At 50.6% G+C, this 141,847-nt stretch overlaps 3 protein-coding genes and 2 non-coding genes across 13 annotated transcripts; 3 read left to right on the forward strand and 2 right to left on the reverse strand.

Annotated features, from left to right (window-relative positions):
• The first annotated feature begins 5,713 nt into the window (after positions 1-5,713).
• Rps3 (ribosomal protein S3) lies at positions 5,714-12,223 on the forward strand. Its single transcript, XM_047519376.1, is given in 9 exon segments — positions 5,714-5,827; positions 7,042-7,172; positions 8,126-8,219; positions 8,767-8,814; positions 8,816-8,862; positions 10,651-10,838; positions 11,292-11,390; positions 11,393-11,487; positions 12,155-12,223. Coding segments are annotated over 8 exon segments (729 nt in total). The 5' UTR covers positions 5,714-5,797; the 3' UTR covers positions 11,485-11,487; positions 12,155-12,223.
• LOC124960806 (small nucleolar RNA SNORD15) lies at positions 6,608-6,753 on the forward strand. Its single transcript, XR_007104131.1, has one exon. It is a non-coding gene; the product is annotated as a small nucleolar RNA SNORD15 (small nucleolar RNA).
• Positions 11,044-11,188, forward strand: LOC124960805 (small nucleolar RNA SNORD15). The gene has a single exon (XR_007104130.1). It is a non-coding gene; the product is annotated as a small nucleolar RNA SNORD15 (small nucleolar RNA).
• A 9,127-nt stretch (positions 12,224-21,350) lies between the features above and the next one.
• Positions 21,351-28,663, reverse strand: Klhl35 (kelch like family member 35). The gene is given in 10 exon segments (XM_047518601.1): positions 21,351-21,586; positions 21,589-21,622; positions 22,532-22,557; positions 22,560-22,638; positions 22,640-22,719; positions 24,163-24,355; positions 25,600-25,718; positions 26,460-26,644; positions 27,662-28,254; positions 28,256-28,663. Coding segments are annotated over 10 exon segments (1,755 nt in total). The 5' UTR covers positions 28,550-28,663; the 3' UTR covers positions 21,351-21,434.
• Positions 28,664-33,721: 5,058 nt separating this feature from the next.
• Positions 33,722-113,032, reverse strand: Gdpd5 (glycerophosphodiester phosphodiesterase domain containing 5). Of its 9 annotated transcripts, XM_047519018.1 has the most exons (20): positions 112,251-113,030; positions 93,959-94,055; positions 92,834-92,932; positions 84,637-84,719; positions 72,346-72,524; positions 58,519-58,622; positions 55,397-55,490; positions 54,723-54,782; positions 48,352-48,450; positions 47,962-48,055; positions 47,456-47,601; positions 43,147-43,229; positions 41,909-42,059; positions 41,214-41,432; positions 40,557-40,714; positions 40,151-40,298; positions 38,767-38,849; positions 38,193-38,207; positions 35,968-36,080; positions 33,722-34,770 (listed from the first exon to the last, which is right to left on the reverse strand). In XM_047519018.1, exons 5-20 carry the CDS (start codon positions 72,460-72,462, stop codon positions 34,622-34,624), a joined length of 1,833 nt encoding a protein of 610 aa, XP_047374974.1. In that variant the 5' UTR covers positions 72,463-72,524; positions 84,637-84,719; positions 92,834-92,932; positions 93,959-94,055; positions 112,251-113,030; the 3' UTR covers positions 33,722-34,621. The 9 variants fall into 9 exon arrangements, 8 of the variants coding, with proteins under 8 accessions (XP_047374974.1, XP_047374977.1, XP_047374976.1 ...); XM_047519021.1 differs by lacking the exon at positions 92,834-92,932 and having other exon boundaries at positions 72,346-72,521; positions 112,251-113,031; XM_047519020.1 differs by lacking the exon at positions 92,834-92,932.
• Positions 113,033-141,847: the final 28,815 nt, after the last annotated feature.

Raw genomic sequence — 141,847 nt, forward strand, 5'->3', positions numbered from 1 at the left:
TTAAAGAAAAAAAATCACTTACTATCTCTAAAATGTTATTCTTTCAACATGTAATCAATATAAAAAATTATATATTTTATATTCTTTTTTTTATACTCAGTCTGGTATTTTTTATATTTTTTAAACATTTTTATTCATTTGTTTTTTTAATTAACAAAATGGTGTGTATTTATAATGTACAACATGATGTTTTGAATTATGCAGAGACTATGGGGTGGTTAAAATTGAGTTAACATATTCATTATTTTACATACTTTTCATTTCTTTTGAGGTGAGGACACTTAAAATCTACCCCTCCAGCAATTTTCAAGAATACAGTACATTAACCATGCTGTATGTCACTAGCTCTGTCACTAGATCCCTTAAATTGATTCTTCCTAACTGATCAACACATCCCTAAAAAACTAGATTTCTGATAGCTGTACAAAGACTGCTTTTACATCTTGCAATGTATATACATGTAAGGCTAACTTGTCATGAGCCTAAAATTACAATATATGCCTGAATATAAGGTAAGTCTTATAATTTCCTGAAGTCATTTCTTAGAGAAGGGAATTCTCTCCTCCACGAGTTCTTATACAGTATTCTATTTTGAAAAGTTCTTTCATTTGCTTAATACTGAACAAAGTAGTATTCTTGGGGAAAACACTAGTTTAAAAAGCAACTGCATTCGAAGACAGGCTTTAGGTTTATAGAAATATTAATGATAATCAGAAAAGGAAAAAATCAATACCTTAACTATTCCTGTTATAACCTTAAAATTAAAAACATTGTACATTGTGGGGCTGGGGAGATAGCTCAGTCGGTAGAGTGCTTGCCTTGCAAGCACAAGGCCCTGGGTTCGAACCCCAGCACCACAAAAAAAAAAAAAAAAAAAGTACATTGTTACAAAGAAGCTTTTAAAACTGTTTTTTTTTTTTTTTTTTTTTTAAGTACTCAAATATTCTTTCAGAAAGGACACATGTGATAGTACTTAATTCTGTGGAGGTAACTGGAAAGGCAAAGGAAGGACTGGGAGGGCAACCTCATTTTCTTTAGGGTCCCATAACATTTTAAACCATGGGAATGTATTACCATTCCTCCTTTCGTTCAGAGGCGGTGAGTGCTGACTGCACTGCAAGGAGAGTTCCTGGAATTCGTGAGCCACGGCCTCACTTTGAGGACTTGGAGCAAGTGGGCTAGAGGTCCCAACTCGTCCTCGGTGTCTAAGGCCCTCGCGTGATCCATTGTGTTCCAGCCACTCAGTAAAAATATTTATTTTCCTGTCTTACATTCTTTCTTAGCACCTTTATTATGAACCTCTCGGGCCGTCGCCGCCGCGCTACCGCCGCCGCCGTCTATTTTTTATACTTAAGAGTGCTTTTTCACTCTGGGTAACCATATTTCAGTGACTCAGTAGATCCATGTGGCTAGTATAGATTTATATCACTACTATCAGACATTGAACTTTCTGAAGAAAGGATTATGAGACTTGGTATTGCAGGCAGGGACACCACTGTTTCACAAGAGGTCATGTGATCAAAACTGTAGGCTTGAAGCTCCTCCATGTTTTCTTTTTTCTTCATTTTCATTTCACAAGTACTATGTGATTATACTTTCATTATAAGAAAAGGCAACATAAACGACTCCTCCCAGCTACTCTGGAGACTGAGGAAGGAAGATTCAAATTCAAGACCAGCCTGGGAAGTCTAGCAAGATCTTATCTCAAAATAAATAAAATGGCTGGGGACATAATGGTAGAGTATCTGTCTAGCATGTGCAAGCCAGATTGTTCAGGAAAATTAAACAAGGCCAAGTAGTTACCCGGGTTCAATCCCCAGGTCTGGTAAAAGAAGAAGAAAAGAAAAGTAAGTGACAATCAAATACAGACACTGTTAACCTGGAACAATAATTCTTTAAGAGGGGGCCTAGTGGGAATAGATGTATCCTCTTTATGAATCAGATCTTCCTCTAGCATTGGTAAGAATTCCTGTTTTTGTTTTTTTTTAATATTTCTTTAGTTGTTGATAGACCTTTATTTATTTATATGCAGTGCTGAGAATTGAACCCAGTGCCTCACACGTTAGGCAAGTGCTCTACCACTGAGCCACAACATCAGCCCAGAATTCCTGGATTTTTGATTAAACACTCGATAAAGTAGTTAACTTGTTTAGGGTCTTTCAGGAAAAGAAAATCAATGTTTGAACACCCAGCTCAACTGAAGGGTCACCCCATGATGAGGCCACAGGACAGCAAGGCTAGAGTACCTGCAACAACAGGTGAAACTCCTCTGCCCTCACACCTGCCCCGATCCAGGCCGTCCTGGGGCAGGGAGGCAGGCACTCCCACCCTCACACTGCTTAATCTCTCTCCTTTTTTTTTGTCAGGCTCCTGGAGCTGGATGTGGTATAGTAAATGCTTTCTATGAAGTTCTATTTTACTGGGCTTGAAGAGACTAACCTGCTCTCAGAAACCATGGGCTGTGTTCATTCAACTACAGCAATTCTCACCTTTGGATTTCAGGAATTTCAGGAAAGTATCTCTGTGGGGTTGGTGGGGCCCAAGGCATGGTCCAAGCGTGACCATGAAGTTGTATGTGTTCTCAGACACATGGTCTTCTTCCTCCACATATCTAGGGACAGTTCTGTGACACTGGGCTAACTGGATAAAATCTTATTTACATTTTGGATACCCTAGGAGAGATGAGGGCACTCCTACAGTCTGCTCTTCGTTATAACTCAATGACTGCACTATAATATTTTCACATTACTTAGATTAATAGAATGTCAAGAGCATTGCAATAAAGACAAAGTCTTCCTTTAGGTTTTTCTCCTTGTACCAGAGGATGATAACCAGGCAGCCTCCTGAACCACTGGGGAAGAGCAGCAGATGAGGCATCACAGAATCACAAGAGAGGTATTTACCTCAGAGCACTTGCTACGGTTTCATCTTCAGTATTGAATCTTCAGAATAGTTTTCATGAACATCCCAGAAAAGAAACAGTACTCACAAGCAAATCTGTAAGAAAAATGCTACAGGAACTGATCTAAAATCAGAACCCATGCATGGATTTGTTTGCTCACAGACTTGTATTGACTGGGCTTGAACCTGGGCAGACCCAAGGTGCTGGATATAATGAACAAAGCAGACTTAGTTCAGGCTCCTACAGAGCTGAGGGTCTAGTGAGAGAAACACATAAACAGACCATTCCAATCTGGTGAGAGGAGTGTCATGGTTTCACTCCTGTGACTAAATGACCTGACCAGCACAACTGTAAAGGAGGAAAGGTTTATTTGAAGGCTAACAGTTTCAGAGTTCTTAGTCCATAGAAGGCTGACTCCATTCCTTGGTGAGGCTGAACATCATGGCAGGAGAGAGTGGCAGAGGGAAGCAGCTCACGTCACAGTAACCAGGAAGCAGAGAGAGACAGACTCCACTCTCCAGATACAAAATATATTCCCCATAGCAATGCCCCAATTCCCACCTCCCCTAGCCACACCCTACCACTTCAATTGATCCTATCTGGGATTAATTCACTGATTGGGTTAAGACTTTTACCACCCAATCAAGCTATAACCATAACCAAACCAGAACAGTAGGGGTCATTCAGAATGTTATGAAAGCAACAAGGAGAGGCACCACCTGGAGAAAGTAAGTGGTATATTTAACATGGGGATGACAAGGAAGGGAAAAGAGCTAGTATGAAGCAACAGTATCACAGGAAAGGGCGAAATGATTGCTAAGCAATGTTTCAAAGAAACAAAACTAAGACAAGGCAGGGTAGCGCAACCTGTATCCCAGATATCTGGAAGCCGAGGAAGAAGGATCACCAAGTTCACGGCCAGCCTGTGCAACTATTTTTTTTTTTAAAGTTTGTTTCTTTTTTTGTGCATTCTTTTAATTGTAGATGCACACAATACCTTTATTTAAGTGGTGCTGAGGATCGAACTCAGTGCCTCACACATGCTTGGCACACACTCTACCACTGAGCCACTGCCCCAGCCTCAGCCTGTGCAACTTATAGAGACCCTGTCTCAAAATGAAATAAAAGGGCTGGGGAAGTAGCTCAGCAGTGAGTGCCCCTGGGTTCAATCCCCAGTACCTAGACCAAGTTAAAAAAGAAAAGAAACTTGAACCAGAACACAAAGGTGAGGCTGACCTTGGGCAGGAAGTATCTCTTTCCTAAACTGGGAGAAAAGGAAGAGAAGATAGCCATGGGTACGTAGGATTATAAGGTGGGTGGAAGGCAGTTCTTGCCTGTACAATCTGTTTGAAGAGCAAGGGATCAGGAAGAGGTTTAACACGGAGAGTGAGGAGGAAAATGCTGGGGTTCATGATTTGAAAAAGACTATATTTGGCACTGTGGGAGAATGAGACAAATATCAGAATGGGAAAATACAGGAAATTCACCTAAAAGGACTAGCCTATTTGAAGTGGGCCACTATGTCCCCAGAATTCAAAGTATGGTGCTCTCCTACAGTGTCCACAACCCTAGTGAAATATAAAGAAATTAGACTGGAAAATTAGCCAGGGTTATGGTTTCAGCAACCTAACACCACTGAGTTTACAGACCCTGGGCAGGAAGAGGTGTGAAGAGCAGAAGAATAGGACAGCTGGAGGGGGGATAAGAAACCTGTTCCTGGATTCCTCATCTCAGCAAGTGCTGTCATGGAGCATCCACCACTGAAATCAGGAACCACAGCATCATTTTCTTTTTCTTTACTTCTCTCTCTCTCTCTGTAGATTAAATAACCAGAGCATCATTTTCAATCTCCTTTCAATCTCAATCCACATTCAAGATATAGCAGTCCCCACCTATCTATCTTTGGTTCATTCACTTTTTTTCCTCTCATTGGACTGGCTCTCACAGAACTGTTAAGTCTATGATAATAGGACAGGTCACTTTGCATCAGAGTTGTTTTAGTGCTGGAATTAAATACTCAAATGGCTTCTAAACCCAGAAAATAAGTGAGTGAAGTTTCCAGAGACTTTGCTCAAGTGAAGTGCGTGAATAGTTCAGTGGCGCACTGAAATGTTATTTTTCCATCTCACAGGGTCAGGGGTGCTTACCACTTGAGCTACATCTCCAGTCCTTTTTATTTTTTGACACAGGATTTTGCTAAATTGCTGAGGTTGGCCTTGAACCTGCAATCCCAGTCTCCCAAATCCCTGGATTAGAGGAGTGCGCCACCGCACCATGCTGAACATTTTCATAATAAATTGAAACGGCCTTGTTTCTTTAGCTGAAAAAGAATGAGCAGGCGAAACACTACTCCGTCCGACTTCTGATACAAAATCAGAACTTTTGACTTTCATGAAAGTGAAGTAGGGGTATGTGAGTTAATAATATTAAAAGTCACAGAAAGTCCCTAGGGCATTTAATAAATGTTAAGTATTATTATTATTATCATTTAGAATAGAAGAAATGGACGTAGATTGGAAGAGATGGGGGGGGGTGCCTGAAAAATTTCATTGAGAGCTTTCAGCAGACGTTCATTAGTGTAAGCCAGAATGTGTAGGGACCAGGGTTCCACGCTGATCACGTTCTGTCGTTTTGTGAGTTTGTACCTGTAATGTCCACCTCTACGCCACACGTAGCTCGTTTTTTGAACCGTGAAAACCAGACTGCAAACCTCAGGGCTCCGTTACGCTTCCCCTCTTACGCCTTCTCTACCGGAAACTGCATTTCCGTGAGCGCCCACAGACATCGACGTCGCGCAGTGTAGACGTCGCGCAGCTTTTCATCGTCGCTCCGCGCCCTTTATACTCACTTCCGCCCGCCGGCCTCTTCCTTCCTTTCGGGGCTTGCGGCGGCAAGATGGCGGTGCAGATTTCTAAGAAGAGGAAGGTGAGCCTTTGGGGCCGAGCACGGGACGCCCTGGCGACGCACAGCCCAGAGTTTCTCGAGAGACCCACAGCTCGGTGCCTTGTTCCAGGAAGCGGCTATGGCCGCCTTGCGTTCCCGTGGGCCGTGGATGGCGGTGGATTGAGGGCGAGGCCCGCGGCGGCCGAGCACAGTGTGGCGGGGAAGATAAATTCCACCAGTTGCCGACCTAGATGAGCACTGGGCGCCCCACCTGCCTGGGAGAAGGAACTTGTGAGCATTTCTTGGTCGACAAAATTAGTAAACATGTAGCATTTAGAGGACGTGAGCCGTCACGTCTCATCCCATGGCTTTGGAAAGGGGAAACGGCAGTGTATTTTCGTTTCCTTTTTAAGTATCTGCATGTAGCCTTCTTACCCCAAAGGCCTTAGTTGGAGAAGCTACTGACAGTTGCTTGCTCACCCCGTCTGGAGATTTTCGGGTTTAATTTTTTGTCATTCCATGGTGCAGAGCTGTAAAAGTCATTAGCTTTGAAAATAGTCGGTTTGTGTTTGTAGATCTTAGAATTAAGTCCTCTATGCTCCTGAGTAGAATTTGCTAGATGAGTTAATTAGTACGTTAAGACAAGCTAATCATGGTCGGGCTTTTTGCAACCAAGTTGTGTCGCCAATGAGACTACTATCTTCAGTCCACACTGCTACTTGTAAAAGTTATGCTGGTGTCCCTGCTGTGCTGAATGAATTGTATATGTGTCACGTTAGAACAGTTTTTAATTTTACCTGTATAAATACAAATTTTTAAGCCCTTCGATGAAGAGATGATGACGAGTCTGACGTGGTTTGTCTTTGTCCATGTGGCCCTACTCTGTGCTACGTTCTGTTGCACAGTTTAAAGGACCCTGGTAAAAGAAACCTAACTAAAGATGATCCAGAGGCATTTGTCTGAGAAGGGTTACTGTATTCCTGTTGGAATAAGAGTATTGGGATGATTAACGGGGGGGGGGGGGGGGGGGGGTGGCGGGTACCTGTAATCCCAGCAAAAAGTAGTGGGATGTGGCTCAGTGGTTAAGCTGCTCTGGGTTCAGTCCCTGGCGGGCACACTCACAAACAGTATTAGGATGATTGATGGATTGTTTGTTGGAGGTATTGCATTTTAATGAGTGATTTGTTGACTGATAAACTAGACCAGGGGAAGTAAGCCTGCACTTGTGTCCTAATTTAAAAAATTTTTTTTGTTAGTTTGTTGCTGATGGAATCTTCAAAGCTGAATTAAATGAGTTTCTCACTCGGGAGCTGGCTGAAGATGGTTACTCTGGAGTTGAGGTCCGAGTTACACCAACCAGGACAGAAATCATTATCTTAGCCACCAGGTGAAAACTCACTTGATTGGTCTTTACCTATAATTGTTGTATATACTAAGGTGACTTATTCTGTATAAACTTTTTTTTTTTTTTTTTTTTTTTTTTTTTTTTTTTTGCGGTACTGGGGATTGAACTCAGGGTCTTGTGCTTGCAAGGCAAGCACTCTACCAGCTGAGCTATCTCTCCAACCCCTGTATAAACTTTTGAAACAACTAGTGAATCTGACCTTTGTGAATGTTTTTTCCCCCTTCAATACTGGAGATGGAACCCAGGGGTGCTCTACCACAGAGCTACATCCCCATCTCTTGTTATTTTTTGAGAGGGGTCTCACTATGGTGTACAGGATAGCCTTGAACTTAGGATCATCCAGGGTAGCTGGGATTACAGCTATGCGCCACTGCTCCTGGCTAACCAGTGGTCCTTTACTGACATCTCATGCTGAGAGTCGGGAGAATGCTGGACAGGGGCTTTCTACCCTCCCATAACTCTGAACCAGGTGGGATGGACAGAGAGGACTAGTTCACTGCTAGCGAACTGGGAAGGCACTGTTTTTCCTCCACTTGGCTGCAGCCTGGATGCAAATAGTTTTTAAAGCTGAATTTTAAAATTTCCAACTTAGTTCTTATTATTTGAAATTTATACTTGATAAGCTGGGCACAGTGGCACATGCCTGTAATCTTAGCAGCTTGGAAGACTGAGTCACATAGGATCACAAGTTCAGGGCCAGCCTAGGCAACTTAACTTAGCAAGACCCTCAGCAACTTAGTGAAAGCCTGTCTTTAAAAAGATAGAACACCCCTGGGTTCAATTCCCAGTACCACTAGAAGAAAAAGCTTTATATATGGCAAATGAATGAAATTTTGCTACCATGCAAGATTTAAAGCTACATCTAGAATTTTGTAAGATTTGAAGTTAGATAGAGGATTTTGTGAGAATTAGGAGTTATCACCTTTTTCCTTTAGGACACAAAATGTTCTTGGTGAGAAGGGGCGACGGATCCGAGAATTGACTGCAGTAGTTCAGAAGAGATTTGGCTTCCCCGAGGGCAGTGTAGAGGTGAGTGGTCCTGGTTTATGCCAGAGATTATTGTGAACTTGGAAATGACTCTTCAGAATGGTACTTTTAAAAACCCTCAATGTTCCACAAAGATTTGAGAGTAGAATCCTTGGAGGGAGAGGGGAAAAAAAAAAACAAAACCTCATTGTAACTTGGAATCTATTCATGATCAGTTGAGTATTACAAATAGATTGGTGTTTTGTTCAAGTTCTCCATAAGCAGTGGACTTAATTTTATAGATCTGTTCAGCAAATTTCTGGTGGTTAAAAGAATTTTTACATGCAACTTGGGTATAGAAAAGATAACCTAGGATAGACTGGCATCCCTCTTGATATTCCTGGTGTGACTTAAGGTGAGCCAGCAGTGTGAGGCCAATGAGAAATGTGTTAGCATGTACGTATGTTACTGTGTACCATGTGTGGGTATAGAAGTGCTTCAGTTCTAAGGGATATCACAGTGATATATGTGATGGTGTAGGAAAAGATGATTGTGCTGGCTTGCAGTGAAAACAGTGAAGGTAACAGCATGTGTTTTGCTTTCTTCAAAGCTTTATGCTGAAAAGGTGGCCACAAGAGGTCTGTGTGCCATTGCCCAAGGCAGAGTCACTGCGATACACAACTCCTAGGAGGGCTGCTGTGCGGAGGTAAGTATCCTGAAATTGATGGTCATGCACTTTTTGTGTGGATCAGAATATAGTATTTGCCCATTTTGTTCATTTAACAAATGAAACTCTCATAAGTGATAGGATTATCTAGCCTCTGAGAGTCATGGGAAAAGATACTGTTAATAATTGCCATCGCTGAACTGGTAGACTGACAAGATGGTAAAGAAGCAAAGGCCATAAAGGGTGGTCAGTGCTCTAATGGAGAAGTAATCTGAGTGCTTTGGGGAGAATAGAAAAAGACCTGTAAGTCCCCACTAAGGAATAATTCAGCATATTAACTAGGCTGATGTTTCTAGAGTTAATAGATGTGCTTTGGCACTTGTAGGATACCTCGATTCAAGTCATGCAGATCCACTAACGAATTCACCCTTATGTGGGCTCTGAAGATGAGAACGTAAAATCTAGACACTTAATCTCTATAAACTATAGAACAGTGAGGAGTGATAAAGGTGTAAAAGGCATGAGGGAATGGGTTGACAAACTCTTTGTGTAGTATGACCGTTTTGTAGAGCATCTTGCCCTTGGTATTTGGAATTTAGACTGTACTTGACTATGGAGCCTGGAAGAGGGGGTATTATTCCACCCAGGAATGACATGAATGTTCTGCTTCAGGAATATTGGCCTGGTGGGGTTGGGTAGTTTAGGTAAGGACATATGGAAAAGACACCCGATTGAGTGCCAGTTGTGCTGCTTATTAACAATGTTTCTGAAGTTTTGTTCCTGAGTTGACATACTATCATCACCTGAGAACTTAGGAATAAAAAACTGGGTTTCCATCTAGTACCCATTGAGTGGAAAACTGCAGGGGTGTGGCCCAGCTCTCTGTCTAAATGAGCCTTCCACGTGATTTTTGCAGACACAACATACAGTTGACTTGGAAGTTCTGTGACCTAAGCAAGTTACTGTTTCTCTGACCCTTGGTTCTCCTTTACATGAGGGTCATTATGCCAGTTGTCCTTCGTTGTAAGGACTGAATGACCTTAGTTATGAGGATTGAGTGAGATTGAGAAAGGACCTGGAGGTGGTTAATAATCCACTAGGTATCTCACAGGGTATAAAGTAATGGATGAGACCAAAAGGTTGAATATTTCGGTAAACCATAGAGGACCCTAAGTAACTGAGAGTGGGTTTGTGTGTTTTCTTGGGTCAGTGGGGTACTGGGGATTAAACTCAGGGTTGCTTTACCACTGAGTTACTTCCCCAGCTTTTTAATTTTTATTTTGAGACAGTATTGCTAAATTGTCTAGAACTTCATTAAGTTGCTGAAATTGGCCTCAAGCTTGGGATCCTCCTACCTCAGCCTCCTGAGTCTCTGGATTACAGGCATGTGCTAGTGTGCCTGGCTATACTTGTGGAGTTTAAAGTGTGGTTCTTCAGTTGCGTGTGAGAACTACCTAGGGAACACTTTTGAGATACCTATCCCTGAGCTTTGCCACTGCAGATTGCCATTGTAATTAGTCTGGAGAAGAGCCTAGGCATCAGTGTTCGATAGTAAAGCCATCTGAGGTAATATGCAACCAGTGTTGGAAATCACTGTGTTGCTTGGAGCTTGACATCAATTCCCTGAGAAAAATTACCCTAAGATTAGTTAGGAGAGGAATAGAAGAGAATTGGTATTTCTTGTGCCAGACTGTGGTCTGATTTGCTTTTCATTAAAGCATCATTGGAAATACAAAGCCCGAGTCTGTCTGTCTTTTTAACTTGGTGGAGTGGGTAGGTATATTTTGTCTTTGTTAATAACAGGTGCATCTCTTTGTTTTTCCAAAGGGCCTGTTATGGTGTGCTGCGGTTCATCATGGAGAGTGGAGCCAAGGGCTGTGAGGTTGTGGTGTCTGGGAAACTCCGAGGACAGAGAGCTAAATCCATGAAGTTTGTGGATGGCCTGATGATTCACAGTGGGGACCCTGTTAACTACTATGTTGACACTGCTGTGCGCCACGTGCTGCTTAGACAGGGTAAGCAGCTGGGGATGTGTAGGGTAAAGGGCATAAGCAGATGTGGTTTTACATGGACACCTCAGTGTTTGTGGGTTTTGTCTTGGTAATAGCTGGGCATTTTTATACTCCTTGTGTTATTGATTAGCTTTGTAGGATGTAAAAATTGTATTGTTGAGATCATCAAATCGATAGTTGGTTTGTCTTTCTTTGTCTTCTCTGCACCCTTCAGTGATGATATGATGACGAGTCAGAAAGGTCACATCCTGCTCTTGGTCCTTGTCAATACCATGTTCTGTGGTGCTGCACAGGGTTCCTTTTGCAAAGGTGTCCTGTTCATTGATTGATTTAGAGGCATTTGTCTGAGAAGGGGCCAGATCTAATGGTGCTTGAGAAAACTCTCTTCTGTCCTATTGTATGTGGTGGGGGGGGTGCTGGTAAAACACCATCTAGGTCCTATCTGATGTCCTCTAGGTGTGCTGGGCATTAAAGTGAAGATCATGCTGCCCTGGGATCCAAGTGGTAAGATCGGCCCTAAGAAGCCTCTGCCTGACCATGTGAGCATCGTGGAACCAAAGATGAGATCCTGCCCACCACCCCCATCTCAGAACAGAAGGGTGGGAAGCCAGAGCCGCCTGCCATGCCCCAGCCAGTACCTACAGCATAACAGGTAAGTCTACAAGGTCCTTCCTATTCCTTTGTGTGTGTGCGTGTATACTGGTATCACTGTGGTAATAAGCGCTTGGTGAATAAAATTGGATTCCATTTGCTTTACATGGGAAACTACAAATTGGAATCTGGGGCCCATTTAATTCACAGTTCTATTGGGGTGACTTAGTCTAAGATCCTACTTTTACTATTGTGTTTGAAATTATTTTCCTTTAATGCTCTTCTTACTTCCTCAAGATTTTCAGGGCACTCGTTAGTGATTAGCTCTTTTGTCCTTAAGCAGCTCCCTAACAACAAGCCTATGCATCTGAGAGTTTTTGTTTGTTTCTTGATGCTCTCTTCTATTTTTATTTTTTATTTTTTGGTACTGAGAATTGAACCCAGGGCAGCTTTACCACTGAGCCACATCCCCAACCCTTTTTTAATCGTTGTTTTGAGACGGGGTCTAAGTTGATTAGGGCTTCTGTGAGTTGCTGAGACTGGCCTAGAACTTGCGATCCCCCTGCCTCAGCCTCCTGAGTCACTGGGGTTATAGGTGTGTACCACCATGCCTTTGCTGTATTATTAATCAATGTGAACTTGAAGTGGGAGTGGGTACCATTTGGTAAGTGAAGGAACTTGATACTTGGATGAAGTGTCACTTACTATTGTGCTCTGTTTGGTTTCAGGGTCTCCTTGGCAGCTGTATCTGGAGTCTGGATATTGCTCTTTAAAGACATTTAATAAATCTTGTACAAGACATAAGGCCTGACTAGACTTTCTGTCCAGTGTTCAAGCTGAGTTATGTTGGCCTGTGGAACATTACTTATCCTTTGCGGTTTAAGCCATATTTGCAGTATTTGCAAGGGCTGGGACTGAAGGAATCAAGCAGAGCTCACCAGAGAAATATTCTGTGGGATGGTGAAGACTGGCAGCTGGCAGGGCAGCATCTTGATTAATTATCCTGTAGTTAAGGATTAGGTTTAGAAGAATTTGGTTTGGATGGTGGGAATGAGCCTAGAGCTTTGCACGTGCTAGGCATGCACTCAGCTACTGAGCTATGAGGGTTAAGATTATTTTTTCCTGATGTATAAGGAAATCCATATTGCACATAAATACATGTTTTTATGTCATACTGTGCTAAGTGTGTGTGTGTTCATTTGAATTGTCAGCATCTCTATCGTGTAAAGAGGATTTGACTGCTTGAGCTTAAAGCTTAGAAGTGAATTGCTTAAGCAGTGTAAAACTGTCATTAGAAACCACATCCTAAGTCCTGTGCAGTTAGTTTTTGTACCCTGGAATACTATTAAAAACACCTAAATTGTCTACAGTTTTATCTGTTATGATACTGTTTAGGAATATTTGCTACCAGTGTCTGTTTTGTAAGAAATTGGATGATTTTGTTTGTTCAAGTGAAACTGGTGAGGGTAAAGTTGGCTTGAAAAATCCCACAAGACTGATAAAACATTTTGATTGGTCATAGAGGACTTCCCCTTCCTAATGACAGCTGTTATAGGAATGGGAGGCCAAGTCAGGTGACGTGGCAGGTGGAAATGCTCCCTGGGTGGTGATAAATAGCCTGGTTCCATAGACCACCTCATACATGCTGTTTGATTATTGGGTTGTGTTAACTAAATGAAGTCACACCAGGACACTACATTGTGTACTACCTTGCCTGTGGTAAAGACTTAATATCTCATTGAATTAAATAATGTTGACAGCACACCTATATCCATGTTCCCCATTAACTTGTATTGTGACAAGTGCAGCATAAAAACTCGTGACCATTTGGGAGAACCTTTAATGCCTACACAGTATGTCTGTAGGGAATTGGTTCCAGGACCCCCAAAGTCCTCTTTGACTCAAGTCTCAATAAGTGGCATGATATTCATATATAATCAAAGCTCATCATCCTATATGCTTTGAATCATCTGGATTGGTTATGCCTTAAAAATAACTCCATGCTTGTTCAGTGTAGACATAATCTGTTTCTATTAATTCATCTGTAGTTTGTTGAACATAAAACCCATGGATAGCAAGGACAGTCTGTACTGACTTCTGAATTCTTTAATCACTGGCATAGCTAAAGTGTTAGTGAACTATTTATTGACCTTGGGGTGAGTTTACTTTGTAATACCTTAGTCTAGAAACTAAAGTGTGAATGAACAAAAAACGGGCTAGCATTCTCCCAGGAATGAGCCCTTTTTCAAAGTGATGAAAGGTTTCTGGGAAAGTCAGAGCGAGATGTAAAGACTGCCCATTGGGCTTAATCAGTAACAGCATGTGTAAGAAGGTTGTGTGTGCCTATTCCCAGATCTCACAGGCAGTTCTTATATACAAATTCTAGTATGTCTCTGAGAAAGCAATTAGGAAAAAATTAAATGTTCACAGTTGTATAAACTGCTTGGATAGTTACCCCATGGCTCTTACCTTCCAGCAGAACTGGGAAAGTGATTTTATTTATCCCTTGTGGCTACAACTACTGGCGTTTTGCAAATTTTGCTAAAAAATGGAGTTTTATTTATTTTGGGTGGTGCTGGGGGTCAAATCCAGGTCCTTGAGTATGCTTATTAGGGCTTTACCACTGAGCCATACCCCAAGCCCAGATGTTTTCACTAAGGTAAGCTACTTTATTCTTGTTATTTCTGAGTGTGTGCTGGTATAGTTGAGACAGGATTATTTGTAATGAAATGTGTTAAAACTAATTAGAGTATTCACAGAGAACTGGGTGCTGGCAACAGGCTAAGATAGTTTTTTCATCTGAGACCTTAGCATTAAGTACACAGTGGTATATGTAGGTGATAAATTATTTTCCTAATGAATTTTCTACAAACCTCATCAATCCACTTAAAATTGTTTATGTCTGTGAGACAAGTAAACTTCCCAGCAGGTGATAAGCTGTAACAAGACTGCTGTTAAGTGGCAGCTTGGAGAAGAAACAAATTTGCTGAACTTGCACATAGGGAAAACTTCAGGTTATTGTTTGTATAACACAGTGCCTTTGTTCCCATAGTAGGCAAGGTATTGATATCGGACAACCAAAATTTGGTTGTAAAATTGTCCTTGAATCCACTGGTGATAATGTGGCAATATGAAGACAAGTGCTGAAGCCTACTGTGGTCTTTCCACCAAAGGTTACGCTCAGGCTCTTAGGATTCTTGTAGCTGGTGACAGATTGTAGAACTTGCTTGGCTGATCAGCTTGCCCATAAGCAAGGAGTGCACACCTGGAAGTATGAGAACTTAGAGAAATACCCAGAGGGCAAATGAGGGTTGGGGACCAAAATAGCTCCATCAGTGTTTAGAACCAAGAGAAGCACAGCAAATGCAGTGAGGACAGTTAGGGAAAGGGTTTTGAAGTGGGGAGTCCTACTCCCAGACAACACGGGCTTGCAAACTGTCATTATCACAAAGGCTGTTGAAGCACACGGTGCAGTGTGATATTTGTGGAGCCTCTCTGCAATTATATCTCAAAGGGGAGGTTCAAGAAGTTTCAGCCACAGACCCCAGCTTACCACCTCCTGGCAGCCAGTCCTTTGTATTCTAACTGGGGAACTGGGCAAAGAACAAGGATATCATAGTTGTGCCTGGGGGTGTGCCTTTCCATGTAGAATACTTGGCCGAGAGGTGATGGGAGAGGTTGATCCTTGCAGTCAGACACCTGAGTTCAGTGTTCACACCAGCACTGATTGAGAAGGTGACATTGGACTTTTCTGATCTTTAATAGTTTTCTCATGGGGCTATTGTGGGAATTAAAGGAGATCTAAATATATTTCTGGAGATATAAATAAGAGCAACAGTTAAGAGCCTCAGTGTTCAAGCCAGTCTGAATTCAATACCAGTCCACAACTTTTTATATGAGCAGGGCACATCAGTTATATCTCTGCCTCCTTCAGGTTGTCTGCATGTAGGGTTCTTAGCACACTGCCTGACTCAGCAAGCACTCATTAAGTGCTTGCTGTTATTAACTAGTTTTCCCATGAACAGTGAAGGGGTTAGAGACACCACACATGGATTAAAAATCCCAGTATAACTTTTGATTCCCTAAAGGCTTTATAAAGCCATAACTGATAACATAAACAATAAACACATGCTTTGAATGCTTTACTGCAGTAAAGCAATTTACTGGAGAGATCAGCCATTCATTCAAGAATGGTTAGCACCACAGGGCATTTTAAGTGGGGTGATAATTGAGCTCACTACAAGAGCAACAGGGCATGACTATGAAATTATTACAGTAGCACAGTATAAACTAGTTAAATTTTATGCAGTGCAGTTATATAATACTACATCTTTTGGACTTTGGTTTTTGTGTGTGTGCTGGGAACTGAACCTAGGAACACAAAACCATTGAACCACATCCCTAGCCTTTTTATTATTTTTTTAAATCTATTTTAAATAGGGTCTTGTTATGTTACTTAGGGCCTTATTAACTTACTGAGGATGGCCTTGAATTCATGATCTTCCTGCCTCAGCCTCAAGAGTTCCTGGAATTTACAATGTATGCCACCACACCTGACTAAATATTGCATTTTATACCATGTATAGTTTCTAAGTTTTTATAAATTTTAACTTTGTAATAGACAAATGTATTTATATAAATGATAAATATACTACATGTGTTTTATGTATTCATGACATACCTATCAATTTTTTTCAATATTTGTAGGCTACACAGTTCATCTGCAAGCTTTTTCAAGTTGTCACAAATCTAAAAAAAAAAAAAAAAAATTCTTGAATACGTGGGCCTATGTAGCTCAAACCTGTGTTGTTCAAAGGTCACAGGTGGGTGGGTATTGATATCCGATTTTACAAGTGGGAAATTTTGCCTTGTTGCATGCCTTGACCCAGTAGCTATCTAATGGACTTCTGAGCTCTGGTGTTAACTATTTACAACTGCACCTGTTATATTTCAGAGTAGGGCTGCCAACACCAGAGTATAAAAACATTTAGGTGCCATTGAGACTCAACATTTTCAACCTCAAAGGTTATTTTTCTTACTATTTTGTCTGTCAACTTATTCTCTTTGTTATTAATCAGAGCTACATTTATAGGGGCTGGGTTGTGGCTCAGTGGTAGAATGCTTGCCTAGCATGTGTGAGGCACTGGGTTCCATTCTTAGTACCACATATAAATAAAAAAGGCCTATCAACAACAACAACAAGAAGAGTAAAGCACCTAACATAGCCTATAATTATCAAATTAAAAAAAACTACATTTATAACATAAGCAGCCTGACCATGGTGAGGAAATAAGTTATATGCTGTAAACATCTCATTTAATCTGCCCAACATCCCTATAACAGATTCTATTACTAACCTTAGTTGACAATTTAACTCATGCAGTATATCTTAGAATGGCGGTTTCTCTAAGGCATTGAAAAATATTTAGGATATCTCAAAATCCTCACTTCTGATTTGGGAATAAGTAACATGAAATCTTAGGTTAGGAATGACTTATCAACAGCCCCAGACAGGCCCAGGTGCAGCTGGGCCTTTGTCCACTGAGCAGGAAATACACTATGGTAGTTGATCCCACTCTCCCTGGTGGGCCATCCACTGTCCTAAGCAACCTGCTCCTCAGCCCTTTGTGTGGTGAACCAGAGGAGCTAGACCCTTTGAATCCAAAATTGCCTAGAGGGGACAGAGCTCCCCTGCCTTTTGATTAAGGATGTTTTCCTTTTAAAAAGGAGGGGAAGGGAGAGAATAGGTACAATAATAGACCTGCTTTCTTGCTTGTGTGGGTCCAAAGGACATGGATCACTGTTCTCTGATTTTTTCCCTCAACAAACCAGGAAAAATAGGTCATCATTGTTCACTCTTATGATGCCAATGGGACACTTCTTTATGTTTTAAGTCAATTGCAGAATGATTTAATAAGATGATAGTGAACAATAATTATAAGATTTAACATATTCAATTATTCAAAAGTATTCAAATCTTAGCATACTAAGTGGAAAACCATTGGACCTTTCAAGTGAATGCATTTTATGGTATGTCAAATATATTTCCTTAAGGCTCATTCATAAATATATATCTATGTGAAATACATGCATGCACATGTGAATTGAAACAGTAATTTCACATATTCCTTGACTAGAGGTATATATGCCCCAAATGAACACTCCCTTAATGCAATAAAGTACTCTTCATCTGCCATGCATGAAGCTGGAACATATTCATCTTGTAACTACTGATTTCAGATTTCAGATACAGCTCTACTAGGTTCAAGTTTAATCCTTGATTCCATTGTTTGTGTTTACACTTACACTGTATGACTTCTGTATGACTGTTTCTCGTGGGTGGTAGCTTCTACTTCTGTATGATATTGAAAATCTTGATGGCTCATAGTTTTCTTGAGAGGGTAGCATTTTCTTGATTCCCCAATTATAAAATGTGTTTTAGACTTAAGATCAATTATAATGATCAATCTATGGTGCAAAGCACATGCCGATAATTGCTGCAAGTTGGGACGTTGAGGCAGGAGGATTGTTAAATTGGAGGCCAGCCTCAACAACTTAGCAAGACTGTTGTTCAAAATATAAAATAAAAAGTGTTGGGATTGAAGCTTAATGGTAGACCACCCCTTCCATCCCCAGTACTAAAAAAAAAAGTTTCTATCCCATTTGTTCCTCCAGTCACCTTGTGCACACTGCTTTTAGCTCTTCTCTACTATGAACTGTACCTAGTAAATATGGTGCTTAGTAACTAAAGATGAACGAATATTGTTACACACCTTTTTAGCAAAACAGGATGGTCCAGGTTTTTGTCACAAATGAAGTAATCTTCCTATTATGATTTAATGGATGAAAATACCATTTTTTTGTGTGTTTGGAAATAATCTCATTCATCAACAACTCTTTGAGTTTGAGAAAATGGATTTTGCTTATGTGCATATTTCACCACCATTCTGGAGTGCTGCTCTGTGTCTGCATTCATTTTCTGATTTATATGAAATGTCCTCTCAATTTTCTTTTGTCATGAGTAGAAAATAAGAATCCTAAATTATCGATTGATGTTTCTGGACTTCTAAAAGATAACACAATACTTTGGAAAACACGATAGGGAAACTGAAGGATTATAGGACAGTGATGATTTTTTTTTTCAATATTGCATCTTCCTTCTAGGTAATACCATCAATCTTCCATTATTATCTTAGTCTTGTCTAGCATAGTTTGGATTAAACAGTATGAAATAATTTTTAGGATGATGAAGTAGCAGTCTTTCATGGTATAGGAAAGATTTTCAAGATCTTGACATGTTTTAATATTTATACAATCCAATGAATTCATATGGTAATTACAAGATAAATTGAGTTTCATTTTATTTTTTAACATACAAGTTTTGTCATTGTTCTTTAATAGGCCACTAAGAATAACAATCATAAAATATCACCTTATTATAAATTACCAGCAGAACTGGTCAAAAAATTCAATAGTTAGGTTTGGACCTGGGAGTTTATAGTATATTACAAATGAAGCCTCTGTTCTCAGTTGGGGAGAGCATGTTAAACCAGCATGGCTGCTGGGTGTGGTGGCACATGCCTGCAATCCCAGCTATTCCCAGTTATTTGAAAAGCTGAGGCAGGAAGATTGCAAATTTGAGGCCAGCCTGGGCATTTAGCAAGACCCTGTCTCCAAAAAATGGGATGGGGATGTAGCTCAGTAGCAGAGCACCCTGGGTTCAATCTCTAGTTCTGCAAAAACAAAACAAACCAAAAACTGCATGGCTAAGTGTCTGTGGTCAAGCTTTTTGCGGTGGTTTCCTAGAGAATGGTAACGGACCCTCCTATTCAGGAGTCAGCCTGGGGTAAAAGGGCAGGGAATCGGAGCCAAGGAGATTCTCCATATGGTCTCTCCAGCTAACCAGTAAGTCCTAGGAGATTAGAAACACACGGTGTGTCCCTTTTTTTATATTCTGGTGAGCCTCCCTCATCAAAGGCTTAAACAATATCTGCCCTCATCCAGTTGGAGGCTCCTAAGAGCAGACAGTATCCTATCAGACCAGATTTCTCATGGTGGTAGCTTCTACTTCTGTATGACTGTGGTGTTTAACAAGACTGTTGCATTAGCGGAGCTTGGGGAGGCAGCATGGAGAGAGCAGCCTTTGGAGAAGGCAGGGCCAGGTTTTTGAATCATCAATCTGCCACTGTTTACTATCTGATCTTCTTAGGCAAGTCACTCACAATTGTTTTTTGTGGTGCTGGGGACCTAACCAAGGCCTTGTGCATGCTAGGCAAGTGCTGTAACCACTGGGCTACCCTCCACCCACTGATAATTCTGTTGCCTCATTTTGTGAGGGTGGAAGCAGACCATAATAGTGCCTACCTCACAGGTATAAGATACTAAGTCAGGAAATTTGAATGAGTGTATCAGTAAGGGCCTCTTCCAGGCCCTGAGGGATAGTGGTGAAGCTCACAGCAGAGACCTTAAGGGCCTCCTCTGGGTGCGTCTGGGAATTAGAGATGTCACATAAAAAGTTCAGGTCATATGTTAGGGGATAAAAGAGGGGCAACAGATAAGAAAGGAGCACAAGAAGAGAGTGGGCAACTCTGGGGTGAGGGTATCAGTGGGCCCAGGCACACAAAACATTGGCATGAGCACACAAATGGTTAGCATGCAGGAAATGGGCACTTTGCTGGCACACAGAAAGTATCAGCAAAGGTAAAGATGTCCTTATCCTTGAACGAGTTTGCCCTGTATGTGTGCCTTTCTTTTTCCCGGGTAGGAAGCACTTCTTAGTTTTAGGAACTACTCTTAGTTTTGTTCTGAGTGTTTACTCATGGGGTGGGCTAGGCAGGATCAGTGGGACTGGGCTTCATTCTCCTCCCCCTGCGCCATTATCAGCTGTGTCCAGATGGTCACAGGCTCCCCTAATCTGGGATAATCGGTGGGTTGGAGCCCAGCTGGGACTGGGCCTTTGTGTCTGGCATGATGGGCTGCACCAGCTGGAAGACTGCAGACAGGCCCTGGGGCTTTGGAAGATGGGGAGGGCAGTGGGACTGACCCTGTTCTGGAGGGAGATGTGGAAAGAACAGGATGATAACTCCTCTTCAGAAAGCAATCTGAGTATAAATAAGGGGGCTCTTGCAGATGGGCTGGCCAGGGCCTCCAGCCTTGGACTTAGCCTCAAAATTTGCCTGGTGTGTTTTGTTCACTCTCCTCTAAAGGCACCCCCCACTTACCCAGCAGTTTTGTCACTGCCCCTAGAACCTTAGGCCATACCAGATGTTATAATGATATCAGGGACTTGTGCCTACATGAGTTGGGGATCTGGCAGGTCTAGATGCATAGCCATGGTGGCTGGTGTCTAGGCCTAGGCTCTGGTGCCCTTCACCCTTCAGGAAATGTTTCATACTTTTAGAAAATGCTCACAATGCTGTTTTGAAGGTAAATGAGGTAATGAGTGTTTTATGGCTGAACAGGTGTCCCTCTAAAATTCTTAATGGAACCTAACACCCAATGTGATGATGTTGCAAGGTGGGCCTTTGGGGAACTGATGCAGTCACTTGGGACTAGTGCCTTTGTGAAGGGAGCTGCCTTGCCTGCCCACTTCCATTAGGCGAGGACACAGCAAGAAAGTGCCACCTGTGATGCAGAGCCCTCACCAAACACTGAGTCTGCTAGTGCCTTCATCTGAACTTCCCAGCCTCCAGAACCGTGAAAACCAAATTTCTATTGTTTATAAGTTACTTAGTCTACGGTTATTTTGACACAGCAGCCTGAATAGACTAAGGTGGTGTAAAAGTGCTTTGTAAACAATAAAAGCAGGGAGCAGATATTCAGGATTGCTTCTCCAGGCCAAGGAGGCTCAAGCTGGAATACACACCCAACCTTTGAATGAGGTTTTATTTTTATAACAAAAGGGGGCAATAAGTTAAGGGGCCATTGACATTAGAGGTTCCAGGAGGGGAAAGTGGTGTGTTTGAGTTCTCCCTGCCTGTCTCCTGGCTCAGGCAGTCCCAGTCTCAATCACCTGCCCAGGCTCTGGACAATAGTAACACAGCCATGGGAGCTGGTACAGCGCTGCAGGGATGGCTGGGCCTCCACCAGCCCACTGCTGGGGTCAAAGGTGAAGCCCCTATCAGTGCTTTTCCCCATGATCATCCTGCCCGCGAGGATGGGATCTTCCATCACCACACAGTCACGCCACAGCTCTCCTGGGTAGACAAACAGAGAGAGAGAGTCAACTAAGGGGTCCAATCTGGCTGGGGCTCCCTGCTGCAACCCTAGCTGGCCAGACCAGATATAGAACCTTTCCCTACAGACATAGGGAGGCAGAAGTGGATGGACCTGAGTTCATGCTGTGGCTTGACACTTCTTAAAAGAATGGCATAATCAGGTCATCTGCTCTGGGCCCTTAGGTTTCCTCATCTGCAAGGGGTGAAGAATACTAGTACTTTCTTCATAGGGTACTCTTCAACAGTAAATGGGGATAGGTATTTAAAGCATTTTAAATTGTACATAGTGCCCTGGTCTTAGCTAGAAGGCAAAGGCAATATTGCCCTGGAATATAGTAAATACACAAAAATCACAGCACCATCACCACCTAAGAAGTCAGAAGTCTCCTGGTTCTTAGGAATGCTGGAGGTCAGGATTGGCAGGGACCATGAGTCCAGCCACACCTCTAATGGTTTCTGGAGTCTCTGGAAGGGGACAGAAGGTCCAGGAGACAAGGAACTATAGGTGCCAGAGTAGAGGACCTGGACCTCCTGTTTGTGAATTACTGGAGCAAGTGAACTTAGCAGATCCCTTCCCCAGTCCCCATTGCCACAGCATGCTGTTAGCTGGTTGCTTTGGGTTAGAAGAACACTGCAGGGTCATTTAGACGAACCCTCCATTCAAAGATTCAGCACTTGGAGTTCTAGGCTCTGCCATCTTATGTCCTTATCAGTGGCCTTGAGCCAACCTCTCTAAGGCCAGCTGCCTCATCTGTGAAAGCAAGGTTGATTATTACTTGGGAGGACAGAGCTAGAGAACCATGTACCATGAAGACCCACCACTTCCAAGATCCACTTTCCTGAACGGACCATGGATTGCTAGGGCCATGTTAGGGATCCTCCACTTACCACAGGGCTGGGGAGGACAGCAGCCTCCCCCAGACATCTGTGCCAGGGTCATAGGTGAAGATTTTGCTCAGGAGGCCTCCCACCACATAGATGGTATCCTCAAGGGAGGACAGCCTCAAGACACCGCTGCGAGAAGGGTGCTGGTGACCGCAGGCTCCACTGGTCCTCCTTGGGGTCAAAGCACTGTACTGAGGGGCAGGACAGCAGTGGTGGTGAAGTCTTACCTCCAGGTGCCTCACTGCCCACATCCTGCCTCCTCTCTCCCAGGGACACTCAGCACACTACCATCGATGTCAGCCAGACCTGGGTTAGTGTCTGGGCTAGTGTCCCTGCCCTCAGGCGCTCTCAGTGTTCTGTTGTCTGTGTTCTGTCCCCAATCCCTGGATGTTCTTTGTCATAAGCTCCTCATCTTTCAAGGTGGCAGCTCAAATGTCACCCCACTCCTAAAGCCCTTCTGGGTGTTTCTCCCCTCCCACACACAGGAACAGTTTCTGATGGAGGAGAAATTAGTCCCTATGAGATTAATCATTTGAGCCATATCAAGCTGGGAGACGTTCATGTCCTAGGAGGTGGAGGTACTGTATGCATACCCCCTCTCCCCCACCAGATGTGTCCCTGGTTATATACATGTCAACACACTTTCTTGGTGCTCTGAGGTGATGGCTATGTTCCAGCTAATGCAGCCTGCTGCTACAGCTGTCTACAGGACTTTCAGGGCCCACAGGTGTTTATGATACCCTGCATCCTTCCCGAGGGTGCACACCTGTAGCTGGCTGCCTATTTACTGTTCCTCTGTTTCCTCAATTGTACCCTTGGAGGACTCCCAGAATAGCCTTTAACAGATCAGTGCTGCACAAGAAGGTGTGGAATGGCACCAACTCTGTGATGTCCCCCATTCAGCTCCAGGAAGGTTTGCTGGAGGAATGGGGACAGGGGACTAAGGAGGGGTGGGGGATCCTAATGTGGGAAAAATTTGGGTCCCAGGACCACAGGTTTGTGAGGCTATCAGGGGAGGGAGGGAGCTGCCATGAAGAAGATTAGTTTTTATTCACAAAAGCCTAAATGCAACAATAGATTAGTAGACTATAGTTCATCCACCCAGTGGGATGTTAGACACTGAAATGATAGCCATGAATAAGCATGTGGAAAGTGCTTGTACTTAAAAATGAAACTAGAAAGCAGAATGCAAAGTTTTACAGTAAGAACATAAAACTAATAAAGAAAAGCAAAAGTCAATTTGTGGAAGCCTGGAAAGCTATACCAAAATATTTACAGTACTTATCCTTAGGTGGTGGAACTGTGAGTGACTTTTCCTTCTAGATTTCCAAAAATGAGTGTATTTTTTTTTTTTAATGGAGAAAAAACTTCAAGTCTACCCCTGCCTGCACTTAATTTTTAAATCTATGAGACCCACATGGATGGTATCATCCTGAATACTGGAGTCGAGGTATGCTGCTGACCCTCTGACATTGGGGTCATTTCTCTGAACTCACTGCCTTGCCTGAAATCTGAGGATGACTCCTGGGTTGCTCACCTGACTAAGTGAGAAAATGAACGAGCGCACACAAGCACTGTGCCGGTGATTCCCTGTAACTTCTAATGTCCCTTCTTAACAATCCCTAGACCTGAACCCACCTTGTCAGTATTGACACCATCCTGCCCTGCGCCTCCGATCACGTACAGTCGACCAGCACAGGCCGCCACCCCCGCAGAGCTCACGGCCTCTGGCAGGGGCGCGGCGGCAGTCCAGATGTTGAAGAAGGGGTCGTAGCGTTCCACGCTGCGCAGGCGCCGAAGGCCGTCGAAGCCACCTACCGCGAACAGCTGTGGGTGAGAACACCAGCGGTGCCTAGAGTCAAGGCCATAGGCGACTCATAGGCTTCAGTCTGAGTGGGCCACTATCCCCAACCCAGCTTCCGAATTAGCCCAGGGTAATCTTGGCGCAACCACCACCTGGGCGGCCTCCACCCAGTTAGGGAACTTAGCTGAGGTTCTTCCTCTCCTTAACCTGGAATAATGAGGTTTGTCTCTAAAATGAATTCTGAATGCAGATTAGATCTACAAATACCTGATGCTTACTAATAACAACTAGTAGTTTATTAAGGGTTTACCACCTTGACTTTGAATTGATTCTAAAAAGCACTTCGTTATCTTTTTTTTTTGGACTGGGGATTGAAACCAGGGATACTTAACCATCAAGCCACATCCCCAGCCCTTTCTTATATATTATTTAGAGACAGGGTCTCCTGAGTTGCTTAGGGCCTCGCTACATTGCTGATACTGGCTTTGAACTCCTGATCCTCCTGACTCAGCCTCCTGAGCTGCTGGGATTACAGGCGTGCACCACTGGGCGCAGCATTTCTTTTTTTGAATTCAGGATGTAGTTTACAAAGATAATTGGCAGGATTTTTTCTCTTTCTTTCTTCTCTCTTTCTCTCTCTCTCTCTCCGCCCACCCTTCCTCCTCCCTCTCTCCTTCTAGGGAATTGAACCCAGGGACACTTTTATCACTGAGCTACATCCCTAGTCTTAAAAAAAAAGTTGTGGTTGAATGATAGAGCGCTTGCCTCTTACATCTTGTGAGGCACTGGGTTTGATCCTTAGCAACACACAAAAAGAATTAAAAGGTATCGTGTCCATCTACAGCTAAATATATATATATATATATATATATATATATATATATAATATATTTATTATAATTTGAGACAGGGTCTCACTAAGGTGTTGAGGATCTCCCTAAATTGCTGAGACTGGCCTAAACTTGCATCCCCAGTTGCAGGATTATAGGCATGCACCACCAACACCCAACTAGAATATTTTGTCTTAAGTGGAAGAGTCAGGTTTCACGGGATTATGTGATCTCACAGCCCACTCCCTTGACCACTAGGATGCATTATTACAGCAGTGGCGATTATTAGCATTAGTATTATGATATCTTAGGTGAGTCCCTTTCCTTTCTTGAACCTCAGATCCCTTCTTACTTGGAGAGGTTCTTAGAGAGCCTTTTCCCAGATGGTCCATATCTGTGTCTTGGGTCCCAGGGCAATAATCACATTGTATGCCTACCTGACCCTGCACGGCTGCCATCTTGTGCCTCCACCTCCCCTTGTGCAGCGAGGCTACTTTGATCCAGGTGTGCAGATGGGAGCTAAACATCCACACATCATGGCTGTTGATGTGGCCCCCTAGGGAAAAATAAGCAACTGTTGCTTCCAGGCTCTCTTGCTATCCCCAGCACCCCCAAAGAGCCAGAAACACGGACTCCCCCAGATCCAAAGGAAGGGTTAAGGACAGTAGAAAGGACATCCCCTGAGCTGATATAAGACTGTCTTTGATCCCAGACACTGTTTTCAATGAGTGAAGAGATCTTTAGTTAGGGCTCTTAAGGGACAGAATAAAGAACCAGCTTATCTTCACTGGATGTGGGGAGGGGGCGGTGGTGGTGCTTTGTACTCAGGGAAGTAAAGGTGGGGTTGGGGACTCTACTATAGGTAAGAATGGGTGAGCCTCAGGAATGTGCTTGGGGCCAGGGGAAAGCAGAGCCATCTGCAAGGGGATGGGGGAGGGGTAGAGGGTAAGCCAGTAAACCTACATGACTTCTGCTTTCACCTTCATGATTTTATTTCTATTCTCAACCCTCCATGAGATGTAGGAATTATGATACCTAGTTTCCATATAGCAAACTCATGAGACTTGGAGTCCAGGAATGACCGCTGAAGACCACATGCTTCCGGTTCCCAAGCCAACCATCAGTGCTGCCACCCGAGTGTGTGTCTCTGCTGGACTACATACCACTTCTGCCAATATCTGTAGGTTATCACGCAAAGTCCCGCCCCCGTGTCCCGACTAGAGGGAAACATAAAGGGACGGGGTGCGGAAAGCTATGAGCCAATCCTATGGGGCTCCTGCTGCGGCCCCGCCCTCACCAGAAACGTAGACATCATTGCGAAGAGCACAAGCCGCAAACTCTGAGCGCATGTAGCCAGGCAGGCTGGGCAGTGGGGTCCAGCGCTGGCTCTCTGGGTGGTATGCATCGGTGAAAGGTAGCTTCAGGAGACCCTTGCGGTCACAACCACCAATGACCACGATCACTTCAGCCAGGTCCATGAATCTGGTGTGGGGATAAACCCAAAGCCTGTTGACCTGCAATCTTCACCCTCTCACTGACCACACTACACAATCCTGCTGCCCTTCCATGCCTTTCTACCCATCTCTCCAGGGCTCCACTGAATTCCTTCACTGCCAACTTTCCTTCTGGTTACCGATGGGGAAAAGGTCACTAATTTTATTCTAATAGGTCACTAATTTTGTTCACTTCTGAGTTACAGAAAAACGAATCTTTAAAACTTTCCCCATAAAAATCACCTCGTTTAATCATGACTGATAGTAGGTAGGGATTACTACCCCCTTTTACAGAGGAAACAGGATCACAGGCTATGGCTTGCTCAGTCATGTTCCATTTTGTCTGACATGAATCTTTCCTCTTCACACTTTTCTGACCTCCATTCCCAAAGCCATTCCTTAATTCCTTTGAACAGGACTGCTCACCCTCTCAGCAAAGCAATCTTCCCGCTCCCCCTTCAGGCTTCTGACCTCACCAGATTTTCCAAACCCTTAAATCAGCGGTTTCCTTATTCTTTTGACAGCGAGAATTTTCTCTGCCCAAGGCCCTGGGCTTACTGTTAGAGGTTCAGTGGTAAAAGTGTCATCCCTTCTGTCCCTGGGGGTGACAGACCTTCTTGGACTACTCCACCCATAATCTGGTCTGGCATTCGGGGGCTGGAATTATTCCCATGTCCCTGCCCACTTATATCCATTACTAGACTCTGGGCTTCTAAAGGACAAAGGGTGTTTCCACTCACGCACTTCAGGACCTACACAGAGTAAGCACTCGAGTTATAGATGACCTGCAAAAGAATGTGTTCTAGGACGGATCCCTGTGCCTCCACTGCTCTGTCATCTCTTGGGAGGGCAGTATTCTGGGCACTGGGGCTATAAAATTGAACGAATGACTGAATTTCATTCAAGACGCACGACTAAGTGAATTAAGGGATGGTGAAGGAATGAGTGGGTACTTGAAGAACACGGAAGTAGCGAAGGATGGGAGGCAAGGAAGCGGCAGCTGTACCTCCGCGGCCGGGCCCGCAGCGCGCCGGCCTCTCGGCCCAGGATGAAGCAGGCGCGGGCCTCGAGCAGCAGCGGACGGCACTCGCCGCAGGCCTGCAGCAGCTCATCAGCCTCCACCTTCTCCAGGAAGTAGGCGGGCGCCAGCAGCGGGAGACGCACGTGCTCCAGCAGGCGCCTCAGCTGCCCGCGGCGGGCCGGCGCGTCGTGGCGCACCCAGCGCATGGCCGCCTCGAACACCGCCTCTTCGCGCGCCACGCCCAGCGCGGGGTCCGCCAGCAGCGCCGCCACTTCGTCGGGCGCCAGCTCCAGGAAGTCAGCGTGGCGTGCCACCTCGGAGAAGGCCTGGCGCAGCACGCGGCCGCAGCGCTCCGCCAGAGAGGCGAGCGAGAAAGCGGCGGCTACTCGGCGAAGCGCCAAGCTGTTGTTGGCACGCAGGCGGCCCTCGAGGAAGCGAGCGCAGACCTCGCGCAGGCCCACCACGCCCAGCCGCTCCGCCAGCGCCAGCACTGCGGCCGCCTCGTCCTCGGCGCGCAGCCGCACGCCCGCGCCATAGACGTAGTCAAGCACCACCGCGAGTGCCGCGGCCGCCGCCCCTCCTGTCGGGCCCGGTGCCCGGCTCCTCAGGTCCCATCTGTACCACAGGCACCACAGCTAGGCAGCGCTCTGGCCGACCGGCTCCGAACAGGCTGCGAAAGTAGGCGCTGCCCGCGCTGAGCGTGGCACGGTGACAGGGGAAGTCGCGCCCACCAGCGCGCAGAACCACGTCGGTGAGGGTGCCGCTCCGCCGATACGCGTTGAGGGTCTGCAGGACTCGCTGCGCGTGGCAGGATGCCGCGCAGGGCGCCTCGCAGCCCCTCTCCGAACCCTCCGGCCCGGGGGCCTCCCGCATCCTGCAGGGTAGAGAACACAGTGTCAGGAAATTTTCTTGGCTGGCCGGGCTTAGGGACAGGAGGCGGTACTCTGGGCACAGACCGGCCACTTATTCCTTCGTTCGCTCACTGATTTACTCATGCACGCACAAACGTAACGTGTGCTTGGATTCATTCAGCCGCTCTTCACCCACGCTCCTTATGGCTATAATCTAGCCCCTACCCTTTCCGTACCATCTCCTCCCAGTCACCCACTTCAGCCTTTTTGCCCTTTTCTCTTGAGGCTCACTAAGCTTTTTTTCTGTCAGTCTCCGCAGGAGGCAGATGGCAGACTCTCAAATAGGGTAATTTGAGAAGAGTCCAATAAAGGACGGTTTACAAAAACCTAAGCAGTATTAAGGGACTCCAACAGGGATAGAGCAGTGCCACGTGGCTATTAACAGTAGGGAGTCTTTATCACCAAGGTCTGAAGGAGGGAGGGTTACAGGAACCTGGTCAAAGTATCTGTATAGGGACAGTTCCATGACAGGAGCTATAGTGTTTGATTAAGGGATTCAGGCTCTCTTAGGGACCCCAGTGCGCACGTGTGTATGTGCGCACAGTTGCGCAATAGCTATCTCGATTTCTCCAGTTTGTCTGCTGCAGCTCTCCCTTAGGTACTTCCCTTTGACCAAACCCTGATTATATTTATTTAATATCTGCCACACCCTCACAGCACAGCATCATGCTATAGTAGGTGCTTAGGTCTGTTCAATGTCCAGTGAATCTATTGAAACAAGTATTTATTGGGAGACTTTTCTGTGCCAAGCAGTGAGAAAAATAATATTGCCCCTGCCTTTCCAGAGGTCACAATTTGGCAGAGGTCCGCTAGGGGAAATATGGAGAATCAAGGGAGCTCACAGAAGGGGCAGTAAACTCAATTGGAGGGGAGTCGGGGAAAGGGTTCCTGAGGAGGTCCTTAAAATGGAGAAAGCTGGGTAGAATTAGTGATGCCAAGGGAGTAAAGGGAGGATGTCTACTGTTGTGGGGGAGTGGAGAGAACCTGGCTCTAAGAGTAGAATGGGGTTCAAATCTTCCTTCTGGCACTGTGGCCTGAACTGGGTAAGTTATGTCACCCAGAGGGAACCTACCCTTCAGAGGTTTGCTGCAAGGATCAAGGGGGGGGGTGTTTGGAAGAGCTGCACTCCACAGACTGAAGAGCTGTTCCACACTGGTTAGGGTTTGGATCTTATTAGCATACAGCCTCTGCTTGCACCCCTCCAGGGACAGGGAACTCTCCTTTATGTGGCAACTTATTCCTGGGGAGTTCAGCTCTGCCCTCTGCCCCTTGCCTCTCCCTGTATTCTCCTGATCTCACCTGCTCTGCCACCTCTAGAGGTGAGATCCTGACTAGTGGCTTGCTAGGAAGTGGATCCCCTGCCTTAGCATCACAGTAAGTGAGCTTCCCGGTGGATGAAGAAGATAGATAATTAACTACTTTTGCCCTCGTAGAAGGGGCTGAGCCCAGAACCCACGTGGTTCTGTAGAGGTACTATTTGCCTAGCTTCACTGCCACTTGCCAGGGTGGGGGCAATTAGAGACCATCAGAGGGAGGTGAGGCAGATCATTCCAATGTGCTGCCCTCAGTTTATCCTAAGCCACCCCAGGACCAAGCCACACACTGAGCTGAGACCAAGAGGGCAGGTCTCATCAGCAAAAGGAGGGACTTCTCCCCTCTTAAGAGATCCCAGGGCTGGAGGGCCTCCCTGAGAGGAGGGAGGAGGTTCTGTCCTGGGAAGTGTGCATGTGCCTTTTTATTTATTCATTCTCTCCACGGCTCTAGGCACTGGGGACTGTGGACACAGGGACTTGAGACCCAGTTTCCAACCCAGGGATTCCCAACCTAGAACCTGGGAGACACCATGCAGTTGGATAGGACTTCCCAGGTAGGGCTTCCTCAGCATTCTTCCATGGGGCAGTCTAAGCCCTGGCTGAGTCATAATGCAGACTGAGATGCGGCTGTGGAAGTTGGCTCACCATGCCGCCATCCCTGTCTCTCTCTCACACTCACTCTCACTCACATGCACACTGCTCAGACCTTGGACACCACACAGCCAGGCAGCCCTGCATCCTAAGCCTGCCCCCAGCTACCTGGCACTTACCTGGCCACTCCTCTCTCAGGGGCTCTGCAGCTGATGCTTTCACGAGGACCACTCCTGATTGTAACTGCTGCCTACACCCAAGCAGCCTGGCTCCAATGTCCCTGCCGCTCTGCCCAGACTCCCACTCAGACTCAGCTGCGGGAGGACAAAGGGGCTAGACGCCAGAGGGAGGGGAGGGGGAGGGGTGGACGCTGGGCTTTTGTTCCACTCTTGGACCAGCCCCAGGAGGGGAGGGGGCGGGAGTAAGAGTGGGATTGACTGTGTGTGCAACTCTGGGATCTGGTGTGCCTGGGATTGGGAGTGACCTGGTGCTGGCCTTGTCTTTGAATAATTCACAGGTGTGTGTGTGTGTGTGTGTGTGTGTGTGTGTGTGTAGTGTGCCTCAGGTAGGTGAGGTGGTTGTCAACGTATTTCATGTTCCTTTGTACCTGTGTGTGAATGTGGGAATGCATGACTAGCATTAGGTGGTGTGGATATGTATGACCATGCAACTGCAGATGTGACCAAGAATGTGACTGCCACAGCTGTAGGTTGAGGTTTCCCTCCTTCTGCCTCTGTGTGACTGTGCTGTATCTGTGTTCCTGTTTAACAGCAGACATGTCACTGTGGGACTTTGTGTGACTCTATCTCAGTATCTGAGTCTTTTTGCTCATTTTTGTGTATGTCACCGGTGTCTGAATTCTGTGTGTTGTGGGTGTGTATATCCATGGACCTGGTGTGTCTGTGTGGACATGTGTGTGTGGCAGGTCTGTATAGCATGTGGTCCTGTGTCTGGCTGGTGTGGTATGAGTGGGGGTGAAGCCCCTTGGAGGGGGCTCAGTGGGGTGGGGCATGGTGTTACTGGGCAGGCTGAGTTGGATGGAGAGGGGCTGACCTGGCCTCGTGGAGCCAGAGGAGGGATTCCCTAGGCTGGTGCTGGATGATTTGCTCCTTCTACAAAGGCCCATAGGGCCTGACATCCATGGGGAGGGTAAGGGGGTTGCTCTTTTGGAAGGGGACAGCAACTTGGGGAGGAGAATGCTTTAAAACCTGGGTAGGCCCTGGGCACCTGGGACCTGGGTCTGGCACTGATGTGATCATCGTGATCCTGGTTAGATCATTGCCCACCCCTTGGCCTGGCTCTTCATCTCAGCAGGAGGGATAAACAAGATTCCTGCTCTGCCTATCAGATTGGGTTGCTCAGAAGAAGGCAAGTGAAAGCTACTTGTCATGTGGAGCCACCCTTAGAGAGGCCTGGTGTGATGAGAGCCAGGCTTGAGCAGCCAGGCTTGAGCAGGCTCAGACAGGATGGGGGGCTCACTGTGATCTTGACAAAGCATGTGTCCTGAGGCTTGGCTGGAGTCTGTTGTGTGGACCTGCTCCAGGGAATGGTGAACTGCCCTTATACCTCCCAAAAGGATTTCCTGTGTGGCTGTTGGTTAAAGAATGTGAGCTATTTGGGGGCCTTCATATGTCTTCTTGGGTAGGAGGGGCTGAAGGTTCACAGAGGGACCTGGAGAAGGTGAGAAGTGGACTCAGCTAGGAGGAGGCTCCACCCTTTGAGGTTGGAGGGAAGAAAGTGGTTTACGGGGGACAGCCAGAGGCCTAGGGGCTCCTCTGTTTCCCTGTGAAGTGGGCAGTGAGGCTGTTCTCTACAGAGAAGGGGAGGCCACAGAGGGCACCAGGAAGGTAGGTTTTCCAGGTTATATAAGAGGAATCAGGGTGGACCATGTCTGGAGGCTTAGATGGAGACGGGCCACGCTGTCTTCCCAGCTACGGGATGACCTCCCTCTAACCTCCATTGTTTGGGGTGGAAGGGTGGCAGCTGGACTGCCCCTGGACTGAGGGATAGGGTACAGGCTGGCTGCTCCAGTCAGGACCCCAGCCCTCTCTGCCCTCTATTCTCCTCTCCTGAAGATTCCAGGATGTCTTAAGGTTCCCAAGTGTGGCAGGAGCTTCGGGCACCCTGGCCAGTGGGCCCAGGGGAACTGACTGGATAGGGAAGGACTGGCATGAAAGATTTATCCTCTTTCCTATATGGGCCTGACAGAGGTTGGAGAGAAGGAATAACATAGAGGGGCATTTTGGGTAGGGCATGCCCCCACCACTGACCCAGCAGTTTCATTCACTGTCTGTATCCAGCCAAGAGGTAGGAGCTGACCCTCCACCCAGGAAGGAAGCATTTGCCAGATATTCAGTAGCAAGGGAAGGAGGGGTGAATCCCCTCAGCCCTCTGAGGGGTAGTTCAAGAGGTTAATATGAGGGGGTCAATATTTGGAAGGGACTCTTTCCTTTTCCTTCAAGAAGGTGCCAGAAACTTCGAGACCCTAAGAATTCTATCCACCCTTGTCTGGAGATGAGACTTGTCCCTTGGCTCTGAGGAGGTGTGGCTACTTAAGGTAGGCTAGAGCTGGGGTTTAGCCTCACCCTTTCCCCTTAGGATACACCCAAGACATACAGACCCCTGGGACAAAGCTCAGAGTTGAAGACCTGCCCTGACTCCACAACTGACCCCTCCCCACAGAGAACAGAGAGCCTGTTCTGGAAAGACTGGAAAACTGGAAGGCACATACATGTTCCCTGGACTGTTTTGACTTTTTGGCCCAGGTCCTCCCACTGTGCTGGGCATAGGGGTGTGTCTGCCTCAGGAAAGTCCAAAGCCCTGAGAAGTCAAAGCCAGCCCTTGCCATGGGGAAGAGGCCTTGCTGGGCTGAGAGCTTGTCCTTCCATGGGGAGCTCAGAGTGCCTCTGTGTGGCTGAGGGACCAGCTGTTCCACTTCCCAGCCCTGCCTCTGCCTACATGCCCCCTCCGGGCTGTTCCTAGTGCTGTGGAAGGTAATGTGGGTTGGAGCCTGTTTCTGGGTGGGCACTGGCTCTGCCTGTTCTAAGCTGCATGGCCTTAGACAGTCATTGACCTCTCCAGCCCAGGGCCATTAAAGACACCTTGCACCATGACTGATAGGTTAGGGGCTCAGCCATCCTGCCACCATCTCAGTGTTTCCTCCTCAAATCACAGGGCCAGAACTGAGCCCCAAATCCAGTATGCTCTGTCCCCATCCTCCCACTGACAATTCAGAGACAACACACATCAAGATGGCAGCTTTAATCATCCTGGCTGAGGCCCTCGGGCTCCCTCCACTGCAGGCCTACTTGGCCACATGTCCACACTTTATCATGCTTAGAACACTTTTCCCAAGGGGTCCTTGCCCTGTAGCCACAAGGGGGAAACCTGAGGTTGTATCAGTCTATAGATCTCCTGGACCTCAGGGCCACCTCTGCCCCAGAGGCCTGTTGGACACTTGGGTGAGAGATAGAGCAGCCCTGACCTTGCATTTCCAGCCATCTCCAGCTCCTTGTAGGGGACACAGTTCAAGCCCTCTGCTGGGGCAGGGGCTGGTGGTGGTGGGAGGCTGGTTGGGGAGGAGGATGCTCTAACACAGCCACTGGCTTTCCTACTGGGCAGAACCTCCTTTGTGCTTTAAGACCCACATGGAGAGAAGAGCTGCCAGGGGGCCAGGGGTAGAGGCCCAGCCCAGGTCCTCAAGACAGGATAAAAACGGAGAAGTCAGTTGCCCATGGCATGGACAGGTAGACAGACACAGGTGGGCAAGGGTGAGTAATCACACCCTCCATGGCCATAGAACATGGCACTGTCCAGTGACCCATCAAAGCTTCCAGGCTAGGATGTGAGAGAGGGCTGTGAGAGCAGGCCCAGGCCCAGACCCACACTTCCCAGAAGGAGGAGCCCCAGGCCTGCAGGGGCATCCGAAAGGCTGGAATCCTGGCCCAGCTGGGCCTCAGGGGAGAGGAGACACCCTCCAAGAGAGGTCATGGCGACAAGGAGCCAGAGCCCGTGCGGAGGCTGCAGAGCCAGCTCCAGGGGCTCTCCGAGAGGTCCAACACTCTTCAGCCAGCTCTTTGGGCTCTCCTCGTTTCTATGTTAGGTACAGGCTGAGACAGACAGGTCTTCAGCTAACGCCCACCCCGGTCTGTAAGGGTCTTGGTGCGGCTGCCGCCCCCTCGGGAGCCCACCGGGGTGGCAGTGCTGTTGGCGTATGTGTCGTAACTGCTATCTGAACATACGGAGAGCTCATCGGAGACCTCCACGCCATCGCTGATCTCTGTTGGGCCAGAGGGAGACAGAGTGTGAGTCGGGAGGACAGGGTAAGGATGGCTGAAGGGTGAGGCGGGAAGGGTGGCCTGCAGCAATCCCTAGTGGAGCCCTTAGAGACCCGATGCAGTTGCTGCGGTCCAGTTGGCATTGAGCCTGGCATTCAAAGCCCTCCTTGGTCTGCTGAACTCTCTGGCATTGTCTCAGTTATCTTATCCCCTGGAACTCTACCTGCCAGCCACAGGAAACCACCTGCACCCTCTTGAGTTTGGTACTTTAGTCTTCTCAGGACCTTTGTACATATTGGTCTCTCCCAATGTCCCCTGTCGACACTTCCTTCTCCTAAACTCTGACTCAGGTCTTCTCAGCTGTGTTATGTTAGCCTCCTGGAAGCCTCCTCAGAGTCCCAGGCTAGGATGGGCCTCTTCATGGTCAGCCTCTGCTTCCTTGGGCCCCAAACCATTTGGTATGGGTTCTAGGACCCCACTGAAGAGCACCTCCAGAACATCTGTGTTCTAGAGATGGCAGAATGCTGGGCACAAAGCAGGGGTTCGGGGAAGGTCTACTGAGTGGAACTCAGCCCAGAAGAGTGCTCTCTGTTTCCTGATGCCCAGGCAAGTGGTGTTCCCATACTGCCCCACCACACTGCTCCCCTGGAGCACCCTCCACCAACCCCGCCACACCTTCACCACTACCCAGGCACTCTGCCACCCTCCACATTCCAGCTACATCACCAAACCAAAACCTTCCTCATAGCCCCAGGGAGCTCTGACCACACTCTCCTCCTCAGCACCCATTGGGAGAGCTCCAAAAACCCTCGATTTTCCACATCTCTGTCCGCACAGCTGCCTCCTCCCTCCAATTGGGCATGTCAACAGGGTCTGGCAATGACAGGGTGAAAGCATTATCTGCATGCCTGTATGTGAACCAGAAGGGAGATGGGCCTTCAAAACAGGATCCCACCCCACCAGCACATCACCCTTGCCCAACAACTGTGGTGCTAGAAAGGAGCCATGAGATCGGAGCTGCCTGCCTGTGGAGGTGTGTATTTCCAAGGGTACATGTGCCTCTGTATGTGGGCAGGGGTGAACCCAGGTGGGCTTCTGTACACCTGTCTGTGTCCCTGCCTACATGTGCTGCGTGGCAGTGCCTGTGGGTGTGAGCCCCCAGCCCAATGGCCTGCCTGGCCTGTCTGCAGGCTGCTTACCTGAGAAGATGAGCTTCTCCTTCATGATGCTGACGTCCCGGCTGGTCCTGCGCACTGCAGCACTCAGCATGATCTGCTCAGGGTTGTAGCTTCGAATGCCTCCCAGGCGCCACCTGCAGAGATGGCCCCATGGGCATCAGGTCCTTCCCACCCCTTTCTGGAGCACAGACCCTGCCACTTCCAGAGTCTCTCTGGATGTAGCCTGAGAAACCAGCAAGACTCATGTCCCACTGGACAAATAGGGAATCAGGTCCAGCAAGGGGCAGAATGGGGACGTGTGTCAGAGTCTACTGGTTCTTGGCCAGGGATCTCCTGCCTCCCTTTTACCTCCAGAAGCGTAACCAGCAACCCAGCCCAGAAAAATGGTTTGGTTAGTTCTGTCTCAGGTGCCTGCAGTTATGCACCTGGCTCTTTGAATGGGACAATCTAGGGGAGGAAGGAGCTTAGCAGGCATGACTGGTGACTTGTCCTGGAGTCCACTTCAATATCAGGAAGTCCCAGCTGATGCCTCTACAGTTCCGACACATGACAGGCCCAATGAAGCCAAAGGAAACCCCCAAGATGAAGGGAAGGGAAGGGCAGCAGGCGGTAACGGGACTTTGCTCACAAGTGATCCTCACAGGTCTGTGAGGCAAGGGTGTTAGAGTGACTTGGGGTGGGGCTGTCTGCCACTCTGTTCCAGCAACCCTAAAGGGAGGGGTAGGCTGGAGCATGAATCCTCCTGAAGGCTGGGAAGGAGGCAGGGTGGTAGGCACAATAACTCAAGAGTGGGCTGGGAGGTGGGTGTGTGCAAGGCACACAGGGACCAAGAGAGAGTGGGAGGACTGTCTCCTGTGCCCAACCCAGGACACTGCTTTTGCTGTAGTAGTCCCTCCAAACTAGTCCCAAGTCCCTAGCCTCCCTTGGATGTTTCCTGGGATTTAGGCAGAAGGATTCATGACCTCCCACCCCTACCCAACCAAGAGGAGCTGAAGGGTAGCTTGGAAAAAAGCACCCAATCTTCCAGGGGACCAAATCCTGCTTGGGTGGGTGGAGAGAATCAAGACTCCACAAGAAATCAATTGTGAGTTTCTGGATGGGGTCAGCACAGCCGAAATGGACAGACAGATGGGTGGACGGAGCAGACAGATGAGGAGGAAGCAGGAGGCAGAGGGGAAGGCACCTGCCCCCTGGCTGGGCTGGCTGCCCTGCAAAACCTTGAGGGTAGGGATGGCACCTCTTATCCATCACTGGGCCCCCACCCCCAATCTCAGTGCCTGTCTAGTGGGTGCTGGACAAGCATTCACTGAGTGAATGAACAGAAGAATGAGGCCCAGAGGGAAATGATCTTTTTTCCCTGTCTCATCCCCCAGGTCTCCTTCTCCATGATGCTGCCCCTGACCCCCAGTGGACAGTGACACTGCCCTGGTTGTATCTGAAGGACCCAGCCCCACATTGGGCAGCATCGTGGATGTCTACTGCCTCTGTGGACAGAGGAAGGATCGACTAGCTAAACATCCCTCCCCCAGTCCCATCGCCAGAGGGCAGGTCCTCCTCCTAAAAAAGCTGGTCAGTAAAAGTCCCTGCTCCGGGAGGGCCCAAGGCACTTGACCAAGGGATGCCTAAGACATAGTTCTCATCCTGAAAATTAACATGAAAACCCAGCAGGAAGGTGTCAGGCTAAGGTCTCTGCAGCTAGGCACAGCCAGGACAGGAAGACATTGTGGGGCTCTTCCCAGGGGAATGGGAAAGGAGTGGCAGTGGGGGGTCAGAGACAGAGAGGGAAAAGAGACGTGAGAGACACAGAGAAGATAAAGTGTGTGACTGACGGAAGAGGAAGCCCAGAGAGGCAGAAACTTGGGGTCTGCCCTGGGCAGGTAGTGAAGGGACCCGTGAGGGCTGGTCTCAGGGGGATCGGGGTGCTCAGGCAGGGACCCCTTCCTGAGGGAGACACTTTGGTGCTGAGAGGCAGGGTCAGGGACCTGTTAAGGAAACACTGGTCCCCACCTGCAGAAACTGCAGTGGGAACAGAGAGCAGAGGGACACACATGGCAAGATGGGAAGAGCAGAGAGGAGGACTGCAGGGGAGAGAAGGAGGGGGTGCGGGCTTCAGGCAAGGGGGTGTGTCGGCAAGGGTGACCCAGGCACAGAGCTTGGTGCACGGCAGCTTTTCAGACAGAACTGGAGAAGGGACTGGCAAGTAGGGAGAAAGAGGAACAGGAGGAGGAGGACCACACTAGAATTACCTGATCAAGTGATAGCTGTGAGATGCCAGAGTGCAGCAGAGAGGGGGGAGGGGAGAGAGGAGGGACATGCGCCGGATCAGAGCAGGATGGGACAGAGAGAGAACGTCAGTCAAGAATAAAACCCAGCCCCTTGGTTCCTGGCTGGGTTGGGCCCCCAGGTCGGGCCCCCAGGTTGTCCCTAAACCCTCCCCTGGACCCCCAATCCCACCCACATCCCAGCTGCTGCCCTGAGGGGTAGGTGGGGAGGCTTTCCGCCTGGCACAAGCGAGGGCTCAGTGCTGCTGGGAACCTATGTCCTGGCTAACAGGAGCAGGCAAGCCACAGAGGGGCCGAATTTGCCGAAGTCCGCACACCAAATCAGGGCAGAGCTTGGCTCTGGGCTCCTAACCGGGCACTCATTTCTGAAGGTGCCAGCCTCTGGTTGAGAAAGGCAGAGCTGGGGACCCCAGGGACTCCTGCCTTCTCTCCTGGTCAGGCCTCCTGGCTGAGGACTACGGGAATGTTCACCTGGCTGGGGTGGGGCTGGGCCTGCTAGGGGATAGGGAAGGCCATGGAAGTGTCAGAGCCTACTCACTTCTGAAGCACGAAGATGCCAACGATGAGGGTGAAGGAGATCAGGTCGGCGGTGACCCACATGAGACAGTACTCGTCCGGGGGCTGTGGACAGATGGCCCGAGGCCAGCTTCCAGTCAAGGCCCATCCAGACGGAGGGTCCATGGGCTGGAGGACCCCATGTGACCATTGAGGAGGGTAAGGAGAACCTTGAGGGGTATGGTGGCTAGTGACTTGACTTTGTAGGAGTCAGTCTGGGCACTGTGGGCCTCAGTGTATGTGTGTGTGCGTACACAAGTGTGCACACACTCAAGGTAGACATGATGTATGTTAAACCTGGACGGTTTGTGGCTCAAAGCAAGAACCAAATGATGAAAGAAGGGTATTGTATGTCTGAACACATGTGTGTATGAACATGAGGGTGTGATACAATTGGCAGGTGAGTCGTGAACCTGTGGACAGGTATGTAGCACCTGTGTGGGGTAGGAGTATATGTCATTGCATGAGGACCAGAGGGCACAGAGTGGGGGCTTCCCCCTCAAGAGAACGCCAAGGGGCTGGGGCAGGGGGCAAGGCCCTGTGTGCAGCCTCAGGCTCCTGGATCTCAGGGGCACTGGGGAGGGGTGTGCTTATCACTGCTGCTGGTCACTGGGTGGTTTCATGTCAATTTGGGAGGTTTTTAAGGACAACAGGCAGGTGAGAGCTGGAGAGCAGGTATTTAGGGCTTTGGAAGACTGCGATGGGTCCTCACTTCTGAAGGCCACGGCCCAGGTCCCCATTTACTCCTCTCCTCAAGGGCCACTTCTTGCTTCCTGCCCTTTCCCTCATGAACAAACTCAGATGTGACTTGCTGACAATGACACCCTTGAGGTCACAGGAGCCCTGTGTCTGCCTTTCATGTCCTCAGGAAGGTGGTAGAAGGAGCCTCACAGGAGGGCTCCCCAGCCACTGGGAGACAGAGCAGGGACTGAAACTCAGCCTGTGGGTGCTCAGCCCTCCAACTCAGACACGGTTTGATTCACTGTTTCTAAGAAGACTTAACATTCCTTATTCTTGTCCTGTTGTTGTTCTTTTCCAATGGCTTCTCTTCCTTTAAAATCAAATATAATGAACACACCCCAAATTAAAACTCCGAGTAGCTGTTTGCTTCTCCAGGGCCCCTCCATGACATGCTCCTCCCTGTTGTCCCGGCCCAGAGTTCCTCTAGCACCTTAGTGCAGCCCCAGGGGCAGGGTAAATTCTCCTCTTGCCTCAAGCCTGCAACCCCACCAGGGACACCCCCAGCCCTGAGACCTCCCAGGGGAGAACCCCAAGCACAGAGCTTGCCGAGTGGTAGGAGTAGGCCACAGGCAGCTCTTTACACTGTCCCCAGGTGTCCTCTGCCCCCCCAACGGTCTCCAACTCACCATGATCCAGATGGGGGAAGGCACCTGGGACAGGATGTGGGTGTTGTCAGAGGTGACAGATGGGACCCCAGCGCACCACAGCAGGGAGAAGAGCCACGGCGCGTTGACAGTGTAGAGGTTCACACTCAGGTTCCAGGATGCATACTCCCTGGACAGGGACAGAGGTTGGTTGGTCCTAGGCACTGGTTGCTTCTCATTGTGGGAAACCTGTAAAGTCCGTCCCCTTCACAGCCTCATGCCACCAACTTTCCCTGAGGAAGGACTGTCCACACCAGAGGCCAACCCAGCTCTGCTGGCTGCTCACATATGCAGAATCCCCTGTGTGCCCTGCCCTCTGTCCAGGAGTGAGAGGAGTATCAAGACCAGGAAGACTCAGTCCCACCCCTGAGCCAGGTGGGGCAAGCACCTGAGCTCCTGGCCGGACACCTGAGTGTAGCGCAAGTTCAGCCGCTGTATGTGGCCTCTCCGCAGACTGGCAACAGCCTCCTTAGAGCCTGACGTTTGCTGGAACCCAGGAGCCACCTTCCGTACGAGGGGCCTTTGCCTGTTAGGTAGCCACATGACCTGCAGGCAGGACAGGGGTTTGCAGAATAAATAGGATTAAGAGAAGTGGGCCCAGCCCACACCAAATGGTGACCACATAGGTATAATGGTTATCAGGGGACAGTTGATCCCAGTTACGGCTGTAAGCCCTCTGGCAACAACTCAGCTTCCTCTGGATCACCGCCATGTCAAGATGGATAAACCAAACACATCACTCTGCACGAGGTCACCAGTTTCAAACATGCTGTCACAAATTGGTGTTAGTTCCTCTGGTCCCAAATATTGCACCACAGTGACATGGGCAGTCCTTCGCTGAAGTCACTGGGGAACCTGGACCCATTCCTGCCCACTGAACATCTGAAAGGACCTCTGGTTCCCCTCTTCTCCCCATGACGACCCACTCTGTCAAGGAGGCAAGGGGCATGCAAGCCCCATTTTGCAAAGGTGAAAGTTGAAGTCCAGAGGTGACAGGTGAGTTCAGGTTGGAGCAGGGCTGGCTGGGGTGGCTGCAGGGCCTCACCTGGTGCTGCGGGAAACCAGAACGCAGCAGGGCCTCCAGTGTGACGTTGAGGAAGCTGCTGCGGTAGGGGTGCTCCCGGGGCGGGTCGCGGAGGTTGAGGAGCAGTGTGGCATTGCCCTTGGCCAGTTCCAGCAGCTCCTCCAGGCTGCAGATGGACTGGTTCTGGGCCTCCCTGAGGTCGGAGGGTGACAGGGAGCTGGTGGTCCAGAAGGGGTCAGTCTGGCAGAGACAGGGACACACATGGTTCTGTCACCTACCATTTGGGGCCTCCACATGCTTTCCTAGCAACCAAGCATGGAGAGCCCTGGGCTGCCAGAGTCTGCTGGGTGTCAGGTGACATGAGGGCTATGGCCTCCCAGAGCCCGCAACCCTTACCTTCTACCCAACTCTGCTTCCAGAGGGAATGGTTTTCCTAGAGCACCTCCCACCCCCAGCACATTTCTCCTTCAGCCTTTTCAGACCGCACCCCCACCAGGATGTCACAGAGTTAACAGTTCTGCTGTCAGCACCCCTATCAGCTTTCCCAGTGAGGGAGGCAGATCCAGATCAAGCAGTGACAACTATGAGGTCTGGCCACAGCGGAACCCAGGGGAGGCTACTAACCAGCTGGCCTGGTGACCTGAGTTGATGGCCACCCATCTCTCACAGCTTGGGATCCCTGCCCATGTTTCCCATGCCTAGGACTGTGGTCAGACCTTCAGGAACCACTGCCCCGCGTTGAGCCTCTGCAGGACGGTCCAGTTGAACATGGAGGCGGGCCTGCGGGCGAGCTCCGGAAATGCCTGCTCCACGTTGGTGGTGCGCCGCAGGGTGGCGTCGTGCATGAGGAAGGGCACACCATCCAGGCTGTGGGGAGGGGGCACCGAGTCACCGCCCACCCAGGGCTCTCACCTGCCATCAAATATCAGCCCCTTACACACTGCTCCCCAAGCACCACAGGGACCCAGCTGGCTCTGCCCCTTTCTGGGCCACAGCCTCCCTACCTGCACAGAGGACTGGTGGGTGACCCTCCATCTGTGTGAGGGTCAGGTGGGGTGAGAACTGCCAGGGATGGAGGGTAAGAAAAGGCTGGGCCTATTCTCTTAGCATCCTTGAAGGTAGGTGCTGTCATTTGATAATGGAGAAGCTGAGACTAGGAGAGGAAAGTACCTAGTTCAAGGTCGACAGCCAGCAGTGGTAGAACATGACTTGGGACCAAGTCCATGTGATGCCATAATGAGGACAGTGCAAATGTAGGCCTCTTTTAGAAATCCCACCTCTACCACCATCTTATCTACCCCACCAGGGCAGCCAAGAGCTAATCCAGTGCCTTAGTGAAATTATAAAAGGCTCCTGTGCCCTACCCTACTCCTCAAGGCTTTCACCACCACATGCTAGAAAGGTGTGAAGAATGCACAATTTTGCAATGTCCACTATGGGAACGGTGTCCTTATTTAGTGTACCACCTGTATAACTATATACAGCAGCCCTGCCCATCTCCTGCTCTCAGGGGTGACCTCTATTATAAGATCAGTGTGAATTCTTCCTCCCATTTATAATGATACATATTCAATATGTATAAGTAAAAATGTACATATCACCTCTGTGTGGTCTCTTAAAACATAACCGTATTGCCCTGCACACGGCTCACTTCACTTATCTGGGAGTTTGAGCTTTACCATGAAGACACAACTGGGAGCTGGCTGCTCTTCAAGTGCATCTGTGGCTCCAGGTCCTTATCCTCCATGCTGCCTGACCAGGACAGTCTACTTTTTTTCTCTATTGTGCCCTGGAGTTTGACCCATTGGCATCAAGGGTGTCTCCTTGCTGCGGATGATCCAAGCCTCAACACTCCCATCTCCAAGGCTCTGGGGCTGGAGGCTCCCCCAGTAAAGACCCAGATGCAGATGCCTGGGGAAGGGGAGAGGTGCCCTCCTCCCTTCCTGACACCTACCTGACAGTGACGTCAGCCTGGACCCCATACAGCTTCTGCTCTAGTGCCTTCCGGAAGGACATCAGCGTATGTTCTGGGGCCAGCTGGGGAGGAAGGCATGGTAAGGGGAAAGCCAGGATTCAAATGATGTCCCCCTCCCCAGCTAAAGAAAAGCCTGTGTTGGGAGGCTGGGGAAGGCTTTGTTCTAATTTTGTCTCCTCCCTGGAGCAGCTGTGTGATCCTGGGTGCCCACTCAGCTTCTCTAAAGTTTTTCCTCCTCTGTTTAGTCGTGTCTACCTTGCAGGTTTTTGGGGAAGGGGCAGACATCATAGTTAGTGTGGATGTATATAAATGCCCATCAAATAGCTAGCACCTAATAAATCATAGTGTCATCATGATATTATCCTTGCAGTGTCCCAGAAATCTTTTCCACAGTCCGGGGACTCTTTGGCAGCCTTGGGCAAGGGCAGAATGCCATGTTACCTCTTGGTTATACCCTGAGCTCAGTCTAGATGAAGATTTGGAGGGAGAGGAAGGGGCTGAGATGGCAGTTTCATTGGAGTGATTAATTTCCATGTATAGAAATAATATCATAATGCCCTCTTCCTCCCTGGGTTGCTACATGAATTAAAAGCCCCTAGCATGTTGCCTGATTGAGAGAAGGCGCTTAAATGGCAACTGTATGGTGAATGAATCAGAAGACCCAAGTTCTGGCCTTGACTCTGCATTAACTAGCTTTACAACCTTGAGTGCATTTCTCCCTCCTGTGGAGCTGTTTCCCCAGTGGCCTCTTGGAGATGTGTGCTCACTGTTCTCTGAGGGTCCTTAGGCTGGGAGAGTGGGGGTTCTAATTCTCCCTCCCTGGTTTCATGTGGTCTGAGGACACTGTCATGCCCCTGGCTGCCACTGGGAGTCAGCATCAAACCAGGGATTAGTCTAAGACCAGGTGCAAGTGGTGTGGGCAGAGGGAGGGAGGAAGGAGCCCTGACCTGAAGAGACACAGGGAGAGGATTCCTGAGGCTGATATCATTCCCATCTTCTGTCCCTCTGGCCACGCTCTGTCCCCCTCCACACTCCCCTCTTCTTAAAGGCAGCCTGGTACCAGGGAGCCAGGGAATGGCAAGGAAAGGCTTTGGAGCTGACCAAGAAGGAGAAATACCATCTCTGGTGGCAGTCAGAACCTCACAGATAATCAACCACCCGAGGACCCATGGACGATCCACATGGTGGAGACCAGATACACATGCATTTACAGGGATATAGAGGGGATCTTGGCTGAACACCACTAAAAGTTGATCTTGTAGAGATAAAGAACAGAATAGTGGTTACTAGAGGCTGGGGGCAGGGAGGGGAGAGTTTAACAGGTACAAGATTAAAGTTAGACAGGAGGAGCCAGTGTGGAGCTCCATAGCACGTAGGGTGACTACAGTAAACGAGAATTGCTGTGCATTTCAGGCCAGAAGAGAGGATTCCTAATGTTCCCAAAACAATGAAATGCTAAATGTTTGAGGTGACAGATATGCTAATTACCCTGATTTGATCACTAGCATTGTATACATGTATGGAAATAAGACAGTGTCTCAAAAATATGTGTAATTCTTGTATATTAATTAAAATTAATTAGTTGATTTGTTATAAAATAAACACCACAAGGATGAAATCAGTCAGATGTACAATGTGGAAAATTTTACAGGACAAATGAGTTTCTCCAATGAATAAATGGCATAAGGGAAAAAAGGGATGGCTACAATTATGGGATGGTGACTATTACAGATTAAAAGATACTCAGGAGTCAGTGTGGACATCATTTGGGTCCTGATTTTTTTGCTGGTGGGGGGATTGAATTAAGGGGTATTCCACCCCTGAGAGCACTGAGAGACATCCTTAACTGTTTTTAATTTTTTTTTTTAGTTTTGAGACTGGATCTCACTACATTGCCCAGGGTGACCTTGAATTTGTGATCTTCCTGCCTCAGCTTCCCAATTATAGGCATGTGCCACTGTGCCTGGTAGTCCTGAATTTTATTTGATTGATTGATTGATTTTTGGTACTAGGGATTGAACTCAGGAGCCCTTAACACTGAGCCACATTCCCAGCCTTTTTTTTTTTTTTTTTTTTTTTTTTAATGAGACAGGGCTTTGCTAAGTTGCTTAGGGCCTCGCTTAGTTGATGAGCCTGGCCTTGAACTTGCGATCCTTCTGCCTCAGTTTCCAGAGCCTCTGGGATTACAGGCATGCACCACTATGCCCAGCCTCAATTTTAGTAACCGAACTACAGATACTTTTTGAGATAACAAAAGAAAATTGATTTGATCTTAGAGATTAAGGAATCACTGCTAATTTGGTTGGGTACAATAACAGAACTGTGGTTATATTTTCTAAAAGTTCTTATGGATTAGGATACATCCTGAAGTAAGAAATGACACCATGTCTAGAATTCTCTTTACTACATCAGAACAAAAATGTATGGGGACCAATGAGGCATGAGAGGCAACATGTCGCTAACTGCTGAAGATGGTGTGGGATTCCTAATGTGGTTCTTCATTACCTGATACATTCTCCTTTTCTTTCCATTTCTGTGTGTTTGGAAATTTTTCTACTAAACAAAACAACTACCAGGCATGGCGGTGCATGCCTATAATCCCTGCTACTCAAGTGGGCAAGGCAGGAGGATCCGAGTTCAAGGCCAGCCTTAGCAAACTGTCCCAAAATAAAAAAATAAAAAGGGTTGGGGGTGTAGCTTTGTGGTATAGCTCCCCTGGATTTCTCCCAGGAGAAAAGAAAAAAGAAAGGAAAAATGAAAACAATCCTTTCTGGGTTGTTGCCTCGCCCCTCCAGCTCTAGCACACTGTTCTTTTCCCCTGGCCTCCAGAGCAAGTGAGATGGGTCACCCACCCCTGTGGTAGGGCCTGTCTGCCTGGCAAGGACATGCTTCTAACTTCTCCTCACAAGAGCCAGCAACATGGGCATCTCTATATCAGACTCTGAGGAGATGGGTGACTTTCCCTCCCCTTACCCCCAAACTTCACAGGCAGCATGTGGCTTGGTGGGAGAGTACCAGGGTCCAAATCAGAGACACAGTCCTCTGTGTTTTTTTTTTAATTAATTTTTAAATTTTATTTTTTAACTACTGGTTATTGAACCCAGGGGTGCTTTAATACTACCACCAGCCAATTTTTCTTATGAGACAGTGTCTCACTAAATTGCCCAGGCTGGCCTTGAACATGTGATCCTCTTGCCTCAGCCTCCCAAGTAGAAGGGATTACAAATGTGGGTCATCACGCCCGGCTGAGTATTATCTAGAAAATAATACCCATCTCATAAAGTAGGAGAGGACTTTCAGGAGAATTCTCAGCTCCATCAGACATTTGTTTTTGTTTTTTATAGTGCTGGGGATCAAACCCAGGGTCTCTCGTGCATACTAGGCAAGTGCTCTACCACTGACCCACATCCTCAGCCCATATACACGTGGGTTTAAAACAAGGACTTGGTGAGGCCCCTTTGCTGACATCCAATGGCACAGTGGAACTCCCAACAGACACCATGCTCTCAGGAAGCCCACACACGCCCCCTGCAGGTGGAGCCTGGTAGTGCCTCAGTTGAGAAGCATAGGCTCAAGTCTTCCATGGGTGAGGAGACCCTGGTCAAAGGGGGCCTGCCTGAGTAACAATGATGTTTCTTACTTTCTGTGTGCCTGTCTTGGCACTGCACCCATACTAACAGCTGCCCTCTAACCCTAAGGCAGACATGCTCACTACTCCCATGGCACAGGATGAAGGGACCAGAACAGAAAAGATGGAAACCCCAGGCTCCCACAGCTGGCCAGGGCTCTCAACCTCAGTACTCCTGCAGGAGTGAGGGGCACCTCAGTGGCAAAACAGGCTGACTTGGATTTTGTCCTCTCTTTCCAATTCAGTCTGCTTCAACTACTTTCCCTTCCATGGTGGGCCCTCAGCTACATCTCAGCTCTGCTGCCCACAGCCTGGCAGGTTCTCCTGCTGCTTGGTTGCAGCCCCAGGTCCCTCACCCAGCAGCTTTTCTGGGCCTTTCTAAGAGTTGGCAGTGCCAGGCTTAGGCCTAAAACCCTCCTGCATCTCTGAATAAAAGTGAAATCATTTTAGCCAGATGCCTTCAGGGCTTTTCAGGTTCTGGGCCCATGCAGGCTCTCCTGGTCTTTGCCACAGCCTTCCCCTACACTTCCCCCAAAGAGCTAAGCATTATTACTGTTATTAGGTTGCATATATCATATCCACTTCCCAACTAGGTCCTCCCCTGGAATGGCAGCTGCATCCCCCGACCTCAGTCTGTTAGTGTCCTCAGATGGCACTCACCATTGGAGCCCCGCGGTGGCCGATGAGGGCAGGCTTGGGGCCCAGGTCCTTTTTCTCCATGATGCAGGGAGAGGAGATGGTAAGAGGAGTCAGGTAGAGGGCAAAGACCACAGCGAAGAAGGTACAGAGAATGGTCACCTGGGAAGCTGCAGATACAGGCCATGAGTACCTCTTCATGGCTGGGAGCACCTCCTGCCACCAAGGAGCCCTGGGCAGCTAGGGGTGGATGTAGGAGTCTGGTGTTCTGAGAGGCAGAGCCCATTCCTGCTGAGAAGGTGGACCCTGCCTCCAAGTCACACATACACACAAATACACATTCACACATATACACATATATACACAGTTCAAGGATGACAGAGCTGTACCCCTTGGTGGAGTCTATAGGCCTCTGAACCAGACCCCCCTTTGATCACAAGCTCCTCCCCAGCTCAGGCTACACAGGTGAAGTCCAGTGGGGGAAGCCCACATGGGCCTAGGTGCCACGCCAGTTGGGAGGTGGTACTCACAGGACCGCTCTGCACGGGCGAACTGTCCAGCCACGATCCAGGAGAGTGCAGTGATGGCAGCCAGGGCCCCCATGTGCAGAAATGGTGCTGTGCCCTGTGTGTGGGAAGAGATAGGAGGACCCTGGGACCCTCAGACGTGCCCAAGCCCTCGAGTTGCTAGTAACTGATAGCCCATCTTTAATCCACGAGGTAGGCAACCCTGTCTGTTTGCCTGCTGAGGACACCAGGAATCCAGAGACCCTGGTTTATAGTGTCCTACCCACCTCTGACCTGCTGTGCGACCCTAAGCAAGTTTGCAACAACTCTGGGCCATGGTATGGAGAAACAGGAGACAAAAAGACACTGCCTGTTGCAAGTGTCCTGGTGGAGCATCCCCTTCAGCCCCCTTACCTGTAGGGAGATCAGCAGCACCTCCCATTCGTCCTCCCACAGCTGGGCCACTGCTGACATGGCGACCACTGTGGAGGCCAGGATAACCACCAGCCCAATCTGGAAGGGGAAGGACCAGTCAGAGTGTCAGAGCAGGTGGTGGGCCCCAGGGTGCCTGAGAGCAAGGGTAGAGGGAGGACCCAAGATGCGTGGGAAGAGATGGAGAAAGCAGGGGAGGTGGAAGAAGCAAGATAGAAGGAAGACGGAAAGAGATGGCATGAGCTGAGGGACAGTCAGGGAAGGCAGAGAGAGAGGACAGCCAGATACAGCGCAGAAAGGGACAGGCAGAACCTGCAAGAAAGGGACAGTCAGAAAGAGGGAGGGTGGAGAAAAGGCACAAGGAGGCTGGAAAGCCCTTGGCCAGCGGGGCCTCCCTGGCCACCCGGGCTTCTAGTCCTCTAGCAATCTCAGAGGGAAGATGGCATCCAGGACAGATGAGATGAGGAAACTGTCCAGGCCACAGGGACAGGGCCTGGTGTGCAGCCTAGACCCACGCATGGGGCTGGGCTCACAGTGGCACTTCTGGCAGAGCAAGCGCCGGCTCCATCACCAAGGCGCACCAGCCCCGGCCTCCCAGCTCCATCAGCTTCCAATGTGTTAGGGGGCTGCCCTCAGCAGATTCTGCAGAAAGTGAGGAGCACAGCTCTGACAGAGGACAAGGACAATTTCAGGGGACAGAGATCTTTGAGGATAGATGGCATCTGAAGCCCCCAAACTAAGTGCACCTAAGCTCAGGTTTTCTGCTTCTCAGCCCCCAGTGTTACTCTCCATTGAGCCCTGGACTTGCCCCCCCCCCCCCCCGCCAGGCCTGCTCCGCAGCCCAGCCACACCTCCATGGTGGCCTCCTGCTGCCCCACGCTCCAAAGCCCACCGGGGCCACTGCACGCTGCCCTCTGATGTGTCACTCATGGCCCACACCCATGGCCCACATCCTGCCTGGCTTCCCTGCCTCCCTTGAGTCCTTTTCTCCCTCAGCAATGTCCTCATGCCTTTCTCCTCCTGCCAGGCCTTTTGTCCTGGCAGCAGCACCCTGAGAACCTCAGCGACTGAGCAAGGGCTGAGCGGTCTTTCTAGACCTGAGGGCAGAGACAGCAGCCTATCTTATCTTTGCTCCCTGCCAGGCAGGAAAGATGAATTCTTGCCTGGGATTAACTTTTCCTTTGGAGACTTGTCATTTCAGCCCATTGACCTGGAAAAATATGACCTCCCCTAAGAAACAGTAACAAGTCAAACAGGTAAGGGCCTTTATGGGTTGTAACATGCTGCCTCTGGGACAAGGGAAGACGGCGTGCCTGGGTCTGCCTGCGGCACTTCAGGGTGTCCTCCACTGTATTCTGACAAGGTGAGGCCTTGTCATCTGCATTTCACACAGGGGAGTGGGCTCTGCTCAGGGTCTCGCAGCTTCAAAGAGGCAGATCTAGATGCAAACTCCTCTGCCTGTGCTCTTTCTCCAAGGTCAGGCTGCTGCCAGGAAGGCTGGGAGTTGAGAGCAGGGATCAGGGAGCTCCTAATCATCCTGAGGAGCCCCTCCCTCCACAGCCAGGCTGCCCGCTCCAGGCACGCATCTGCCTCCTTGTGGCTTTGGAGAGAGCTGGCATCCCGGGAGGGTCCTTTCTGAGAGCAACTTATTACAATATGCAACTGTTGGCAGAAATACAGGCAATAAAACTGATTCCTCATAATCCTAATACAATTAAAAATTTGATCACCTCTGGGTTTTACAGTTGCTGCAGTGGCAACCATCAAGTTCAGCAGCACTGCTGAATATTCAGCATGGGTCTTCCTCTCTCTGACGTGTCCTTAAGCCAAGGCTATAGCACCAACTCACAACAATGTGATCCCTGTGCCTTAAAGCTGGCTAGGAGGGATGACTCCCTGCCAGCGGCCTAGAGACAGACTGAGAGAGTGGTCCTGGATTTCTGTCCTGCTGAGGCTACGGTTTGTGATGGTTATGGGGGTGGAGGCTGCATCAGTGCCCTCATTCATTCCACAAGTGTTGCCTGGGTGCTGGGACCCAGCCCTGCAGAGGAGCAATGGATTGGCCTCTGGGGGGGGTGCGGGGGAGGCTGACCTCTGGGTTCTGGGGTGCCAATGGCAGACAGCTGGCTCAAGGTGAAGAGCCACACCCAAGTCACGCTCCTGGGTCAAATCCTGGTTTCTCTGCTCTTCAGATATCTTGCCTAAGTTGAGACATGTGGACAATGAGTGCCTACCTGGAGGGGTTTGGGGAAGATAAATGAGGAATGCTAGTGCCGAAAGGAAATGCTTAGATGTTAGTAGGAAGGAACATTTTAAGTGACAGCAACTGAATGGGGTGATTGTGAGGAGGGAATGAAATTCTGTGTGGAAAGTACCTGATGCATATACTAAGTGCCTAATTTTTTGTGCCAATGGTTAGTGCTGTTATGATAAACACAGTGCCTAGCATAAGGAGATTCTTAATAATTGTTCCTTCCTTAAGCCACAGCTGGAGGGACAGAAGCGGGACCAGGTAGAACTATGGAGCCTGGGACAGCTACTGGAGAAAATCCTGAATCCACAGGGAGTGCTGATGGTGTGGATGGAGGGGTCAGGAAGCAGAGGCCCTGATTGGGTCTGGGTTGTGGGCAGACACACCAACCCAGCTCGGCCTCACCTGCCGTGGGGTTGTACAGTACCCAGTGTTACTCTATGGGCTTCAGGTTGGGTCACTGACAGACCCATCCTCTGCAGGCTGTGGCTGGATCCCTGTGGCAGGAAAGGAGACACGCGGGAGCAGTGCATGACCTACATGGCGTCTGCAAGACGCGATGGCTGGGGAAGGAGGAGCTGCCATCAGCACCTCACAGAGGTAGCATCCCAGGGAAAGGGCCTCCTGTTTACTGCCAAGACCCCAAGAACACTTCAACTTTCCCTGCACCTCCTGGGCCCCTGGGAGGAGTTCTGGGAAACAGGAACTCTGGGCAGACTTAGGAGGAGGAGGAAGGTCTCCAAGGGACCCCTGATCTACTCATAGCAGCAGGCATTGAGTAGATGGCTCCCTCCCCACCCAGTCCTGAGCACCTCTGTCCTTCCTCAAGACTCAGGGGAAAGCCAGATTTGAAATATAGGTCATGATTAAAACATGCCAGGGCTGGGGGTGTAGTTCAGTGGCAGATGCCTAGCATGCACAAGGCCCAGGGCTCAATCCCCAGTATTGCAAAAACAAGAACAAAACAAAACAATGCCATAAAACTGTAGTCTTCAAAGCAACATGATAATAAGTAAAAAGTTCAAAAATAGACCAGAATACATTAAAATATATAGTATATGATCAAAGTGGCATCTCAGATTAGAGGGGAAAGGCAGGCTTACTCAGAGAAGACAGCTGGGAACATTGGGAAGTCATCTAAAAAGAACTAAGTAAGATCACACCATGCCCCAAAATAACTTCCAAAAAGATAAAAAAAAAATTAAATGTTAAAAAAAGTGAAAACATAATTACCAAGTGATACCACAGAGAAATTTTATATAATCTTGGAGTGAGAAAGATCTAAGTCTGACACAAAACCCAGGAGCCATAAAAAGAGATGACAGATCCAAGTATTTAGGGATTAAAAAAAAAAGTCCCAATGACACAAATACAATGAACATAGCCTAAAGATAAATGATAAACTGGAAAAAATTATCTGCAGCCAAAGGGCTAATTATGTAAATCTATAAAGAACTCCTGCAAATTAATAAGTAAAAAGCAAATCCCATAGCAAAAAGGGCAAAAGACATGAGGAGACAGAGGATAGAGAAAACACATATGACTTGACTCGTGAAAAATGCTGACTCTAATTCATCATAAGGGAAATGCAAATTAAAGTACAGTTAGATCATTTTTTACTAATCGGATCAGCACAGGTCAAGAAATCAGCTAACATCTGTGGGTTAGGGGTGTTTTTACAGGCCTGGCCATACATTGCCAAGAAAGCATGAATGAAGGGCACTTGACAAGCAGGCCATTTGGCAAGATCGAGATTATGAAAGTAGACATTCTTTACCCAGAAATTCCTCTCCCCAGTCACTGCCACACTGCCCCGGGATAGCGACTGGGGCCATCCACAGGGGCCTGGCTTGGATACCTAGGGAACTAGGGAATGCCCAGAGCAGGGAGCAGGAGCAAGGAATGGCACCAACGGTCGACTCCTAATGTCCCTATGAGGAGTGCCAAGCGTGTTGTTAATAGGCAGGAGAGAGGGTGTTATGTTTAAAGACAAAGAAAGATGAAATGTATATTTATATTTGTGCTTAAAATATCTCTGGAAAGAGGGTAAAGAAACTTTCATTGTACACTTTTTTGTACTGTGAGTTTTGAACCACATCAACGTATTATGTGGTCAAAAATGAATTAAGGCTGGGGTTGTGGCTCAGTGGTAGAGCGCTTGCCTAGCATGTGTGAGGCGCTGGATTTGATTCCCTGCACCATATATAAATAAATGAATAAAATAAAGGTCTGTCAACATCTTAAGAAAAAATTTTTAAATGAATTAAAACAAAACAAAAACAATCAAAAGGATTAGAGTTTCCTTAGAATACAATTACAGAATCATGAAAATAGAATAATACATACGTAAAACTTCCAGCACCTGCTCAAAAGCCCTGAGCCCTGGGAACTCCCTCCCCTTGGGGAGGCAGTCCCTGGAAGGCTCTCCTCATGCCAAGATCCCACTGGAGAGGGTGGAGGGGCAGAGGGGATAGGAAGGAGTGCCTGTCTCCTAGGGTGGGTACCAGTGCAGAGGTAGCATTGATCTGCTACCTCCAGCTGGCTCAGTGGCTCTATAGGCCTCTCCACTAGGATCAAGCAGACGTGACCTGTCCTGCTGAGAGGAAGGCATGGCCCCAGGAGGTGACCACAGCATGTGCCAGCCCCAACCAGGGTGCCAGCTGGTGCAGTTCTTTCAAGTGTCAGTTTTGTAGCCAGGAGAAGAAAGTGTCTCACAGAGGGGACTGCGGAAGCTTAGAGGAGAGCTCCCGATAGTCACCGTCCTCAGAAATGTGGGACAGGACCAGAGGCTGCTCACTGCTCTTAACCCCTGCAAGACTTCAGCTATACTCCAGGTATAGCTACTGACTCCAGTCACTGTCATTAACCAACTTTGACCCCCTCCTGCCCACACATACTGCTTACAGGCCCAAGCTCACAGGCTCTCCTCCTCTTCCTGGTTTCCCTTCTAGCTGGAAGTGAGTCCTTTCAACTTGGAGTCACTCTGGACCCATCTCATGGGCTCATGGTTGTTTTTGGACATTTCTGCCCCTTCCTAAATGGTGTGCCCACTGTGAGCCAGACTCTGGGAAAAGAGATGACCTAGCCCTCCCTCTGTGGCCCAGGGACTCTGTCCTGATCAGGTTTGCACCACGCCTACATACCTACTCAGGCAGAGTGGGCTTCAGAAACCCATGGAATTGCACCAAGCATGCATGCATAATATGCTGGCTAATGTTCTGGGCTGTGTGAAGCCTGCCTGCTCTGGGTCCAGCCCTGAGTGGGCGCTGGGGCAGGGAGATGGTCAATGCCAGTTCTAGCCTGCAAGGAGCACCAGACCTGCAGGGAGCACCAAGGACTGGGTAAGGGTGGGCAAGCCAGATGGAAATTGACAACACGGATGTTCAGAAATGTAGCAGGGGAGATCATGGGACTGAGGAGCCCTAGGACAGAAGGCTGGGTGTGTAGGGACCAGTAACAAGGAAGGAGTCAAGCTACAGAGTGAGTACAGGGGTAAAAGCAGAGAAGAGGCAGGCTCGGAGGGCTGGAGGCCCAGAGTTATCTCAACAGCAGGAGCTGAGGGTGACCATCCCAGGTCTGGAGCAGGGCTGCATTGCTGCGTGGGTGGGAAAGGGGGGTAGTTTGGGTCATCCTGGGAGCCCTGGGAGTAATGGAAATGACATCGCCTGACCAGGGTTTTATAAAGAACTCACTGAAGGATGAAGAGGAGGTGACCTGAGACAGAGGCAGCAGGTGGGCTGGGTTGCCATATGAGCTGTGGAACCATGCTGGATCAGCCTAAGGCAAGAGGGCTGGAACCCTGGACCTTCCACTTACAAACTGGGAGACATTGGGCAAGTCACTTAACCTCTCTGCTCCTCATTTCTTCTAACTGGGAAATGGGATGATGTCAGTGCTGCCTCCTAGGTCCCTGTGAGGGTTGCATGAGAGAATGAGGGCCAGGCTCCGAAAATCATGCCTAACCCACAGCAAGGGCTCCCTGTGAGCCAGGAGAGTGGTTACGACTGGGATCCAGGCAGGGATGGTGGGCCCACGCTTCTCTTCTGCTGCCGTGACCTCCAGCCTTCCCTCTCCTCCCATGGCCGAGCAGAGGCAGCCTTACCTTGTGCAACCAGTGCAGATTCATCTGCTGCCCCACAGCAATGTGACATAGTGCCAGCACCTGAGGAGAAGCCCACAGGGTGCCAGTTAGGCCTGGTGCATGACCTGGCCTGACCCAGGGCAGAGTCAGCAAACCCTTCCTACAGGCAATGGGAATGCCCAGCCTACCCCTGCCCAAGCCTGGCCTCTTTCCAGATTATTCTAGGCCTCTAGGCTCCTCCTCTTGAATTTTTCCCTGAAGTAGCCACTGGGCCCTGATGCACTTGGCTTGCCCAACTTAATTCATCAAATATTTTGGGAGCCCCAGGTCCTAGGATTTGAAACATATTTGAGTCCTGGTCCTAAGAACCTCCAGACCAGAATGGGGTCCAAATGAATCTCCATCAGTTGGATCCTGGGAGCAGGAATCCAAAGCAGAGTTCTTGGAAGAGGAAGTCTGCAGTGGACTGCAGGGTGGCACTCACTGGGCTGGGGCAGGGGAGGGAAGACATTCTAGGATGGGCAATTGAAAGATATTGGGAAAACAGATGACCTCTCTCCTTGGGGGACCCAGGCCTTTGAGGGACCCTGGGCAAAGCCAGCTTCCCTCTTTAAACCAAAGCAGGCCTAGAACCAACCAAGTGGTCCTGCCCACTGGAAGCAGGGTCACCAGCCCCCTGAGACAGCCCTGTGTACCAGGAGGCCTGCAATGTAGGTGAAGGAAGCAGCTGTAGTCACGAGGATGGGCACAGACCAGTCACTCCAGTAGCCCATGCGGTTGTAGAGGTACCTGCCAGGAGAAGAAGGGGCAGGAGTCAGACCTCCACAGGGCCACTGCCTGGCTCAGGAACCAAGATGATCCTGGTTCTCACACAGGTGCAGCTGAGTGGACCAGGCGTGGTTCAGCGACCAGGCCCTGCCCACCCCATAGTGGCACTCAGCATTTTCCTCATCATTAGAACATGACTAATGTTCTTTATCTTCTTGGTCCCCAGGTGTTCATCAAAGGGGACCAAAAAGCATAAGGAACAATTCCCCACCATTCTACTGTCCAGAAATAACTGTCACCAAGACTGCAGGATTTTCCTCCTGTGGGTCCCCCATACCTGCATATTTGAACAGCAAAGCTGGACCCCGTGCACACAGGAGCACTGTCAGCAGGAGGCTTTGGGCGAGGTGGACACGCTGGCTCCAGTTCCCACTCTGCCTCTTATGGGCTTGTAGGACCTTGAGGTGACAGGCTTCACTGCCATTGGTTGTGACATTCACCTCCAGTGTTAAAATGTGAAAATATAGGGCCTTGGAGCTGATAAAATGTAATCCCTGACTTCTCCAAGGCTTAGTCCCCTCATCTGCAGGATGGATGAGAGCAGCATGCCCTTCGGAGGGTTTTGAGAGGATGAAGTGAGGTGAGGCACATGGTGAGCACTCAACAGGCTCTTCTCAGCACAGCACTTACTGATGTCTGCAAAACTGCTGAGGAAATGTGATTTTTAAAAAGAGCCATGTGGTCCTCTATTGAATCCTTGTGCCATATATAGCCAACTTCCTAGTTTCCAGTGATTCACCATTACAAATTAACACAAGAATGAAAAAATTGTGCATATCTTTTTGTATTTCTGGTTATGCCCTTGGGATAGATCCCTGTAAGAAGAATTACACAGTCAAGGGAATGAGCTTCTTCAAGCTCTCAACAGCTTAGCCGCTCTCCAGAACGATGGAACTCTCACGTCCTCACTGTACAAGTAGGAGAGCTGAGGCCCAAAGGAGGGTCATTAGAGAACCAGGGCCAGCACTAGGCCAGTTCAGACTGCTGCCACATTGGGCCTTGGGTGGGGGCTGGCAGGGAACACCAGGAGGACCCCATGGGACATCTGCTCTTCCTTGTTCCCTTCCCTGGCTTTTACTCTTGGAGTCCAGGGGAAGACCAACTTCCTGGAATCATGAGCACACTCATCTTGCTGCACAGTTGGGGAAACTGAGGCAGTACTTCCCTTAGTAACTACTCCTGGAAAATGTTCTGGTCCCATGTGTCTCTCAAATGCCATCACTTTGGGCTGGGGGTCTCTCTAGGATACCACGGTTCAGGTGGTCCTCACTGACTTCCTGGGTCTTGCTCACAACCTCTTACTACATGAATTAACCCCAAAGGCTCTTGAGACCATGAGGGCTGGGTCAGGATCTCCTGAACCTCGGTACCCAGCCTCCAAGACACTGAGGTGACAGGCAAAGGAGCTGCAGCTCCCAGGCACTCCTCAGTCCAGGCAGGCCTTTCCTTGCAGCCTCCTGAGTCTCCAGAGACAGGGACCTCTGAGTGGGTGGCTCTGTGGACAACATGATACAGTCAGTTAGGCTCAAGTCCTGTCCCAGATCTGTCTGCATCTCACTGTGTGATCTTGCAGAGGATTTTCAGTCTCTCTGGGTCTGTCTCCCCAGACTGTCCTCAAATATGCATTTTTGGCACTGACAGGTCATGTGACCATGCATGAGTGCCATCCTTCTTTGGGCCTCAGTTTCCCCATCTGCTCTTGGTATACCCTATGATCTTCTAGTTCAGCAGAACTTTCCAGTGTCTGCCACTGGGGGCCAGTAGGAAATGTTCCCATTTTTCACAATAGTACTCATGCTTTGGATACCTGAGAAGATGAATAATTGATTTATGGAATTTAATAAAGACCAGAGGCCACCTCTGGGACTCAGCTGGGGCTCTGGCTCATCTTTCTAGGTTGCTGTGGAGGAGTGAGACCACAGCATGTCCTTTATTGTGCTCATTAATAACAGGGGCACAGGCTGGTACTGTGCAGAGGAAAGTGGACACCCAGACTCCACAGTCCATGAACAAAGTCTCAGATCCTCAAAGAATCCTGGAAGCATGGTCCATCAGAAGCCAAGTCCAAGGAACCCCACAGCGCTCACCACAGCACCTTCCAGCTGGAGACCTGGTCTCCCAGGAAGCAGCCCTCGCTCTTAGGTGGCACCTTCCCATGCCCATCATCCCATCTTACCTCAGAACAACCCAGTGTCTTAGAGGGGAGGACTGAGAGGGAGGATGAGGAAGAGACAGGTACCCCTCCTGCACCCAGGTGCCTGGCTCACATAGCCCTGCTGTTGGACTTGGGGTGCCTACGAAGAAGGCTGAGCTGTTCCAGACCAGAGCAATTGCCAGCCATGCACATGGCTGGCTTGGAGAGTTAGGAGGTCTTAGATTGGGGGCTCCTCCTCTGCTGAGACCTTAGTCTCTGACCTTGGAGTTCTTGTCTAAAAAGGGAATGACCAGAGGCCCCAGCCCCAGGTTGACTGCTGCTCCCATCTTCTGCTTCTATTTTCCCAGGCACAGCATGGGGAAGGAGTGTCCTGAATCTCCCAGTGTGTGCCTCAGCTGCTGCCTCCTATGTTCTTTCAGGTACCCCTCATGCCTCCTCAGGCAGGTCATGCAGGCTGAGTCACCCACACAAACACCAAAGGTCTGGGGACCAGACTGAAGTTCTCCGGGCTCAGTCCCAGCCATCCTTGAAGGCCTGTTCCTGTACCTTCCCAAAGTCCCAGTGGGACTGCCCTGAGGGCAGGGACCTCCTTTTCTCTTCATCATTCTTGCCAGACTGAAGTGTACAGAGTTCCCCAACCTCCCACACTCCAACCTTCTCTCCCAACCTCACTGAAGCCCTGCAGGTGGGCAGGACAAAGGCTGGTGGGGTGGGCCTTGCTCAAGGCCACAGGAAGAACTGGTGACAGAGCCTCCAAGGCCAACCTGGGAGAGAGGCTCAAACTGGAGCCCCCAGGTCCCAAACACTGATGCCCAGGACCCAGCCCCCACTCACCAGTTGAATTCATCGTAGTCATTGTGGACTTCCCACCAGAAGTACAGCCAGGTGAGCGTGAGGCCGAAGGTGAAGGTGAGGAGCAGGAACCACAGGCGTTCCCACTGAAAAGGCAGAGGAGGAGAGGGGTCAAGTGCCGATCCTGCCAGGCAGGATTAGTGTCCTCTTGGTACTGGTGAGGAATGAAGGCTGAGAGGGGGAGTGACCTGTCCAAAATCACAGGGACAAAGTCACAAATGAGCGGGGAGCCAGGAGCAGGGGTGGGGTCCACCCTGAGCTGTGATCTTTCTGCTACAGACTAAGGTCAGTGTGTGTTGGTCCCCTGTTCTGGCAATGGCCCCCAGAAGTAAAGTCTTATCTGCCCTAAAGCCTTCACACTGGCCAGTGACTTGCAGTCTGTGAAGTCACATCCCTCACTTATTTTGTCCTCACACATGCCTACAAGGCAGGTACTCTTCTCCACTTCTACCCCATACTATTGATAAAAGCATGAAGCCCAGAAAGGCCAAGTGATTTATCCAAGTCATGCAGCATATTAGCAGAGGATTAGGGCTCAGGGATCCAGCCTCCAGCTTGAAGAAGTACAGGTTCTGCCTCCTCCTCTGGGTACTGATGCTTCAGGGCTACACCAGGCTATCCTCTGTCTCCAGCCCAGGGTGGGGACAGAGGGTATGCTGACCACCACTGCTGCTTCCAGAGGTTTTGGCTTGTAGGGAACATTCCTCAAGCTTATCTGACAGCAGTCACTGACACCATGGTCTAAGTAAGCCAAACAGTCTGGACAGAGAAACTGAGGTGATGGTAAAGACTCGCCATTGGATGAAGGTCTCTGCAGTTGCTGAGGCTGAGCTATGAGCTGAGGGAAGGCCTCGCTCATCAAGCATCCCAGCAAGCTGTGATGTGAGCTCACCCCGCTGCCTGCCTCATGCTGTGTGCAGGAGCTTACCATCCCCCCAGTCCTTTGTCTCAGACTTGTTGCTGGGCAGAATTACTTAGGCATGCTTGGTTTGTTTACATTATCTCAACATATAGCTTACCTATAGGCTGATTCTGTTATGCTTTAACAAGCTTGTTAACCTGATTGGATAATGTGCCTATATATGTCTTGTACAATCCTAAGTAAAATTAGATCTCTGCCTTCAGAGCCCAGTCTCCCATGTCTGAACTGGGGTAAACATCGAAGTCCTTACTCTCAGCGGGACCCCTAGTCCCGAACATCTACACTGGCTCAGCAGCGTGCAGGCATTTCTGCCTGTGCCCTGGTTCCTCCCTGCTTTTATCCATACCCTGTCTCAGAAGCACAGGCCAGAACATCCTGTATAAGGGGTGATGACTGCCAAGGTCATTGAATAAATCAGTAGCCTTTTGGGGGAGGTCAACGTAATGAGGGAACAGAGACCACCTCCCCTGCAGGGCATGGAGTGGTGGAGGCATCTGTCCCTCACCTGGGCGCCACTGGCCCTTGCCAGGCTCCCCACTGCCCTGACCCCTCCCAAACATGGCAGCCAGCTCAGAGCTACAGTTCTAAACAGTCCCACTTTAATAACCCCCATGGCTCCTCATGGCTTAGCCAAGCAGGAATGCCCCTCTGTGTGTGACCCTCTGACTCCTCCACCTTCACCCCAACCAGTTTCCTCAGCCAGGAAGGGCCACTGTCCCTGGGCTTGTTCTGTCAAAATTCCTGTTCACCTTTTGAGTCAGTTCATATGTCACCTTCTCTGGAAAGCCTTCATGGGCTCTGCCCTGGCACCCTCACACCCTCTTTGGGCTCCACAGCAACAGGGTCCCTCTGATTTTGGTTTATGAAATGGGGGTTGAACCCAGGGTAGTTTACCACTGAGCCACATCCTCGGCCCTTTTTATTTATTTTTTAACGTCAAGACAGGGTCTCAGTTGTTTAAGGCCTTACTAAGTTGCCGAGGCTGGCCTTGAACTTGCAATCCTCCTGCCTCAGCATCCCAAGTCACTGGGATTACAGGTGTGCACCACTGCACCTGGCAGTAGCCCTCTGTTTTTAAACTTGTACTCTTTGCACCCTGACCTGCTCAAGTGACCATTCCCCAGATGATATGGTTCCACCACGAAGGAGACAGTGTCTGCCTCTACTCCATTAGCATTTATGCCTGAGCAGGAAGGTGCAAGGAGAGGAAAAGTTCTCTCATGGTCCAGAATATCGCCATCCTTCGTTGCCCAGGAACACCTCAGTGGAGGTATTAGATACAGACTGCCTGGGACTTTAATTCCCTGTCTACCATTTACAAGCTGTGTGATTAACCTTGGGCATGTTACTCAACCTCTCTGTGCCTGTTTCTTCCTCTGTGAAATGAACATAAAAGCACATCATGAGATCAACTTGAGAATTAAATGAGGTAATACAGGTCGAGTACTGAGAATGATGGCTGGCAAACAGTGGGCACTCTCCATCAGCACCCTGCAAGCACCCCATGCCTCTCTCCAGCGGTAGGAGAAGCCCTCTACCCAGACCATCTATGACTTGGTACACATTCGCAGCCACCCGCCGCCCCAGGTGAGTCACTCAAGTTGGTGACCCATGCCTGGGTAAGAAGCTGCCACTACTCATTGTCATGTGCAGAGCCAGGCTGCTTTGCTTAACCCCTCCTTGAAGAGAAACAGAAGAAGGTGACCATGCTCTAAAACCCAGTCCTCCCAGCAGGTTTAGGGTGGGGACAGCTTCTCTGAATAGGCCACTTGTGTCTGCCCCACCTGTGCATAGACAGGCACGGGCCCAGCTCCAGGCATGGCAAGCCAAGCGTTGCTTAGGAACGGAAACCTTGGTTAGAAGCAGAGCAGGCCATGTGCCCTCCTGGGGGAACTGAACTCCGGGACCCATGGTCAGGGAACCACTAAGACGGTCTGGGGAGCAGAGAAGGGTGGTAGCTCAGTCTTGCTTCCCATGGCCAGGCTGTGGGTCTGGCCCACACCGCCAGGGCTAAGCCTGACTCCACCCTGGCTGGCCTGGCACCTCAGGTCTCATCCTTCTAAGGGTCTCTGCTGTTGCCTCAAATTCTTATTTGTTCATAACAGTCCCTATTTCCTGCAGGGCCCAGCTGGCAGCTCTCAGGCCAGCTTTAGTGTCTGGGTCTCCCACAGAGTGGGCCACATCTTCCAGTCTCATTCCCTTTGGGTCACATCATGCCCCAGATCAAACTCCCCACTGTGCAAGCTCCTCCGCAGACCCTGACGTACCAGGCCAACCTCTGCACCTGCAGCCCCACGCGTCTGCATCTTTACATGAGCCACATCCTCCCTGGAAAGCAGTCTTCCCCTCCTCAGTACAGAGGCCTCTCCTCCCTGAGGCCATCCCTGTCCTACAGGGTGAATCCCATCTGGAGCCCCACCACTCTCACACCCACCCCAGCATCGGTAGAGCCCGCAGGTCTAGGATTTTGTGTGTTGCTCTCCCCACTGGATGTAAGCACATTGAGGAGCTGGCGTCTTCATATCCCCAGGTAGTGGAGGAACTCAAGAAAGACTTGATGAGGAACTGGTAGGTGAGGAAGCACCTTTTCTCCTACCCTGATGTGAGGAGAGATTTCACTGGGGGTTGAACACCCTGCCCCACCCTCCAGAGAAGCACTTAATCCCAGACTAAGGTGGCATTGCTGTGTGACCGTCTGTCTACAGGGCTTGCTGTACTGCAGCAGAAGACAAGGCTCTGAGAGTGGCCTCAGGTGACGAGGAGCCTCAGCCTGGGATGGAGCAAGTAGCCTGGAAGTGGAAATAGTAGAGCACCTGTTGCAGGTGCTGGGAAGACATCTGGCAGAAAAGTGTGACGCAGGACCCAGGGCGACACTGACAGGTAGCCAGGAAGACCGCAGGCATTGCAGGTGTCAGGAGGCCCCCAGGGGTCCTGTGCTCCACGACACTTGGCCAGATCCTTACTTTGAAGCAGGACAGGGCAAGAATGAGAGGCTGCATTCCTGCCCCTAGGAACTGACCAGCGTGACAAGATTAAAGCCTACAAGTAGGTGAGGCACCCAGGCATGGCAGGGATGGGGACAGGGCCTCAGCAACAAGGAACTAGGAAGTCCATTTTCAGAATAGGGGCTTGAGTGGGGGCTGCGGGGGGCTGGGGATTAAAGCCCTGGGAGCTGGGAGCTGGAGGCCGGGTGGCTACAGGGAGCCTGTGGAGGGGGATGAAGAGGCCCATGCAGTAGAGAGGGAGGCAGGGCAGGAGGGGTTCACTGAGAACAATCAGAGGAAGAACTGCATGGCAGGGGTTGGAACAAAGGGGAAGGAGAAGGCAGGACAGGAGGAAGCAGCCCGTGTGTAGCTCCGCTGATAAAGAGGTTCCAAATGGCACTAATGGTCCTTGTCACGGCGTGCTATGGAGGAAAAAAGCCTGTGCCCGCTCTACCATTAACACGCCAATCTGACCCTGCTCCCAGAGGATGGCAGCAGGGATCACTGCCCCAACTGATCTCCTGAGGCCACTGCCATGCCAGAGGGATGGCGATGCACTGCCTCCCCAACTCCCGCAGCCTGCACAGTGCCGGCAGTGACTTATTTAGTGCAGTGACTTATTTAGGGGGTGTGTCTCCAGCTCACCGAGGCTCAGAGAAGGATCCCCACACACAGCTGAGCAAGTAGTGCTACGCCCCGTGCCAAGAAGCACCTCTCGCTCTGTGGTTTCCATGCAGGTGCGGATTCAGGATGACGACTTTTGACAGAAGGCAGTCAAGTGGCTGAAGGCGAGCCTTTTGATCACTTGCATAAAGGTTCAACATGGGCGAGTGGAGGTCACAGAGGTCACCAGGTGGGGGCGGATTGAGGAACCCTGGAGTCCTGACAGAGGCAGTCCCAAACTGGCTACCTCAAACCTACCCTTACCCTCCGGGACGCATACGGCCATCCCAGGTCCAGCTTGGCCTCACCCTTCCCTCTTTGCAGGCTCTACCCCAGGCCTCACCTCTGCTCTCTCCTGCCCCCAAAGACTTGCCTTCCCTGAGCAACCTGCTCTGACTCTTGGTACCTACCAATTTGATCCTGAACAGCAATCACTGTGGAAAGGGCATGACCTCTAAATCCCAGGCTCTGCCACTTGGACCAGTCATTTAGCTCTTGAGTCTTGGAGTTTTCACCTAAAAGATGGGAATGGTAATCCCTGCTATGGAGGGGTGCTGTTAAATGAGCCGATGTACTTCAAGTGGCATACAGTATGTGCATAATAAGGGTCGGTTTACTGCACTTCGGATTCCTTCAGGGCAGAGATGGCATAAGGGGGCCCTCAGATACAGTGGGAGGAACTGAAGAAGGGACTGTGTCTCAGGAATGCTCAAGGCCACTGAAGGACAAGGCCATCACTCAAGCTCCAGACTTATGCTCAGGTCAGGGGCCCAGAGAACCAAGGGCAGGGACTCCCATGACACAAGCCCACTCTCCTTCCTTTCAGAGCCCTGTCAACAGCCAGGGAGCAGGACAAAGGCTGAGCCGGACAGCTAAGCAGAGCTAAGGGAGCCACCCCTCACAGGGTCAGCAATTCCAGAGCTCACCCAGGCCTCGGCGGGAGTATGCTGGAGGCTGCATGTGGAGCAGCCAGGAGGAGCGGAGCTAGGGCAGGAAAGCGCACTGTCTGTGGGTGGGTAGGATGCTGCAGCCCTGTTCCCAGCGGACAAGGTTGAGGCCCAGTGGCTGCGTTAGAGACTCCCAGAGGCCCCACTCCCAGAGGCTACTGGTGTTCAGTCCAGATGGCTGCCTCACCTCCTCCCTGCTCGCCTTAACCCTCCAGGAGATGATAACCTCTGTCACAATCTTGGCCACAGTGGACCAGTTTACGGAAGACCACTGCTCCTCCACCCTGCCTCCTGCTGATGGTCACATCCTCTCCCTCCCTGTCTCTGTCCCTCCCACTCAGGGTCTTCTGCATAATAATAAGCAAAAGGAGCTTATTAGCAGTGAGTCTCACAGTCAGAGAGCTCAACTGCTGTGGCAAACCCCAGTCCCACACAGGAAATGTGGGCGCTGTTGCCGGGGTGGGACAGCCCCGCTACTGCTGGCAGCCACGCACTATGGGCTCCTGCTTGCTCCATACTGCTGCCCCAGGCCGGGGTGCACACAGCTGCCCTGCCACTGCTGGGGACACTGTAGGGTATACAGCACCTCTCCTGAGTCCCCAAACAGAACCTAGAGCAGAACTGTGTGGTCTGGACAGAGCCAGGACAGGACAGGACAGGAACTGCCAGGACCACCCTGGCAACATCACAGACTCTCTGAACCAATGCTGTCCTGCTCAGAGCTGTTCCCCTGCCGGCACCCACCCCAGGCGGAAACAGCCTACAGCCCCGGGGATGGGAGCCCAGCCTACTCCTGCTCAGTAGCTCCAGGGACAGAGCTCCTTTGGGAGGCAGCTTGGTCCTCTGGACCAAAAACTCTGACTTCTAAGACTCCCAACCTGACAGGGGGAGGGGGCTAGGGAGCCCAGCAACACTGGGTTTGAAATCAGGGCTGGCCACTGCTAAGTGACCTTGGGTAGACGTTCATCTTATCTGAGCCTCAGCTTCCTGCTCTTGGAGCTGGGACAGCAGCACTGGCGAGCTGTGCAGAGCTGTGAGGGCTCACGTGAGCGCTGGGCCCTGGCGGGCAGGGGGTTCCTTTCCCCTCCCCCACCCCTGCACTGAGTGCAGCTGAAACTGCTGGCTCCTGTGGGTCTCTGACAACACAGAGAACAAATCCAGCCAAAAGGGCAAGAAATGCTCAGGTCAAATGGCCAAGGAATGGGGGACTCTAACACAGAACTGGGCTTTAATCTGGGCCCTTCTACCCAGGGGCTGCGCGGCTGTGGGCCCAGCACTCAGCACCTCAGACCTCAGCTTCCTCCTCTGTTCACAGTGATGATATCACCACCACCTCACAGGAGGGCGGCTGGGCCCAGCTATTACAGATGTAAGCCGTACATTGCCAGATCCACCATCGTTCCTATAATTATCGTTTGGCGTCTGACAGCCCTTTAATTATGTGAAGACAGTGATCGAGTCTTCTCCCTCCCCCTGCCTGCTCTGCACCAAATTTTTCTCCTGCTGCTGAGGACAGCAAGCCTGATAACCTGCCCCCAGCCAGGGTGGGCGCCACGGGCAGCCAGACACAGGTCAGGCCGGCACTGAGGAAGAGGAAGGAGGCCCTAGCCCGAGGCCTTGCTGTGCCTCTCCCACGCTGCATCCTTGTGGAGGACAGACCCCATATGAGCTCTTCACCCCATTGCGGGCTGGCATTCTCCATCTCTTGAATTCCTGAAGTTCTACAAAAGCAGGTGATAAAGTCTGAGGAAACTGTGGTCCGAGAGGAGAAGCAACTGGCCCAAGGTCACAATGGGCAAACTGGATGGGTACAGCCAGAATTCACATCCAGGTCTGGGTGCTTCCACCATCCCCAACTGTCTCAAAGCAACAAGGAGCAGGACATGTAATTATCCTTGTCTGGCCACAGAGGAAATAAGCTCAGAGGGTTAGGGCCTTGCCCAAGGTCACACTGCAAGTCACAGTCAGTGCCAGCGGGACCCTGGAATTTCAGAGTTAGACAAGATTTCAGAAGATTTCATCATCTCCCCTCGTCCCCTGAAGGTCTAACTAAGAAATGGAGAAACTGAGATCCCGAAGTAGAATAGCCTGGAAACATGGGCATGGGATTAGCACATCAGTAAATTAGTGCAGAAATGGCATCTCGAGAATTCAGCAGATTGTGTTGGAACACATGAATATGCACTTGGTGAAAATCCAAGTAGACCCCTACCTCACCCCACATCAAACCAAAGCTCAGCGCTCCCCGAGTCTCCCACGACGCTCCTCCACACATCCCACACGTGCAGAGCCCTCTCCAGGCCAGCCTGATGGGCTTTGGCTGCTTGGAGATAAATCAGGCCTCCCTGAGCAACCTGCACTGGTGACTGAGCAGAAAGCAGATGATTCCAATCCTGGGGATAATGAGAATGGAACAAGTAAGGCTGTTAGAGGTGCAATTCTCAACCAGTGCTGTCCTGCTCAGAGCTGTTCCCCTGCCTGTACCCACCCCAGGCGGAGACTCTGTCTGCAGCCCTGGGGATGGGAGCCCAGCCTACTCCTGCTCAGTAGCTCCAGGGATGGAGCTTGTTTAATTCTTTTGGTGCTGGGGATTGAACCCAGGGGTGCTCTACCCCTGAGCTACACCTCAGTTCTTTTTATTTTTATTATTACTTTTTTATTTTGAGAAAGGGTCTAAGTTGCCCTGGCTGGCCTAGAACTTGTGACCCTCTTGCCTCAGTCTCCTGAATCACTAGGATTATAGGCGTGCACTGCTGCACCAGGCAAAAAATACATTTTAATCCATCTGGAATTTATCTTGGTGTGAGGTAAGAGGCAGGGATCTAATTTTACTTTTGTCACATGGATGCTTCAGCTGTCCCTACCCCACCGTGATACTTGGGACAACAGCCACATCAATTTCCCACATGGTAGATTCTAGGAGGTGTGCAGGCTGTGTCTAGGTTTCCCTGTCTGTCCTGGGGTCCCGCCCCTGCGAGCCAGCTCTGCACAGCTCAGCTCCTTCTCCCTCAACTGAGCCAGCCCCCAGGGCCTCCCCAGTGGTCCCAGCTCCCAGCAGCTGAGGGACTGGGAGATGGAGCTTGAGGGGTGCCAACACTCTTGAGTCTGCCCACATGCGGGCCAAATCTGGGGCACCCCAGCTCCTCCAACTGTCAGACTGTTTCATGCTCACCAAATTCCAAAGGGGGGAATAGATACAGGGGAAAGGCCTAGGAAATGCCAGCTGGGAAGGTGTGGGGAGCTCCTGGAAGGGGAGACGGGCAGCCTCTGGCAGGATTGCCCTGGCCCTGACCCAGGAGATTTGGGGGAGGGGGCAGCCCAGGCAGGTTTGAGATATATTGCAGCATCAGGGCCAAGCTGGGAAAGGGATTATTAGAATCCCCACCCCCCAGGCAGCTCCTGGCAGCCTAAGAGGCTGGATTTATTTCTCAGGGCTACAAAATGCCAGGCAATTAGGCCTCTGTCTGTCTTGGCCTCTGCTGGGGTGCATTCAGAGCAGCTCACCAAGCAGGAGGATGAAACCAGGCCCAGCCAGGAGCTCTGGTCCCTCCCACCCATCCCTTGGGTTACATCAACCCCCAGGAGATGTGCACAGGCACAGAAGAACCAGGAAGGGGCTTCACCCTGCCCAGGTTCCAGAGTGGAGGCTGCAGCCCCTGCTGATGCCCATCTATTCTCCCTACATTCATGGAGAATCACCCACAGGCTGCTTCCCCTGGGTGTGTCGAAGCCATGACAGGTGCTGCCAGTATTGTTGAGAGGAGCTACGTGGGATGCGGAGTTCCAAAGGCCAGTGGTAGCATGGCTTCACTGCAGTCACAAGCCCTCAGCTCCCAGTGGAGTACAACTCCATCTTCTCCTTATTGCAACCCTGCATGGCTGCTACCACCCCACTTCAGTGGGGGAATAAAACCCAGAGCTCCTTCCTCACTCCTACAGGGTCCCTTTCTCCATAGCACCAGAGAAGAGAATGACATCCCTTGAAAGTTTGTAGGGAGGGTGGGTCGTCCCCAAGGTTGGAAGATGGTCTCTTCTTATACAAGACCAGAGGCACAGTTGCATCAGTAATCTAATTGGATCCCCAGAGCATGGATTTGTACCACTGGATTTTAATCTGCAAGCAAGTTGAGGCCCCAGAGGGTCTAGCCCTTGCCCGCATTGGTCCCAGGCAGAGGCAGGGCAGAGATCAGGCTGCAGCTCCCTTGGCCAGCAGCACCTAGTTGCATTGGCTGAATCTGATCATGTGCTAAAGCCTACCTCAAAATGGCTTCATTGCCAAGCTGCCCTTATTCCTGAATGCGTCCACATCCTGGACACACACCCACATGGTTGGTAGGACAGGGGTTGGTGGCCAGCTAGGAAACCCCTTTCCCACTCCCTCTTACCCACCTGTAGAGCTCCATCCCAGCTCCAAGGGTGACCTGGGAAGTCCCACTGCTGACCACCTGACACCAGAGAACTCGTGGGGCCCTCACTGCAAGATGGCAGGCACTCCCTGACGGCTTCCTCATTTGCGGGTCATCTCTCCAGCCCATCATCCTTCTAGTCATTCCCTCCACAAACCAGGAGGGAGTAGCCCCAGGCCCCGCCCTCAAAACAATCCTGAATCACAGTACTCAAGGCCAGCACAGGCCCAAAGTGCTGTGGGAGCCCAGGGGAGGGAGAGAAAGGAGAGCTGGCTTGATTTTGGTAGAGGGCGCTGGGGGCATTTGCCACAGTTAAGAGGCAGAGAGGAGAGAGGATGGCGTTCCAGGGAGAAGGAAGGACAGGAACAACGTCAAGGTGCTGTTATCTGGAACTAGGGTCAATTATGGGGAGAAGCTGGGTGGCTGGCATGGAGGCGCAGGGGAAGGATGTGCGGTGGATTTCTGTACAGAGGCAGGAGGAGCCCCTCATATCCCACCATGGGAGGGGGGCTCCCAGGGCTGGGTTCACTTCCACCCCTTGGCACTCCCTCCCTCCTGGGGCACAGCATGGTTTCCCAACTCTAGAAATGGCCTCCTCTTACCCAGGCTGCAATCAGGGCGTGGTGGAAGTCATCCTCAGAGGCTCCTTTCTCTCAGTCTGTTGATCACACCTTCTAGGGGTCTCTGGACCCCTCCCCTTGCCTATACCCTCAAGTGCCTCCCCACACCTCTGAGGCCCAGTCCCCTCTTGCGCCCACAGGCCAGACTGAAGTCCAGACTTCTCAGCGCAGCCTGAAGGCTAGGCCCACCTAGTGAGGCCTGACCCCTCCTCACACCTGGTCACACTGGGGCTGAGTTACTTTCAGTTCCCAAACACAATACATTCTCAGCACACGCAGCTGCCCCTGCCCTGGACACTCCCACTAGGGTGAGCTGGAGCTGACTCAGCTGCAGCTTAGGCAACTCTCCAGCCATGGTCACCTGGGTGGTCTGGCCGTGTCGGTTCACATCTGCTCCCCACAGTCTGAGAGCCCCACAGGGAGGGGAGAACCAGGTCTGATGCACCTATTAGAGCCCAGAGCAGGTACCAGATCTGTTCATTGAATAAGCAACCAGTCGTCCCAGAAAAGACTATCTGTTGTGCAACAGGGCAGAAGACACAGGCTAGGGGTCTGAGCAGGGGGGCAGTGCAGGCTGTGCCTTTCATCCCTCAGCTTGAATAAGGCACTCCTCTTGGAGCCTTGTCTGTAAGATGGAGGGAACCGATTAAGATTATAACAGCCTTCAAAAGGCAAACGGACTGCGTAAGTGCTAGAGAGCTGACGATCATAATCTGTTCTTTCAGAGTCTGGCTGGGAAGTTCCTCCAGGTATCTGACCTATATCCCTCCTGTTGCAGGGAGGCTGGGTTTGCCACTGTGCTCACTCCTGCAGATACAGTCTTCAGGGGACCCAGTGAAGGGACAGCCTGAGAACAGTCTCCTGTCCTATCAAGTCCTTAATTGGTAGTATTAGAGTAACGAGTAACAGACAACAACCAATTAATTATCCTCGGTTATAAAAAGCTTCACTTCCCCTTCCTGGATGTCAGTGAGCCGGCCTCCTGCTGCCAAGGCTCCTCCACTCCCTCTGTGCAGGGGGCAGGAGAGAACGTCACTTCACCTCTGAGGTCCCCTGTTTCCTGTTTCTGTATTTGTCCAGTGTGTGTCCTGGGAAGGGGCAGCATTAGCAGGGCTTGGAGGAAGTAGGACTGTCCGGCCCCGGGCAGGCGGGAAGGAGAGCAGCCGGGATGCAGAGGGCTCCTCCCTGTCCCCACTGGGTCCCCACGAGGGATGCCAACAGAGAACGCAGGGTCCCAGCCTGGCATCAGTGCTCCTCAGGCCACTCCCTGCGCCCCTGAGCTCTCCCAGCAGGGGAAGGTGGCGGTGGCTGCTATGGCCCCACCTGCCCGCATGGAGGCCTCTTCTCCTCAGGCAGCTCCTCTCCCTCCTCACGCTCCCCTGGCCACAGAGGCCTCTCACCGCCATTCAGCAGGACTCGTGGAGCCCCTGCTTTGCACCTCCCATCACTGTGCCAGCCTGGCCCAGCTGTCAGGCTGAATGGGAGAAGAGAAAAGAGAGCAAGGACGTACAGAGCCATTTGTGGAAGCAGGGACCATGGGGAGGGGTGGAAACGCTCGCCCTCAGCTCTGAGGCCTGCAGCCCCCGCTCCCGGCCCTGATCCTGGCCCAGCCTGTCCTGGGCTTCCTGTGGCTCCTTCAGCCTTGGCCCTGCCCCTCGGCCCAGACCCCAGCATCCCCAGAGCCAGCCCCACTTCAGCTCCCATGTGCAGCCTCGGGTCACTTCCTCCACCAGGAACCCTGTGCCAGCCACAGCCAAGACCCACCACTTTCTGACTCCACAGCCGAGATAGGCTGGCCTGGGCCTGCCAAGGGGCGCGCCGTGTCCTGGGAGAGCACCTCCCTCCAGGACTGCACTGATGGCCAGGGGCTTTCCGCTTGGAGCTCAGCCATCCTCTGCCTCCTGGTTGCCTCTGCTGTCTTTCCACCCACGTCCCCACAGCCGCTGGATCTACCCCCAGGGTCACTGCTGGGGTAGGGGGATATGGGACTTTGGTCTGCTGAGAGGAACAGGGATGGTGTGTGTCGGCACAGTGCTGGCCCACAGAGCTGGTCACTGGTCACTTCATTTCCCTCATCTCGCACCATTGGCCATGAGAAGGGTGTCATCACCTCTAGTTCCCAGGTGAGGCAGCACAAGGTGACAAGGTATGGATGGGAGAGGCACAATTGGACTTTAGTCCATCTGGGATCAGTCACTGACCTGCGGCCCTGTGAGGAAATCCTGTCTATCAGTGGGAAAAGCCTCCTAGGCTGGGGCCTCGATGGGGAGGCTGGGAGCTCCAATCCCAGGACTGCCAGGGCCTGCTTCGAGGCCCTGAGCAGGACTCAGCCTCACCCTGGCCTCAGTTTGGCCATGTTGTCTTTTCTGTGCTGGGAATGGGAACACGGGCAAGGCCTGGTGGCTGCTCTGGTGGTTTGGGAGTTATGAACCCAGACTCCTGTCTCAGTGTAGCACTGTGTCCCTCACCAGCAGAGGCAGAAGGGGGCAGACGGGCAGACAAGATAGCCTGACCTCTGCCTCCAGACAGCATGGCTGACTTAGCCTCCGACCTGGGCGGCAGCCTCCCTAGGTACCGAGGCTCGCCTGGGGCTGACTGAATTACCAGGCTGGCTTCTTTGTTGAGACAAGCAGGAGGGAGGAGGAAAGTTGTTCTCTAGGCAGCAAAGCTTTTAGATAAACACCACACAGGAATTGGGTTCCTTCAGAGAAGAAACTAGATCTACCGGCTGATAGCGCCCCAGGGGCAGGAGTGCGGGGGTCTAGCCTGGGAAGCCTGGGAAGGCCGCCGCTGGGGGAGGCCTTCTCTATCCAGCTCAGCACCTGCTGCCAGATCTAGCAGGCCAGGGGCTCTTGTGACTGGACCCTGGTGCCAGGCCCTGGCCCTGCCAGCTCCCAGGCTCCAGGATGGCTGGGCCTACCTCCTCAGCCTCCTGCCAACTCCCACCTGTCTGCCTTCCAGACCTGCCAGGGCTGGAAGCTGGGAAGTTTTCCCCTTGGGATGACCTTACCCTCTGTGTGCCCCCAGAACATCAGAGGAAAGTTAACAACTAGCCACATCAGGACAGGTGAGCACCTGCCCGTCCACTGGGCCAAGTAGATTCAGAAATCACTACAGGCCCAACTTACAGAGGAAGAAACAAACCCAGAAAGGTCACTGACCTGTCCAGAACCCCCCAGGAGAAATACAGGTAACACCCCATCGCCCTGGGCCCTTGAGCTGGCTGGGCTTGCTGGGTCCCTCAGACTGCGTCCCAGGGTGGCTCACCGGTGTGGTGTCATCATGAGAGCGCTGGTAGCGCTTCCAGCGGCAGCCGTAGATGCCGGTGAGGCAGGAGAGGCACAGCTGGGGCTCGTAGTACTGCAGCGGCTGGTGTCTCACCATGCTCGTGCCCGCCGCCCTGGCGCCCAGCCCTCAAGCACCCATGGAGGCCGCTGGCGGTCCTGCTGGAGGAAGCACAGAGCTGTGAGGCAGGAGCGAGGAGATGGACGCAACCCTGAAAGAGTCATTGCAGCCGAGGTCAGGGAGGCCAGCCTCTGATCAAAGCCCTGAAGTGGGTCCTGTCCTACCTGGAGTCAAGCCCACACTTGCAGTCCCCAGACCTGTCCCCGGACACCCACCATGACCTCATCCTCCCTACTCTTTCTCCTCCAGTCCTACTGACCTCTTCCTTGTTCTTTGTACCTGCCCAGCATGCCGCTGTTGCCTCTGCCTGGGATGCTCTTCCCTTGGAAACCTGCCTGGCTTCCTCTTTCCCCTCCTCTCTTCAGGTTTTTGCTCAAATGTCTTCTTTCAGTGAGACTTCCTCAGATGACATTCCACAAAACTGGAACCCTTCTTCATATTCCCTAAGCTCCCTCCCACATTCTCAGTTTTATTTTCTCAATCATGTTTTTTATTTTTTATTTTTCTTTGGTATCAGGGATTGAACCCAAGGGGGTTTTACTACTAAGCCACTTCCCCAGCCCTTTTTATTTTTTTATTTTAAAATAGGGACTCACTAAGTTGCTGAGGGCCTGGCTAAGTTGCTGAGGCTGGCCTCAAACCTTTGATCCTCCTGCCTTAGCCTCCCAAGTGGTTGGGGATTACAGACATGCACCACCACGCTTGGCTCAATCATATTCTTAAATGTAATTTCCTTGCTTATTTTGTTTCTTTTCTGCCTACCCCATTATGAGTTTCACGAAGGCAGGATTTTTGTCTATTTTATTCCCTGCTCTATCCTCCGTAACTGGAACAGTGCCTAGCAATAGTAGACTTTCAAAATAAACACTTTCAAATACATTATCATAAAAGCTGATATGCACAGAGCACTTAAATGCAGCAGTCCCTGTGGTGATGCTTTACATCCATTGTTCTACCTTGTTGTCATAATAAGCTGAAGTGGCAGGTAGTGTCCTAAACCCATTGACAGTTGAACAAATGAGGCTCAGAGAGAGAAAGGGGAGTGCCTGGCCTGCAGTCACAAGGCTGGGAATGGTGGATCTAGGAATCTGCTCTAGTGCCCCAAAGTGTTCCTTCTCCAGGCGCAGGGGCCCCAGCCTGTGGGAGGCTGGTGGAGCAATAGTTATCTTTTTTTTTTTTTTTTTTTTTTTTGTACTGCGGATTGAACCAGGCTCAATTAACCACTGAGCCACATCCCCAGCCCTTTTTTTGTACTTTATTTAGAGACAGGGTCTCACTAAGTTACTTAGGGCCTCGCTAAGTTTCTGAGGCTGGCTTTGAACTCATGATCCTCCTGCCTCAGCCTCCAGAGCAGCTGGGATTACATGTGTGCCACCACGCCCAACAATGGCAGGTATCTTGAGGGCTGAAATGCCACTGCCCCAGGCTGCTTGGCACCCTGGAGATACCCGCAGGGGTCTTGGCTTTCTGGGACCAGTGTTGGTCAAGTGTAACCAGGTGAAATTGGCTTGAGGCACCTCATCCCAAGCCTCAATTATCATGAGGTATTTATTATTGACAATTACATTTTGCAATGAGGAACTCAACCCCTGGTCTGTGAGACTCCAGAACTCAAAACTCTATGTTCTGATCCAGGCCCTGTCCTAGGCCCTGGAACAGTCAGTCAGGTACTGTTCCAGGTGCTTGCCATGTGTTAGGAGCTACTGGCAGCCTTCGGAAGGAAGTATCATCGCTGTTTATTGAGACATAATTCACATGCTGTAAAATTCACCTTTTCACATTGTCCAAGTCTATGTTCATTATCTCCAGTTTTTACTATAGTCACAAAGTTGCACAACCATCCACTACCTAACTCCAAAACACTTTCATTATCACAATAAAGCCCCATACCTATTAGCAATCAGGTCCCCCACTTACCCTAGCTTGCCTTTGGGTCCCGCAACCACTCTCTGTCTCCAAGGACTTGCCTATTCTGGAGATTTCGCATGTAACATGTGACCTTCCATGTGTTGCTTACTTCCTTTGATGTTTTCAAGGTTCATCCTGTTGCACGGGTCAGAACACCGTTCCTTTTTATAGCTGAATAATATTCAACTGTATGGATATTCCACATTTTGTTATTCTTTTCATCAGTAGATGGACAATTTGGTTTGTCACAACTTTTTGGTTGCTCTGAATAACAGAGCTATGAATCTGTTTTTGTGTGGATATACGTTCTCATTTCTCTTGATTACTTTGGGATAGATTAGCTGGTCGATGGTAACTCTTAGGTTTAACTTTATTATTATTATTATTTTTGTACTGGGGAATGAACCCAGGGGTGTTTTACCACTGAGCTACATTCCCAGTGCATTTTAAAAATTTTGAGATAGGGTCTAAGCTGCTGAGGCTGGCCTTGAACTTAAAATCCTCCTGCCTCAGCCTCCTGCATTGCTGGGATTATAGGTGTGCATCTGTGTGCCTGGCTTACATTTAACATTTTGAGGATGTGACAAACTATTCTTCACAGTGGTCCCAACAGTTTATATTCCCAAAGTATTATCATTACCATCCCCATTTTACAGATGAGAAATCTGAAGCACAGAAAGATGTAGCTACTTACCAAAGGTCACACAGCAGAGCCAGAATTCACACTCAGGCAATCTGGCTGCAAGGGCCTTTCATTAAGCCCAGGGTTGGCAATCTAACCCAGAGGCCACCAAACCCCACCTGCTGCCTTGTTTGGTATAGCTCAAAAGCTAAGAGTGTTTTCTACATTTTTAAATGGTTGGGGAACAAAATCACAACAAGAATATCTTGTAAGACATGAAAATTAGATGAAAGTCAAATTTCGGTGTCCATAAATAAAGCTTTATTGGACACAGCCACACTCAGTCATTTATGTATTGTCTGTGCCTGCTTTAGCTGTAACTGCAGAGTTGAGTTGTTGCCACAGAGACCATATGGCCTGCAAAGCCCAAAATACTTACTGTCTGGCCCTTCGGAGGGAACATTCGCAACCAGGGCTCCACTGCTTCTGGGCCAGTGTTGTAAGTGCCACAGGCGGCAGCATGTGATGGGGAGGAGTGGGGGACTGTGGACACTTGCCACATGCAGGAACATCAGGGCCTGCTTCCTGAGGAAGGGCAGAGCAGAGCCTGTATGAGGAGCTCCTAAGATGCTACTCTCCAAGCACCTGCGGCCAGAGTGCCCCACTGGAGAACACCGGGCTTTGGGCCCACTCACTGCTTCTTCTCTGGGCCTCGCCAGGGCCTCTGCCTATCTCCTACTCCCTCCCCCAACCCCACCATCAATGCTAACCTTAGCCTAGGGATTATAGCCTCTGGTCCCAGGGGACGATGCATTGGAGGCTTGTTGGGAATACTGAATGACCATGAGCCTCCCAATTGCTGGGAATTGTCTGGTGCAGCCTCTGTCCCAGTGGCTCCTGGAGAGGCATGTGGAATATAGTGCAGCTGTGGGGCCTTCCCTGAGCCAAGCTGAGCCCAGAGCCTGGCGGGCAGTATGGGGTAGGGATGCTGCTGCGCTTGGCTTAGCTTCATGGCTCCCATGGGGTTAGGGAGGCCAGAGTGGGGATGTACTGGGAAAAGTGAAATCAGCTTCCCAATATCCCTGAAGATTTCGAGACCTTCATGTGCCTACGTTTGTGTTTCCACATTTCTGGCCTTCCAGAGAGGGCCAGCGTCCATAGCCAGGGAGCCCAGTCTCAGGCTGTATACCCCAAGATTAGAGCCTCTACTGTCATATCTGCTGCCCTGTCTGCCCCACCTCCCCAGGCAGGAGAATGGAGAAAGAAGCCTGGATTCGTCCTTCCTTGGCCACCCACTTGACCTATGGTGGGGCTGCTCAGGGCTTTTCCTTGGGCCTTGTCTTCTGAGTCTGTAAAAGGGACAACTGCCTTTGCTGTGGCTTTGCTGGATGGGCAGAAAGGTGTCCGAGTGGGGTAGCACAGCAGTGAGCAAAGCTCAGCAAGTGGGCGTTCTGGGAGCAGGAACCCACCGCCAGGCCCCTGACCCTGGGCCTGATGCCCATGCGTCCTCTGCTGCCCCTCCCCAGTTGCCTCCTTGCAACCCACCTGGGACTGGAAATTCCACTCCCATTTAGAAAAGAGGGAAGTGGAAGAGCACATGGCTCACCTCGGCCCTGGACTCAGCGCATCCTGGCGGACAACTCTCCGCTCCCCCAGGTGGGTGTGCGTCCTGTCCACACTGTAAACCCCTTTTCTTTCTCCTGTGTGTTCTCCCAGCAGGGACATCTCGTCTACTCCCATGGCTTCAGTTATCAGACCCTGCCAAGGCCACCAGTCTCTGCCTCTGGTAGAGACAGCCAGTGGCTCCTGGTAGTTTCCAGGGGGTGACACCCAGGCTGCTGCGGACTCACTCTGCACACTGACCTCCTCGCCATCCCCAGCCTGCTTCTAACACCCCTCCGGGCCTTCTTCTCACCATCCTCAGCCACTCCCCTGGTTTAGGCCTCTTCTTTCCCCTGGTGTCCCTGGAATGGGCCCTGTCCCTCCATTATGACCTCCTTGCTGAATCCAGAGTGAAATTGTTCACCAGCCACATGACCAGGATCTGGCCCCTGCCCCTTCTCCTACCTGGCCTCTCCAGAACCTTCAGTCCCTTGTCTGGTTAACTCTTCCTGATCCTTTGAGTCTCAGCTCAGATGTCTTCTCCTCTGGGGAACCTCCCCTGAGTCCCAGCTTGGTTGGAGCCCCCTGGCCTCCCATACCCCTACATGTCCCCTACTTAACCTGGGCACACCACATACACACCATTGACATGCCTGTCTCCTCCATGGGATGGTCCGATTATCCCCAGGACCCCTGGGACGGGCACAGGGAAGCAAGAAGAAGAGACACTAAGGGCTCCCTAGACTATGTTTCAGGGGAAGATCTAGAAATTCAGCTAACAGATGTGCAGTTCAAACACTGGAGAGTAGACACTCAGACACGTTCTCAGAGTCAGCACTCTCCCCTCCCACCCCCAGCCCATCAACACCCCTCCCCTTCCTGTCAGGCTAATGACATTACTTGGCATCAATAGATCTCTCTTGAAGCCACCTCCCAGGACTGCTGATACCAGCCAAGTTCCTGAGAAATCCTTTGCCAATAGCTCCTGCTGGCTCTGGGACAAAAGAAAGCCCCTCCCCAGCCCAAAGTCCTGTTTTCTGTCTGAATTCCTGGCCCCTGCCCTGAGCTTCCATGGCCTCTTGTTTGCACAGGGAAAGACCTTCCAGAGTCACGCCTGAGATGCAGCCAATGCCCACATGGAGCTGAAGCAGGATGTTGAGGCTGAGTCCCCACTTCCAGGGTCCTCTGCCATCCTGCCCTCCCAGAATGTACCTAAACTATATCCCAGCTCCTCCTCCTTCCCGTGGCTGCCAGGCTGTGAGGCCCTTACTTTCCCAGACCATGCTGCCTACTGTTTTTCCTGAGAGTGGACAGAGTTTCAGGTCAGGGGTGAGGGCTTGGGTTCTACCTGGTCTCCCCTGGACAGGCCACCAGCTCTCTCTGAGCCTTGGGGTGGCGCGTGAAAATGCCCAAGTCTACAATCAAATCTGATGAAGCTGAACAACTTGAAGGAATCTTGAAAACACTCTACGTCAATTATAAAGGGCTAAAATTATATGATTCCACTTTTAAGTAAAGTCCGGAATAAGCAAATACAGACAGAAAGTAGATTAGTGAGTGCCGGGCTGGGAGCGTGAGTGAGGAACGGGGCGGGGGTGGCTGATAACAGGGATATGGCGCTTTCTTTTTAGAGTGATGAAAATGTTCTGTATTAGAGAGTGGGGACAGTTGTGTAACTCTTTGAATACACTAAAACTCACTGAATTGTGCACTTCAAATAGATGAGTTGTATGGTATGTGGATTTTATCTGGGTAAAACTGTTTAAGTGCTCAGGTCTGGAAGTCCTGGAAGCAAATAGTCACCGTAAGACTATCTGCTCTCGTGTGAAGGTGCTACAGGCTAGTGGCACCTATACCAGAAAGGACGATGGCCTGGGGTCCTGGGCTATAGTTGGGCCCCCTTCATTCCTCACCAGGTTGACACCTCCAGGGTCTCAGATTCTGGGAACTGCTCTGTTCCCTTCCAAGGAAATCTTCTGCTTAAATTACTCTGAATTCTTTCTGTTGTTTGCAGCCCAAACCCTTGACTAGTACAAGGACATTCACTGTGTTCCCAGTTTTTAGCAGATTTTAAGCACTCAATAAGTGTTCCAGAAATGGTGGAACCAGCATTCGCACAGTGTCATTACTGTCAGTCACAATGATTACAGCTCCTGTGCTGTCACTCGCTTGCTGGGTATGTGGTGGGGACCCGGGGCACTGGGGGCTTGCTGGGCATCGAGCTGAGCACTGCTTGTGTGTTTTCTCCTGATGACAACCTTTCCAAGTGCAGGGCCGTGGCCCTGTGCTACAGATCAAAAATAAGGGTTTGAGCGAATAGATGAATGAACTGGCACATCCACACAATGCAGTGTTATTCCAGGATAAAAAGAAATGAGCTCTCAAATCCCAAAAAGACACAGAGGAAACTTGGAAGCATATTGCTGAGTGACAAAAGCCAATCTAAAAAGGCCACATACTGTGTGACTCTAACTATATGACATTCTAGAAAAGGCAACACCACAGAGGCAGCAAGAAGATCAGGGGTTGCCAGGGGCTCAAGGGGAGGGAGGGAGAGATAGGTTGAGCTGGGGGTTTTAGGGCAGTTAAGGTATTCTATATGACCCAGAATAGGTATCCTCACACATCTGTCAAACCCCAGGGAATGTGCACACAAAAGAGAGCCCTAAGGTAAACCATGGGCTTCAGTTAGTAATAAAGTTAACAGTATCAATTGTAGCAAGTGCACATACTGATACAAAATGTGAAGAACAGGGGAAAGTGGGGGGGAGGGGAGGAGGGTGCTGGGGAACTCTGTACTTCCCAATGAACTTTTCTATAAACCAAAAAGTCTATTAATTAAACACTCTCCCCTTCGCTTACACACACACACACACACACACACACACACACACACACAAGCATGCAAGAAGTTAAGTAATCTGCCTGAGGCCGAAGGGCTAATCAGGGAGAAGGGAAGATTTGAACCCAGGGCCAGTGGCTCTGGAGGGCAGACTTCTCATGGCACCAGCAGAGGGAGGTCTACCCACATTTCCATCCCCTCCTGCATCTGCCAGCTGCAGCATCTGTGGAACAGTGAACTGCACCTCGGAGGGCAGAGCTTAGTGTTTTGGTTGGCACTGGGGACGTTCAGGCAGGGAGTGAGGCCAGGAACCCAGGAGGAAAGAGGAAAAACCCCTGTGGGGTGCCAGGGCTGGGGGAGGGGGAGGCCTGGGCTTCTCCTGCAGCCTGCCAGGGCCCCAGCGGGGAGGAGGGGAGGAGGTTAGCAAGCAGAGGAAATCCTCCCCTCTTCTTGCTTGGCCTTGGCTGTCCTCATTGGGGCCTCAACCCCAGCCCAGCCCCAGGTCTAAAGGTCTGAGGCTGAGCTCAGCCCCGACAGGCTGGGTTGACCTGCAGACTGGTAACCTACAAAGCCCTGGGCCTTTGCTTTCCCACATATGGGGCCTTGAACACCTCCAGTGATCTCCAAGGGCCCTTCTAGCACCCAGTTTCTAAAACCCCTTAGCCACCAGCTCTCTCCTCACCCCCAGGAGCAAGCAGAGGCGAGGGTGTTCAAGGAGAGAAGGACATGTCCTACAGGCCTTCCTGCTCCAGCTGGGGAAGGGCCCCTCTGTTCCTAGGATAAAATCACTGGTAGTCCTGGCAGTGAATCGCCCTCCTGGGGCCCAGTTCAGAGCTTGATGAGAGCTGCCAGAGGGCACAGCAAGGTTAGCTGCCTGCTCAGTCTGGGCCCCCAGCTGGCTCTGCCACACCCAAGGGCCCCTGCTATCTTTGGTAGTGACCAAGGTGCCCTGGATAAACACACTCAGTAATGACACAAACTTCACCCAGAGCAACCCCCAGGTATGAAAGGCTCAGGGCCACCGAGACCTCTTCACACAGAGCTCTGGGAGCACACCTTGGAGCATGGCTAGGGCTCCTCTTTGCCCTCCTCACTGTTCCTCCATCCCTCGTTCCCACCCCGTGTGCCAGTGGGAGCCCCTGTGCTTGTCCTCAAGGCCTGGCAACCCCCCTCACCTCAAGGCAGGGAGCCCCTCTCCTGGACGCCTTCCCTGATGGTTCAGGTCTCCTCTGGACCCCAGAACTCTGAGCGTCCTTGGGCTGAGCACTGGCCTCTGTGTGGGGGCTTCTGGAGGGGGTGGGAGCTAAGCAGAATTCAGATGGAAGGAAGGAACTAGAGCACCAAGGGGAGAAGGGAGTGCACACCAGGTACAGGGACGCACAGAGTAAGCCTCAAAGGCCAAGAGGGAGTGATCAGGGCTCCAGGAGCAGGATCCCCAGCTCTGGCCACCAAGTTAGGTCCCATCTGGGCTTCATGCAGTGGTGCTACAGGGGCCAGGGGCAGCAAAACATCTCCAAACAGCTCACCAACCAGGCCATTTTCCAAAACACAACCCAAACCTCTAAAACAAATCTTTGGCCCCAGCACCAGGGCTGGAGGTTGGGGGATAGCATTGACTCTGGGACTCTCCATTCCCTGGGGCTTATTAAAAAGTCCACCCAGAGAACTGTGGGGCCAACCAATCCCAGGCCCACAGCTTAGAGACTTCATATCTTCATATGTTCCCATTGCCAGCTTCATTTGATGGCTCCAATCAGACATCTAGGCTGTCACCCTCTCACTGTGTGACTTTAGGTAAGTTCTTCCACCTCTCTGTGCCTCAGAGAAAACCCTAGATTCTAATGAAATTGGCAGAGAAAGCAGCCAGACCTAGGAGAGGAAGGAAGATTAAGTATCAGAAGCAGTTGCAGCGGGGGCGGGGAAGGGGGAGACAGGGAGGAGTGAAGGAAGATCGGGTCTAAGGGTGGAAGGTCTCAGAGAGAGGAAAAGTCCAGGTGGGAACCGCCCTTATCACACCTGCTCACTGTTTGGGGAAAAGTTACTCTGTGGGCTGAGGGCCAGAGCTCTCTGAGAATCAATCGTGCCATAATTAGGGTCAATATGCATCTTCTACACAATGATGCCAAGGCCTCCTATTTACCCAACACTTCTGTCCCAAGAGACCCTGACTGTTCTTTCTCTGGGGAGAAGGGCTGGAAGCCACAGCAGACCAGGTCGTCCCCCTGCATGGCACAGAGCAGTGGGCTCTCCAGTTCTCCCACCCTCCTGGCTGGCCTCCCTAGGAAATGCTCCCTGCTCTCCCAGGAAGGGGCAGTGTCCTCCTTGAAACTCCCCCTTCAGGGGACCATCTGTCCTGTCCCTCTGGCTCTGTTGCTCCCTCACTGTGAATTTCAGAGGCCTCCCACCTCAGCTGGGGCTGAGGGATTCACCGCACTCAGATGTGAACCTCTCTTCCTTGCAGGGAGACGACCTCATTGTAGCAACAGTGGCTACAGTCACGGGCACAGGCACAGGTACAGTGCCTTACAGTTTACAAAGAGCTTCCACAGATGTCACCTCATTGAAGTGTTACAACTCCCAGGCCATCACCAAGATCCCCACTTCACAGACAAGGAGGTAGAGGGTTTTGGAGGAGGACTCACCCAGCACCAGGTTGAGGACCAGGTGTCTGCTGAGCCTCTCCCTCAGGTAAGACCCTTGGGGGACAGACCTGCAAGTGTGGGACACACCTGGACAGAGGCCAGGTTCAGACCTCTCTTTCTCCAGTCAGCTTAGGGTGAGTAGTCATCAAGAATGACCTGACCTCACAGAGAGCAGAGCTGAGCAACTCGGAGTTCAAACTCTCAAGCACCCCAAACCAGTTTCAGAATTACCTCAGCCAAGATGTGTACTTTCGAGAAATCCCGGAATAATCCAATTGGGGTCTTAGGACTATTAAACCATAAAATGTCAGCATGAACAAAATCCTGGAGCCATTCTCTCTAGCCTCCCCTCCCCTGCAGAGACCGCTGGGCAGCAACCAGTGGTGGTCCCAGCCTCCCAGCAAAGCCAGAGGCTTGTGTACTCCCAGTGAGTCTCCGCAGGACCTGGTGGTTCCCTCTAAGCCACCAGGATTGTAGGAAGGTCTCCCCCTCCCACCCCCCATCCCCACTGGCACAGGCTGTCCCTGGCACAGGCAGGGCCAGCAGACACGCCTAAGGCCTCTGGCTGGGCCTCATGGCTGAGCCCCATGGATGAGCCTCTGAGCCTGGGGAGGAGACACACCATCCTCTAGCCCTCAGGTTGATTCCAGGGGCCTCTCCCAGGAGCCCAGTGATTAAGTCACAGGGCCTGAGGTGGCTTTTTCTGATGCTTCTCCCTGAGCCCAAGAGAAGGGGGCTACCTGCATGGGGTGGGGGAGGAGAAAGCTGAGTCTAGCAGGGCCTTGCACCAGGGCAGATTTGTCTCTGCCTGGTGTTTACCCCTGTAAGAATGGGGTCAGTGATTTATTTTATTTACTTATGTAAACTAGCAGAGTTGTTAAATAAACAGGCTTCCCAAGCAGACCCAGGGATGGAAGTCTTACCATCTAAGCAATCCTTTCGCCTCCTTCTCCTGACACCTACCTCTCCAGCCTCACCTCCCATTCCCCTCCTCCTACCTCTGTGCTCCAAGGACACCAGGCTACCCAGCTCTCCCACCTCCATGCCAGTGTTCAGGCCAGGCAAGCTGCCAGCAGAGCCCTCCCCTACCCCAATCAAATCTCATCCCCCTGAACTAATGGACCCTGTGCAAGGCTTAGTCTGATTTTCCCCCAGAGGTTCAGGGCCTCCTCCCACTGCACGCTCATCATCTGGCGGAGCTCTTGAGAATGCTCGCAGCCTGTGCTTGGTAAGCATCTGCACCCATGGCTGCCCTGCCCCCCAGGCTCAGAGCTCCTCCAGGCTGAGGCTCCTGATCTATGTGGTCAAGCTTCTCTGAAGACCCGTAGTGTCTGCTGCCCTGTGCCCAGTGATGGTGACAAAAGATACCCCCCACTCCCGTCCACTTCCAGATGGAGAAGTTGCTGTGTAGGGGACCTGTGTCCCCTGCATTGGGCCTGACACCAAGGAGGTGCCTACGTACTTGACGGAAAATCTGGTGAAATGTGCAAAGGAAGGAAAAAAGGAACTAATCAGAGTCCTATAAACCACACGACTGCAGAGCCACTCTGAGCCTGGTCTGCGGTCTGCCTTTGAATAATAATTAGCCTTTTTCCAATTTACAGGAAAAAAATTAGGTTACTAAAAAAAAGTCTCAGGTACTTTTCCCCCACAAATTTCTCTTAAACCTCTGATATCCATACATTTCTGCACCAGATCTAGTGAAAATGACCACAGGTTTAACACAGGATCCTAATTTCATCCCAGTCATTAACATCTCTCTTCTTCACAGTGTTCTGCAAGAAGCAGAAGTCTCTCTGCTTCTGGGCACATCTCAGAACTGAGCACCTAAACTTTTCTTCACCTCTTTAAATGACTCCTTTCTTTGGTGACCAAAGAAAACTGATCTTGCTCAAATGCTGAGGAAGTATGTCCTAGGAACTAACCAGCCTGCCTCAAAGGTTCAAGCCAATTCCATGACTCGAGGCCTCCAGTGCTACCTACCATTCACCATTCATTCCTTTGGCTGAAGCACTGTTATCTTTAGGGTTCTAAATTAAATTTAAATTCTCTCTTAAAACACAAATCTTCCCTGGAATTAGAAGCCCATTAAACCCCAAATTGGAGTTCAAAGAAATTTAGTTACCACTTGACTCCAGCAAGACAGCGAATCACAGGGGTTTGAACAGACCATCTGCTGGGGACCCAGATCTCCCACTTACCTAATGGAGCAAGCTTCTTAACACCTCTCTGCCTCAGTTTCCTCATGGGATAATGACACCAACCCTGTGGGCTATGGTAAGGATTAAATGAACTAGTACTGGAAGGCCTTTAACCAAGTACCTGGCACACATACATTGTCCTAAGCAAGAGACAACTCCACCCAGAGCTTCGGTTCTTATCAAATGGGTCAATAGTTTCCACTCCTCCTGCCTTTTTTCCATAAACTGTTTTTTCCTCACGCGAGAGGCAGACATCGCATAGAAGCCGAGGGTCACTCTCTGCAACCAGTTTCTACCTTCTTTCCTCTCTTTTTCCTTCCTTTCTTTATTGTTTACCTGAAAGATGTACCAGTGGCTGCTAGCTGAGCTCCTGAGGGTGTCCTGTCCACGGAGGTGGTGATGTCACTTCACTGGAACACCTGAGGGGGACAAGGGGACAAATGCAGTGAGATCGTCATCACCCTGCCCTGCTTTCTACCCTCTACACCCTGCCCTTAATGAGCCCCCAGCCTGGGCCCACCCTGTGCTGGGTATGGGGTTACCCTGGTCCCTGCCCTGGGAAAGCCATGAATCTGGTGACTGATCTGGTTCCAGTCCATGGGACCTGGGGCATGAAATCCTACTTCCACACATGCTGCCCACAAACCAGAACAACCTCAAATCCGGACAACATGCTTCTCAAACCACCTGTGCCCCTCTGCAGGCCCACGGAAACAGGACCCAAAGTCCAGCCACCCTGGGGGCAGAGGCCCTTTCCTGCTGCCAGGGACCTGATTCTCTGAGGTAGCTGCCAGACCAGCTGTTCTTCCAAAGCAGCCGAAGGGGGGAGGGCTGGTGGGCTGGAGGCGGGATCTGGGGCACCGCAATTATGTGCCTGAGTGACTCATGCACCACCTCCCCCATCCCAGGCTCCCACAGCCAGCAGGGCAGCCCCCTGCCCAGGAACTTGGAGGAGAGATGGTAGTCACAGGACATGGGGAAGAGAGGGGAGGGGAGGGGGCTTGGGGTCAGCACTGCAGGCTGCAGAGGTGCTGTTACTTTGCCTATTTGGGGACACTGAAACTGGCAGGCCCAAGGTCTGCCTATGTCACCCAGAGAAGCAGAAGCAGAGCTAAGGCTGGGACCCAGGGCTGTGGTGTCTCAGGCCTAGTGTCCAGCCCAGGGCTTGTGTCAACATGAGAACTCTCCCCAACCCATTTAGACCCTGGAAGCAAGACGTACATAGCAGACTTAGCTTCACACCAGGCACACAAAGTTGGGCTCAGAAGCAGCTTAGACAGACCCCAAGCACCCCGGCCCCACCTCTGCACCTCCAGTGCCCAGGTTTCTCACCATGCCTGGAATCCCAGCACTTCATTTACAAAACACACTTGTTTCCTTTATTTCCCACAATGATCCTAAGGCCTAAGTGACAGGCGAATATAAATCGACTAGGGCTTCTCAAACTTCAGTGTGCACACAAATCACCCTGGGGATCTTGGGAAGCTGCAGTCTGACTCAGTAGTTCCAGGCTGGGACCTGAGATTCTCCATTTCTGCCATGCTCCCAGGTGATGCGAATTCTGCAGGTCCGTAAGACCACAATTTGAGAAGCAAGGACATTATTAAGAGCATGATTCTGGGGTCACATGACCCAAGTTAGAATCTTGGCTTTTATGGTGTGACCTTGAGCAAGTTACTTAACCTCTCCATGCATCAATCTCCTTATGTACAAAACAGTAATAATAAATGTACTCCATGAGGCTGATGTGGGGATTAAATTAGTTAACATGTGAAACACTTAAAGTGATTATTATTACTTAAATTTTAAGGCAGGGGTTCTTAGAGGTGGGCAGACCTCACAAGGTGGTAGAGTTAGAATTCAAACCCAAATATCTCTCTCTCTCTCTCTCTCTCTCTCTCTCTCTCTCTCTCTCTCTCTCTCTCTTTCTCTCTTTCTGCTTTTGTACTAGAGATTGAACCCAGGGATGTTCTGCTGAGTTACCTCCCCAGCCCTTTTGATTTCTTAAGTTAAGACAGTGTCTTCCTACATTTCCAGAGCTGTTCTTGAACTTGGGCTCCTCATGCCTCAGCCTCCTGAATAGCTGGGATTCTAGCTGTGTGCCACCAGGCCTGGCTCAAACCCAAACGTCTTAATGTGAACCCTACCACATCAAGCTGCACGAAATGTCACAGCCAGCAAGCCCTACACTCATTAGACAGACATGGACATTGAAATCCAGAGAAGAGCAGGGTTGGTGTCAGAACCAAGTTGACGACTCCAGGTCCAGTGCTCTTTCCGCCACACCTCACTGTTCTGTAAGGAAGAGGTAGTGCCACAGAGTCTCCCTGAGGGGTCCCAGCTCTGCTATCAGTCCCACCTGTGAAAGCCCCTGCCCACAGGCTGGTGACACAGAACAGTCCAACAGCTCTCTTCCATTTTCCATCTTCTACATCTAGCCGGGGTCAGGGTTTAGTCTCAGGGTCCCCTAGCTGGGGTCCAGTCACAGGGTGACATGCTGGGCCTTGACTCCCGAGCACAGGGCCAATGGGAGCCTGTGAGTCACTTGAAGGAAGTGCTTGGCCCCAAACAGGAAGTGGCCCTTTAAGCTGAAACACCCCCACAGGATGGCCCTAGGACCCTGGGACAGGAAGTAGAAGTTGAAGAAGGAAGGGAAGCTGATGGGACATAGCAATACCTGTTCAGATTTTACCAGAAACTCAAACTTGGCATGCACCCTCTGCTTTGTGACGCTCGTCCTGGGGGCTTTCCTGCTGTGGCCTGGTAGTGTGATCTCAGGTGCATGAGTGCCCTCCTCTGAACCTCTGTAGGATCATGGGCTGCATTAGAAGCCTACTGTGGCCCTGCATTCTACAAAGAGATGAACATTGGTGCAAGTGGACATAGGCTTTTCACAGGAATGAACAAACGCACATCTGAACAAAGACACCTCTACTCCAGCTGCAGCACAGCTCTGTCCTTTATCTGTTGTTAGTTGTATGATAGAGAGTTCCTCATTGGCAAGAAGACCCAGCCCTGGGACCACCCTTACATGGGGAAAGGAGCCACCACCCTGAGCCCCACAGGTCACAAACACACAATCTAAAGAACACATAGAGGAGGTCCCTGTCACGCCACATCCACGTGACCTGTAATCCTAAACATTAGCTTCCCTGACTGATACCACTCAGGCCCGGCCAAACTCTTCTCCATTTCTTGAACCTGAAGAACAAAAGGTGATTCTGTCCAGATGCCAGGAAGGTCATTTGCTGATGGGGTGGATGCTGCCTCAGAGGTGAGGGAAGGTGGAGGCAGGGGCACGGAGGGGCAAAATGATTCAGAGGGAAGACAAATTAACTTGTCAACTCCTTTCTCTCTGACAGCAACAAGAAGTAGCTTCTTGCATAACCAAGTATCAGTTTTCCAGTAATGCTGAGCATCCTTTTTTTTTTTTTTTTGGCATTCCTTCCTGTTCCATTTTGTGGTTCTGAAAGTACTCATGAATTAGTGTGGTATTCACAAAAATGCACGTGGTGACTGAGGAATCTCTTACAATATTTAACAATTCCTATTACTCCAGCATAACATAAAATGTGATACTAATTCTCTAAATTGGCAATGAGATCAACATTGAACATTACAACTATGAATAGTCTCATTTTTATAAAATCTTGAAAATTTCTGAATTAGTACTTCATCTCCATTAAGTTTTATTTAAAATCTGATGTCAATTGATGTATAGTGTTTTAATTTTAATAGATATCATAAAATAAGAACAATTTTTAAATTAAAATAAATGTTCCTGTGTTTATGTTTGACTGGACGTATTTTCAATTCCACACTTTTTTTTTTTTTTGGTGCTGGGGATGGACCCCAGGGCTTTGTGTGTATTAGGCAAGTGTTCTGCTGCTAAGCTCCACTTTTGGCCCTCAAATTTTATATACTTTTAAATACAATTGCATTTTATTTTTATTTAGTTCTTTAGGTCACTGCCATCAATAGAGCACAAATAATATGAAAATCTTGACCTTTACAATTAATGATTTTGCTAAAATGAAGATAATAATAAATGAATTAAAAGTATTACTATCTATCTAAACATCACCAGTCCATCAACAAACGAAGCAGTGATGGGCAATAATTAAGTTCAGACATCCTTGATACTTTGTCATTTTCGGCCACTTGGGAGGCTGAGGCAGGAGGATAGTGAGTTCAAGGCCAGCCTCAGCAACTCAGTGAGGCCCCCAGCAACTTAGTGAGACCTATCTCTAAATAAAATATTTTTAAAAAGGGTTGGGGATGTGGTAGGGGGATTTAATTAACCCAAGCAAAGAGGGGCCAGGGCTGGGGGCCAGAGCAGAGCTGAGAAAGGTCATGGTGCTCATTTAAATAACCACTGGGCTGGGAGCAGGTCCTCGCCCTCTCGCTTCTACCTTGCTTGCTGCGTGGTCACAGGCAAATCACCTGACTTCTCTGGACATCAGCTTTGTCCCACAGGGACCAGCATCATGAAACTGCATGATTTTAGTTGAGCACTTTACAACTCTGCTTAGGAACATAGGGCACTGAGGCTCAGAGAAGGGAGATGACTTAACCCAGATCACCTAGCAGTTGATAGAATCTAGACTAGAATCCACATCTCTCCTGGTCTACAGGGTTAGACCCTCAGGGGCCTGAGTGGGGAGACCAGGTCATGGGTGACATCTCTTGTGATATCTGTCACAAGAGACAGGAAGAGAGCCAGGCATGGTGGCACATGCCTATAATCCCAGTGGATCAGGAGGCTGAGACAGGAGGACCTTGAGATCAAAGCCAGCCTCAGCAATGCAAGGTGCTAAGCAACTCAGTGAGACCCTGTCTCTAAATAAAATACAAACTAGGGCTGGGGATGTGGCTCAGTGGTTGACGCCCTTGGGTTCAATCCCTAGTACCCGCCCCCCTAAAAAAAGAGAGGAAGAGGTAGGGAGGACACCATCCAGATCAACCCAGGCAGGCTAATATCAGCAGTTAAAATCACATCGTCAGATCCTGGGATTTAGTCAGAACAGCCTGGAAGGACAACTCATGTTTGTTCTTTCCTGGGACATGCTGACGAACATGAGTTCCCCCAAGCGACCCAGAGCACCTTCTAGGGAAAAAGTCCAGAAAAGACACAGTGGGGTGGGCTGGCAATAACAGCCTAATTTGATTCAGGAGGTTAAAGGCCCTCCATTTCCTCCTGGTTCAGAATCCCCATGGCCCTGACTACCTCTGCCTGTAAGCTTGTCTGTCCCCTCTCCCACCTCGTGGAAAGCTCTAGGATTCTGCCTCTGGATGGTGAGCAAGAGGAGACCTGGGGCTGGGGAGCAGCAGGAGCATTCACAGCTCTCGGGAGGTGCTGGTCTTTGCTGCCCTCACAATCCTGGGCACCCCCACTGGCACATCCCTTCCTAAGAGCTGCCACTTACTGGTGCCAGGTTCTGGGCAGTCAGCACCCTACGAGCTTTATCTCACATAATCCAACACTAATCCCCTGAAGCTCTGTGTGCTCCACCCATATCTCTTGAGACCCTTTTACCATGGGGCAGGGCACATGGGATTGTGCGGTCCCTTCCAACAACCAGCACCCGGCTGTGGTGGGGTCCAGCTGCCCTTGGACTGCTGAATCCCTTTACCAAGGTCATGGCCAGCCCCCAAGGTGGCCCTTCACCAGTAACTGACTAGGTGGGGTATAAGTGCCCCAGCATCCTTGCCACTGAAGGGCCAACCCTGGGGTGTGGCTGACACTGTCCCTAGAGCTCCTTTGCCAGGCTAAGCAGAAGTTCCTTGTGTGGGGTTAGCATGAAATCCTCCTTTTTCTGCTTTCTTCTTTTCCTATCCCCTTATTCCTTTAGTGTCTTTCCTGGAAAACCTAATAAATCACTCACACAGCTCCTGCTTCAGGATCTGCTGAACAGACCAACCTCAGACACCTGGAAGTGGACCCATTCATTCTTCCATTGTGAAGATGAGAAAACTGAGACATGGAGACTTAAAGATCCCTCATCCGGCAGGCAACAGAACATGAACTTGAAGTCTACTAGATAGCTCCTCTCCTCACTAGCCCATCCCCTTGGTCCAACACCTGCATCATCTGAGCCTCTACCCGACGGCTGTCTCCTCCTGGTCATTTATCTTCTTTTAAAAAAAATTTTTTTTTTTAAACTAGAAGGAAAGGAGGAGAATCTGTGGAAGATCCAAGGAGGATGACTAAGACTTCAGATTCCTCTCGCTGGCTCAGACCCTGTTTTGGTCAGTCCTTGTGAATCGGGGCGGGTCTGACGTTCTGGGAATGCAGGGAGACTAGAAACCAACTTCATGAAAACAAGTTGTAAAAACACGAGCTGCTGCTCCAAGTGGCCGGTTGATAGGCTTGGCTCTACAGCATAGGGCTGAACAAGCTCGCCAGGAGGAACACACAGCAGGAAAGACCGAGGCCAGACCTGAAGGAAGAACTTCCCTGTAATTGGGAGCTGGGCCCAGGGGTGGGGTTGGGCGTGGCCTCTTAGGAATCACTGTTCTGACTTCCCAGGCTTTTCTCCTTTGAAGTGTCCATGCAGCAACCTACTGGGCCACCCAGCTGGAGGCTGACTCCTGACCTGAATGGGTTTATGAGGATGCACTGAGTCTGCAGGGCTCCTAGGATCGTCCCCATGCTCCAGTGTGGTGACTGCCACTTTGTGGACCTGAAGATGGACAGGGGTCTTGGAGCCTGGCAGTGCAGCACTCAGAGCAGGATGAAGGCTGCCACCACAGGCACCTCCTCCCCCTCACAACTACTCCTGGGAGAGTGCACCCCCGGCATGGCAGACCCTGTTGCAGAGGGCCATGGCCAGTGTTTATGGATGCCTCTCCCTCCGTCCCTCCTGCAGTTCCTCTGCTCTCCACAGGCCACCTCCCAGTCAGCAATAAACAGGCCGGAGTCCCGCCTGGTCCATCTCCCTCCACTCCTTTCCAGTCAAACTGCTTTCCTCCTGAACTTATGAGAGCATTTTCTCCACTTCCTCCTTCCCAGAGAGCTAAACCCACCACTCTGTTTCCACCAAGGTCACCAGCAACATGCACGTGGGAAAATCTGCCAGATACTTTTCAGTCCTCAGCTGACACTGGACCTGGCCCTCCTTCTGGAAACATTCTCCTTCCCTGGCTTCCTGACACCAGTTGCCTGGTTTTCTCCCTGCTCCCCCGGCCTCCCCAGCCCCTGCCAGCTCCTTTGTGCCCAGGCTGAACGCTGCTGCCACACCATGCCACTGTGCCCCGCTTCCTCCTCCTGCTCTATGCTCTCCTTGGGCCATATCAACAACTCCCATGGGTTTAGCCACCTCTCCCCCTGAATGTCCCACAGGACCTCACACCTATAGTGGCCAAGTGGGACCTCATTCCCTTCCCTTAAGTCTGTCCCCTGTCTCCATCATCCCTGTCCTCCAACCTGGAAGGATACCTCCCTCCACCTCTCTCTTCCTCAAACCCCCAAATTCCATGGGACACCAGGCCCTTCTCCTGTTCCCCACCTCTCTCCCCTGTCTCTCCTCAAATGTCCCTGGAGTCTGGGCTCAGGCTCCTCCTGTATGACGTTTTCCCTGATTCCCACAGAGTCAGGGTGACTTCAGTTGTCTTCCTGTGCACTACAGAGCCCCCAGGTCCACATTCCTCCTACTGAATTCCTTCAGTGGCAAATCTGATGCCCAGCCTGGTTCTGGAAAGCAGGGGCAGCTGTTTATTCTGATCTGGGTCCTCAGCATCCATCTCAAGCTCAGCCCCAGGCGACAGCTCTCAAATCTGGGAACTTGTATTTCTTCTGGATTTGCCCCATTGGTGAGGTCTGGATCTTCCCCTAGCCTCTGGCCTCCCAGGGCCAGCACTGTGTCCTTGCACTGATCCTCCTGGGGCTGGTGTGCTTAACCGCTTTTAGAAGCTCCTAACCAGTTTGCCATTTATAAGGAGCTATCACATGGGGCCCAGAGAGAGCCAAAGAACCCCCTGCCCCCCCCACACACAGATAAAAACATACAGAGCACAGTCACAGACACAGGCGGCACAAGCACATAGGCTCACAGAGGTACCTGCAGATGTGCAGAGACAGGCCAAAAGGGACTTGAGCATCCTGGAAACATGAACTTGGGCCACCGACTTATTTGGAATTGGCAGCTCCAGGAATGCAGGCTGGTAGGTCTGGGGCTCAGGGCTGGCTCTCCTGGATGCAGAACTGGGCCCAGGAGAGGAACAACAGCCCTGGGTGGACCTCTGGTGTAGCCAGAGTGGAGAGGACTACAAGAGGGAGAGGATGAGGGGTGAAAGGGCTGGGAGCAGAAGGGGAGGCCATGGGTGTCCTGGGGCCCCAGGGCCCCTGCCTAGGCAATTACCCTCTCCTACAACAAAGACAATCTGAGCAGAGAAAAATCACAGTGTTCAGTCTTTTGGACAGGGATGGGTGTGCACATCACACTCAGAACTGAGGCAAAAAACCAGGGGTAAACTCCCAGTGTAAGCCCCATCGGGCCTGCCCTTTCCTTACCACTCCCAAGTCCATACCCACCCAAGTCCTGCTGAGTCCACATCAGAAGCGGCTTCCCCATGATGGCGCACCCGTTCCTTCATACCTCCATCTAAGAAATAGTCGAGAACTCCCTGGAACCTACAGGATCAAGTACAAACCCCATGTGCAAAGCTTTTCCCCACCTGGCCTCAGCTCCCTCCTCACCTTTCCAGTCTCCCCCTGCCCCTCAGGAGAACCCCACCACTTGGAGTTCTATCTTGCTCCAGGGACTCCACTCCAGTTCCACACCTTTGTACAACAAATTCCTTCTGCAGAGAAGACCTCCCACTTTCCTCTGCTTGGTAAACTCCTATAGATTCCTTAGTACCCAAATGGAAAATGCTGCTGTTCTATAGATTGGCTTTGGTAGTGGCATTCAGATCTTAAAATCAGTACCATAAGCAAATTGCATATGGTCGAATTCACCCTTGGCTATATATAGCTAACACTTATATGCAATGCCTAGGCATTGTTCTAGGCATTTCCTGTTTTGACTCACATAGCTCTCAGGACTGTGGCAGATTATATTTCCAAAGAGATCTGCAGCAGCAACTCCCATCCCCCATGTCCTTCTTATAGTCTAACTCTGACACCTTCCCAAAAGAGGTGGGGTCTACCTACCACCACCCGAATCTAAGAGGGTTTGAGAATAGTGGCTGAAGTGGCACTATAAGACTTCTGAGACCAGGTCACCAAAAGTGATGCGACTCCTCTTTCACTGGGATGTTTCTGCTGGAGACCCCAGCCACCATGTGGGCACTGCTCAGAGGCCACCATGCCACGGGAGCCAACCCAACCACATTCGGGGGAAAAGGTAGCCCTGAGACTGCAGGGAAAGCAAGACAGGCCACCAATCCCAGCTGCCCAGGTCCTCGCTGCTCATACCAACTATGAGACCCCAAGCCAGAGCCACTGCTGAGCCTGTCTTAAATCTTTAACCCACAGAAACTGAGATAATGAGATGTTTATTCTTATATAAAGTTACTAAGTTTTAGGGTGATTTGTTATGTGATGATAATAACATCACTCTCTCTACTTTAAAGAAGAATGTGAGGCACAGAAAGGTTAAACCATTACCTAAGGTCAAAGAAGTAGAAACTGGCAGAGCCAGGATGCGAACCCTACCAGTACAGTCCCAGAAGCCACTCTTCCCTGCTATGCCACACTGTCTCCAAGGTCTGGCTGATTTTCTGGGTCCACAGCAGGCCTCAGGGTGTGGTTGCTGAAGAAATGACCACAGGAAGGAATAAGTAAATGAATGACTGAAGGAATGCGTAAAAGCAGAGGAAGCACCCAGGTGCAAGGCCAGCACCCTGGACAAGCCTGCACCATGCATGTGAGCACTGTCCACAGCCCTGGGGGATGTCAGAGATCAGCAGAGGCCGGCTGGTGTCACAGGCCTCTGCTCCCCATAGGGATTCTCCCGAGATGCTCATCGCCCTGTCTCTGCCTCCCCGAGCCCTGATACTTGTAGGATTATACACAGACCCAAGGAAGCCAATCCCTCCTAAGGACAAGGTCTGTGGACCCTGGGGAGTAGGGGCAGGCTGGAGACCTGGGTTTAATTCTGGCATGGCCAATGACTAGCTGCATGAACTTGGACAAGACCCTACCCCTTTCTGGGCCCAAGTGTTCTCCAGCGTCAATATACTAAGACTCCCAAGGCATTAACACTGGAATCACTGATAGGGGTATAGGTGAGATGTGGGCAATGCCAGACAAAAGGGGGTTCATCCCTAGAAGGAAAGCAGGTAATGGGAATGAATCCTGTCACTGTGAGCTTGCTGTATGCCAGGTCTTTCTTCAGGCACAAATGCTGTTCCTTACAGCCACCCCACAAAGTAGGTAGCCAGTGAGGAGAGACTCAGAGTAACAGCAAAGGTAATGCTGGATATGGGGTTCAACCCAATCCCATCCACCTCAAAACTCCCACTCTTGCCACAATAGCCCAAAGGGAAATAACCTAAGTGTCCATAAACAGGTGAATGGATAGACAAAATGTGGTATAGCCACACAGGGGAGTGCTACTCTGCTTTAAAGGGGAAGGAAAACCTGGTACTTGTAACATGGATGAACCCAGAGGGCATTAAGCTAAGTGAAATGAGCCATTTGTGAAGAGACAAAACACTGTAGGTGTCTAAAGTGGTCACATAGAAACAGAAAGTGGAATGTTGGCTAATAGGGGATGGGGGAGGGAGAGTTTCAGTTTTGCATGATGAAAAAGCTCTGGAGATCAGGGCTGGGGAGTAGCTCAGTGGCAGAGCCCTTGTCTAGCATGTGTGAGGTCTAAATCGCAAAGAAAAAATAAATAAATAAATAAAAGCCCTAGAGATCCACTGTACAACAATGTGAGTATAGTTAACACTACCAAGCTGTACGCTTTAAAATGATTAAGATGGTAAATTTTATGTAATGTGTTTTTAACATTAAATAAAAATTTTAAAATACTCCCACCCTTGGGATAAATGGGGAGCCTAAGAAGGGGACTAGGGAGGAGGGTTTGGGAAGCTTTGGGCAGAAGGAGCAGTGGAGTTGGGCAGGATCTGAGTGAGTACAGATGGGCCTGGGGTGCTATAGGCAGAGGCCTGTGTCTCTGGCCCCTGCCTCCCTGCCAGGATCAGCTGACTCCTGCCCTCCTAAGCCCTCCAGATCTACTCAAAAGCAGTGCTCCTAAAGGGAGTAGGCACTGGCTCAGAAGAAGGAGGAATTTCTTCAATACTGACACATGCTCACAGGCCCATTTATTGCATGACCTTGGATCACTCTGTCTTTCTGGGGACTCAGTCTTCCCATGTGTACAGCCAGAGGGTGACCTAGGATTCCTAGTGTCCCTTCAGTTCTCACACTGGCAATAACCTCTGAGGGTAGGGGAGGTGGGAGTGCAGACAGGAGGGACCAGGACACTCCCTGGTCAGAAAATCAGGAATCTGGGGCTTTGGCCTTGTGATCTGCCCCAAGCAGCCTCTGCCCACTTCACAGAAGGGAACTCTGAGACCCAGAAGGGTTTAGTTTAATTCAAACTCAAGAAACATGGGCATACCTGCTGTGTTTGTGACAGGGCCACAATTCCTGTCCCCACCCAGTGCTATTTCTCCATGCTGCCAAAAGTGAAAAAGATTCTAACATAAGGTAAAAACATGATTGACTGCCGTCACAGAGACAAAACCCTCCATGCTCAGGGCTCTCTCCAAGAATTCTGACTCTCGCCCCTCCCCCTGACTCTCACGAATCCCATTTCTCCCCCAGATGGAATGGAATGGGAAAGTTCTTGGTTCTAAACCCAGCTCTGCCAAGTAGTATCTGGGCCCATATCCTCTTCTGCACCACAGGGACAAGGACCCCTCCCTGCAATCTTTAGGGAGGATTAAATGAGGCCCTGAGCCTAGGGTCTGGCACACAGTAGGCACTCAATAATGGTCCTCACCATCATCATTTCTCTCCTTTCACACAAAACCATTTTCACCGATCTGTTTGTTCTGCTCAAAGGCAGGTTTGTTTGTTTGAATTTGTCCCAGAAGAGATTCTCCCCCAGGACAATGGGAGTCACTCCCCAGTCCGCCCCAGGGAGGAGGAGGAGGGTGAGCCATACTTGATGGAAAAAGGGAAAATCATTATCCCCTGGGACCAGACGTGAAATCCCCAGGAAGCCTGGCGTCCACCCTTCCACCCAGGAGGACCCAGGGTGGCCCCGATCCCACTTAATAAGCTCCCAGGGGCCCAGCAGGAGGCCGATGTGATGGGGCTGCTACTTAAATCACACAAAGCCTTCTATTCTTAGCTGAGCAGGGGCCTAGTTTCCTCCCAGCTGCCCAGCCACACTAACCAGCCCAGGAAGTCATTTATAGTGGTGAGGCCTGGGTTTAGTCAGGAGCAGGGAGAACCTTGTGACCCATGGGAGGGTCTCCATGATATTCAGGGGGTCAGGAGAGAGGCTGCCTGGGTTGGACAGAGATTCGAGTCAAATGAACCCCAAGGTCACTTCCAACTCTTCATTTCAATGAGGCAAGATTCGAAGGTCCAATGATCTATTACTTCCACAATTTGGGAATAGAAAGAGTCCATGGTTCCAAAGGACCAAGGTTCCGAGATGCTGGGCTCTAGTGGGTGCACCTCACCCCAGCCCTCCCCTTACTTCCCCAGCCTGCCCGTAAGAGGTAGAAGATAGCCAACTCTTCCCAACCCTGGGGTCACTAGGCAGGGGAGCAGTCCAGTGGACTCAGTACTAAGGTCAGCAAAGCTCCCTTTTTTCCACATAACCCGCAGTCTGCTGGGGAGCTTCTGGGTACTTCAGGATAAACAGGGAGAGAAGAGGGGCAGGCCAAAGTCTTCCTGCAGCCCACTACCCCAGGCACTGCCAGGGAAGGCTTCCATATTCAGGGTCTCCTCCATGCCAGCAGGGCCAGCACACCCCTGTCTGTCAAGCTCTGGGTGGCTATGTGACCCATTCAAGGTCATGGACAAAAGATCCAAGGAGCTGGGTGAAAACCTCAGGCTGCTGCTTCATAACCCACTCCTCCCCTCATGCTGCTTCACTTCTGGCTGCAGAATTGGTCCTGGGAATTCTTTTACATGGAAAAACAGGACCAGAGAGAGGAAGGTCAGGTGTTCAAAGACACATAGGGAATCGGTGGCAGAGCAGAGCAGAATTGTGCCCAGGTTGGGGGACCCTGATTGCCCTCATCCTTGAGCTGAGTCCCCACCATAGGTCTTTCTCTGGATTCTTCCTTTCCATCTGCCCAGAACTGGGGCTCCTAGGGCAGGGCTTCTCCTGCTCCCTCAGTCCCCACCTAGCAACTGCTCCTCGAGGTCATCTAAGGGGCAAGCTAAGAATTAGAGAATGGGACAATGGGTCACAACCTCATGCCCAAAGCTGACTAGCTAAGCACACACACAGCCTGACAAGGACTGATGCTGACAAATACAAGGAACACTCATGGGAATGCTTGTCAGAGGCCAATTAATCATCTGTCCCATTAAGGAGAGCAAATGAGGCTCCACTCTGCTGGTCCTCATAGACCCTGGCAGTCACCAGGACTAGAAACCCAGTCTCAGCTGCCTGAGCCTGTGGCCAGCACCCTGGGCATCTGCCCCAGGACCCCACCCCACCCCATGCACCGACTACCTATCAGTTGCTGCTTTTTTCCCAATAGGGTTTTATAGTTTATTTCTCATCTGAACCTCACAACAACCCTGAGTTTGTACGTGTTCCTTCCATTTTATGGAGACAAGGGAACTATGAACTCACCCAAGTCACCTGGTTAGCATGGCAGAGTGAGGACTCACACTCAGGGATGCCTAGCATAGTGGTCTTTCCTAGTGCCTGAGGGAAGGTAAGGACTCCAGGGTGACTTGGAGCTCCTTGGCTGTGACAGGTGTGAGAGTGCCTCTAAGCTGTGCTGACCATTTCCAGGAGCTAAGCAGAAATGCCCTCCCTCTTGCTTAGGGGGACACAGATCAAGTACCTAAAAACATCCAGTTTCTTTGTTCTGACCTAGAGTTGAATCTCCCCCACAGATTGGTGGCCCACCACACATCTGGTGAGGAGCCTCATCATCAGCACCTTACAGATGGGGCCAGCTGAGTCTCAGAAAGGTCAAGTCACAAAGTCAAGGTTGCACAGGTACAGGATTAAAACTGGGGAGGAACCCAGTGTGTTCCTGCTTGGACTCTTTAAGAGATGAGTGGTGGGCCAGGGGTGCAGCTCAATGGTAGAGCTCTTGTCTGGCATGCAAGAGGCCCTGGGTTTGAGGCCCAGTTCTGGGGGGAGAAAAAGAAGAAGAAGAAAAAAAAAAAAAAAAAAAAAAAGACAGGGCAGAGTTGGAGAAGGGCTCTGTCTTTGGAAACCTGCCTAAGTTTATACTGATATTCCACTGTAGCCTTCTCCCTGCCTGCCAGTGACACACACACACACACACACATACACCCATGCCAACCCAAGAGGAGGCAGCATCTGTGTCGCCCTGGGCCAATCTCACCAGCTGTCAGCCCTCTATCCTGCCCTGATGGGGCCAGAACACCATCTGGGAGCTGCTCAGGCACAAGGGCATTGAGAGGGACCCTAGGAACTCTGGGGAAAGGGAGGCTGGTTCCTTCAGCCTGTTCCCCTTGCATTGCATCCTGAGCAGGGTGGCTTTGACCAAGTTTTCTTTCAGACAGACTATAGGCCACCCAGAGTAGGTGCCTCAGGCCCTGCTGAAATAAAGCAGCATCCACACCAGAGACCAAGTTGCTCTGATTGACACCTCCTGTCCTGCTAACAGGGAAGTGGAAGAGACAGAGGGGTAATTGTTTTGTTCAGTCCCTCAGGCCCTATGCCTACCAGCCCCAGTGGTCCACCTCCCACCTGCTACCCAGGGTCACAGAGTCCCTGGTGCGTAGGTTATAGGACCCAATCTATGAGCAAAAGAGACAAGTTGGGGGAGTTCCTGACATGTGTTTCCCACCCTTTCCAGGAGACTGAGACCCAGCACTCTGGGTTGCAGCTAGGGAAGGGGCAGTACTGGTTCCAGGGTCCAGGAGATGGGAGGGACCACAGCGTTTCTCGTCCTATTCAAGGTCCACAGACGCTGGGCTAAGGCATGTGGTCCTGGCCTGTGTGTGTAACTTGTACATAATTCACAGGCTCCTATTGCTGTGGCCTGGATAAAACCTATCCAGCAGGAGAAGCCGGGGTGGGGAAAGGCAAGCCACTGCCAGGAAGCACTTCTGGAAAAGGCAATGAGTGGACCAGAGACCTGGGGGATTAGTAGAAAGTGGAAAAATAAATATTATGAATGACAAGAACTGTTTACAAGTGTATGGCTTATGTCAGTTCACCCTACATGTTCACAAACTGTCTCACTGAATTGTCACAAATGCCCAGTGTGGGAGTTACTATTGTTCCCATTTTACAGAGGAAGAAACTGAGGATCAGAGCTAAGTAATTTGTCTATTTTCATACAGCAGAATTTCCTGCCCTATACCAAGCTGCTGTATGCACACCACCCTCAATCCCAGCCTGGCTCAACACTTCACCCCCTTCTACCCTGCTTCCACCCCCACGGAGGCTGGGACCTGAGAAGAGCCATTAGTGAATCTACAGGGTGGTCCATCTGGGCTCAGCATGCCAACTGCTGAAGGAGAGAGCACAGGGATGAATTCCACTGGCAGCAAGAGACTGCCCCCACCAGGGGGCTCCTGACCCCTGCCCAGCTGGGGCAGCCCAGAAGACCTCAAAGCCAAGGGAGAAGTGATCGGGTCTCCTCTGCACACACCCAGAATTCCCCAGAGCCATTTGGAGATGGAAGGGATGTGTCAGGGACCTTGCCAGACCACAAGTGAGAGGAGCCCAAGGCCCAGAGAAGGGAAGGATTGTCCAAGTTCCGTCAGGCCAAACACCTACTGGGCACCAGCCAGATGCTTGGGATGAATGTGACATGGTCCGGACCTCAAGGCACTCCCAGTCAGGTGGGCACAAGCTCGGCTGGTGTTTAGACCCTAGCCATCTGCCCCAGTGACTTCTCTAGCCCCATCTCCAATGGTTCCCTTTTACCTCCCTCTGCCCTGTCACCCAGGGTTCCTTATGGTGTCCCCATGCATTACTACCTCTACACCTTCGCTCTAGTTATTGCTCTACTGAGAATGCTGTCCCTTCCCAGCTGGCCAGAGCCTGTGTCCCACCCACCTCCTCTTTCCTGGCCTCATTCCCTAGCTCCTGCCTCACCCCACCCACGCTCCCTCCTCTGGGCCTCCCCACACTCTTGACCTCTTACAACATCTGTGCACTCTGCTCACAGTGACCCCTCTGCCCCTGGGAAGACCTGGCACTAAGTAGGGGCTCGGCACTGCTCCACTTAGTTGAGTCAATGTGTCACCCACCCACCTACCACCACAACTCAGAACAATGAAAAGAATCACTTTTTCCTTTTAAGGCTTCTAATTGTCTTTCTTTAAAAACCTTAGTGGGTACAGTGAAATGAAGTGGAAGACTCTGAGACTTGTCTTGGCATTTCCCAGAGCTGGCTCTGTGCCTGACACACAGTAGATGCCTGAGATATGTTTGCTGGATGAAGAATAAAAATATCTCCCCTTCCTTTTGCCCCTTCTGTCTCAAGTCCCACCATTATTACAGATCCTCTTCTGGGGCTAAACAGTGCTCCCGGATGTTCTCTCAAAATGCAAATGGTCCTGGCCAAGAACTTAACTCTGGCTGGGGGCTTCCCTGTGCAAAGCAGAAAGTGAGGGTTTGTCCATCTGTTTGTCCCAAGTCCCAAACCCTGCTCTGTGACAAAGGAGGTGCACATTCCAACAAGCATGGGGAGGTTGGCTGTATACTGCTGTCTGAGGCAGTTCCCTCACTCGAATCAACACGTTCAGGGCCCTGAGAAGGCACGTTCTGAGTTATGTAACCTGGCAGTTTCTGAATCTGTGTGCCATCATGCATCCTAGAGCCTATTACTGTCCCCTGAAACTAGAGTTCCTCAGAGCAGGGTTTGGGAAGTGTGTACTAGAGGGGGGACTTGACTTGACCCAGGCCCACAGCAGGACAATGTATGTGCACTGAAAGGGACTTGTGCCAACCAAGGCCATGCTTTGCATTGACCATTTTATGGAGGTAGAAGGTCTGATCTCAGCCAACAATAATCCTAGGTGACAGAAACAGAAAAGAAGGGGGTATGGTACAGCTTGCAAATGGAGGACAGAGAAGGGAGAAGGTGACAGGCCAGGCTGGGGATGAATGATCCCCGATTGTAATACTGTGCTCATGGCTGGCCATTGGGTAGTGGACTTCATCCTGCTGAGTTTTGCTTCCATTGTCTGTAAAATGGGGATAAGGCTCTTCTTATGGTTGTGATGCTTCACTGTGGCAATGTGAGCAGAGGCAGATTACAAACTGTGAAGTCCTTAGTCAGCATTTGCTATGTGCATCATTATTTCCCTGTGTGTGCTGCCAGGAGGGGGTGGTCATTTCTTGATCAATCACGAGCCACTGCAGAGGTCCTCTGTCAGGATGATGGAATCCCCAGCAAGGCTCATCTATGGCTGGTAGCCAGGTATGAATGAATGAATGAATGAACAAACTGATTCTGAGGTTGACTGTCTCATTTCTCAATTCCCAACTGGTAGAAGTGACAAATTAGGAAGGACACACAAGGAGGAGGGGAGGAGAAAGAAGTGTTGGGCTGCTGGAGTCAGGTCTGTGGGCAGCAGAAGGAAGGGACAGGGTGGGAGGAACTGAAAGGAAGTGACTAATTTTTTTTTTTTTTTTTGTAAAACAGGTTTCCACTTAAAACTATTAGATGACTTTAATGGTATAGATGGTATAGGGAGCAGAGGACAGCTCCAGGGCATGACACCAGCTTAGCTGCCTGGAAAACTGCTTCCTACATTTTAGGCCATTCAACATACTCATGCACAGGACAAATATCTCTAAAGTGCTGTCTATGTGCCTGACAAGTGGCTGTCAGGCAGTGAGGACATGAGGCCACCGCAGACAACATCATGCTTGAAAGATTCTGGATAAATGAGGCATCTGGACACTTGAGGATGAGAGGGAGGGAGGAGATGCAGAAAAATTTCCACAGACAGGAAGTTCTAGAGGACCAACCTAAATCACTGCCTCAGGCAAGGGTTCTTCCTTCTCTGGGGCTCCATCTTCCCATTTATAAAGTGAGACTAATGATAAAAAGTACAGCACCAGCCACCTGGCCAGAAGTCGCAGACGTTCTTTACCCTAACTCTATAGCCAGCAAGTCAGGGGTTGCTGTTTGTGATGGGGTAGATTGTCCCTTTCACAGATGAGCAAACTGAGGCTCAGCTGGTTTCTAACTTTCCTGGGGTCCAAGGGTTGGTGGGCGTCCTAATGTAACCTGGGTGTGTCTGCTTCCAGAGTTCCCCTCTCCTGCCCTCCCAAACAAATCCCACGCTGCCTCCTCACAGATTGCTGAGGATTCAGTGACATCACAGATATCAAAGTGCTTTGTAACGTTAAACTAGTATGTGTCCAAAGGCAACAAAAACTAAGTCTTGATTCCTCCATGAAATCAAACACTGAAGTTCAGAAGGGCACTTAGAATGTGCCAAGCCCAGAACTCCCAGGTTCCTGATCCTTCAACCTCCTGCATTCTTTGGCCAACTGCCTCTCAGGAAAAGGGATCTGCAGTCCCAGGGGCCTCAGCTGACCCCATGTAGCCCTCAGAGCAGGGCTTCTCCCAAGACCCATCGGACCCCTCCTGCACCGGAAGACCACTCATCATCTCATGAAGGCCTGTCTCTCCTGTGCTTCACCCCTACCTAACAGGGCAGGGCACCTTCTGGCCCAGGTGCCATGGAAGTCTCTAGGGTCCCTGACCACCCGCTACTGATGGCTGTGAGAACGCAGGCCAGTCATCTCTCCTCTCTGAGCCTCTGGTTTCCCACCTGCAAAACAAAGGATTAAAGCAGATCACACACAGGACAGGTCTACTCCAAGAAGAGACTCAAACAAACCTAACCTTGAGTGGCTAAGTTAGCTAGGTGGGTAGGCAGAGGAACACCAGGCTCTCCAAAGGCCTGGTCTGAGAAGGGAGGAGCTATCCCCACCAGGATTCCCCCTCTAACTGTGAACTCATGACCTACCCTTGGGGACCAGCCCTCAGGAGCCCCAGGTTGGAGAAGTAGATGAAGCCTCTACCAACAGCCACCAGCAGGACCCTCATCTGCTGTCTTCCCAAGGTAGCTGGGGTCTGAGCCAAGGAGAGGTAGGAAAGGGGGAGCCCAGAGCATAGACATCCCCTCTGCCCACTGTGGCCCAGAGAGGTTGCTAATCAGCCTCAGGATGAAGAGCAAGGCAGAAGGTACCAGGATGCAAGCCTTCTAGCTCCAGTCCAGGTTCTCTCCACTTCCCCAGAGCCACTCTTTCAGGAGCGTGGGGTCAAGTAAAGACAGGAAGAACAGAGTGAAGAGTTAGCTGTACCCACACACACCCTGCCCTGGTCAGGATGCTGCAGCCATTGACAGCTGGGACCCTAAGCTCCCAGGTGAAAACCAACACCTTGCTGCTCCTTTTTCTGTCTCATTCAATACAGGTACTGTAGTACTGCAGTCCCCTTGCTTCCCTGTGGGCTGAGCCTCCCCAAGGCCAGCAGCACGGAGCCCAGAGCAGCTCCTTGAGGTCAGGCAAGGTGGAGCGAGGCCTGGAGAGGCGTGGTGGACATTCCTCACCCTGTTAGTGCAAAGCCACGGAGCCTGTAGATGCTACTTCCTCAAGACAAAGGAGGGTCTCAGTCCCCACCCGAAGAAGAATCACAGCATTCCGACTGCCACAGCCCTCTCAGGGAGAGGAGTTTGGATGGGTACCCATCTCTATCTCTTGGCCTCCTCCCACAAATCAGGCTGCAGGTGGCTTCTCAAGTGGCCCCACCAGGGACAGTCTTATCTCTGGAGTGGGCAAAGGACATGATAGGCCAGCGTCAGGTGTGCTCAGGTGCATAGACCCCTCTATAACTGGTCCAGTCAGGAGCCTGGGTAGAACTTGGCAGCCAGCCCTGGGCCAGTGTTGGCCAGGGTCATGCCACCCTGAACTCAAGGGACCCTAGGAGCCTGTGAAGGCCAGCAGATGCAGTGTGGGGCTGGCAGGCTTGGGCATCTGCGGGGCCTTGGAATGGGGAATCTGCTGTCGGGTATGGGGCTCACAGGGGTTCCTGCCAATCAGATAGCAGGCAGCATCCTGGTGCAAGACTGAGCCTGGACTCAGAGGAGGCACAGTTAGGGGACAGGACAGGAGATGTGGTTGGGCACTTTGCATGGAAAGCACCTGGAGGCCCAGTGGGATAGTGTCCATGGGGCCCAGTCAGGTGACCTAAAACACCCAGCCTTTGCAGCCAGCACCTGCAAGCTCCTGGCACCCCCGCAGCTCCTGGGCATTGTATTAGCCCTCAGAGAGGCCTGAGGAGGAAGGTGTGTGGCTCTCAGAATCACAGTCCTGCCTCAGACTCCTGAGTGGCTCGGATTATAGGAGTAAATTAAGAACTTTACAGAAGAGAAGAAATGACTTGCCCAGGGTCATCCTGCCCATAAGTGACAAAGCCAGGATTCAAACGCAAGCTCTTCAGCCCCGGAAGCTCTCCAGATTGAATGACACTGAAGCTACTGTGTGCAAGAGGCTCAGGACAGAGGAGGCCGACTTCAGTGGGGTCCACCATTGGGAGGGCTTGCATAGTGGCCTCCAGTGTCCCCAGACGCCCTCCCCTAGGAGGAACAAAAAAGCCCTCTGACATTCTTCAGTTCCCCCAGGTGGAACAGGGCCCGAAACAGGCACTGCAGTTGGGTATCCGGGTTGGGAAAACAAGCAGATTCATACAAGGCCTCATTGTTACAGAATCTGACACTTTGGCCATTAAAACAAAACCAAGCAAAACAAAATGTTGCTGCCTTTAGAGAGAAGGGGGACAGTGGGACGTCACCAAGGCAAGGTATCGATCCCTTTCCCCACCCAGCTCCAATCTCAGAAACTCGGCTCAGGCAGCTGGGTTGGGGAGCCCAGGGTCTGAGTCCAGCCTGGCTCTGCCACTGTTCCTGTGGTCTTTCACTGCACACCCATGACGTGTCAGGCACTGCACTTCCTGTGCATGGCCTCATTTCAGAAAGATGATTGCTAGTCCCATTTTTCAGAGGAGGACACTGAGGCTTGAAGAAGACCCCCAGAAGCAAAGGAGGGCTGGAACCCAGTTTTATCAGAATGCAAAGACTTCCCAGCCCCCTTGTTTCTCCAGGCAGGGAAGGCAGTATCCCTAGGGAGGGCATGGCCTGGGAGGGAAGAGCTTCTCATCCTGGGATGAGCAAGCACCGTCTCAGGATGTTGCAGGAGGCGTGTTGCAGAGGGCAGCCTGGTGGCTCCCAATCTTGGCTGTACCAAAATCACCTGGGAAGCTGTGACAATCAACACCCTGGTCTGGCCTCCGAGATGGGGTGGGGCCCTAGTAGGACTTTTTAAAGCTTTCCAGATTATATAAGTGTGCAGCCAAGTTTGAAAGTCATGGGTCTTGATGCCCCCTGCAGCCCCACCCACCTCAGAACCCCCCACTACATCTTTAGCAGGTCGGAAAGGACTTATTTTCCTGACCCCATTTTACAGAGAGCCAGAATTTAGGCAAAATACAGGGTGTCCTCAAGGCCCCACACCCAGCCACAACAAAGGCAGCACAGGGGTGCTGTGACCTCAGGGTCGGCCTCTGGGGTAAGCTCCTTTAAGATACTTGGGGGATCCTGGTTCCCTTGTCAGTGAGACAGAAGTTTCTCTTTGAGCTTCCTGGGTGGGAGGGTGAGATGAGTTCTTCCTGGGGTTGTTTTTTAAGAGTCCACTGTTCAAAGCTAAACAGCTGCAGGATGAATGCTGGGAGACCCCTCAGCTTGCTGGTGTGCCTTGGGAGCAAGAAGATAAAAGAACTCAAAGCAGGCCTGTTGCTTCTTTTCTGTAGATGATTTGGTTCCCAGCGGCCTACGCTTCCTCCACAGGTGCCTTTTGGCCTTCCCCATCCCTCAGAGCTGAATGTCAAGGGCAGGGTGGCAGTGTGGGTGGTGGGGAGAGAGAGTCCATGAAACCCAGCTTCCTGAGGTCTTCCCCAGCCTCTCCTTGCCAGCTGCCCTTGGAGAGGAACTGGTTCCCTTGGAGACTGCTCAGTAGCTACGGGAGCACCACCTCCGGGAAGCCCACCCTCGCTCCCTCCCCACACGACTCTGGGCAACCTAGATCTTGACCTGCCTTGTCACATTCTGTGTTGTCATTGCTTCTGTCCTCCCTTCCTACCAGGCTGTTCATTCATTCATTCCACAGATTGGCTGCCCTTGGTCTGGGATTCATGCCAATGCCTTCCTGAGCACCTGTTCTCTCAGTTCCTTGCTCGGTGCTGTGGACAGATAATAAGGGCCAGCGTGCACTGAGTATTTATTATGTGCTGGGCTCTTTTTGAGCTTTACATGCACAGTCCATTTAATCCTCACAACAACCTTGTGAAGTAGGTTCTGTGATTAGTCCCATTTTTCAGATGTGGTAACAAGCCCAGAGAGGTTCAATCACTTGCCCAAGTCACTTGAGCCCTACCTACCCTTTACCATCAAGTATATTACCAGTGGGACAGGCCCCTGCCTCAGGAGCTCAGCAGTCTCCACAATTTGGAAGTTTTATATCTGTGTGTTTGCCTATTTAAAGACTCTCCAATCATGTCACACTGTGGTTGGATGTGTGTGTAGGGCGAGGGCCAAAAGAATGCTGCCTCCCCATAAGAAAGGACACACTCTGCTCAGCACTAGCTGACTGGATCCCCAACTGCTCCTCCCAACTGGGTCATTTCTGTTGCTAAGGCCTAAGAAGAAAACCCAGGTCACTGGACATCCTGTTTTCTCCCTGCCCTGAACCAGGCTTGGGGTCCCTCCCAGGCTGACAGTTGCCTGTTCCCACAGTGCTCACTGGGAAGGCACTGGGAACCGCATCTTTGCAAGTCCCAACTGACCCTCCGCAGCCCTTCTAAGGGAAGTCCTCCCTGCCACCTGCCACACCCTCCCTCCTGACTTCATTCGCTGGACTCTTTAGTCAGTTTCTCACTGAGTCACTTGTTCACGAGGTCACTGAGAGGATGGGCCAGGGGGACGCTGATGGAATGCCTGCTTACCCCTCTCCCTTCACCTCATTAAACCCTCAACACTGTTATTATCAACTCTATTTTATAGGTAAGAAAACAGGTGCAAAGTTAAGCAACTGGTCCCAGAGCAGCTCACATGGCCTCCCTGACCTGGGGGTGGCCAGGTACACTTCGGGGTAGAGGTGGTTGGCAAGGATGGCAGAACTACACGAGCCCATGCAGACCATAGGCACTGAGCAGTGGGGTGTAGATCGGCAGCAGAGCAGGGTGGGTCCACCTTCTGGGGAGGAGTCCTGGAGCCTTCTAGGAGGAGGCATCGTCAGGCCTGGAGGATCTCGCTGCTCTTGCCCAGCCACCACAACAGGAGAAAAGGCAGATCTGGCCCACAAAGCTCTGGTGCCCCGTGTGTGCTAGCCACTGCCCTGGAAGCAGCAAAGGGAGAAGAAGCCAGTTGTCCTGCCAATGACCCCACTGCGGCCAGGCCAGCCTGCCCCCAGTACTGCCAACCTGGCCTGGCCCAGTCGGCCCCCAATCACAGCTAATGACCGTGCTGCCTGCAGCCCAGGCCACCACCCTCTTTCGGGTGACCACAGTTTCTTCTGGCCCAGACAGCAGCCAGGCCAAAAATCACAGCTGCTTGTCACACCACATCCTCTAGCCCTTTGCCGTGGTCTCCTCCTCCTTCTGCCAGGATCACAGAGGACACTGCAGAATGCAGGAGAGGCAAGGCGCTTGGACGCTGCCAGCTCACTATACGTGTGGGCAGACAGGACCACACAGAGGGGCTGACTCGCCACAGGTCACACAGCTGGCTGATGCAGAGCCCAGCCCAGGTTTCCTTCCTGGGCCCCACGCTCAGTCTCACACTGCCCTTCTTAGCCTTGGAAGGAGGCTCCTGTGTAGGCTCCTCGCATGCAAAGAATGCTTTCGAGGTACTGAGTGGAGTTGAGGAGACAGGACATCTAAAAGCTGGCTGTTCAGTGACAGAAGCACTGACTTCTAATTCAAACAGTTGCAGGCCTGCCTCCCTGCTTCCTATCAAGATGTGTGACCTTGGGCAGGACAGTGTACCTCTCCGAGGCCTGGACTCTGGGGCATAACAGTAGCTATCTCCCAGCATGAGTGTGAATGAGAGTATGAGAGTGTCCAGAAAATCTTAGCACATTGTCTGTTTTTTTTTTGTTTGTTTTTTTTTTTTTGTGGTGCTGGGGATTTGAACCCAGGGCTTTCCACTTGCGAGGCAAGCACTCTACCAACTGAGCTATATCGCCAGCCCCCATTGTCTGGTTTATAATAATTATTCAGGAACATTAGCTATTGTTAATATCATCAGTATTATTAAGTGTGCTGATACATTTTATAAACTGACAAATGCCATGGATGGTAGGTATTATTTATTCCTGTAAAGTGTTAAAGATTCTGAGGTGGTGTGCTCAGAGGATTGGACAATCTAGGAATATTTCTAGAGGAAATTTTGACCCATGTTGGGCCTGAACAGATGGGGACATGAATAGAGAAGAAACAGGACTGGCAGTTCAGATGGGAGGCACCCCACAAGCAAAGGGGTAGCAATGAGGCCACATGTGGTATGTGCAGGAGACACTGGTGAGCAATGAGCCTGAGGTCCCTGTAGTGGCTCTTATGGGCAAGAACTTGAATGCCACAACTGGAAGCCCGGTCTTCATCTTACAGAGGAAGCACAGGGAGCCACGAGGAGTTCTTAGTGGGGACTCTAGGCTGTCTTCTGTAATATGAGTTCCATCTACTACTCAAGGGTCCCTCCCACCTAATCATTCACCCCTCTTCCCTTTACCCCCTGCTAACCCCACAAACCCAGCATCTCTACCCCAGGTTCTCCCCACCTCTCTGCCTGTCACACCATCTCATCTCCCCTACCCTGTCCTGTGGTCCATGTTGACAGTGAAGTACAGCTTTATTGAGTACATTTCATGCCCTGGGTTTTGCACATATGCCCCCATGGTCACCCAAAACAACCCTCCATTTCATAGAGGAGGAAATAGCCTGGCAGGGCCAGGTGTCTTGCTCTCCATCTGACAGTAAGTCAGTGGCAGAGTCAGGATTAAATCTTGATGACAAGACCCCCAATCTGTGCAGTAAGTTGCCTCTAGCTCCAGCCCAGACACCTACCACCTCAGAGAAGCCTGCCCATTACTCTAATCCCTAAGGACCTTTCCTCCCGGCTGCCAGCCTCTCCCTCTTGTATCCTCACCCTTAACCCCCTCCCCACACCTCTTTAGAATCAAAGGCCAGTTTGATCCTAGATCAGTTAGTTTGGCTCTCACTGTTGCCTGTGAGCCCACCTGGCCCTCCACCAGAAGAGTCAGGTTGATAATAGGCCACTCTTCTGTTCTCGCCCGCTCTATCCCCCACCCAATACATTCAGACCCAAGACTAATAGCACAAACAGGAGCCACTTGCCTCTTCTGGTGGGGTTCAGATGCTCAGCTGAACACAAAGCCATTTCCCTGAGCCTGCCTCCCAGGGGTGGGAGCAATAAATTATTCACTGAACTTTGTGCCTAGGGAGGCCAGACAATGGGCCAAGGAATGGACACCAGCTCCCCGCTCCCCATGGGAAGGTATCATCAGAACCCACAGCCCCTTGTCAGTATCCCCATGCAGATTCCGGAAGCTATGAGACTAGAGAAGATAGGATAGGGGAGTCTGACCCACAGGAAGCCTGAGCTGAGCAAATTCAGGACTCTGAGCCTTCAATGGTAGCCTGAGTTGTAATCTAAGGCAAGTCTGAGAATTTTCCCAGACTTCCTGGTTAAAACTCAAGCTTCCTTTTCTTCATAGGGAAGGAAGTAGATATTTGGTCAGGCACTAGATATTGGTATCTCATTCAGTCCTCATAATGACCTGGTAAAAGAGGTGTTCTACTTTTACAGAGAAGCAGCTGGGGCTCAGGGCATGAAGAGATTTGCCCAGGGAGCGTGAGGCAGAGCACAGCATTTTCACCTGCCTGGTCTGACTTACCACTGTCTGTGTTCACCAGTTCAGACTGCCATTTAGCCCATCTGGGTAACTTTCAGGTTACTGGGTAGACAGCTGGTGCACAAATAGTTTCTGAGTGCACAAACTCATAGGCCAAGTGGTTTCACCTCTTTGAGCCTCAGTTTCCCACACAGGGTGGCCATTAATAACAAGCCCATTCTTGGCAAACACGATAAACCCCTTATCACTCGACAGTTTGCTGATGTGATTGCCTCATCACAGGTAACACACAGCCTGCTTTGACCCCACTTTACAGGTGAGGCACCAGAAGATGCCCCAACCCTGCTCTGCCTCACTCCAGATTCCAGGCTTTCTCCACCACACCATGAAATGAGATCAAAGGTGTGAAATTATTTCATCAAAGAGGAGCTTTGTTTAGATGCAGGGATTATTATGAGGACTTGAATCCTCACATAGAGGAGCAGGTAGGGGGAATCCCAAGACCCTTAGTCACCTTCTGGGTTCCCCCAGCCCCTCTAACCCCAGAGACAAGCTTCTAGTCTTCACTACCCTGTTCCACCTCCCAGGGGCTTTCCAAGGTGGTTTCCCCTTGGCTCCAGGGAGCTGCGCACAGCAGGAGTTAACTAGTCCCAGCCAAGGCTACAGTGTCCAGACCAAGGCCATATGTCCTCCTCCTCCTCACCCAGAACAAGTGCCCACAGAGTCCATGCCAGGGGCTCTTTCTCTGTCTCCATCTGGCCCCCAAGGATAGCAGGAGCCCCTGCCTGGAACTAAAGACACCTAGGACTATGCCCACAACCTTGGCAGCTCCACCCTTAAGACGTTGAACAAGTCCTCTCTTCCTGGGCCAGAGGTGTTTACAAGTTCCCCTGCCCAAGAGAGACTGAGGTCAGGTCTTCCATCTGGGCCATAGGCTGCGGGGTTGCTGGCATGTCTGAGGCCCCAGCACCACCACAGAGACTCTCACAGCAGCCTCAAACATGGTCACAATGACCTCAAATCAGGGGTAGGGAAAACCCCAACCACACCCCCAGAAGATGCAAACTGAGGAGGAGAGTGGACACCTTGAGGGAAAGCTTTCTCAAGTGGAACTTCTGGGTCAACCACTCACTCACTTTAGGATCTGGGAAACAGCACCTCCTGGCAGTCCCCATTAGTAGTGTGAAGGACGTGAGCTGGGTGAGTGCTGAGGGGCCACGTCTCCTCCAGTTTCTGCAGGACTCTGACCTGGGGACCTCCACAGTGAGTTCCCCAACAGATAAGAAGAATCCAGGAAATCCAGCCTGTCTCAGAGACCCCAGAGTCTGGCAGGTAGGGGTAAGGAGCAGTTGCTTCCCTACCCTGGGCCCCAAGGAGAGCTTTGAAACTGCCTCCCATCTTTGCCTTCAACTCTGGGTCACCTTTCCTGGGAGGTGAGATGTCGAAGGAGTTGGAGGCAAGGAGAAGCCACCTCCTCAGCCTCAGAATCAGTGCCGGTTATTCACTTCCTTTCTTTTCCCTCTTTACTCTTTCCTTTTTTACTCGCTCCTTCATCCCCAGCGTGAAGACAGCAGGGCACCTCAGCTCTGCCAGCCTCAGTTTCTCCATCCTTCAACACCCCCAACAATACATAATACTCTATCTCGCAGTGAAGTAGCAGTGAGCCTTAAGTGAGGGACCATTTGTGCAAGGGCGGGGCGCGAACCTGCACACAATGGGTGCTACACAAGTGCTCTTTTTTCCCCCTTCCTGCTCCCTCTCCCAGCCAGTTCCAGCCTTTGCCAGTGCCCCCTCCAAGCCCTCAGTCTCCAGCCCCGCCACGAGGGGTCCAGACCGCTCCCGCCGCGCATCCGGGACTCTCACCTGCAGCCGGGGCAGAGGGCGTCTGTGTTCCTTTCGGGGCAAGCGCTTGGGCGGGAGGAAGGTGGCAGCTTCGACTCACAGCACGAGCCCAGTGGCTCAGTCCGACTGTCTGGCCGGCCTGGGACCCCTCGCGGGGCGCTGGACCCGGGCGGGGCTTCCCAGGAGCTCTCCGGTTCCAAGTCTGAGACAGTCGGTCAGAGGCAGCTGAAGGTTCGGTTCTCCGGGAGCCGGAGGGTGGGACGTCCGGGTTCCTTTGCACTGCAGTCGGAGGCTGGGGTCACCTCACGCTAACCCCTGGGCGAAAGGCTGGGGGCTCCGACACACACTGATAGAAAGGCTGGGAATAAACCCGCAACGATGGACGCGAATGTGGAGTCTGGGGTGTCCCGTCCCGGCGCTCCGGGTCAGGGCCGAGACTTGGGCGTCCCGTGAGTCCGCTCCGGACCTCGGGGCTGAGAGAGTCCAGGCGCGGAACCCGGGGCTGGGTCGGGCAGGGCAGGGCAGGGCAGGCGCCGCCTGGGAGGCGCGGCGGCCGGAGCCCCGCGGGGAAGTCTTCCCAGGTCTGGACGCAGTTCGCTCTGCAAAACGGGGCGGACCTCGGCACGACGGCTGAGTCCCGAGCTCCTGGCAGCAGCTTCACTTCCTCCTCTTTCCCTGCTCGCTCGCCGCTCGTTTAGCCCCGCATCGCAGCCGCTGCCACCGCCGCTGTCATCCTGGCCACCCACCCCCACCAGAGCTGCAGCCCGAGCCAAGCCGAGCAGAGCCGAGCCCAGCTGAGGCAGCACCGCCCAGAGCCCGAGCTGCCGTGAGCACCGCCCCGCCCTTACGGGGCGGAGTAAACTGAGGCCCCGCCCTCCACGGGCCGCGGGCGGGGGCAGGGCATGCGCCTGCTCTCCTTCGTGGGCCCCTGCACTGTCGCGCAGCCGGAGCCAATCAGAGAATGGGTAAAGGGCGGAGCTCTGCGGAACGTGGACTCTACCTCCGAGAAGGCGGGGCAGACAATGGAGAGGTGCGGCTGGAGAGAGGACAATAGACAGGTTGGGGGATCTTAAAGAGCGAAGCTGCGAAGTGGGGTAACCTAGGGACCCGGATGGAAGGAGAAGAGAGGTGGTCTGGATTGTCTGGGACCGGGGCATGAAGCCTGCAGTGGGAGGCTCCCGGGTGTCATGGGAAAGAAACACGAGTGGGTAGGCAAAGCAGGGGCGAGACAGTATGGAGGTCAGGTGGGATACCGGGGACCACAGGGTCACAGGGGACCCGGGGGTGATGCGACCCTGCTCTCCTCTTGCCCATCCCTAGCTTCTAGGACCCAGTGCACAGAGAAGAGTTGAGTGCTATGAAATGTTCAGAATTTAAGAAGCGGTGAAAAATAAGTTTTTGAAAATGAAGAGCGTATCTCTCTTCCACAGTTCCCCTTTCCCAGGTTTCATCGCCGGGAGGAACGTCGTTGTTAGTTTTAAAAATATGAAGGCAAGAGCAGAGGTGTGTGAGGACAACACTCTTCGAATCGTGATGTGTCTGTTGTCTGCTCACGCACCAACCCCACTCCGCAGCCTTGGATGCAGGAGCTGTGTGTAATGCTTCTGTGTCCCCCACGCCCCGTGCAGAGCCTGGCACAGAGCACGCGTTGGAGGGTTTGATGTATGAATGAATGTTGAATGTGCGGGGGGGGGGGGGGGGGGGGGATGTGAAAGCCACTAATTGGTTCGGGAAGTGGGGGAATGGAGGCGGCACAGTACAGCTTCTCTGTAAGCCTCACGCAAAGTGAGAACCAGTAAAAACCCCATTTCACTGCTCAGGACCCAAGCATAGAGTCCAAGTGATGCTCCCCAGATCCCATAACTGGCACAAGATTCTGTCCACCCATCAGTACCCCATTCCAGGGCAAAACTGAACCTCTGGTACTGAGTAAAAGAAAAATTAAAATGCCGATACTTAGCAGGGTTACAAGTGAGGGAGCAGGTTTCAGAGGATGGAGGGAAGGGCATTCCCAGCAGAGGAAACAGTGTGTGCCAAGGTATGGAGTCTGAAAGGACACCTCTGGGGACCCCTGAACTATTCTGGTTAGCAGAGGGTTCCCTGAGGGAGTGAAGCGCAGGCTGGGGCCGGAAGGGATTGGCCAGGAACCCACATAGCTCCAGGCAGGGGAAAGAGAACTTTGTTAAAGAACTCAGAAAAGTAAAGGATAACTGGAGCTTCCAGTGAGAGGGCAGTAGATCCATGGGGAAAAGAATGTGGAAAGGCAAAGGGGTCCAGGCAGAAGAGGGTTCAGATTTTATTCTGAGAGTCACAAATTCTGCTGGGGCTTTCCTCATGATCCTGAGCCCTGCAGGATGATGCTGAGGGTCGAACCTTGAAGATCCCTGTTTGTCAGAGGGGAGTCCTGGGAAATTTTTAAACGAGGCATTGGTATGGGAAAGATGAGTTTGATAGGAAAGCAGATAGCACAGAAATGCTTCTAACCCCCAAGAAGCACATGGTGTGGGACTTGCCTGAAAAAGAGACAGTGGTCTGCCAAGGCCTAGCCAGAGGCTGCCTAGACCCCTCTGTAGAGTACACCAGCCAAGGCCATGGTTGGAAGAACAAGAAAAAGGGTGGGCTGGAGGCTGAAGTCCAGCCTGGAGGTGGAGTAGGGGGCCCTTCATCAGGCCCAGGGGCTGGGAAGTTGCCCCAGGAAGCTCAGACTGGTCACTGGGGCATGAGGTCTGGTAGGAGCAATTTTACCTTTTGTGTCAAAGTTGGTAATGGTGCTAAGAAACCTTGTGCCTTCTGCTCTAACTCAACCTTCTCTAGCTTCAAGTTGCCAGCACGATCAAGCCTTGAATCCCTAGCCTGGCATTCCAGCCCCTCCCTTGTTGATGTCAGCCCAGCGGCCTCATCTCCCCACCTTTCCACCTTCCACACACACACTTCTCTTAGCTCCATCATCAAACATCTCCATGGACTTCCTCCATGTGGTTGCTCCTGCTGGCCCCCTAGTCTGGGGCCCTGTTCCCCTTCTCTCTTGAATTTATCTCTGCTTCCCTGCTAGACTAAAGGGAAGAAACGGGAGGCCAAATGCTCACCTGTCCTCTTTGCTTCTGCATCCTCATGGAGCCCAGTACATAGCAGGTGCTTAGTAAATAATTATGGAATGTTCCATCTCTCAAATCTGAGATCACCTCCTCTGAGAAGCCTTCCTGAACTCCCCCAGGCAGCTTGCCTTTGGTCTGGCTCCCTTAGTTTGAAGGTTCTATAGTTACGTATGTTCATGTCTATTTCCTGCCACTGGTACAGGAGCACCTCAGTAGCAGTGTGACCCCACCCACTGCCTCCCAGCCCAGTGTCTGGCAGCCCTCACAAGATCTCAGCATTGGGAAGTGAATGAATGAGATTCTCAGAGAAAAGCTGTCTGGATGCCCCTGTTGCCTCAGCCATGCCAGATGAACAGAGTCAGAATGAAAAGGAGCTTTTCAGAGCAGACCCTCTATGACTTCTGAAGCCTGCCCAAGGTCAGGGGGTGACCAGCATACAGGTCTCAACCGCCTACACTTGCCCTCTGGTCAACCTTCAGAGGAGAGGGAGTCTTCAGAATTGGTGGAATCTGGCCTTTCTGTAGCCAGGGAGGCCTACCCAGCAGGACAGCTACAGAATCAGGGTGGCTTGTCTAGGAGGGTGATTGAGGGCACAGGCACTTAGGATCCATGCCTGGAGGCTAACGGGAAACAGTAGCCTTTTCTGCCTGTGCCCCACTACTCCTGAGAACCTCTGCTGGCTCCAAGCCTCTCTCCAGAAGCAGCTCGCAGCCAGACTGCAGCCTGTGCTTCAGGCCTCTGAGAAGAGCAGCCCTTCTCTCCTCACACAACTCGGCTCTCACTCTCAGGCCTGCATTTACTATAATTTTGCATTATTTTTCTTAAAATAGACCTCTGAATTGTATAAGGTCTTTCCACAAGATCTGCTTCAAACCAGTCATAAGGTGTATGCATCATGGGTAGGCACAGTACTAGGTGGTAGCAGGGGACACCAGGGTGCAGCTGGTAGATGTGGCCCTACCCTCCTGCAGCCATCTCTGATGGGGTTCTGAGGCTAAAGCGAGCTCATTGGCTGTCACAGGATGTAGTGCCCTCTCACCTCTCTGCCCTGCTTGCCTGCCTGGAGTCTTCCCCTGCCTGCATGCCCCACATGGCCAGTGGGACTTTCTTCATCCCTCAAGGTCCCTCGCACAGTCGGCTCCTCTGAGAAGCCTTCCCTGTTCTAGCGGGCAGCACCACATCCTCCTGTGGAGCCCATGACACCGAAGGTTCCCTCTCCTGGAACTCTGATCCCCTTGCATCTGAGCCACTGGTGGGTCAGTTTTCCCATTTGATGATGAGCTTTTAAAGGACAAGGGATGGAACCTGATTTCTCTCTGCACAAGGGTTGTCCATCTCAGACCCTACTCACTGTTTCCTGAGCTGGACCAAGTCCTATACCCAGGGGTGGGACAGTCAGGAGCCCCCAGCTCTTGCCAGGTGTCCCCAACTAGCACTGTGCCTACCTGTGACACATGTTCCATGAGAAGGAGTTTGAAGCTGATCTCATGGAGAGGTCGTCCACAGCTATCTGCATGGACATGGGTGCTGGGTGCTTTGGGAACACAGGGGCTGCCAGTTCAGCGGGGGCAGGGTAGTGCAAGAACAGCATCACAGAAGAAGTGACACTTGATTGGGTATCTAAGGATAAGCAGAACTTGCCAAGATTTGCCAAGATGAGGGATGAGTCTTCTAGACAGAAGACATCAATCACAGACATGAACAAGGGTACTCTCAGGTGACTCGTGTGAAGGGAGGTGGATTTGGGGAACAGGAATAAGAATTGAGGCTACACAATGGAGCAGTTTGAGCACAGACTCTAGAGTCATGTGGCCTGGGTTCAAATCCAGACACTGGCTGTACTAGCACTGTCATCTCTCTGTGCCTCAGTTTCCTCATCTGTGAAGTGGGGATTATACAAGTACTTGCCTTGTAAGACATTTATAAGGCCTAAGTGAGTTAATTTTTGTTAAATGCTTAGGGTCATGTTGATACAGGATAAGCTGTGCATGTATCTGCAGGGGCAGGCTAGGCTGTTGTGTGGGGCTTGGGTTTGGACTTCATTTTAAGGACACCGAAGGCTAATGGGGAAGAGCTGAGGGGAGTAAGAGGCTTGGCTTGGTCCAGCCTCACTTCTCCACCCACACACATCCAAGGGCCTCCCAAGGGTCCCTTGCCTTCCCTTTTCCTCCCAGGCCTTCCAGTGCTCCCAGGGGCCCTGTGGCCACAATCCATGTATAGTGGAACTGTAGGAGCTGGGGCCACGCCCAGCCCCCATACCCAGGGAAAACTTTATGGCCCAATTTATTGCCAAAGGCGGTCAAGGAGGGCCTCCTGATCCAGAGCACCAGCATGAGTGTCCGAGCCCAGGCCTGGCTTAAAGGTTGCTGGATCTGGGTAAGAGGTTATGTTAAGTGGGAACAGAAGGGGGAATGAAGGGCACAGGGTGATAAAGATGCTTGCTTGGGACTGGAGAGCAGTTTGGTTGGAGGGCATGGTGGAGTGTGATGCTGTGGGATTGGCTCAGCCACCTCTCCTCTCTGTGCCTCGGCTTCCTCAGTGGTAAAATCGAGATGACAAGTGTGGCCCCCTCAGAGGCGATGAAATCAAGTGTTCAGTCAGTGAGGCCTGAGGGCCTGGTGTGTGTGTGTGTTGGAGACCAAGGCCAATTCCAAGCACTGAGGCAGCAAGGTCAGGATGCCCTGGCTGGAGGGGTGGGCGGAGGGACAGGTCACACGAGTTTGGTTTCTTTGCTGAGGGTGGAGGGAGCCACAGGAGGGTTTAGACAGGGTGACAAGGTCAGATTTGCTTTGCAAAGATGGCCTGGTCACAGTTTAGAGAAGAGACTGATGCAAGGGGACACACTAGGCCTGTTTTAAGAGCCCAGAAGATAAGGAGAGAGGAGTATCTATACCTGAACCCTGGCTGTGGCTCAGGTGGGTGGAAAATCCAAGAATACCTGAGGAGAAAAGGTAAGACCTAGATAGAGGGATCTGTGGTGACTCCCAGGGCCCAGGGTGGCAGTGCTGTTCATTGGTGTGGGGGTTGGGAGACTTGCAGTTAGCAGGTGTGGGGTCAGGTGCTGTGGTTTGGGGGTCATGGTGAGTTTGAAGGGCCTTTGGGAGCTCTGTGGGATATGTGGACCAGGGAGCAGACAAAGCAGCTCCAGAAAGGGAGGGTTGCCTACCAGGGATGAAGCAGGAAAACCATTAAGGAAGGGGACCCCAGAGGAGGACTCCTCATGGGGCAAGAGGTTAACAAGGGCCAGGAGGACGGGGATGAAACGTCGTGTGGGGCAGGCACTCGAGACCATGGGTAACTGGGGAAACCGCATGGATGGAGAAGGCTGGAGCAGAGGAGCACTTGGTTATGGTGGAGTACCCTTTCCAGGGCAGCTGACAAAGGGCTGGGTACTTGAGTGGCAGCAGGAGGAGGCAGAGTTTGATGGAGTTTGAAGGACTTAAAGCTGAGAGCTATGTGCAGAGGGAGGGCGGGGCAGGAGACTGACATGGCCTCAAAGACTTCTGGGATCCTGAGGGCTACAGAGGGATAGGGACAGGTGGGGAAGATCCACGTGACCACTTACTAAGAGGGTTGGGTCACTCTGGACAGTATCTGTCTCAAGCTAATAAAAGATGATACCTGGCTCATCTTCTCATTCTCCTGGAGTACCCTGATCAGAATCCAATCTTGAAATGATGGGAACCTTCACTTCCTTTCGGACCCCCGATTCTGGGGGCGCTAGTCAGAGGAAATACCAGCAATCATCCACGCCTACCGTTTTTCAGCTCCTTTGGATGCTCACTGCTAGAGGGCGTCTCCTTTATCCCTTTCACTGTCAATTGCAGGGTCTGTTACCACCTTGACCATGAGTCCCTAGATTTACTTCTGTGCCCCAGGCCAGGGCATGGGTCACACCCAACAGGTGCTCAATACCTTTACTGTGGAAAGGTAAAGGGTGCCGTCATTTGGCTGCCTCTGCTGCCCCCTGCTGCCTAATTCTGGTTAGGACAGAATAATACTAAGAATGCTAGAGCGCTGTTCTCCAATTTTGTTTCAGTACCCTTTTTCACACCTCCAAATTACTGAGAACCCAGAAGAACTTCTGCTTATTAGTTTATACCTATTGATACTTACATTACTGTAAATTAAAATGGATACCTTTAAAATATTCATATAATTAAAATAACAAAAAGGGACTAGTGTTAATATCATAATGTATTAGAAAAATAAATTCTCCAAAACAAAACAAAAATAATGAGAAGTGATATTGTTTAAAGGGTTTACAAGTCTCTTTAATGCTTAGTTTAATAGAAGACTGCTGGATTCTCAGCATTCAATCTGATGTACTGTTGTTTGAAGTTTATGGGGAAAATACAGGCTAACATGGATTTGCATTGGAAAACGGATATTTTAATGGCCTTTTGAAGTAGTTACATCTGTTCTCATTGATACTAACCAAAACTGGTTTCTTGAAGGTTGGTTGGAGTTAGTCTAAAACTCCATCAATGAAACTTTCATGCTCAGTACATTAAAATCACACTTTGGGGAACACTTTGAATGTATCTTTAACTCAAGTGTGCTGTGGTAACTTCATGCATTGGCCTTTTGGGGAAAAAAACAGTTCACCAAGTTATGCAGATCTTCCAAATAGTGAGAAACTTCAGTACATAACATTTCTTTTAAAATTGTATTTATTAATATCGCCACTGATCTTATTGGAGAAGTTTTTAAGTATTGTCCTGTCAGGCTCACAGTAGCCAACAGTGGCAATTTTTACTCGAAAGCTTGGATTTTGTCGTTAGCATAAATACTATTAGTTTGCCTTGACATGTTTGCCATGACAGATGTACTATATTTGTTTTTGAGAAAACGTCTGCTAGATACTCAAATCTGCATAACCATAATTCATCTGTCAGTGTTCCATGAAAAAAAAAAGTGGCTAGTTCAGCTTACAGTTCAAATAATTGGGCAATTGCTTTTCCTGAAGACAGTCATTGTGCCTCTTGTGTGGCAGAAGTGCTTTATGATATTGATACCGCCATTTACCGGTGACGAGTCCTGCTTCCTCAGGTGTTGAAGTATAATGCCAGAGAAGCATGCCTAGGCAAGCGTAGAGTAGAAAGTAAGCTTTATTAAAGAAAAGTAAAAGCAGACTTCTCCCTGGTGGAAGAAGGGGACCCAAAGGCAGAATTCATAGGATGCGCAAATCTTGTCCTTTTTATAGGTTTTATTCTCCCATTCTTTCCCCCTTATCTCTTTCCTTCCCGCCTACGGGATTAGGCCCAGTTTTGCAGGTGAGATGTAAAAAGTGAGAAGCCGATGGGGCAGGGGGAGGGCCAAAGTGACCCAGCCAGGTGAGGGCCCAGGGAGTATTAATTAGCAGCTCCTTGCTTGCAGTCCCTGACAAGGGCAGGTAACTTTGGTTATCAATGGGCTCTGCAGGTCCTTGACATTCCATTCTCCCAGGGCAGTCTCCAACTTCCAGAGGCAGATGGCTTTCATGGCTCCCATCATCTCAATCTGACCCCATCGCCTATTTCTACACTAACTGCCTGTCCCCAATTCTGGCTTCAATATTGCTCATGTTGTCACACAGAATATAAAAAAGACTTGTGGGAGTGGGAGTGTAGCTCAGTGGTGAAACACTTGCCTAGCACAGGTGAGACCCTGAGCTCCATCCCCTGTACCACAGGAGGAGATAAGGACAGAAGGAAGAAAACGGGGAGGAAAAAAAAAAAAAAAAAGTCATTATTCCAGGGGCAATGTATAATGAGTTGAATAATTTCGATTGCCTCATTTGACTTTCCTGAGTGCCCTGCCATTGGTAGTGTTTCCCACTGGGTCTTGGCATTGAAGCCGGGTGACTTTTGGTCCAGCTGGGGGCTGCTGCTCTGATTTGTGCCGAGGTCCCAGCAGTCTTCCCCACCTTTGCTCTTACACCGTCGGGGAAATGTCAACCCAGTGAGAAAAGAAAATGATCCTTTTGTACTATTTTGAAAAAAGCTTTGACCTTGTAGGGTCTGATGTCTCTTGTAGACACTACTGTAGTAGTGTCTGAGCATTTTGCCATTTTAAAAAATGATTTGTGCCAAAATCCACGTAACCCTTTTTAAGTGTCCAGTTCTGCATGCTCGCATGAAGTACAATCTCATGATGCTACCAGCACCACCATTCACTTCTAGAACTTTCTTTATCTTTCATAATTGAAAATCTGTACCCACCGAATGAAAATCCTTGTTCTTCCCTCCTGCAAGTTCTTGGTAACCACTGTTCTAATTCCTGTCTCTGAATATTTTTTGACTCTGGATACCTCATGTAAGAGGAATCATGCAGTATTTGTCCTGTTCTGACAGACTATTTCACATAGCATGATGTCCTCAAGGCTCATCAATATTGTAGCATGTGCCAAAATTTCCTTTTTGAGAACTGATTTGCATTCCATTGTATATATGAACACATTTTTATTGTTCATTCATCTCAATAGACACCTGGGCTTCTCCCACCTCTTGGCTCTTGTGAATAGTGCTGCTGCAAACATGGCTGTACAAATATTCCTTAGAGACTCAGCTTTCAATTATTTGGTTGTATGTGCCCAAAAGTGAAATTGCTGTATCTTGTGGGTAATTCTATTTTTAACTTTTTGAGGACCCATGGCACTGTTTTCTACAACAGGTGTACCATTTTACATTTCCACCAGCAATGTACAGGGACCCAGTTTCTCTGCATCCTGGCCAACACATAGTTTCTGGTTTTTGGATAGTCGCCACCCTAATGAATGTGAAGAAATGTGGTTTTGATTTGCATTTCCCTTCTGATTGGTGATGTTGAGCTTCTTTACATGTGTTTGTTTGACCTTCTGTATATCTTATCTGGAGATATGTCTACCCATGTCCTCTGCCCATTTTTGAAAAGAGGTTTTGTTGTTATTGACAAGCCTTTCATTTCTATACCTCATAATAACACTGTAGGTAACGTTACTGTTCCTGTTCACAGATGAGGAAACAGAGGTACAAAGGTCAGTAGTTTGCCCAAAGTCACAGGACTGGTGAACAATAGATATCTATGCAAAGGGCTGGCATTCTTTTTCACTATGTCATTTTGTCAAGGAATAAAAGAACATCCCTTATCTCTAGGAGCAACTGGGCAGGGGACAGGAAGAGGAGAGCTGAGCAGACAACACCTTGCCCCTTAAATCTCTCACCTAAGAGGCAATCATAGGTGCTGTTTAGGGCAGGAAATTAGAAACATCCCAACCAGCCATCACCATGGCAATGGCAGTACTAACCTCCTGGCTTCTTGTAGCGACTCAGCTCAGGAATCCTTGCTGAGTTTCCAATTCCTCTCTGACCTGGGCTGGCAATGAGATTTGAAATGAACTCAGACCCTGTCCTCTGAGGAGTGTTCAGTTTAGTGGGGGAGACAAACCTGTCACATCAAAGTCATGTGAGACCCTTTTGTTTGCATTACCTTTACCAAAGGAAATTTCATAAGCTCCAATGCCACCTGCTGCTTCCAACGGGCTTCTCTTCTGATTCCAATTATTTAGTTAGTTAGTTAGTGCTCTTTGGTGTCTAATGGAATCCTGAGTGGAACTTCTTTCAGCATGAAGGGGAATTAATGGTGGAATGTAGGGGAGTCTCCCAAGCTCCAAGGGCAGGGATGCAGTCAGGCCTCAGGGCAAGACCCAAACAGGATCATCAAACAGGCCCAAGATGAACACTATTATGGTCTACCCCTTCAAAAAGAAACTGAGATTTCATCTCTGTCTTAGTTCCAAAATTCCTGGAAGAAGATGTTGGACCCAGGCATGTGCATGTCCTCATCCCTCATCACCAGGGCATGGAGTGAAGGACATGGTGACTGTGTGTGCAAACACGTGGAGGAAGGGACAGAGGTGACTCCTAGGAAAGGGTACTTGGCAGACAATCCTCCTGGTGCCCCACACTGATCAGTGCATGATCAAGGCACGAACATGTCTTGTACAGTCATAATGAGGTTTGCAGTACTGTAGAATTATAGCTTTATTCAACATTAATTCATGTGTATTTCTAAGCAGTAATAAAATCCACTCATTTATGACTTGTGATCTTTTGTGATCACATCTTCTACCTTGGCATATTGGTCAGTTGATGATGCTGCGTATTGGATTACTCAAAACCCTTGTGCTGGGGCTGTGGCTGGGGCTCAGTGGTAGAGCATTTGCCTAGCAGGAGTGAGGCCTGGGCTCGATTATGAGCACCACATAAAAATAAATAAATAAAGTTACTGTCTATCTACAACTAAAAAAAAATTTTTTTTAAACCCTTGTGCTTTGTAAACACTATTTCTTTTCTTGTCACAGGCCTGCAGATAAACTGGAGTGGCAGGGAAGGCTCTGCTTGGGACCACCTGTCAGGCCCAGGTCTGTTCCACAAGCCTCTCATCCTGGGATCGGTGGCTGCCCAGAGCATTTTTCCCCCTTGAGGGTGGTGGAAGCTCCAGGGGTGCGTGCAGAGATACACGCTGCCTCTCAAGGTCTGGGCTCCCCACAGTCACTGCACATTCTCTTCTGCCCACATCCCACTGGCCAGCGTAACAGAAGCCACAGAACCAATTCCAGACTCAGTGGGTCAAGCAAGTACGTTCTTCCCTCAGCAGGCCATGGCAGGGGTGGAAGGGAGGACTGATTCACTCAGACCACCACACTTGGTTGTGACTTCCACAACTGTAAAGATGAAAAGTTGTGAACGGCCACCAGGCTGCCCTGGTGCTCTTCACCGCCATGGCTTTTCTCTTTCTCTGGTCCAGGCCTCCCTCCTAAGGTCCAGACTCACATTTCCAGCTTCCTCTGGATGATCCACAGGCCTCCCAAACTTGCTGTGTCCCAAACTGAACTCGTTGCCTGCCCCCTAGAGCTGCTCTGGATTCTATATCATTGTGACAGGCCCCATATCCATCTGGTCACCCAGGCCAGATCCTTGGGGTCATCCTTGACTTTACTCCCCATGCCTAGTCAGTCACAGAGAGTCAGAGGGAAGAATTCCTCAGCCACTGGGGTTGCCACGCTTGGAGTTTCCACCTCCTAAACACCGAAATATTTTGGTATCCACTCCCTGACCTGGTGGCTTCCATTATCACCTCCCCAGATGGGCCCAACACCTCAGCCCCCTCACTGCTCTCCTGCCTCCTCCCTCCCCTGTTCAGCCACAGATCTGGTCACACCATTCCCTCGATTGAAACTCTCAGGCAGCGTGTGCATGACCCTGTACATGGAGATCAATCTGGAAGACCCTGTTCCAGGGGCCCCTTCTCCAGGAAGCTTCCCTTCCCTTGGGCAAAGGTGTGTCATCTGTGACAGGAGAGAGGGAAGGAAGAATGAAGTAGGAAGAGCCTCAGGCTGCAATACAGCTGGGAGAGTCTCAGCCAGACCCTGGGGAAGACCCCAGCAAGAACCGCCTGGCAGACGAGAGGCCTGTGAAATGGCGGAGCCTGCTTCTCCTGCTGTGCTGAGCCACGGCCTGGGCAGTTGATCCAGAGGTGCTGCAGCTGGAGGCTGCTGCTGACCGTGCCCCTGTTCTACACTCTCCTGCAGGGGAAGGGGTGAGCAGCAGAGCTCTGTTACCTGGTAGGGTAGCGTAAGCAGCTGGCACATTTTACACATGAGAAAACTGAAGGCTGGCGAGAGGAAGTAATTTGCCTGAAGTTGCCCACTGGCAAACAAATATGCAAACCTTGGCTATTCTGGCTCCCAAGGCTGGATCCTTCTCTCCACTGTTGACTCAGAGCCCAACTGGACTACAGGAGAAAGGCGGCAGAGTGGCAAGGTGTGGACGTCGGGACAGGACTCGGGCACCACCTCCTCACAGAGTCCTCTGTGACCCATAAGCTCTCCTCTGTCACTGCATCTACCTGTCAGTTCTGTGATTGACAGCTGCCCTGTCCACGTCCAGCATCATGGTATGCACAATGGTCATCATCATCTCCTTTCTCTACGGCCATTTCTGGACAGCCCAGTCCTCCTGGTAGGGAGGGCAGTGTGTTCCCCTGGTCCTGTCGTGGCTCCCTTCCTTCCTTTGTTCTTTAGATGAATTTATACTTAGTGATTAACTTAGTGAATACAGCCACAAAAAATTTCCATCTTCACATAACTGACCTTCCATTGGAGGGAGATAGAAAATGAGAGAAACCAAGTAGTTTATTAGATGTTATGGAACAAAGAAAAAGCAGCACAGACAGAGGCAAATGGAAACAGGGGACATCAGCGAGGACCTCTGCCATTTAGATAGAGTGGTCAGAGAAGATGACTTTTGAGTAAAAATCTGAAGCAAACAACAGGTGCCAGGCACTGATGTGGAATGTGCCCGGTGTGTTCAGCCAGGGGCTGACACGGCTGGAATGGAGGACCGGGGAGGGAGAGGACTCATCTACAAGGCCGCGTAGCCCGGATGGTGGAGGGCATACGGAAACTTGACTACTCCAGTTGACAGGAGAAGTCACTGTAGAATTCTAAGCAGAGCATTGTTGTCCTTTGCCTTGGGAGTTAGATTTGGGGGGGACAGGAAGAAGCTGGGAAGCCGGAGTGCAGCCATCTGAGGAGAGGGGAGGGGACTCAGATCACAGTAACATCAGAGACAGTGGCAGGCAGTCAGATTCTGGGATGTCTTTTGGAGGTAGAATTTTCTGATGAAAATTGTAGGTGAGAAAGAGAAGTCACGGATGACCTCAAATTTTTGGCCTGAAAGATGACATCATCATTATCTGATAAGAGAAAGAGACAGGAGGCAGGTTTGGGGGAGCAGACCAGAAATCAGGTTTGAACAGGTACATTTCAGATGTTCCTCTGAATCCAGGTAAAGAGGTTGGGCATATGTTAGTTGTACAATCTAAGGGTCTCGAAGAGGTCCAGAGAGACGTGCAAATGGATGGGATTGCCAAGGTTGTGGTGGATGCTGGAGAAGAGAAGGAGACCAAACACTGAGTTCTGGGGCCCCTCAGGGAAAGAGGAAGAACCAGCAACAGAGACCTCAGGAGGTAGGAAGGCAGCGCCATGGTTGTGTGGTGTCCTGTAAGTCAAGGGAGGGGGCACCCAAGGAGGGGCCAGCTGCAACTGACGGGTGACAGGAAGATGGGGAGTCCACCACTGGGTTTAGCACTAGGGAAGCCTGGGTGACCTTGGTTTCAGTGGAGAGGCAGAGATGGAATGTTGGTAAGAGTAGGGTTAAAAGAACAACAACAAAAAAAGGCCTCGGAGAGAGATATAGACCACCACTCTTCTAAGTGTGATGGAAAGGAAAGAAAGAGGATGAAGAAGAAATAGAGGTTTTTATAAGATAGAGATGTGTATGCTGGTGGGAAAGGTGGAGATGAGGAAGATCTGGGGGAGAATGGGATTGTGACCATGGGAGCCATGACCTTGAGTAGGCCAGCAGGTGGAATCCAGTGCCTAAGGGAAGGGCAGCATGCATTTATCCACAGAGGCGGGAGAAAAAGCAGTGGAGGGGGCAGCAGTGCAGGGTTTATAGGTGTGATGCTGGAGCCTGCTGGGGTTCTTTCCCAATGGCTTCAACTTTTTTAGTGAATCAGGAAGCAAGACCACCAACTTGCTGGGCTTGTGGTGCACACCTATAATTGCAGCTACTTGGGAGGCTGAGGTAGGAGGATCACAAGTTTGAGGCCAGCCTCAGCAAGCAAGACCCTGTCTCAAAATAACAAATAAAAAGGACTAGGGAGGAAGTCCAGTGGTAAAGTACTCCTGGGTTCAATCCCAGCATGAGACAGAGAGAGAGAGAGAGAGAGAGAGAGAGAGAGAAAGAGAGAGAGAGAGAAAGGAAGGAAGGAAGGAAGGAAGGAAAGAAGAAAAGAAAAAAAGGAAAGCATTTCACATTGTGACTCTAGGACTAAAGTTATCATGAATGGAATATAAGAAAAATGTTGTATATAACTTCTGGGACATGCCCTCAGAGAGAAGGGCATGCAATTATTTGGTCCTTCTTACATCTGCTGACAGGAAGATGGCTGTAAAGGCTGGGGCTCTAGCTGCCATCTTGGTCTTTGAAGACAAGAGCTACATCCTAGGAATGGAAGAACCATGAGCTGGAAGGAGTCTGAATGCTAAAGACTAACAAAGCAGAGCCCCATACCACCCTGGACCATTTCCATACTTTTAACTGAGTGAGAAACCTTGTTTAAGCCACTGTTATTCTGGGGCTCCCTTACACCAGAGCCTAATCTATGGTGACACCTCACTTTTATTTTGACCACATCCCTGCCAAGTGGATATTACTCACTTCATGATATAGAAGAGACAAAGAGGCTCAGAGATTTTAAGCAAGAGACCCAAGGTCACCCAGCCAGTGTGAAGTGGATGGAAGTGGACTCAAACCCTGGTCACTGATTCCTGAGCCCTGCTCTTTCCATGAGCTCTCGAGGTCACACCCAGGCTGACTTCTCTGTGTGCACCTTAGACCTAGACTGACCAATATCCTCTGCTCCTCCGATTTGTCCCTCATCCATGGTCCAGAAGCATCTAATGAGCAGGAGCACCGCAGGTCAGCGCTGTGGGAGGATTCCTGGCTTGCTCAGGACTGTCTCCGCTTCAGCACTGGAGTCCCTTATCCCTCATTCCCGGGCAAACCAGATCAGTTGGTCATCCTAGACCTGTGGCCAAGCCAGGACCTGTCGCTGCCCCCAGGGTCACCCAGACCCTGAGCCCCACAACTGGCTAGTTTCCAAGCACTTGTCTCCCCGTCCCTGGGGCTTCAGTTAGAGGCTGGGCAGGGTTGAGGCATGAAGGAAATGGGGATCCCGATGCCAGTAAGAAGGAAGAGCTGTTTCACCTTGATTTCACTTAGTATTTGCCTCAGAAGACAGCAACCCCAGTGCCCATCTCAACCTTCCTTGTCCCCGGATTCTCTGTGTCCTTGACCCCATGAAAAGAGAGTCCCTGACTGCTGGGTCTGAGACAGGCCTCCATCCAGCCTCCATCCAGAACAGCGGAGCCCCGTCTGCACAGCACAAGGGCCTCTGCGCTCAGAGAGGTGCCAGTCAGTCCCGCCTCTCCACCTTCCAGCCTGTGACCCTGACCACGCGAGTTCACCTTTAAGCCTCTGTTTTCACATCTTAAAACAGGGGTGACTGGGGACATAGCTCAGTTGGTAAAGTGCTTGCCTCACAAGCACAAGGCCCTGGGTTCAATCCCCAGCACTGTCAAAAAACACCCAAAAAAGAACAAAACAGGGGTGGCCGTGCCTGCCTCTGAAGGCCTGGCACAGTGAGCACTGGTGGAGGTGGCCTGTGGCTCTTGTGTTTCCACTCTCCCTGCAAGGCAGGGTACTGGGGACCCAGCCACAAGCCACGAGCCACCGAGGGACCCTTCAAGGAGCTCACAATCGGACAGGGAGACATGACACAAAGTGTTATGGTTCAGATGTGAGGTGACCCCAAAAGCTCACGTGTGAGACAATGCAAGAAGGTTCAGAGGAGAAATGATTGGCTGGTAAGAGCCTTAACCCGATCAGTGAATCGTTCCATGACAGGATTAATCCAAGTGGTAGGGTGTGGCTGGGGGAGGTGGGAATTGGGACGTGGCTATGGAGTATATATTTTGTATCTGGAGAGTGGTGTCGCTCTCTGCTTTCTGATCATGTGAGCTGCTTCCCTCTGCCACACTCCCACCATGATGTTCAGCCTCACCTTGAGCCCTGAGGAATGGAGCCAGCCTTCTCTGGACTAAGACCTCTGAAACTGTGAGCCCTCAAATAAACCTTCCCTCCTTCACAGTTGTGTTGGTCGGGTCCTTTAGTCACAGCAGCGAACTAGCTGACTAAAACACAAAGACAACTTTAAAACTAGATGAGTTGTCCTAAAGGGGATGAGTGAGCTGTGGTGAGGGTGCCAGGGGGGAGGGGAGGCAGAAGTTGAGTGGACGCTCCTGGCAGAGCAGAACATTGCTGGGAGGACCAGGGGACGAGGGGAGGGTGCTTGTGCGACTCTCCAAGTCCAGGATTCTCTCCCAGCAGAGAGGACGGGCTCTTCCGCTGACTGAGTCTCAGCAGGGGCTCAGAGGCTGAGGACACAGGCCTGGGCATGCCACGTCCTCAACGGAGCGCCAGAGTGTCCTGCTGGACTGCAGAGCGCCTTCAGACCTGCCCCACCAGCCCTGCCCCACCCTGCCCTTCCTGCTAAAAGGTTTTTTGTGTTTTTGTTTGTTTGTTTTTTTTTTGTTGTTTTGTTTTTAGAGAGAATTATGGTTCTGCTCTGAGCCTCCTTCCTTCTTATACATCAGTGGAAGTGTTAAGAGAGCTGCTCAGAACCAGGCACAGTAATTCCAGTGACTTGGGAGGCTGAGGCAGGAGGGTTTCAAGTTCAAAGCCAGTCTCAGCAACTTAACCAGATTCTGTTGCAAAATAAAGATTAAAAGAGGGTTGGGGATATGGCTTGGTGGTTAAGTGCCCCTGGGTTCAATCCCTGATGCCAGGAAAACGAGAGAGAGAGAAAGAGAGAGAGAGGAGAGAATGCACGCAAGAGCGCTGTTCAGAGGGCCTGACAAGTGTGCCTTCACTGTGGGGGACACAGGACCAGGCTGGGGCCTTACATGCCACAGAGGCTCCGACCACATGTGTGGTGCAGTAAGAGAACCAGTGCTGCCCTGGGAATGGCCGTCACTGCCAGGGCAGATGGGACATCGGGCATCTGATTCCTCAGTGACCCCAGGAAGGCCTAGGGCCAGGAGCTGGCAGGATGGTGGGAGACCCCAAGTGGGGTCAACTGCTGAAACCCTGCCCAAGGGGAGGAGTTGCCAGTGGAGGTAGCAGAGTTCTGTCCCCAAACAGGAGGTTCCCTGAAACATCAGGAGAACCTATGAGGTAGTTGACTTTTGACATCCACCATGTCCCAGTGTCCCCAGACTAGTTTACAAGTGTCGGGCAAGGAGGGCTTTTCCTGTTCTCTCTCCTGCTCCAAATCCCACCCTGAAAAGCCATGAGAATCAGCCAGAGATGGAGACAGGGAGAGCAAAGAGGTGGCCAGCAACCTCTCCAGGTTTCTAACTTCTGAGACAAGCCCACCCCAGAGAAGGGTTTCTCCCTACATTGGATGAGATTTGGGTTTTAATATTACTTTGAAGTGGATTCTTAAAAAGCAAAGTATGGACAATTTCAAAGGAGTTAAAGATGTGCCCACTCAAAATATGCTGAATCGGTCTATTGATCGTCATGCTGAAATCATTTGAGGAGCTGGAACTTCAGAGAAATCCACGTTGCCTGTCTTTTCCTACATGCAACAAGCCATGAAGAGTCTAGTGGGGAATGGCCTTTGCATGCAAGGCTGGAAAAAGCCTTCGTCTCTAGAGACTGGTAATTGGGGTTGCAGGGAGCCTGAGAACACAAACTCTGAAGTAACCTTTGCCCTCCACCAGCTTCTACCTGCCCCCATCTCTTAGTAACAGTTCTAGAATTTTCTACCTGCTATAGTTTGGATTCAAAATGTCCCTGAAAGGCCCACATGTTAAAGGTTTGGTCCCCAGGCCCAGGATAGCACTGTTGGGAGACAGTAAAACCTTTAAGAGGTGGGGCCTAGGGTGAGGTCTCTAGGTCATTTGAAGGGGATTGTGGGACACCAGCCCCCTCCTTACTCTTATTTGTTTCCTGGTCAGGAGGTCATGGATTTTGCTCTACCATACGCTCCTGCCCGTGATGATCTGCCTCACCGCAGCCTCAAAAGCAAAGGGGTCAACAAATCATATACTGGAACTTACAAAACTGTGAGCCCAAATAAACCTTTTGTCTTTATAAGTTGATTATCTCAAGTATTTGTTACAGTGATGGAAAGTTGACTAATCTAAAACCCCAGTCCAGACACTTTGATCCTGTCATTCCTTCAGAATAAATGTACTGTTCTTTGTCTCAGAAGCATAAAAGCATCATGCTTTTGGCATTTCTTCAGACTTCACTGTCATGTAAGGTCCCCATGCACATGTAAAGTCAATATAACATTCACGCTTTTCTCTTGTTAATTAGCTCTTATATTAATTGGGTTCCTAGATCCAGCCATAGAGCCCACGTAAGAACTGAGGAGGATGGGAGAGGCTCTCTGTGCCTCGAATTCCTCTTCCTCAGGAGGTGGTTAGAGTGGACCTTGTCCCATCAGTCAGCCTCAGCAATGGTCTGGTCATGCTGGTCTTGTTCCATCTGTGCCCCACCCATTCCTCTCCATGTAATTTTAAATCAAATCTTCCAGAAAGAGTAGAATGACTTCCTACCTTCCTCTGAAAATTTAAAAGTAAAAAAAGAGTCACTGTCCTCTACTGTTTGATTAGGGCACTATATTAGCTTTTCATCACTGTGACCAAAAATGACTTAAAGGAGGAAAGATTTGTGTTTTCTCACAGTTTCAGAGGTATCAGTCCTTGATCTCTGGCTCCTCGGCTCTGGACATGAGGTGAGGCAGAGCAAGGTGATGGAAGGGCAAGGTGGAGGAAAGCTGCTCGGCCCATGGCAGATGGCAAGTAGAGGGTGGAAGAGGGGCCGGGGCAAGATGCAGTCCCCAAGGGAATGGCCCCAAGTTACCCACTGCCTTCAAGCAGGTTCCATCTCCTAGTTCCCACCTCCTCCCAGCAGTCCCTCAGCTATCAGTGGGTTAATCACTGGTGAGGTCAGAGCCTCATGATCGAATCACTTCCACAGAGCCCCACCTCCGAACATTGCTGCCTTGGGGAACAAGCCTTTAACACAGGAGCCTCTGGGGGAGACATTCCAGATCCAAACCATAACAGGGAATAAGAGTAGGGCATGAGCCTGAGGTGAGAGCCTGGCAGAATCTGCAGAGATGTTCTACAGAAGGTGGCAAGATGTCTGCTTGTTTCATCATTGTGTTTCCCCACCCCAGAGAGTGCCAGGCACATAATAGGTGCTCAGCAAACCCTTCTGCAGCCACTCTGCCCTCTCTCCTCTGTTGCCATCTTGGGCAGCAGCTCTTCCCAAGTCAGGCATTGACTCAGACTGACACTCAGCTCTCCATCTGAGGCCGTAGGAAGGTGCTGTTCACAGCACTCCCACCCTGGGGCATTGGTCAGAGGCAGAGTTATTTATAGAATACAGGAGATAATCAGGGAAGCATCTAGCTCTGTGCTTTGTGAGGGCAGCCACTGGTTGTCACGAGAACAGTGTAAGGTGATATGTAGAGAAAAGTTTTGAATAGGAGGGAAAGTTCGGTTTAATGTGTGGAAGGTGGAGTAGAAGGGATGAGACCAGAGGCAGTTAGCTGGCAGGGGGGGACTGCAATATGGACGCAAGTTGGCCCACGAGGGAAGGAGCTTCCGGGTCTACAGTACAGGGCTGACTGGGAAAAGCAGGAGGCACAGCTCAGATGCTGCAGTTCCAACCCTCCTCTCCTGCCTCTGAGCTCTGGATCCTGAATGTTCCAGATGAGGCATTATAAATAGGGATCTTCCTCAGATTGGCGACATTTTGCAGGACCCAGAGCAAATAAAAACATAGGCTCCTTGTGAAAAAAATTATTAAGAGTTTCAAGATGGTGACAGCAGAGGATTAAGCCAAGAGCCAGGTCCTTTCCATAGGATGGTCAGATTTAGAAAGGAAAAAAAAAAATGGACACCTAGTTAAAGTTGAATTTCAGATAAAAGAGGAATAATTTGTTTTTAGTTTTTGTGTCTCATGCAATATTTGCAATAATTTTTTTCATCATTTATTTATCTGGAACTCAACTTTGGGAATCCTCCTTTTCTCTGGCATGCCTGCCACGTGGGGCCTGCCTCCTCCCTTACCTGGGGCTCTTGGGAGTGGCTCAGGTTCGGGTGCTAGGAGAGTGGTTCTCAAACTTTAGCAGGCATCCAAATCACCTGGAGGGCTTTTTAAAACTCAGATGGCTAGGCCTCACCCCCAGAGTTTCTGAATCATAGGTCTAGGGTGGGGAACAACAATTTTCACTTCTAACAAGTTCTAAGGTGTGATATCCACAGCTCAGTTGTGCCAGGACATGAAGTTGCAGAGAGACCAAAGAAAGTACCTGGAGGCCACATGAGACATATGCTTTATTGGAGAAAGCTTACAAGAGGTCAGCGACTGCTCCAAGAAGAGTCTAGTGGCGACAGGCAGAACCGGTAGCACCTCTGACCCTCATGGTGCCTCACCAAGCAGAGCTGCATTCCTCATGGAGCTTTGCCCTGTGGTAGCTGGTTGGATGAATGACACCTCTTCTCTCCACAGTGCCCTCATTTTTAAACAGTCCCCACTCAGAGAGGGAGACTATATCTTAGGCTGCAGAAGCAGTGACATCAGCCTTAACTTGCTTGTATGGCCAGCATCCTGAGGAGCAACTGTCCTGATGTATATGCAAGAAAGTAATTTTCTATAGATAACACTGATTTGCCCTGGTTCCCAGTGTGCACAAGAGAAAGCCAGTGTCCTTCAAGATAATATGTATCTGGACTTTCTAGCCCAGGCCTGCTCTCATTGTTCCCTTAACTTGGCTAGGTTTTGGAGGACCAAAAGGAATCATTCAAGGACATGGTGTTTGGCTGTCCCTCTGTAAGGATGATACTCAAGGTGATTCTGATGCTACGGGTCCTGGGACTATACTCAGTAATGGCTGCTCAAGGGGTTCATTACCCTAGGAAGCCCATGGCAGTAGCAGAAATGTGTAATGACCTAAATTAGCCACCAGATGGCAGAAGCATCCACGACTCAGATCTCAGGACCCGCCCACTGTCTTGGGTCTAGGTTGACACTTCTGCTGTCCTGGAGCTGTGCTGTGACTGTGCTTAGGACCATGGGAATGACAAAGACAGGGGTCAGACTCAGTCCCTGACCATGCGGGGCTCAGGGCTTGGAAAGGGAGATAGATGTAACTGGATATTACAACTGATGCTGAGACGAGAAAAGCCCAGAGACTGGGGGAAGCCAAAGAAGGTGGAGGAAGTCAGGGCAGGCCTCCTGGGGGAGCTGACGGCCTGAGCCTCCGGTAAGCGTCATCCAGGTGGGGTAGAGGAGGAAGGGCAGGCTGGTCACAGGGCTGAAAACGCCAGGGATGCCCTCACCGTGGTGCGGAGCAGAGAGATCTGGTGGGAAGAGTTGGGCCAGGCTGGCCAGAATAAAGGAGGGCCTTGACACCAGGCTGGGAGTGTGGATGGATTCTGAGGTTGAAGGAGGCCCAGGAGGCTTTTAACTAGATGGTGTGTTGGAATGCTCCCCAGTAACAGTGTGGAGGAGGAAAGATGGGGACAGGGAGGCTAGTGTGCAAGGGTATGGTGACCAGGTGAAGCCAGGTGACACCCGTCTCTCAGCCATTCATTCTTCCATCCACTTACTGCAGGCACACATGGAACACCTTCTCGGAGGCAGACCTTGCATTGTGCCGGACGCTGGGACTCGGTGATGATGAAGGTGAAACACAGTTCCTGGCCTCTGCTGGGAAGGCTGCCACCCAGTTACAGCTGTGGTCTCTGAGACATGCCAAGGAAGCCAAATGACAAGGTCTGGGCAGAGCTTGGGGTAGAGGCACCTCCCAAAAGCACCCCTGACCTGGGCATCCCCACCTAGCAAGCACAGCGGCCTCATTCAGCAGCCCCTGGTGCCCTCCCGACCGCAGCCCAGAGCTAACAATATGACCATTCAAGGCTTCTCCCACCACCCCAGGTCCAGCTTTCCGACCCCCATCCTCCCTAGCCACACAATCCTGGCCTTCAGGGGAGAAGATAGAGCAGGATTATACTCAGGTGCCAGGGGCTGGGCCCAGGGCCCAGGTGAGTGCCCAGCCAGGGCCCTTCTTCAAACACCCAGGGTTCTTCCTGATGCTAGAAGCAGGGGAATCTGATGCTAGAAGCAGGGGAATGGAGGGGGTGACCTTGACTGCCAAGGGGTTGCCCTGTAGGGTTGTCGTGATGCTCAGGGGTCGGGGAGCACACCACATTCTTCTGCAGAGGTGGAGTTGGGCTCAGGGATGAGTTGATTAAAATCAAGATAACTGGAGCATTACCCTCTAGAAGGCTGGCCTTCTTGCTGTTCCTAGAATACACATAGGGAACCAGTCAGGGTGCTGCATGCCTGTAGCCCCACACTCTGGAGGCTGAGGTGGAAGGATCACTTGAGCTCAGGAGTTCAAGACCCACCTGAGCAACATAGAGAGACCTGTCTCAAACCATAACAACAAAACAAAAACATACCTGAGCCGTTCCACCCTGCACCTTTGCACATGCAGCTCCCCGGCTTGGGGCGTTTATCTCCCAGTGTAAGGTCTTCACAGGGTTGACTTCTTTGGTGGGAAGAATAACGGCTTTCCAAAGATGTCGCTGTCCTATCCCTGGCACCTAGGAATGCATTACTTTGCAGATCTGACTCAATTCAAAATCTTGGGAAATGGGGATTTTATTGGAGGCCCAAATGTCATCGGAAGGGTTCTTATAAGAGGAAGGCAGGGGGTCAGAGTCAGAGAAAGATGTAATGTGGGAAGCCGAAGTCGGAGAGGGGCAGACCGAAGGAACGCAGGGGCTCTCTAGAAGCTGGTAAGGGCCAGGAAACGTGCCCCTGGAGCATCCAGGAGGAATTGCCAACCCAAGTTAGCTTTCTGACCTTCAGCACCTTAAGACAATAAATTGGTGTCATTTGAAGCTGTTCTGTGGTGATTTGTTGCAGCAGCCACAGGAAATGAAGGCAGCGTCTCATTCTGGAGATCTCAGGTCACTGGTGTAAAGTGGTCCACCCCCTTCCACTGTCCCTTATCATCTCTCCTGGTCAACACTCCACGCTGGAGCTCCAAGGCCTGGCTCTGTTCACTCTTGTATTCCAGGTCACTTGGTGTGTTCTGAGTAAACACTTGCTGCATAGAAGAAAGAAGGAGTAGATGAAGAACTTACTCGATTCTCTCGTGTGCGCACTGAGAAACTCTGTGGGGCGATGTGGAGGGAGTGGGCAGGGATCTGGAGCTGCTGGAATGGAGGGAGAGCTGTGTGAGGGGTGGAGGCAGGGGAGGTAACCATGCATCTGCCTGGGGAGGGGACACAGCACCTAACACAAAACTTGTGCATGCACTGCGCAGTTTACAGATCACTTCAAACCCAGGGTCTTCTTTGTGTCCCTCAAAACAATCTGGGACACAATCTGCTATGTTGCCCAGGCTAAAGAGATGAGGAACTTGAGGCTCAGAGGAATCAGGGACTTTCCCAAAGTCATGCTCGGAGTCAGAGGTGAGCAGAGTAGAACCCTGGAGTGACTCAGCCACGGCCAGCTCCGTGGGGGCAGGATCTTCTCCTCCCCTCCTGTTTCCCCAGCTGGCTCTGGGAATGCTGAGCCAGTGAGGAACATCTGTAGTATAGCATCAGCTGTGGGCTCCTCCCCCATCGCATGCACCCCTCCCCTTTCTCTCTTACACACACACACACACACACACACACACACACACACACACACACCCCACAGAGAGCTGAGGGCTCTGGGTGCTTCCATGAAAGGCATGTTTCCCTCCTGAGTCAGAACAGACCCAGAACAGATGGCCTTTGGGCCTGGCTGGGCTGCAGTCCCAGAGCGCCAGCCAACCTTGAGAGTCAGTCCCCCCACCCCCTGCTGGAACCGCTGGGCAGAGGCCAGCACAGCTGCATCCCTTCAGCAGGCCCTGCAATGATAGGCCCACGTTGCATCAGCTCGGCCTGTCTCTGCACAGCTCCAGTCTCCATAGCCAATGAGGCCCAGCCGAGTATACAGACCCTAGCACTGGCCCACCCCACCCGCCACGGAATCACCAGAATCACCGGAATCGCACTGCCAGGCCTGGTCCTCGCTCAGCAGTCTCAGGGAAGGAGGAAGGGAAGAGGAGGGCCACGGCTCCATTGCATCCAGCATGGCCTTTCCACTCAGCCCTGCCCCACCAGCAGCCCCACTGGCTCCACCTTGATTTCCCCTCCTGAAGGTGGCTGATTTCTTTGGCATGGCCCTGCCTTCCCAACTTCTGCTCTTCTTACCTTCTCTACCTGCTCTGATCCACATCTTCCATCCATGATGTCCATTACTGTTCTGTGCCACGACTGCCACATTATCATCTCCAGGCTGACCTTGCATCCCTACCACCAGATGTGGATACTACAGCCTCCTGGATGTCTCCCATCTATGCACAAGGGAGCTCACCATCTCCCACTGCCTTCCCCGGAGTCTCCAGTTCAGAAGAGGGACCATTTGCCACCTGCTCAGCCAGCAAATGCCAGGGAGTCCTTCTTCCCTCCTCCTCCCAGACCTTCCATATTCAATCCACTACCAGGTCTCGACGGCCCAGTGGTGTGTCTCCAGGTCCAGGCTCCAGCATCTTGCTCTGGGTTATTATGATATTCTCCTCTCTCTGGGTTGGTGGGAAATCCCAGGTTGGACCAAACCTGGGAGCTGGCCGGAGCCACAGGCTCCAAGGCCTCCTGGCGCAGCCTGCAGTTTCCCCAGCCCTCACTCAGACATGGCACCGGCAGGTTGGAGCATGACCTCCCACGGGATGTGCCTTTTCTATTCATTTTATCAATATGTTAAGACTGATTATTAAAGTAATATATGCTTTTGAAAAAATTCAGAGAAACTAGTTACTCCAGAGGCCGAGGCAGAAGGATGGGCAAGTTCAAGGCCAGCTGGGCAACTTAGGGAGGCTCTGTTTCAAAATCAAAATAAAAAATGGTTGGGGATATAGGTTAACAGTAGAGCACTCGCCTAACATGCCCTGAAGTTCTGGGTTCAAACTCCAGTCTTAGAAAAAAAATTTTTCCAGAGAAGCACAGAAAAGAGTTGATGTGTATTTCCATCTCCAGAGGTAAACTATTGGGCCATTGAGTATTTCTTTCTAGACTTTCTCTATGACTATTATACACATTGATATACATTTTATTAATTGCTTTTAATAAACATTCATTTAAAAAAAAACCCAGACCTCTAAACATCAAAATATTTTTTAAATTAAATGGAGTTTAAATTAAATTAAATCATCCAATAAGTAGCACTGACATTTGTGAAATGCAAACATCCTTCCAGACATCTGTAGCTCTGCACATAGAATTTTCCATAAACATACTGTTTCATTTTTAATGCAACAATCTATTGAGCTCAACCCTCTTTCTCTGCCTGAGGGTAACAATAGCTCCTCCCCCTTTCTGATCTCTGCCAATATTCCATCCCTACTGACCTTGTCTCCAAAAAAGGCTCCGATGAACATTCTTGTACATAAATCTGTGTTCAAAACTAAAGAATCATTTCCTTAAGCTAGATTATCAAACTTTTTTTTTACAAAGAACACAAATCATTTCAAATTTTAAAAATATGTGAATAGGTAATATATTCCTACAGTCCAAAAATTCATATGAATTCAGATGAAAAGACCAGACTCCCACTCTGCCTTCCATTTAGTTCTCGTGCTGCCCTGAGATGAGTGTTACTAGTTTCTCAGTGACTCGAAAGCCACCTGAGTGCATGCACTCTCCTGCATGCTGCTCTTCCACTTGAAGATTAAACCTATTTCAGAACATGAAGAATTTCCTCACCTGGCACAATGGTGCATACCAATAATCCCCGTGACTCGGGAGGCTGAAACAGGAGGATCACAAGTTCAAAGCCAGCCTCAGCAATTTAGCAAGGCCCTCAGCAATTTAGCGAGACCCTGTCTCAAAATTAAAAAAAAAAATTTTTTTTAAAGGGTTGGGGATGTAGCTCTGTGGTAAAGCAACCTTGGGGGTTCAATCCCCTGTGTGAAACAAAAAACGAACAAAGAAACCCAACTTCCTCACTTTTTGCTTTTCCCAGCTTCAAGGTACTTCCACCCTCATCTAAAAATAGGTTATTTGCAATTTTTGCTATTACAGGTAATACGGCAGGGAATTATTCAATAAGGTGTTTTTAAAGCTTGCATAAATATGCCTGCTAAGAAAGTGTGCTAATTTCTCTTCTGGCTAGGAATGTACGTGAAAACTTCTTCCTATTTAAAATCAAATCCCTCAGATCCACCCAGACCCTGCTGATATCCCCATGTTACAGATGAGAAGAAGGAGATGCGGACAGACACATGCTTTTCATGGTCACTCTGTGAGTGGGTGTGGAGATACACCCTGTCCCAGACTTCCTGACTCCCAGGCTGAGTTCTCCCTGCTTGCCAGGCTGCCTTCTCTGCCTGTACCTCCCAGGGAAGTCCCCACTGTCATCCTGGCCCTTTGCTAGCTTCCCATGTACATGCAAGGTCAGGAATAAGAACTGTCAGGACAGTACTCAGAGGACAGAGCGGGAGAGGGCAGCAGCAGCTTCCTCAGGTGTGGTGGGATTGGACCCGTTGAGGAAGAGGTGAAGAGAGACGCGTGCAGAGGTCTGAGGTGTTCAGAGTCCCAGGTGTTCTTCCATCTGTGCTTCTTGTCAACCTGGAGAGCAGCAGTCCTATTCATAGAGGATGCAACTGGATCACAGGCATGCAGCTAAGAAGTGGCAGAGCCAGGACAGGACTCCAGGTCTCCTGACCCTCAGGCCAGGGCTTTTGTATTCCTTAGCAGATTACAGCTGTCGGGGAGATTGTCAGAGCTCAAGGTCCCTTTCCTGAGTGTCAGAGATATTAAGACAGGGAGGACAGCCCTGTGGTCAACCTGAGCATCGTTATTATCACATGTCAGCAGTTCCTGGGGGAGAGGAGAGCTAGAAGGGAAGAGAAAGGACAGGGTGGTATTTAATGACACCTGTCACGTCCTGGCCTCGGCCTTGTTGTTGCCTGAGCCCTTTCCATGAATTGCCAGAGGAGGCCAGGGAGACGGAGGCTGGGAAAAGGCAGAAATCCTGTGCCCAGGCACACATGAATATCAGGCACCTGGGCCACATGCAGTGCGTCTGGACTGCTGGAGATGTGTGTGTGTCCCTCACGGCCACGTGGACATACCCAGCATATCAGGGGGCTGGTATCCCTGGATACCCTGCGTGCAGGCAGCTGAGTTCTGGTGGCTTCCCTAAGCACCAGAACACAGAGGGTGGGGGTGGAGGCGGGTCTGCTCCTGGAGGAGGGGATGAATCTGTGCCCGCCTACCCACCCCCCGGGGGGCCTCCTGCCTCCCTCACTCCTACGTGGCAGCAAGCAGGACAGTCCTTTTGAACAGAAGGCCCCACACTCCATGAGAGGGAATCAGAGATGGCAGGGAGGCGTTTTCCTGACTCATGCCTTGGCCTGAGAACACACTTGGCTCTGGACAGCTGTCACAGAGGAGCAGCCTGGGGCAGCCCTGCCTCCTCCATGGTCAGGATCGCTGTGAACTGGTGGTCAGAGGCTTTCTGGCCCAGCTTTATCCCACATAAAAGGGAAAAGGGGATTAAACCTCTTTCAACTAATGTCCTTAGCCAGGCACAGTGGTATATGCTACTGTAATCCCAGCACCTCCGGAAGCGGAGGCAGAGGATGCTGGACGACACGTGGACAGGCTGGGCACTTCATGATACACTGGTTTCTGTCCTAGGATTCCATGGTGCGAGGACTGAGTGAGTCTGGCCATGGCTGTTTGTGCAGTCCCTGGCAGAACTGGGGCCTGCCCATCTCACTGGGTGTGGGGAAAGAGGGTTAGGGCACAGGGCACAGACTCCATGGCCCAGACCCATCTCAGTTTGCTGTGTGACTTTGAGCAAATTCCTGCCCCACTCTTGGTCTCAGTTTTCCTCTTTGTAGAGTGTAAATGCAGTTGGACTTGATGGTCTTCTATTCCCTGCTGACCTTTCCAGCGAGGCTCCTGTGTGCACAGCAGTAGGAACAGATTTGCAGGCACTTGGAAGAATCCAGACACGAAGGAAATCCTTGAGAGTTTCTCTGCATTTCAGAGTCTTCCCCCCAGCCCTCTTCAAAGAGTGATTTTTCCAGAAAGTACCGCCTGGAATGTGGGGGAAGGGCCACAGTCAGCCTCTGGGCTGGGCTCAGAGCTAAGAATAATGTGGCAAAGGCTCTTGACATTTTTTTGCTGATGCTGAAAATTTAAAGGAGCCGTGGCCTTTCCTTCAGGAGGCTGTGCTTGGTGTGCAGTAGATTTGAGTGGGTCACTGCCCATCACTCACTGGTGCTGGCTGGCTGTGTTCACCAAGTGCTTCTTTTATGCTATACCCTGAGCTGGGACCTGAGGACTCGGGATAAGAAAGGTGAGGCCCTGCTCTTCCAAAATCTCCAGTTTCACTGACAATCCAGGATGATAACATTGAGATCCTGCAGCATAATAGGACATGGAGGAGGCTTCTGGTCTGGCCTGAGCTTCAGTAGGGATCTGGCAGAGGGTCTTCAGATACAATTGCCCCTCCTGCCCCCACCTCAGCTTCCCTGTCCATAAACAAAGAGACTTAGTACTCTGTATTCTTCACCTTTTAGACGAATGGGTTTATTTAATAGCATGAGCCTCAGTTTGCCGGTCTATGAAATGGAACATCCACAGTACTGTCAGCTTCCCCCTCCAGTGTTGGTGAGGCCTAAGGGCCCAAGATAGCTGAGAGATGTAAGAGTCAGAGGAAGGGGGGTCTTTTTTTTTTTTTTTTTTTTTTTTTGGTAGTACTGGGAATTGAACCCAGGAGTGCTCTACCACTGAGC

The sequence above is a fragment of the Sciurus carolinensis genome, chromosome 11 (genome assembly GCF_902686445.1).
Source record: "Sciurus carolinensis chromosome 11, mSciCar1.2, whole genome shotgun sequence".
Classification (NCBI taxonomy): Eukaryota; Metazoa; Chordata; class Mammalia; order Rodentia; family Sciuridae; genus Sciurus; species Sciurus carolinensis.

Bases quoted from the DNA above. Each gene is read 5' to 3' on its own strand.
- Gdpd5 (XM_047519016.1), bottom strand. From the start codon at position 72,462: ATGGTGAGACACCAGCCGCTGCAGTACTACGAGCCCCAGCTGTGCCTC. The intron at 58,623-72,345 runs GTGAGCCACCCT...CTGCCTTTTCAG, and splicing joins CTCATGATGACACCACACCG to TGGGAACGCCTGTGGTTCCT. The intron at 38,850-40,150 runs GTGAGTTGGAGA...ATCTGTCCACAG, and splicing joins CTTCCCCCATCTGGATCATG to CCCCCGGACGAGTACTGTCT.